The sequence below is a fragment of the Stenella coeruleoalba genome (genome assembly GCF_951394435.1).
Source record: "Stenella coeruleoalba genome assembly, chromosome: 18".
Classification (NCBI taxonomy): domain Eukaryota; kingdom Metazoa; phylum Chordata; class Mammalia; order Artiodactyla; family Delphinidae; genus Stenella; species Stenella coeruleoalba.
This window is the reverse complement of record NC_137164.1, coordinates 15,455,904-15,568,044: the sequence shown is the minus strand read 5'-3', so window position 1 is coordinate 15,568,044 and position 112,141 is coordinate 15,455,904. Positions and strand designations below refer to the sequence as shown.

The 112,141-nt window shown below is 40.2% G+C and overlaps 3 protein-coding genes across 12 annotated transcripts; 1 reads left to right on the top strand and 2 right to left on the bottom strand.

Annotated features, from left to right (window-relative positions):
• Positions 1–400: 400 nt before the first annotated feature.
• Positions 401–17,216, top strand: ALG11 (ALG11 alpha-1,2-mannosyltransferase; the record flags this gene model as incomplete). The annotated part of the gene is given in 5 exon segments (XM_079903331.1): positions 401–604; positions 606–814; positions 5,856–6,086; positions 9,392–10,323; positions 13,523–17,216. Coding segments are annotated over 5 exon segments (1,848 nt in total). The 3' UTR covers positions 13,795–17,216.
• NEK5 (NIMA related kinase 5) lies at positions 10,338–79,139 on the bottom strand. 8 transcript variants are annotated; one of them, XR_013824760.1, is made up of 25 exons: positions 78,414–79,139; positions 76,321–76,459; positions 70,711–70,807; positions 61,043–61,140; positions 58,933–59,016; positions 58,779–58,849; positions 57,630–57,716; positions 55,702–55,756; positions 54,220–54,420; positions 54,061–54,142; positions 52,217–52,329; positions 50,037–50,221; positions 47,336–47,402; positions 46,378–46,494; positions 45,198–45,284; positions 43,582–43,674; positions 41,235–41,315; positions 40,941–41,009; positions 39,020–39,146; positions 35,775–35,885; positions 34,559–34,696; positions 29,167–29,265; positions 26,164–26,272; positions 17,660–17,801; positions 10,338–10,469 (listed from the first exon to the last, which is right to left on the bottom strand). XR_013824760.1 is itself a non-coding variant. In XM_079902528.1 (24 exons), the coding sequence occupies exons 2-24, from the start codon at positions 76,435–76,437 to the stop codon at positions 17,741–17,743; spliced, it is 2,349 nt and encodes a 782-aa protein (XP_079758654.1). In that variant the 5' UTR covers positions 76,438–76,459; positions 78,414–79,139; the 3' UTR covers positions 17,221–17,740. The 8 variants fall into 8 exon arrangements, 7 of the variants coding, with proteins under 7 accessions (XP_079758654.1, XP_079758650.1, XP_079758651.1 ...); XM_079902528.1 differs by lacking the exon at positions 10,338–10,469 and having other exon boundaries at positions 17,221–17,801; XM_079902524.1 differs by lacking the exons at positions 10,338–10,469; positions 17,660–17,801 and adding an exon at positions 18,368–19,797.
• Positions 79,140–81,417: 2,278 nt separating this feature from the next.
• On the bottom strand, positions 81,418–106,165 carry NEK3 (NIMA related kinase 3). 3 transcript variants are annotated; one of them, XM_079902532.1, is made up of 16 exons: positions 106,085–106,165; positions 103,541–103,710; positions 101,966–102,059; positions 101,516–101,613; positions 100,229–100,312; positions 99,348–99,415; positions 99,169–99,255; positions 97,084–97,138; positions 91,006–91,206; positions 90,386–90,458; positions 88,364–88,410; positions 85,745–85,847; positions 84,762–84,878; positions 84,366–84,500; positions 82,568–82,694; positions 81,418–81,916 (listed from the first exon to the last, which is right to left on the bottom strand). In XM_079902532.1, exons 2-16 carry the CDS (start codon positions 103,655–103,657, stop codon positions 81,835–81,837), a joined length of 1,488 nt encoding a protein of 495 aa, XP_079758658.1. In that variant the 5' UTR covers positions 103,658–103,710; positions 106,085–106,165; the 3' UTR covers positions 81,418–81,834. The 3 variants fall into 3 exon arrangements, with proteins under 3 accessions (XP_079758658.1, XP_079758659.1, XP_079758657.1); XM_079902533.1 differs by lacking the exon at positions 106,085–106,165 and adding an exon at positions 105,413–105,654; XM_079902531.1 differs by lacking the exon at positions 106,085–106,165 and adding an exon at positions 104,130–104,331.
• Between the last annotated feature and the right edge of the window lie 5,976 nt (positions 106,166–112,141).

Sequence of the window (112,141 nt, the reverse complement as noted above, 5' to 3'; positions counted from 1 at the left end):
CCAGAGGGGAGGGTGGGCCGGGAACCCTCACCCACACCCGGAGACGGGCCTGCCGGTGCCCGAGAGTCCTCGGCCGAGCTGAAACCCAGGCGAGGCGGACCCGTCCCCCCTGCCGGGTCTCCGCTACCTCACAGGCCGGTGCGCAGAGGTCTTCAGCCTCGGGCGTGCGCCGGAGAGAAAAGGAGGGAGGGCGAGCCGCGTAGACCAGGGCGGGGGATGCAGATCCCAAGGCTCGACCACCGCCGGCTGGGAAGGTGCGGCGTGGCGAGGGCCGGCTTCGGGTCCGCTCTGCGCAGCTCCCTCTGGAGCGCCGCGCCGGGCTCCAGGGCGCCGCGGGTCCGAAATGCCACAGCAGCTGCGGGAGTGAACTCCGCACCTGGAAAATCGATCTGAGACGCGCATGAGCCTCCCATTGGTCTCCAACGGGCAGCAGGCGCTAAGACTGGGGGCGGGGGCGCCAGAGCGGGGTCTTCAGTGGGGGAGGGGGCCGAGGGCGGGAGCGCCGGCTGTCCATCACAGGCCACGCCCTCCCCATGCCCAACCCCCTTGTGGCTCCGCCCACGGGGGGCCGGGCCAGAGTACGCCACGCCGAAAACTTCTCCACCCCCGCGGGAGATTCGATTGGCTGGAAGGCCGTGGGAAGCTACTACCAGCAACCAATTGAAATGCACAATCGCCCCTGTGTGGGCGGGGGTGACCGAACGTTTCCTCAGGAGCCAATAGAGAAGAGGAACAACGAAGCGCTTCCCGAGATCGTGGGTCGGCGGAAGATGGCGGTCGCCGCAAGGGGTTGGTGCTTGGGCGAGTTATTGAGGTGAGGAGCGGGTGGTGTGGGCTCGCAGGCGTTTTCCGTGCCGCAGTTGTATTTGTCCTCCCAGTGCGACTAATGTTTGAGAGGAAGGGCTTTCCTTGTCATGAGTCTAAGCTATTTTCTCAAGGCCAGTGACCGTTTCCTCTCCCTTTGGGGTCTTCTAGATAGACAAAGAGGCTGCGTTAAAGACTCAGTTTACCGCGTTTTCTTTCCCTGCCCCACTGCTGGCTGAGGGCTCGAGTTTCCCTCCCGGCTTTAGCTTTTCTTTCTCTTATTCGCACTCCTATTCGTCTGTCATAAGTTATTCGCATTCATTCCTCATTTTCCTTTATGGTTGAGCCACGAATCATTTTCCAATCTATCATGTTCTTTTTGGTGAAGAAGAAACCGGGTCTTCCTTTTTCTTGTCTTAGTTTGTCTTCTTTCACTCACCAGAACTGTCATTGTTAGCATATGTCATTTAAATGTCAAGTTTATGTTGAATTCTCTTCTTGATTTTCCATTGATTTCTTTTCTGATTGATGTAAGAATAGTTATATAAAATATTTCTACCTTGTCGTCATTGCATAGGTAATACGTTGTTTCTTGTAAAAAAGTTAGGAAATAAATGAGCAAAACAGAAGTCTCCAGGAATGCTACCATCCAGAGATAACTATTGTTAACATTTTGGTGAAAAAACTCCCAGACCTTTTTTCCACATTTGTTGTTGTAATACTACTGTATTTTACATGTGTTGACTTACACTAGTAAAACAGAAGACCTAGTATATTCCACCTACACAGCTCTTTTAACACCTACATATTTTTGTTCAGGTTGAAATTTTATCATTAATACGATAGCATCCTGAATAGCAGTGTATATGTATTCTCTCCAAAATTCAGGTATTATTTCTTCATTATTGCCCCCTCTACTTCAAGTTCTGTAATGATTATTTAAATCATTGGAACAGGAAAGTATTTTCAGAGCGTTCATATTCTTCCCTGCCATTTGAAATATCCCAAACTCCCTGCTTTGCACATAATAATGACTAAATAAAAGTTTGCTGAATGGAATGATTCACTGTTGGTTACAGTTACCTTTTCAAAGTCTTGTGTTTAAATATGAGTAAATATTTAATGGCACACATTTTAGTTATATTTAAACAAATTCTAAAATGGTTGATTTTGATGTGCAAGTACTGTAGGATGTTTAATAAATTTCTTTATAGAACCTGTATGTGTATCTTTGAAACTAACAAACTCAAAACAAAGGACTGGCTCAATTTTAGTCATTAATATGATTTTTTTTTTCTGATTTTCAGTTGAATAGTTCAGTTTGAAAATCCTATCACATTTATTTTCCCACTTAAGTCATTTGAAGGAAATGTCATAAAAATCTTTGGATTCTGTGAGTCAGCTACATTTTAAATTAAACAGACTTTTTGTCTTGTCCTGAGAAAGCTAACTATTCAAGATAATATGGCTTTTATGAACTGATATATTCCAAACATTAAGTGGCCAATCTTACCACTTCTGTCAAGCTCTCTTCATCCTTTACAGCAGTGGTTCTTAAAGTGTGGTCCATAGACCCCTGCAAATCCCCAAGCCCCTTTCAGTGGGTCCTCAAGGTCAAAATTATTTTTATAATAATGTTGGGATAACGTTTGCCTCTTTCATTTTGTTGACATTTGCACTGATAGTGCAAAAGTAATGGTGGATAAAACTGTTACTTAGCACAAATCAAGGCAGTGACATCAAACTGTACTAGCAGTCATTGTGTTTCACCTCCATGCACTTGCTAAGAATGTCCTTGATGAAGCAGTAAAAATTATTAATTTTCTTAAATCTCAACCCTTGAGTACATATCTTTTTCTGTTTGTTTGTTTTTGTTTTTGTTTTTTTTTTGCGGTACGCGGGCCTCTCACTGTTGTGGCCTCTCCCTTTGCGGAGCACAGGCTCCGGACGCACAGGCTCAGCGGCCATGGCTCACGGGCCCAGCCGCTCCACGGCATGTGGGATCCTCCCGGACTGGAGCACGAACCCGTGTCTCCTGCATCGGCAGGCGGGCTCTCAACCACTGCGCCACCAGGGAAGCCCGAGTACATATCTTTTTAATATTCTGTATGACAAAATGGGGGGAACACATAAAGCACTTCGACATACCAAAGTAAAATGGTTATCTCAAGGAAAACCTCTAGTATGATTGTCTACATTGCAAGTTGAATTAGACACCTACTTTTTACAGGACACAGTTTTTATTTGAAAGACCGACTGACAGACAAACTGACTTGGGTATTTAGTAGATATTTTCTTGAAAATGAATGATTGACCCTGTTACTTCAAAGAAAACAAGTGACTGGGAATTCCCTGGCAGTCCAGTGGTTAGAACTCTGTGCATCCACTGCAGGGGCCACAGGTTCAATCCCTGGTCGGGGATCCTGGAAGCTGTGTGTGCGGCCAAAAAAAAAAACAAAACAGAAACAAAGAAAACAAGTGACAGAATTTGTTGCTAATGATAAAAGTTTGAGTTTTCAAGTGAAAGTTAGAATTTTGGGAAACTTGTATCTGCCATTCTGACCTTGACCATTTTCCAATGCTTAAAAGATTTTTTCTGATGAGATGGGTAGTAATCTTAACAAGTGTGATTTTGGGGTATTGTATAAAGAAATGTGTCAACATTTGGAAACTCTCCATTACTCGTGAACCAATATTGCCCAAATAAGTCACAGTGTTACAAAATCACACATGCAGAAAAGTTCCATTCAAAGGGCAAGATAAACCAATAGATTTCAGTGTAACAGAGCATGGAAAGGGCATTGATAGGGTTTCAGATTCCATGTTGCAATTGACTATTAAGAAATTGCCACTTGTCTGATTCGGTATAGTATTACAGAAGAATATTAGTAGCCAGAATAGGCCATTTAAAAATACTCCTCTCTTTTCCTGCTACATATGTGAGTGAGCCTGGGTTTTCTTCGTATACTTGAACCAGAACAACATATCGTTACAGATTGAATGCAGAAGCACATATGAGAAGCCACTGTCTTCTGTTAAGCCAGACATTAAAAACAGTGACACCCTCCTTACTACTTATTTTGGTTTAGAAAACATAAGTTTTTTAAAATAAAAATATGTTTATGTTATATAATGGATTTATTTCTTTAATGGATTCATAATTTTTAAAAAGTTTCTCAGTTTTAATGTCTAATATGTTAAATATTGGTAGATATAATCAGTGTAACAGTGGTTCTCAGTCAGAGGTGATTTTGCCCCTGCAGGACATTTGGCAGTGTCTCAAGATATTTTTGATTGTCCTGTTTGGGAGGATGCTCCTGGCATCCAGTGTGTCAAGACCAGGGATGCAGTTAAACATTCTATAATGCACACAACAAAGAATTATTTGGTCCAAAATGTCAGTAGTGCTGTGGTTGAGAAACCTGATGTAGACAAAAACTGGATGGAGTCCTCAGCAGTTTATAAGATTTATAAAGGTGTCCTGAGACCAAATCATCAAGTAATGGACTTGTTCACAATAAGAAATCCCGCATGAGAAATTTATTTCAAAACTAAATATCAATAAAATATTTATTCCTCTAAAGAATTTGTATGTTTTCTACTTAGGGACAATGAAAACCATGTAACTACACAGAATATCCCCCTATTTGGTTTGGTCACTAAGCAGCCCAGAACCCAATCTGCTGTTCACTACTGTGTACAAATTTAGAGCTTGCATCTCTGTGCCCTCCACCCCCGTCTCCACTCCCCTCCCCACGCCCCAACATACTTTAACCATATACGTTCCCTGGTCTTGACTTTTCATTATTTAAGTTTTAGTATTGTTTTTATGTCTTATAGGCCCCTCAAATCCTTTATAAAGGGTAGGCAGCGTATTAAAAAAAATTGTTAGGTACCAGCTATATTAGCCAACCCTATGAGAAAACCATACCTTGAAAAAACGATTTAACATAATTTAAGAGACATCTGAGGAGAAACTAACACACCATTGTAAAGCAATTATACTCCAGTAAAGATGTTAAAAAAAAATTCTTACACACATGAAGTACTGTTTCATAAGGTTGTGAGAAAGCCAAGATAATGGTTTCTATTATTAAAAGTCTTGCATTTCGGTATGACACATTTGTCGTATGGAAACACCGCCCCCCCCCAAAAAATAAAGACATCTGAGGATGTAATAAAATTTTGTATTCATTCAACAAATGTTTTTTGACTGCCTTCTCAGCCAGTTACGATGCTAGGCATTGGGATATGGTGGTGAACAGGCCTGGGTCCTTTGCAGAGCCTCAGTCGACCTGGCAGTAATAGAGAACCTTGCAGCAGTGACTGTGGGAGTGAGGCACATGGGAAGACAGTGGTTTCAGGGTCATGTAAAGAGATCAGATGCAAAACTCAGAATTGAACTGGAAAAATCTAAGCTCCATTCCCCTTCCCTCAAAAATTGTTCTACTTGGGAGTTCCCTGGCCATCCAGCGATTAAGACGCTGAGCTTCCACTGCAGGGTAAGGGTCCGATCCCTGGTTGGGGAACTAAGATCCCACACGCCGCATGGCAAGGCCAAAAAAGAAAAAGGAAAAAAATTCTGCTTGAGGCAAAGTGAGATAATAAAGATGATTTAGTGTCTCACCAAACTTAGCTGTGGAATATTGACTATGGAATATTTCTTTGGATTACATATTGTCATTTTGAGGGTCAGATGCCTTTCCCAGTCATATCTTGTTTAGGTTAATAATTAAATTTATTTTAATCCCTTAACACATATACTGAGTTAGGAGAAAGGTGGCTCAACATTGATTTTTACTGCTGATTAAAAAGAAAAAGTACGTTGAATTGCCAACATGCTGTGGAATTAAAGGGGACCTGCACTTTTGACATTAGATATTTTGTAGCATTAGAATTTTAATAACTGAGTATTTTGTTAGATTCACAAGCTATAAAAATTTTCTTTGCTGCTAATATATAAAGCAGTTATGTGAAAGTAGACTTTAATTTGTAGCCTTTTTTTAATGGGCATTATATCCATTTTCACCCCGCTTTCCCTCTCATTTCAGGTTTTTTTATTCATTATTCTTCCCTGGGCTAGTTGTATGTGGAGTTTTATGTGTGTGTCTACTCAGTGTCCTTTGGGGAATCAGACTGCTGCTACAGAGAAAGAAAAAGTCGGGCTCAGCTAGCAAAACTGGGAAAAATCAAACGGTGATTGCATTTTTCCATCCCTACTGCAACGCTGGCGGAGGAGGAGAAAGAGTGTTGTGGTGTGCCTTAAGGGCTCTTCAGAAAAAGTAGGTATGCATCTTTCTTAACAATTTGGTATATTGTTACTATTTTTGTAAAAAATCATCACCCAGAATGTATCTTTCTCTAGTCATAGCCAGGGATTCCTTTTTTAAACTATTCTTCAGTAAGGAAACACTGCTCATATGCCAACCTGTCTTACAATATGCTACTGCATTTTACTTGATATGATAAAGAAACAGAAAGGGGAAGTATCTGCCCTTTTATGGCATAATTTAGTGGGGATAACTTGAGAGAGTATGTGGAGAAGAGATTGAATAATAAACAGAAATATACCAAGTACTGTGAAGCACTTTAAACCTGAATACTTTCGGTCAATGGTGGCACACAGGAAATAATCTCTCTGAAAGCATCTGTTTGATTCTGATTTTGATATCATTATCAGTTGGATAGTCTTAAGTAAGTTACCATGTTAGAAAGAATTTGGTGTTACACATCTTTTAATGTTCTAGGCTTCCTTCTCCCCACCCCTATCCCACAAGAAAAGAAAAGGCACAGCAAAATACAGGTTTCATTATTGTTTCATTATATGAGGAAAACTATTATCCTTCCATGGCGACCCTACTTCCTGGCACACGCCCTTCATTCAGTTTCAGAGTCTTCCCATGTAATGCCCTTAGCTCTACATGTCTACATTCTTGGCCCTTCTTGGCTTCTAACCACCGTCCCTGTGTATCCTCTGCCATCTCCCATAACTGCCTAAATCCAGAGAATTTTCTTAAATCCCAGCTTAATTCCCACCTCCTTGAAGCCTTCCTACTGTAGTCCATACTGTTCTTTCCTTCTCGTAACACTGTGCATGAGCCTTGTCTCTAGATTACCCTTGAGGGCAGTGGTCAAGTTTTGTGATACCTGTACTCATACTCCCCAGCAACCCCTATTACTCCTCTACCTGACTGATGAGAAAAAAAATCCAAATAATTAGTATGACGTAGAAGATACTTTTTCATCTTGCTCCTGCCACATTTTGTTTCTCATCCCTCCCGTCCCCTCACACATACTTTGCTCCAGCATACTGACCTAGGAGCATCACGCCCTCTCAAGATTCCTTGCCTTTCCATCTAGTGTTCCTTTTTTTCTGAAATAACCTTTTTCTCCTTAGGTAAGTCCTGCAAGTCTTTCCTGACTCAGCATAAGCTACAGTACACTTTTCATTCAGTCTCCCTATATTTGGGGAGTGGGGGAAGCGGGGAGGACCTACTATGTATTGGGTTGGCCAAAAAGTTCGTTCAGGTTTCGCTGTAACATCTTGCGAAAACCCCGAACCAACTTTTTGGCCAACCAATGTCAAGCAGTGTTCTAAGGGGTTGAATTTAAATGGTGAACAAGATAGATCAAGTCCCTCTTATGGACCTTAGATTTCAGTTGAGAGAGAGACAAGATAATAAACGGAAAATATCAAATGGTGAGAAGTGTTAATATAAGAAATTCAAATAGGGTAATATGAGAGTGACTCCACCATTTAGACTGAGTAAATTAGGTACAGTCTCTGAGGAAATAGCACAGCTAAATTCTGACCGACAAAAATAGCTGACGTTTACTGAGCTTTTACTGTCTGCCGGGTGTGGTTTGAAGTGTTTCACACGTGTTAGGTGACTCAGTCCTCATTACAACCTAGCGAGGTGGTTACTGTTATCCTCATTTGACAGACAGGGGAACTGAGTTCCTAGAGCCCATGTTCTAAACATACGCTGTCCTGCTCACTTTATGAAAAGACAGTGAGGGTGAGAAAAGAATTCAAAGCAGAGGGAGCAACTGCTGCACGTCCCCTAAGACTGGAAGGAGGCTGGCTTGTTCAGAGAAGGGAATCCAGTTTGGCTGAACCCTGCTGAGCAAGTGAGAGAGTTGGGGGGCAGGGGGTTCCAGAGGGAGGCGGCGCCCAGTGCACAGGGCTTGAGCGAGCAGGGTGAGGAGTTTAGACTTTATTCCAAGTGCTGTGGAAAACCATATGAGGGTTTTTAAACAGAGATATTCTGCTTATCTACTGCTGCTTCATAAACCACCCCAAATTGAATGGCTTAAAACAAAAATATATTATTATTTCTCAGAGTTTCGAAGTTGACAGGCCCTGTTTGGTATCCTTCACGCTCAAACTGTTGCAGTTAGATGGCAGCTGGGGCTGGAGTTGTCGGAAGGCTTCTTCCCTCACAGATCTGGTTCCTGGCCTGGAATGACTGGGTCAGGCATCTCTGTCACCAAGCAGCTTCTCCGTGTACTAGCTTGGGCTTGCACGCAACGTGGCGGTCTCAGGATAGCAGGACTTCTTACATGACAGCTGTCTCCCCTTAGAGTGAAGTAGAAAGGTGCCAGTCTCTTAGAGCCTGGGTCCAGAAACTGGCACAATGTCACTTTTGCCATATTCTATTGGTAAAAGCAGTCAAGAGCCCACTGTTACTCCAGGGGAGGGGACATAGATCCACCTCTCAACGGGAAAAGTGTCAAAGATTTTGTGGCCATCTTTAAGCTGCCATAGATGACCATCCTTTTTGCATTTAAAAGGCTCAATCTAGTTGCTGGGAGGGGGGCTAGGGAGGAGTGATTAGATGCTCATCCTTTAGACATCACAGCATCCTGGGGTCTTCATCAGTACACAGCACATTATTTGTTTATATATCTGTTCTCTCCACTGGACTGAGCTCCTTGAGGATAAAGACTCTCCATCATCCCTTATTCTGTAGAACCTAGTAGCCCACACTAGGTAAGTTAATAAATGTTCTGTATGACTCAGAATAATTATAAACACAGCCAGAGTGAGGCCAAAGTGTTAAAATCATAAGAATGTACTTTTCCATATTTCCATTATAATTATATCTAACTGTGATGCAGGCACAAGGTCTAGCTTAAAACCTTTGTGCATTTCTCAGACTAAAAACACTAATGCTTTAGCATTTATGATCCTATCTAAAGATACCTTTAGTGAATTTTAACTTTTGTTTATGAATATTTTATTAATATTTCATTACCATTATAATGCTGAGAAAGTTGTCAAAATTTTTGAATACTTCTTAAAAATGAAAATGTCTCATTTATAAATCAGTAATTTTGTTGATGTCTGCTGGAGGGAAACTCTTAGTGGAGGGAAAAGCAAAGAACTAGAAGTCTCCTTTGGAGGACTGACATTTTAGTTGTAGGGCAGTGGAAGACCCAGGAGAGAGTTGAGTCAGTAAAAAACAGTGGAAAACATTTTTTTAGTCTAAAAATAAGCTGCTTTATGATTGTGAGAAAATATCTACAACCTAAACTGATTTTAACCTAAACTAATGAAATTCTTAACTGTTACTTTCTGTTTTAGGTATCCTGAAGCAGTTTATGTTGTTTATACTGGTGATGCTGATGTCAGTGGTCAACAGATACTGGAAGGTGCTTTCAGAAGATTTAACATCAGATTAACGTGCCCAGTGAAGTTTGTTTTATTAAGGAAGCGCTACCTTGTGGAAGATTCACTCTATCCTCATTTCACACTGCTGGGCCAAAGTCTGGGATCCATTTTTCTTGGCTGGGAAGCCCTGATGCAGTGTGTTCCCGATGTTTACATCGATTCTATGGGCTATGCTTTCACGCTTCCTCTGTTTAGGTATTTAGGCCGTTGCCGAGTTGGAAGCTATGTTCATTATCCCACCATCAGCACGGACATGCTCTCTGTAGTGAAGAATCAAAATGTCAGATTTAACAATGCAGCCTTCATCACCAGGAATCCTTTTCTCAGCAAAGTAAAGCTTATCTACTACTATCTATTTGCTTTTCTATATGGGCTTGCTGGTTCTTGCAGTGATGTCGTCATGGTCAATTCTTCTTGGACGCTAAACCATATTCTCTCACTGTGGAAGGTTGGGAATTGCACTAATATTGTTTATCCACCTTGTGATGTGCAGACATTTCTGGACATTCCCTTACACAAGGAGAAGACAACCTCAGGACATTTACTGGTTTCGATCGGCCAGTTCAGGCCTGAAAAGAATCATCCTTTGCAGATCAGAGCCTTTGCTAAATTGCTGAATAAAAAGGAGGCTGAGTCACTTCCTCCACTTAAACTTGTCCTCATTGGAGGCTGTCGTAACCAAGACGATGAACTTAGGGTAAACCAACTGAGAAGGCTTTCTGAGGACCTAGGAGTTCAAGAAGACGTGGAATTTAAAATAAACATTCCATTTGATGAATTAAAGAATTACTTGTCTGAAGCAACAGTTGGTCTGCATACCATGTGGAACGAGCATTTTGGGATTGGTGAGTTTGTCCTGTAAACAACTTGTTTGGTGCCATGAGATATACATTTTAGGTGATTTTGATAAAATGATAATATTCCGGAAGTTTTCAGCAAGTCCTCAGTCTCTTCCCCGAGTCCACCAAGTGTGCTTTCCTCATTTGAGACCCTGTAAAACATATAATCAATAATAATAGCTAATGTTTATTGACCACTCACTGTGTGGCGGTCACTCTCAAGGTCTTTACAAGTATTATCTGATTTAACTCTCTCTGGAACGTCACTTAATGGGTATTATGATTATTTCCATTTTGTAAACTCAGACACAGAGAGGGTTTAGACCTTGCCTAAGTTCAGTCACACAGTAAGAGATAGAGCCCAGATTCGAATTCAGACAGCCTCTGCTCTTCACTGCTGTATTTTCTCTCCCCACCTAACCCCATCAATGTGCTGGTTCAGATTCCTGGGCCTCATGCTAATCCCACTGAGGAGCCACCTCAGAATCTCTGGGTGGGCCCAGGTGGAGGTGTTTCGGGAAAGCCCCTCAGGTGATTCTGTTGTGCCTCTAAGGCCAAGAACCCCTGTCTCCAGGTAGGCTCCTCAGAAGAACCTTTTGGTTCTTTTATTTATTGTGTGCTCATTACTGGAACGGCCTCAGGTGTTCAGTTTGGACAGCCGTGTGAATGGTAGTGGCTTTCGCCCACAGAGGCCTCCAAGAGCAGAGGCAGTGAGGGGCTGAGTTTCGAGCACATGGAGTGGAATTGGCTGAGGGACGTGTGTGTGTCCAGTGGGCCTCGTACGTGTGAGTCTGAAGTAAGGAGAGGGAGCTGGCCCAGGAAGACAGGCTGCAGAGTTGTCCGGGTGGGTACCGCAGCCCAGTGGGCGTGGATGTGCATGTGGACGGGGTGGCCTAAGGGGAGTCTGTAGAGCAACAGGAGGCCCGCAGTGCAAAAGGCTGAGAACAGTGAGAGGCCACAAGTTGGCAGAAGGGTAGCCAGTGAAGGAGAAGGAAGGAAACCAGGCAGTCATGGAAACCAAGGGAAGTGAGAGTTTAGGGAAGAAGGGAAAGGGCGACAGGTTCCAGTGCTGCCCAGATACTGGGCAAGATGAGGGCATGGGGGACGACCTGGGCGAGAGCAGTGTTGACGGAGGAGTGGGCGTGAGGGTCACTGGTGGGGGGCGAGTGGAGCGCTGAGCGCAGCCCATGCGGGCCCTGAGTTATCTGTGAGAGGGAGATGGAAGGAGAGACACGGGCCAGGGGCGGACTTGTGACCTGGAGAGCGGGGGTGTGTGTGTGTGTGTACACCCTCACAGAGACTTTGTTCTTACGAGTTTGAGCTAGCTTAAGGGCTGATAGGAAGGGGCCAGTAGAGAGGGAGAAGTAAGTGGAAGATTCTAGAGGGAGAGGGTAAAATTGATTAGGTCAAAGCCTCCAAGAAAGTCCAGAGGAACGGTATCCAGCCCGGAACGGAATATTATGGTGTGGTCCATATTTTTCAAATAAGAGTTCAAATTAAAGCATTAGCAGAAAATTCTGTAGAGATTTCACCCGTGTTGCAGAAACAGTTGTTAATGATTTAACTTCTCTCCTGTGCATCTAGGATGATATCAGCCTGTACCATCCTTTGGAGAAGTAAGAAAACAGTAAATCAAATCATTTTCTGAAGGGCTTAGTTCTCTCTTGAAACATGGGTAAGAAAGGCTGGCTAGAATAATTTATATCCTCACCTACATCATTTGGCAGAAACTAATCAAAACTTTCATTTAGTTCAGCATTGCTATTGGGCGGCACACAGTTGTCTCAGATTTGCCAGAAATCCAGGCAGTAACAGAAGCACCAGCCTTACTTAGTGTGCCTCACGAAGATGGCTTACTTTTTTCCTGTTTTCTCCTAATGCTGTAATTTGAACATTCTGTTTTTGATACCTTTTTTTCTAATTCAGGAATATTTTATATTTTCAAATTATTTAGGAATTCTTTAATTAGAAAAATAAAGGCAATGGGATTATCTTTCAGGTTCTAAAAGTACCCATGAATTAAATCACTCACATCCCCCTCTTAAAAAACACAACAAAACCTTAAATCTGTGACATTGCTGTTAAGTTTTCTTACAGTAAGAAATAAGACCAACCTGTGCTAGAGTACAAAAACCTGAAATTCTAAAAAAATAATAAAAAACCCGGAAATTCCGAGCATGAAAATAATTAATTGATTAGACATCTGGTTTATTCAAGTATAAGGCCTACCAAAGATAGAATTAACACAGCTCATGGAATAGGAAAAAAACCCCATCCAGCACCTGTTTTGTCTCAGATTTCCTGGGGACAAAATTTATGCATCCTGTACTACAGCCTCACCCTAAAGCATTCACATGTGCTTGATATTAACTTGAATAGGATGTGAGAAACTTTCTGTACACTGAACTTGGCAAGTGTCATTAGTGATGCAACTTTCAGAAACATTCTTTTTTTTTTTTTTGCTGTACGTGGGCCTCTCACTGTTGTGGCCTCTCCCGTTACGGAGCACAGGCTCCGGACGCGCAGGCTCAGCGGCCATGGCTCACGGGCCCAGCCGCTTCGCGGCATGTGGGATCTTCCTGGACCGGGGCACGAACCCGTGTCCCCTGCATCAGCAGGCGGACTCTCAACCACTGCGCCACCAGGGAAGCCCCAGAAACATTCTTAGGCACAAGAAATAGCACTGCCTGCAGTGAGAGTCTTTGACAAGAAAAGAATATCATTAAATATAATCTTACAAATAGGAAGAAAAATATACACACTTTTGCCAATGGATTGCTTCACATATCAGGAAGAACGTCACAAGCAGAGATTTTCTTTCGATGGGATTAAAACACCGATACTCAACTTTTAATGTTTGTGATATCTTTTTTACACCTTTTTATCTTTTAATATCCACTAGCTATCTACCATCTTGCTAATAACATTCTCTAGTCTTCTTTGCTTTATTATCTGCAGTATATTTACTTTTTATAGACTATTCTTCTACTTGTTGGTTTTAGTAAAGACAAGTAGCATTATTATGAAGCTTTGATAACTAAAAAACTTAAAATTATTTTCACCAGGGAAGTTAAACGAGTGCATCTGTAGACATACATTTACTTAAATCGCCCGTGAATCTTAAAATTTGTAAAGGGTTCTGCTCATCCTTGTTCTTATGAACACATTCAGAAACTTAAAAGACGACATGATTTCTGTTTCTCAGGAATTGTTGAGTGTATGGCAGCCGGCACGATTGTCCTTGCACACAATTCAGGGGGCCCGAAGCTCGACATTGTCGTCCCTCACCAAGGCGAGAGAACTGGGTTTCTGGCTGAAAGTGAAGAAGACTATGCTGAGACTATGGCCCATATTCTTTCCATGTCTGCGGAAAAGAGACTCCAAATCAGGAACAATGCTCGTGCATCTGTAAGCAGATTCTCCGATCAGGAGTTTGAAGTGACATTCCTAACGTCTGTGGAAAAGTTATTTCAGTAATTGCGTATCTGTACAAACTAGAGATATTTTATATAAGATGGTTAGATACCTTCATATGTTAATATTTTTCTAAACTCATTCCCTATTGTAATAAAGTTAGTCTAAGCAAGGCCCTCAGCAGTATGTATATAACCAAGGTATTTATTTCAGTGGAAACAGGCAAAATTACCTAAGTGGAAAAGGTAACCTTATATAGTTTAAATATAAAAATCTTAGACTAGTGTTTGGTCTCAAATTCTGAAAAATATGGGTCTGAAAGAAAAAAATGAACAATCTTAATTTTGGTATAATCCATATTTTTAAAATACTATTTATCAAATCACTTTACTTTAGAAACCAGGAAAGAGAATTTCCTTTTAGAAAAAAGGAAATATTGGGGAAAAAATGGGTGATTGATAATTGATTAGTACTTTAGAATTATTTTGACATTTTTGGAACACAGAAAAATTCTGGTACGTTTAAATTCAAGCAATATTGTGGATAAAATTTTTGAATCTATCTAATGATCCTCTTAAAAGAACAAAAACTTTAAGCAGACTTAATCATGTTCTAGAAGCATGTAGTCAAAAGACAGGCTCACTGTGATTGCTCTGTGTGTGTGCGTGGGCATGTAGAGACCAGGGTGCTGCCAGTAGTCCTTTCCATTAACTAGGTATTTGTGAAAATAGTTTTATGTTTAGTGCTATCAGTACATTTTTTGGACCTCTCATTATCCCTTAACATTTTCATGTCCCAGAGGCTATAAGTCAGCTTTTTGAAGTCATTCAAGAGGTCTGAGTCAGAACATCGCGGTAAGTTGTTTTTCTGATATTGAAGATATAATATTTGGATCCATCCACATGGTCTCTGTAATCAGCATCATGCACTGTAAGATAGTGAGGTGGCATTTTGAAAAGAGCACTGGACTAGCAGAATAGCTGGACCTGACCTCAGCTTCATCATTTACAAACATCTGACCTTTTGACACTAAAGCTGCTTCCTAATCTTCTGAGTGTCAGCTTCTTTCTCTGTAACCTGGAGATGGTAATGGCTGTCCTCACTGCCTTTCATAGTTGTAAAGAAAACAGGGAACACAGAAAGTATGTGAAAGTACTTTGAAAATTATAAAAGTTACTTTAAAGGTAACAATATATAGTAAATGTCTTCTAGAATCCTATCTTTATCAATGCATTACGATCCTTTGTAGATTCTTGTTACTAAGCCAGTAACTAGGAATCAGTATAATTTAACAGGACTCCTATCCTGAATAACTAGCATGGAAAAGTGAATATATACATGTGCAAATATGGCTGTTGAGCCTATAACTTTTGACATTTTCTGTGTACGTAATCAGTTCCTTCTAGTTCAGTAAATTGACCTCCTTCACAGTCTGATACACCTTTGTGTTACGGGCATGTGAAAGAGGTACATTTTTCCTTTCCAGTCTCCTCTTGTCCATTCATCAACCCACCCAGCTTTGTTATCTGCTTCCAATTACATTATTGATTCGTCTGCAGGCCATCTTCTGTCATCAGATCAAAAAGCACCAAAACAGAGTCCCAGGATGTTCTGACACACCAGAGTAGCTTTGTGTTGGAGAGTATTCAATTTAGAAAAGAAAAACTGGTGGAAATTGGAGCTGGAAGGAGCCCTACAAATTCTCTAGTCCAATTTTCTCTTATTTTCAACTTTACAGACAGGAACAATTTAAAGAACTTTGATTCTGTCAGTATCACAAAGTTGTTTAATGACAAAATCAGGATTACCACCCGGGGGTTCTGACCCCCCAGCCCGGTGCTTTTTCTTACAGCTAGTCTTTGAAGTAAGATTCATTACCATTGTCCACTCACCCTACCCATCTACCCAAAGAAAATCATGGGACTGAAGATAAAGAAATTGAAATGGACAGAGCAAAAGTAGAGGATATAGGAAAGGAAGAAAGGATTCTGAAATTCCACAAAACATTTTTTAAGCTCATTTCTTCAAAATGATTTTCATTTATCACAAACCTATCATTAGAAAATTTGCATATATGTTTCCTTTCAGTGTTCCTAATGTGGTGTTAAATGTTTGTTTCTGAATACTTGATACCATGAAGAATGTCAAAGCAATATGTCAGCTACTGTCTGCCTGGAGAAATTGAGTGACTATTAATTCCTGTAAGACACTGCTTTTGAGTGGTCCAAACATGCTGTTTTGAACCTACAGCAGTGGTGATTCACATTCTTATTTCCAGTTGTGCATAACAAACTACATGTTACATGTTCTTTGTATAGTAATTATTCGTATCTAAATATGATTTAGATTTAATAGGTACAAAGTCTATATCTAAATAAGATTTAAAGAAGTGGTTTTATTATCTTAGATACTTTTCCCAGTACAGTGCCTTTACACCCCCCTCATGTAGTCTCCCAATTCTGAATTATTTATTATCTACGGCTAATATTCCCAAGCTCCACATGCCAAGAATTTTTTTTAAAGAAAGAAAAAAAGTTTTTAAAGGCAAAACAAAACTGTTTTGCCTCTTGTACTCAAGAATAGGTTGTCACGTTTAATAGATTTTTTTTTTTTTTTTTTTTTTTGCGGTACGCGGGCCTCTCACTGTTGTGGCCTTTCCCGTTGCGGAGCACAGGCTCCGGACGCGCAGGCCCAGCGGCCATGGCTCACGGGCCCAGCCGCTCCGCGGCATGTAGGATCCTCCCGGACTAGGGCACGAACCTGCGTCCCCTGCATCGGCAGGCGGACCCCCAACCACCGCGCCACCAGGGAAGCCCTAATAGATTTTTTTAAATGAATATTATTTCAGACATATAAAATACTACAGAGCTTCATACACTTTAATAATTTTCAGGGTATTTTACAAAGTCATATTACAGACAAAAATGTGAGATAGGTGCCAGTGTGATTATCAGTGCTTTCAGAATATTTGTGTATTTAATTATGTAAATGTACCCTAGACTCCAGAACTATGATATGAATAAATAAATACGTGAAGGTGTGTCTGCTAAATGTGTCAATGGGTACAATGAAAAAGTTACTTCCCACACTACTATATATATAAAATAGATAACTAATAAGAACCTACTGTATAGCACAAGGAACTCAAGTATACTCAATACTCTGTAGTGACCTGTATGGGAAAAGAATCTAAAAAAGAGTGGATATATGTATATGAATAACTGATTCACTTTGCTGTACAGCAGAAACTAACAACATTGTAAATCAGCTATACTCCAATAAAATTTTTTTTAAAAAGTTACTTCCATTAAACCACAACAAGAAGCTATGCAAATTACTAGAATCAAATTATGCCCATGTGATTTGCCCTACCTCACCCACTATTCCTCTTTCCCCACCCTAATTAAGGCCACCCTTGGCTTTGGAGAAGCATCAGTTCCAATACTCTAGTGCTATGTGCTCACTCGGATCATGCATAACTGTTACAAGACACTTAGAAGGGAGGTTAAGGGTTGATAACACTTCTTGGTACTATTTAAAGAATGATCAAGTTGACATATCATACATAGTTACGAAAACGCATGATTTTTCTAACAAAATTTATTCTAAAGACATACGCAGGTCTGATCAATAGTTTCAATTTAACAGATGTAGCCAAGCCTAAAACCAGAGTAAAGCAATCAGAACTGGGCCTCAAGAACATGATTAAGGTGACGGTGTGTGTAAGATAGGTAAGGTGAATTGGGCTGGAGCAGGTTGAAAAACCTTGCAGATACGCATACTTATCACATTGAATACTTCCTAATTTACAGCAAAGAACTCAAAATCTTAGAATGAATGGTAAGGGTGGGTGGCTGTTACCTAAAGGAGATTTTAGCCAAGCATCTTGTTATTGGAGCAAACCTGATATGTTACCTTAAACACTGACCTTAAACATTCCTTTTTTTTTTCCCCTGTATATAATTGATCTTCGGGATTTTTCAGGAACCACGTTTCATTCTCCATGCTTTCAGGTACTGTTTAGAATGAGGATGATACCAGCAGATTCAGTGTCTGAACCAGATAATGTCCTGAAAGTAAATTAAACATGTATATACTGACCACTAAAAGAGCTATAGAATTAAAGATGCTTCAGTCCCTCAGGGTCATGTGTTACCTAGTTTGAAACTAACATAATGGTGAGAAATTGTTAAATATTCTTAGCATCATGATGTGACCATACTGAGCCCTAAAAGAGTAGAATGTACTCTATACACCAAGTTGGAAGAACGGCCCCTCAGACATCACCAGGAAAATAAAGATAGAAAAGACTGGACACATCCCAGTTAGGGAAATCTTGACACTTACATGCCCCACATTTAATATTATACCAAATGTAAATGCTAAGCAGACCTTAGGAATAATCTGACCAACCACTCAGACCTTAGGAATAATCTGACCAACCACTCAGACCTTAGGAATAATCTGACCAACCACTCCTCATCTTTGTTTACTTGGTTCAGCAACGCATCAATGTGCCAACTTAGTTTTATTTTCATTATAGACCAGCTGTTTCAGGCCGAATTCTACCACTTAGATATAACCACTCTTGTCCTTCATAACAGCAGGTACAACAAATATCTGCTAAGCTCCAGGCACATGTTCAACACTGGGATTGTTATAATTAATACAAAAAGTTTAAGTCTAGTTTCCTGCCTCAAAGGGCTTCCAGTCTTAATGAGGAAATTGTATTAGTATTTACTTACTCAGTTAAGAAACATTTCTAGCATGGTGCTAAGTGCTATATATAAAAAGATCATCATAAGAAACAAAGACCAGATATAGTCCCTGCCTTCCAGAAGTTTATAATCTATACATTTGAAACTATTAGAAAATAATTCAATGAAACAATAGAATTATTATTTGGTACATAATTGACATGCCTTGTTCCTCTCCTTACTCCTGTAAGTGTCAACATCAGCTTCAGAAAAGCATGTTCAATATACCTTAAGAAATTTCAAAGTCATGGTTTTATAAAACGACAGATTCATTATTTTAAATGAATGAGTTTGTATATTAGTTTTCTATCACTAGTTACAAATGACCACAAACTTAGTTAAAACAACAAAAATTTATTATCTTACACTTCCATAGGTCAGAAATCTAAAGTGGATTTCACTAGGCTAAAACTAAGGGGTTGGCAGAGCTGCATTTCTTCATCAGGCCTTAGGGGTGAATCCGTTGCCCTGCCTTTCCCAGCTTCTAGAGGCTGCCTGCATTCCTTGGCTTGTGGCTCCTTCCTCCATCTTCAAAGGCAGCAGCATCAAGTTGAATCCCTCTCAGCTGCCACCTCTCTGGTTCTCTCCTTTCCCTCCCTCCTCCACTTTCAAAGACTCTTGTGCTTACATTGAGCCCACCTGAATAATCCAAGATAACCTCCCTATTTTAAGGTCAGCTGATGAGCAACCTTAATTCCATCTGCAACCTTAATTCCCCCCTGCCAGGTAAAAATATATTCACATTTTTGGGTGCATGTGGGGTGAGGGGAGCCACATTACTCTGCCAACCACACATATTATCTGAAAGATTTCTCAGCGTAAAAATATTAATTTTAAATAATTTTTAAAATTTTAATAATTTTAATTATTTAATTAAATTTTATTAATTTTAATTAATTCAGAAGTTAGTCCTATTGTCTAAATTGAGAAGAAAACTAATAAAGCCTTGGGATTACTGGAAAACCCTTACAATAAATGTATATTTATGACTGCTCCCAAAGAGACACTGTAATAGATACTAACTTGTTATTTAAGAAAAAGTTCAATAATCACACTTGTATATTTTGACTGGTGGGTGATGTTCCTGGGTCTTCATCAACAATACAAATTTTGTCATCAGATGGAGTAAAAATACTCTACAAACTTTCATTTAATTCTGCGTATTTCTGTATGCCTATCCCCTCTCTTTTCAGCATCCTTAGAGGAACTGGAAACCTCTTCCCTTTTTTCTGCCTCTTTGGAAGTAGAGAGTTTTTCCAGGGATTCTACTACTTCATTTCTCAACTCATCTTCAGATTCTTCAAAATTTCTGAAATCATAAGCAGTAAAAAATCAACTTTGGGATATCAAAACACGAATGAATACATGTGAAAATCAGTGTCCCTTCTCATGCCCCACCCCCACATGACCAATCTGAAAGTTGCTTTTTCACCCAGGTAATAAATTATTATATCAGTCTGGTTTCTCTAAGGATGATAAACAACCAACGTTGGGAGAATCAGTATTCTGTTTAGCTGGATTTGTGTTCAGTAACTTTTATTATATTTATTAATATCCATCTACTCTTAGTTTAAAAGAAGAGGAGGGAAGAGAAAAAAATAATAATAATACAATGGCTGCCATATATTGAGCCCTTCCTATGTGCCAGTCACTTCCCTGGAGCACTTTACACATACTATATTTCTTCTACTAATAACAACACTTGAGGTGGACATTATCATCATCCATTTATAAAGAAGCTGGGCTCAGAGAGGTTCAAAAACAGTGCCCAAGGTCTCAGAGCTCTTAACTATTAGGACCACGAATTGAAATTGTGTCTAAGGCTGCAACACTGATGCTTTTAGAAAAGAAGAAGGGAAGAGACCAAGAAAACTATCTCAAAGATCACAGATATTTAAGGGGCAAAGGAAAGAAACCTAGGAGGAGCTGGTAGGAACCAAGAGTGTTCGTCATGGAAGCCAAGGGAGCAGAGAATTTCCAGAGAGAGGGAGCAGTCACATAAGATGAGGACTGAGAAACAATCATCGGACTCGGCAATTTCAAGGTAATAGATGACCTTTGCAGGAATATTTCAGAGTTCTCTGCAGCCGGAGCCATCATATAGTGGATCAAGAAAGCAACGGGAGGTTTAAAAAGGTGATGACAATGAGCTAAAACTCCTCTGAGGGGAGCCCTGCTCTGAAAGGACAGTATTATCTCAAGAACATAAGGGGAATGGGTTTTTTTGGTGTTTTTCAAGATGGGAGAGATTTGGGCATGTTTATAAGCTGAGAGGAAGGAAGTAAGAGATGTTGAAAATACAGGAGAAAGGTAGATTAATTGATAGCAACATGGTCACTGAGGAAAGGCTGGGACTTAGAGCACCTGTGTAAGGAGGAGCTTTCAACAGGAAGGGAGACTGCTTTCCTCTGAGAAGGAAGATAGGGAGGGAGAAGGAGTCAAGGACGCATGTGTAAAAAATTCATGGATCTACACAACAGAGGTAATTCCACCTACAAAACACCCCCTCTGTGAAGTAGAAGGCAGGGCACGGTGATGAGAGCAAGGTGGATGGGGGTGAGTGTGCACGACTGAGGGTTTGGAGGGAAGCTGACCAGGCATAGGATTGCTAGGTATCACAGAGGACTCCCCTGGAATTGGAGATCATCAATTCGGGGTGGACCAGTAATTATAGCTCCCATGTGTTAAGCTGCCATTACTCAGGTATGTGCTTACACAAAATCTTGCCTTTGTCTCCATTCCTCTACAATGTAATAATATGTCTGTGTGAATTTCTTTTCATTGATCCTGCTTGATTATTCTTTTATTTCCCAGATATCATGATTCGTGGCTTTTAATCATTACAAAAAGTTCACAGCTATAATTGCTTTGAATATTGCTTTTCATTTATTCTCTTCTTCTGGAATTCCTTTTAGATATACATTGAGCCTTCATGCCTCTTAACACTTCTTTCACATTTTCGATCATTTTTTCCCCCTCAGATCTATCTTCTAGTTACTAATTCCTTCATTAACTCTATCCTGTTTTTAAACTGCTGAATTTTAATTTCTATTGGAAGACTTTTTTCACGTTCAGAAGTTCTATTGGTTGATTATCAAATCTTCCTGTTCTTTTTTGATAGACCTGCTTTTTTCTCATGTTTTCTTATTTTAATTAAATAATTTTAAATACACAATAGTAATTATTATGCAAATATTAAATACTCATCATATTATCTGAAGTTGTTTATGACCTAATTTAACTATTTGTTGTGTTTGCTGTCTCTCATAGTGGATTTAATCTTTAATTGTGAGCTCATCTTCAGCAGTGCTTTAGTGAGAAATTCACTGTAACCTGGATTGAGGCTATATCCCTCCAGAATGTTTTATATGTATTTCTTCTAGAGATCCCAGAGTATTACAATCTCTTACTGCGAATTTTAATGTTAATTGTTCAATGTACATGTTTCTAGACCATCCAAGTATTGTAAATTCAAACTCCAAATCTGAGTGAAGTGAAGTGAAGGCAAATCCATGGTTATAAATTTCTCAGGAAGTATTTTTCTCCCAGAGACTAAGCCAAGACAGACAAGCCACATTCCTGAGCTTTTTTCCTAGACCACCCTTGCACTGAAGAGCAGCTCTTCAAGGGTTCCATTTAGGAAGAATGGAGGGGAACCCAATGAAGAAACCCAAAACCTGTCAGATATGTAGGAGATAGGAAAGAAAGGAGGGAAGAAAATTTTAAAAACAAAACCAAAAAAACCCCACAAAATACAAAAGAACTTCCAAAACAAAATGAGCCTGCAAACTAAAATTCCAAAACACAAGAATAAATCTAATGGTAAGAAAGGTAAGGTGGGCAACAAATTTTTTTTTTAAGTTGGACCATTGAACTAACTCGAGATGAAATTATTATTATTTTATTTATTTATTTTTTTTTGGCACATGGGCCTCTCACTGTTGTGGCCTCTCCCGTTGCGGAACACAGGCTCCGGACGCGCAGGCTCAGCGGCCATGGCTCACGAGCCCAGCTGTTCCACAGCATGTGGGATCTTCCCGGACCGGGGCACAAACCCGTGTCCCCTGCATCGGCAGGCGGGCTCTCAACCACTGCACCACCAGGGAAGCCCAAGAGATGAAATTATTTTTATGGAGGCACTGGAAGAAATTTTCACATATTGGGGTATGGGGAAGTCATTCTGGCTTATACATGATTTGGCCTATACTTTATGTGACCTGGAACAGCCTGTCTTATGGCCAAACACACTTGTACATCTGCTTTAACCATTAAAGAGTGTCAACTCTGGGAGCTTCCCTGGTGGCACAGAGGTTAAGAATCCGCCTGCCAGTGCAGGGGACACAGGTTCAAGCCCTGGTCCGGGAAGATCCCAAGTGCCGCAAAGCAACTAAGTCCATGCGCCACAACTACTGAACCTGTGCTCTAGAACCCAGGAGCCACAACTACTGAAGCCCACGCGCCTAGAGCCCATGCTCCACAACAAAAGAAGCCACTGCAGTGAGAAGCCCGCACACCACAATGAAGAGTAGCCCCCCTCGCTGCAACTAGAGAAAACCCGTGTGCAGCAACAAAGACCCAACGCAGCCAAAAATAAATTAAAAAAAAAATGTCCACTCTGAAGATAGGGATAAATGATCCCTGTTCCTATGACACCAATGCTAAAATACTCCTTCAAAGATGAGGGTCCCTTCCCAGACACCAAGGTCATGTTGACTCGCTGTGTATGTGCTAATGGCTCTTTTGAAACCTTGAAGGAAGGTACCCCTGTAATGTTTGATGTTTGTTCTTTGTTCTGATAAGATTTAAAACTGTACTGAAAACCATGCTTCTCCAGAGGGCTTTCTTCTTCCTTGGTGGAGTCTACGCTCCTGGTCTATAGTTCGCAGTTTTGCTTGAATAAAACTCTCTTCTGTTCTTTATTATAGATTGTTTATAATTGGCATCGACAGAAGATTTTGATAAAGCCCTTAAAGTAAGTATGCTCAACAAGAGAAATTAAAGCACAACATCCATTTTAAAATGTTTTTAAATTATGGGAAACAATTATGCAAGAATGAAGCAAGAACATATAAATATAAGAAAAATAATTATAAATATTAGGAAATATGTAATCATTTAAGTTAAAAACCTAATAGATGATACCCAGAGAGAATTGGAAAACAGTATTCAAGAATTCACCTAGATTGAAACAAAGAATAAAAAATATGAAAGGGGACTTCCCTGGTGGTTCAGTGGGCAAGACTCCATGCTCCCAAGGCAGGGGGGCCAGGGATCGGGGAACTAGATCCTGCATGCATGCCGCAACTAAGAGTCTGCATGCCACAATTAAGAACCAGTGCAGCCTAAATAAATAAATACTTTTTTAAAAAATATGAACGTACAACTAGGTGTTATTGGGGACAGATTGGGAAGCTCTAGAATCTATCTAATGGCAGAGCCAAAATGGAGGGAGTAAGAAAAGCGATATTTGGAGAAATAATAGGTAAAAAATTTCCAGAACTAAAGAAAGTCATGAGTTCTCAGAAGAAAGTGAGCCAAGGAGGATAAAAGATAAATCCAGACTTAGAGATATCATAGCAAAACATAAGAATGAAAGAAGAAAAAGTACGTTATGAAAGTACTAGGGAGAGAGCACATCTATAAAGGAAAAACAATTAGATGATAGCAGATTTCGCATCAGCAATAATAGAGACCAGGAGAAAAAGGAAGAGGCTGAGAAAATTCTCCCCTCCCTCCCTCCCTCCTTCCTCCCTCCCTCCCTCCTTTATTTGCTAGACAGGTTGATTCCAATGTTCCCATGGAAAAACAAGTAAGACTAGACAGGAAAATTATGAAAAATGAAAGCCCCCCCAAACAATAAAACATATTATAAACATGTTTATAATAATTAGACTAGAAAGAATAGGAATTGGATACAAATACACATAAAAATGTTGTATATCATAAAAGTGGCACTTCAAATTGGTATCAAAAATAAAGATTTTTAATAAGTGGTGTTGGAATAAGTAAGGAGTTATTTGGGGAAAAAATTAAGTTGGAGCCACACTTTACAGTACAAGTAAAATTCAAGATGAAAATATTTAACTAAATAGAAAACTAAATCATAAAAGTACTAAAAAAAATTCTGGTATCATTTTTTATTAAATGATAAATCTAAGTAAACAAAAGTAAGAAATTTCCTCATGGCACAAGTCACTATAAATACATCAAAAAGCAAACAAAAAATGGGAAAATATTCTTGAAACATATCACAGCTAAAAGACTAATTTCCCTAAAATACAAAAAGTTCCCCAAATCAACACAATGTTAATAGCCTAAATTTTTTAAATGACTAAGGCTATAAATAAAACTGATTCCCAAAGGAGGAAATAAAGATGGATCTTAAGCATAAGGAAAGGCAACCTTACTCATAAAAGAAATGCTAATTAAAACAAACCTGAAATGGCATTTTAAAATCTATCAACTGTGCAATGATCCGTAAGTTTGAAAACACACTGAGCAAGGAAATGTACAAGGAAACAGGCACTTCCATACCCTGTCAGTGGAAATGTTCATAGGTGTAACCTCTGTGAAGGGCAATTTGACACTATCCAATTACAAACGTACATACTCTTTGACACAACACTTTGCTGTTCTGGGAATTTAAACTCTCTATATACTACTGTTTGTATATTATGATAGGTACTCAAGATACACTGTTAAGTGATAAAAGGAAGTTGCGAGATAGTATCTACATTATGAAACTGTTTCTATAAAAAAGAAAAGGAATATACACATACCAAGATATACAGATTTGCTTACATTTTAATGGAATTTCTCAGAAGAAGTATGCACAAGAAGCAGGTTGGATTGGTTGACTCTGGGGAGGGGAATTGTGTGGCAGAGGTAATGAGATAGCAGAAAGACTATGAAAAGAATATACCTTTTGAATTTTGAAACATGTAAATATATTACCTATTTTAAAAATAAATTATAATAATTTTAAACTTCAAAGGACTCCAAATTTTAGAACTAATTAGAGAGTTCAGTGAGGTTACAGGATACAACATCAATAGTGTTCCATACACTAGCAGTAGCCAAAATGTAGTAGGAGAAGAATGACCCCATTAATAATGGCAACAACAACAAAAAAGTTAAGTGGTATCTATATCATGAAGAAAACTACAAAAATACTGAAGAATATTTTAAAAGGCATAAATAGATGGAGAGCTATACTATATTCATGGATGTTAAGACTTACAATCACAAAGATGTGAATTCCCATAAATTAATCAACAAATGTAATCTCATTCTCATCAAAATCCCAACAAGCTTTTTCATGACACTTTACAAGAGAACGACAGGATGTATACGTTGAGTAAAAAGCAACAGCAAAGATAATTTTGAAGAAAATGATATGGAGACCAGAGGAAACTGTGAGGACTAGCCATACCAGATATCAAAAGGTACAATAAAACCATAGTAACTGACAGAATATCGCTGATGCAGAAAGGGAACACAAAGCCATTGGAAAAGAATGGAGAACCCAGAGACAAACCCATGTATATAAGAAAACTTGGTCTCCTTAGCTGGGTCTTTGAGGCTATAGTCTATGCCTCAACAACAGCATTTTAACTTTTTACCATTTTTACTATTTCCCGTGCTTCATTTAGGCATCTAGGTATGACCTACTTACGTATCATCATCATCAGATCTTGGTCCTGGTTGTTCTTCATCTACTTCAATGTCAGAGGCCACTTCTACCTTCCCCTCTTCTTTAGGAAGCCATTGTTTTAATGGTCCCACTGTTAAATGACAGAAAGAGAGATTAAAGCATCCCAGCCTATACATCTCGAGAGGGACATATACTAAAAATCCTATATTGAACATCAACCACAATGGTAAGACCTTTGAATAATTTCCATTAAAACAGAGAATAGACAGGTGACAACTGACACCAACTATTCTGCATTGTACTGAAGGTAGTAGGCAACACAAGAGAAAGAAGTAAGAAGAATAAGGATCAGAGATGAAGAGACAAAATAATCCCACTTTGGGAGTAGATGCTTTGATTGTATAGAAAATTTAAGAAAATCTTGTAAAAACTTAAGACTTTCCAACATTATTGCACTACCCTTATTCTTCGTTGTTTTTATACCCAGTATTCAGTTTATGGTTACGGTTAATCACTGATGTCTGCAAAGAAAACCCAAAGCACACACCCACAATTCTATCTTTTTTGGTGAGGGGAGGAAGGAGGTGAGGGGGTGAATTAATTGTTGTTATTCAAAATGTACTTTTTGGGAATTCCCTGGCGGTCCAGCGGTTAGGACTCCGTGCCTTCACTGCCAAGGGTGTGGGTTCAATCTCTGGTTGGGGAACTAAGACCCTGCAAGCCCCACGGCTCAGCCAAAAAAAAAAAAATCTTGACTCTTGTGACTTCAAATAATGCCCACATACTATTAAATACTTTGCAAACATTAAAAAAAGAATGAGGTAAGGCAGACTCTTAAAAATTAAAATTAAAAAAAAATGTACTTTTTTTCTCTTGGGAAAAAAATCAGAGTGAAGGTAGTACAATATTTAATTTCTTTATAGAAAGCAGCATCCCCTCAACAACTCTAAGATTCCAATGATTATGAGATGCACATATTTTGTACACCAATAGCAAAGAAAATGTTCCCAATAAAATGGGACAATGTTTTCTTAGCTCTTTTATATATATATATATATATATATATATATATTTTTTTTTTTTTTTTTTTTTTTTTTTCGGAACGCGGGCCTCTCACTGTTGCAGAGCACAGGCTCCGGATGCGCAGGCTCAGCGGCCATGGCTCACAGGCCCAGCCGCTCTGCGGCATGTGGGATCTTCCCGGACCGGGGCACGAACCCGTGTCCCCTGCATCGGCAGGCGGACTCTCAACCACTGCGCCACCAGGGAAGCCCAGAATTTATATTTTATATAAATTACTATAAGAACTCTTTTAGTCCTCCCTAAGCATACATTTTTAATCTTATATCACTCTTGTATATTCATAAAAATGAAAATATAGGTGAAAAAAATTGGATAAGGTATAACTAAAATTCCTCACATTCACAGTATTACTCCTCTGAATTGTTACTTTTTTAACATATCAATCAAATTATTTTGGATCCCAATTCAAAGAGACCATAATAAAACAATTCATGAGACAATCAAGGAATTCTGAATTACTTTTTGAGTCGATGTCTGAGATTTTTTTGTTTGTGGTAAAAGAAAAAATAACATAAATTTACCCTCAACTACTTCCAAGTGTACGGTACAGTATTGTTAACTATATGCACATGGTTGTACAGCAGCTCTCTAGAACTTTTTCATCTTGCATGACTGAAACTCTACTCCCACTGAAAAACAACTCCCTATATCCCCCTCCCCCCAGCCTCTGGAAATCACCATTATACTTTTTAAGAATTTGACTCCTGTAAATACCTCACCTAAGGGGAATCTTGCAGTATTTATCTTTCAAGACTGGCTTACTTCACTTAGCATAATGTCCTCAAGGTTCATCTATGTGGTAGCTTGTGACAGGATTTCTTTCTTTTTTTAACACTGAATAATCATCTATTGTATGTATATACCACATTTTCTTTATCCGTTCATCCACTGATGAACATTTAGGTTGCTTCCACATCTTAGCTATTGTGAATAATGGTACATTGAACATGGGTGTGCAAAAGCATCTCTTCGAGATCTTGTTTTCAATTTTTTTGTATATATACCCAGACGAGGGATTGCTGGATCAGGCAGTTCTATTTTAAATTTTTTAAGGAACTGCCATACCATTTTCCATAATGGCTGCACTATTTTACAATTCTACCAATGGTGCATAAGGGTTCCAATTATTCCACATACTTGTTATTTTCTGGTGTTTTTTTTTTTTTATATGGTGGCCATCGAATGAGTGTGAGATGATAGATCTTTGTGGGTTTTGTTTTGTTTTTTAAAATTTTTATTTATTATTTTTGGCTGTGTCGGGTCTTCATTGCTGCACGCGGGCTTTCTTTAGTTGTGGCAGTGGGGGCTACTCTCCGTTGTAGTGCTCGGACTTCTCATTGCGGTGGCTTCTCTTGTGGAGCATGGGCTCCAGGCACGTGGGCTTCATTAGTTGCGGCACGCGGGCTCAAGCTGCTCCGTGGCATGTGGGATCTTCCAGGTGCAGGGCTCGAACCCGTGTCCCCTGCATTGGCAGGCGGATTCTTAACCACTGTGCCACCAGGGAAGCCCCTCTTTGTGGTTTTGATTTAAAGTTACGGATGATTAATGATGTTGAGCATCTCTTCATATGCCTGTCAATGATGTCTGTTTTTTTCCCTCAAAAACCTTGGTGCAATCAAGAACATTGTTGAGACAGATTTTCTTAAAAGAATCGACAAAAGAACTAAAAGAATTCACAGAGAATTTAAAATGCTGGTTTCTTAAGTTGGCTTTAAAATTATGTAGAGCTAGCCTACTTTCAACTACCACTTTAGGAATTTTGCTAAGTATGTCTACAATAGTTAGCTTTTCCAGAATAATAAACTACCATATAACTTAGTGGCTTAAAACAGTAACCATTTATATAGGTCATAATTCTGCAGTTGGGCGATTTGGGCTGGGCTCAGCTGGTCGGCTCTTCCAGTCTCAGCTGGGCCCCTCATGGCATCTGCAGTCACTTGCCTGGCCACCTGGAGGTTGGCTGGTCTAGCATGGCTTCACTTGCGATGGCTTGTCTCTCTGTTCCACACGGTCCCTCATTTTCCAGCAGGGCAACTGGAGCTAGTTGAGAGATGGACAGGATTCCAAAAGAAAGAGCAGAAGCTCCTTAAATACTCAGATTTGCCACACCATCACTTCCGGTGCATTCTACTGACCTAAGCAAATCACAAGGCCAGTCAAGACTCAAGGGAAGAGGGGAAGAAAAACATTTAATGACAGAGGAGCTGCAAAGTCATACTGCAAAGGGCATGGATACAGGGAAGAGTGAAGGACTGTGCTCATGTTTGTAATTTATCATAACATACCTTTCCCACCCAAACTGTACAACCATCTGGTTCCTAGGTGTCTAAAGAGTATTTCACTTTAGTCTCCAGGAAAAAAAAAAATCCCTACCCTCTGTTAGCAAGTGGGATTAAAAATAGGAACTTTCCTCCAAAGGTGGAATTAAGAGCAAAGTGTGGCTTTTTTATTTTTTTGGTAAACTGTTACATGACTGCTCATGTACACACAAGTAGAAATCTCACCACACTTACATTTACCTATTTAAATCAACATATTTCATCCCAAATCATAGCCCATGTTACTTCCTAAAGCGCATTAAACAAATGAAATAGATTGATATATCTCATCTATGAGGTAGTCTGGCTAATTAAAAGCAAGCCAGAGTATTCCTCCTGGTGTGGGAATTTGACAGTTTTTGTTTTCCTGTCTAAGGAAGACAATTTTAGGAGACTCTTATTTTTGTTTAACAGAAGAAAGAATGAAAGGCTAACTACAGAAATGTAAATCAGCTGTTATCAGGATGTGCAACTATGATGTTACCAAGGCAACTGTGTGGCCCGAAAACTTACACTAGAAAAATAGAGGTTACCTTCCTACCAAGGATTCCCTTGGAGTGGTTAAACTATAAACAAAATTACTGACCTGAATTAATTACGCACATGTAAAAAAATACTTCTCTTTGAAAGAGTGTCACTCTTACTAGTTAGATTCATTTAAAAGGATTTTGTGAAGTCTTGCTATTTCAAACTTTTTAAAATTAGCACAAATTAAACATGTACTTGATAAACCCTCATTTTTATTTATTTATTTTTAATTAATTAATTATATTTATTTATTTTTGCATTGGGTCTTCGTTGCTGTGCGCGGGCTTTCTCTAGTGGCGGAGAGCTGGGGCTACTCTTCGTTGCGGTGTACAGTGGCTTCTCTTGTTGCGGAGCATGGGCTCTAGGTGGGCAGGCTTCAGTAGCTGTGGCATGCGGGCTCAGTAGTTGTGGTGCACAGGCTCACTAGTTGTGGCTCGCGAGTTCTAGAGCGCAGGCTCAGTAGTTGTGGCACACGGGCTTAGTTGCTCCACGGCATGTGGGATCTTCCCGGACCAGGGCTCAAACCCGTGTCCCCTGCATTGGCAGGCAGATTCTTAACCACTGCGCCAGATTCTTAACACAATTCTTAACCATTCTTAACCACTGAGGAAAAGTCCAAACCCTCATTTTCAAATGGAATTTAGAGCTAGAAACATCAAAGGAATTTATCTTCAAGGAGTTGGATATTTAAGCTGAAGACTGACAAACGATATACGAATCATGCTTAAATGTACGACAACGAATCCTTAAATGCCTTTATAAATTGTGTCTATTACACCTGTAATCAAAGTTATTAAAATCTACACATGCAGAAAGTCTTTACAAAGACTCCATAGAGCTGTAAGAATAATTAGCCTTGCAATTTCCTTATCCAACTTGATAGCAATACAAATATTGGCAATCCCATGCCTTTACATAAAGTGATAGTAAAAACGTGCTATGGCTGTATTTTCATTCACAGAGACATGGTGGGGCTTCCCTGGTGGCGCAGTGGTTGAGAGTCCGCCTGCCGATGCAGGGTACACGGGTTCGTGCCCCGGTCCGGGAGGATCCCACATGTCGCAGAGCGGCTGGGCCCGTGAGCCATGGCCGCTGGGCCTGCGCATCCAGAGCCTGTGCTCCGCAACGGGAGAGGCCACAGCAGTGAGAGTCCCGCGTACCGCAAAACAAAAAACAAAAACAAAAACAAAGGCATGGTGACTTACTAAGTTCTGGGCATTATACCAGGTGCTAGGGATGGAGAGGCGGAGTGGGGTGGTGATCAAGACAAAGCTCTCAGAAGCTTATAGTCTAGTGAGGAAGAAAGATATTAAACAGGAAACTAAAGTGAACTTTACTTTTATGATCAGAGAATTACAGTGTCTTGTGGGATATTAAGCAGGGAAACCAAACTTAGAGGAATGCAAAGGAGACGTGCCCTGATGTTTTCTCAGGCATTTAAAACAGTGGCTCCTGGGGGACTTCCTGATGGTCTAGTGTTAAGACTCGGGCTTCCACGGCAGGGAGGTGTTTCAATCCCAAAAAAAACAAAAACAAAAATAAAAAACAGTGGTTCCAGGCTTCTCTGGTGTTGCAGTGGTTAAGAATCTGCCTGCCAATGCAGGGGACATGGGTTCGAGCCCTGGTCCTGGAGGGTCCCACATACCACGGAGCAGCTGGGCCCGTGCACCCCAACTACTGAGCTTGAGCTCTAGAGCCCATGAGCCACAACTACTGAGCCCGCGAGGCACAACTACTGATGAAGCCTGCCCACCTACAGCCCATACTCCACAACAAGAGAAGCCACCGCAAAAAGAAGCCACCGCAATGAGAAGCCCGCGCACCTCAACAAAGAGTAGCCCCCACTCGCCGCCAACTAGAGAAAGCCCGCGTGCAGCAACGAACACCCAATGCAGCCAAAAATAAATAAATAAATTTATAAAAACGAACAAAAAACCAGTGGTTCCTTGTCAGTGGTACACAGGCAGTAGTTTAATTGAGATCCAGGTTTTTAATAGCAATCTCTAAAATTTCAAATAAAATTGCTACTGCATCTTTTTATGGCCTGAATTTAAATGATAACCATAATAAGGAAATGTCTTTCATGCCTTTAACCAATATTTGAGTGTGAATGAATTTGAGTATGAGACTGAATTCATGTGAAATTGTCAGAGGCAACTAACAGAGAAAAGACAGAGAGACCTTAGACAAACTTGAGGATTTACAGAAAGCTTATTAGAATTTTTTGGATTAAAGGGAAGCATGTCAATCAAGTTACAGGCTCTTCCACTCATTCATTCCAATTATTAACTGATTAAGAATCTCCTATATTCCAGACACCTTTGTAAAGCCCTGTTCGGCAATATAGCGAAAAGCAGGGAGGGAAGGGTATCTGCTGATAAAACATCAGAAATGGCCGGGAGGTTGCATCAGAGTGAAATCTTACAGGAGGAATTACTTTGGCAAAGGGAGGAGTCTTTAGAAAGACTCACCTTTCTAAACTGAGGGAGAAATATTTGCTGATGGAGAAGTGCTAGCAGCCCTGGTGCCGGGAGAGGCCATCCGATCTGGAAGGCACTTAGAGTCTGCAGAGTCTGGATTTTATCCTGAGGGTATAGGAGAATCTTTTGCAGGATTTAAAAGGATTTTTAGGATTATCTGGCAGGGGTGCAGAGGGAGAGGTAAAGAAAGAAGAGATGACCAGAGACAGGAAGTCAAGCTTGCTACAGAGATAGGAAAGATGGGGTGAGGCCAACAACACAGTGAGAGGCTGAAAGAGCAGAGAAAGCACAGCTGGGGTGGGAGGGGATGCCTGCACCTTTAGCAGGTTACAAAAGAAAATACCTACATTTTGCTTTGAATGCTACCCTTAGAGGCAAGTTCCTATGTTTAATCCCACTTGTTAGATTAAATTACTCATATATGCCTAATGTAAAGCCATCAATTTGAAAATGCAGTAAGTTCATGAATTAATTAATTTGGTATGCAAGATCAAATGACGTTTTCTATGACTCTCTCCAAGAAGCACAGGAACAAACCCAAGAAGACACATCATAGTCACCAGTATGTCACCATCGCAGTGTCCTGAAAGATGGGCGCCCCCCTCCTACCTGGTCTGTGGCCCCAGCCCTTGGCCTCCAGGCCAAGCCAGGCCAGCCCAAAATTTCTTCCCCACCGGCCCCCAGCCCCATCCTTACAGATGATGTTTCTATCCCAGGATAGAAGGGGAGGGAGCAGACATGCAATCACACTGCCGTCTGTGGTTTGAAGGTACTTGAAAGAGAGCCTTGAAGGCAGGGAGGCATTTCCTCTCTCTCTCCCCACTGCACTGCCACCCCCGCCTTGAGTTTTAAGTGTTGCAGCTGAGATAAGTAATAACACCGAAGGACTTCATCTACTCAGGGACTCTGGTCCCTTCTCCGGCGCCTAGATTTTAGTCATACCGTCTTTCTTTTTCTTTCTTTTTTTTTTTTTTGGGTACGCGGGCCTTCCAGACGCGCAGGCTCAGCGGCCATGGCTCACTGACCCAGCCGCTCCGCGGCATGTGGGATCTTCCCAGACCGGGGCACGAACCTGTGTCCCCTGCATTGGCAGGCGGACTCTCAACCACTGCACCACCAGGGAAGCCCATACCGTCTTTCTCAGTCTCTCAGGCCTGTGGATCTGCAAGTTCTCCCCACCTGAAATATTCGTTCCTCAATAAAATGCTGTCCATTCTTTCAGACTCACCTTTCACAAATATTCCCCTTCTCTTGAGCTTCACAAACGGGCAGACCCACTCTTCAGAAACAGTCGGGTACGACTCTTGCATTATTCTCAGTGTTGTCCTTCAACTTTGCAAGCACGCATCCGCCTCCATCACTGTCAGGTTTCTAACCAGTCCTCCGCTCCGCCTCAGCCTCGCATCTCAGCAAGCCCAGCCCTGAAACCTCGCCCCTGCGCAGGTGTTCTTTGTTTGATACCTGCCTGCCCCAATGGCTTTGCTCGTAGCAGTTTACACCTGCACACTCAGTGGAGGACCAAATCCCCACTGTGATAGGAATTCCCTCGAACTTTAGAAAGTAACGGTTGGTTTCCCTTAAAGTCAACAGCAGCATAATCTTGCTAAACATTGGAGGCAAAAACCCAAAGCCAAAAAAAACTATATTAAGATGTATTTTACGGCCCCCAGGATGGTAATTTGAGTCTGCTGAAGAGCTGTCAGAATAAACGGACTCTGTGAGGTAGCGCTAAGCACTAGCTCATCACCTACAAAGCCACTGGTCCTTCCTACGTAACTTTTCATCACTTGTCAACCCATCACATTACAGAAAATGATCCTACTCTTCTCAGAAGTTCAAGTCTTTTGTTAATGGCATTTGGAACAGGCTTGGACAAAGCAAATCAGCTTCTGAAAAGGCTTAGACACCCTCCCAATTCTCTCTCCAGGCTATTTTTATCCCCATTCTGCATTTACACCTCTGACAAAATTCCACAGGGGACTATGTTCTTAAAAGTAAACTACATACCAAATTCTCCATCGTTGGCAGAAAATGAGCTACTTGTTAGATGTGCTGCTGTCAAAACACTCATTAAAGTTCCCGGCGTTCCAAGCCGCCACTGTTTCCTGTTTTCTGGAATGCCTTCAATCACGATCACTCGGCCGTCTGAAAAGGAGCCTGGATTATTGAAACTAAAAATGCTTCTTCATTTGAGTTTTTATAAAATCACAGAATGTGAGATCCTTGGAGGTCACCTAATCCCACCCCTCATTTTACTAGCAAGGAAGCTGAGATACAGAAAAGTTTAGTGACAATATTATCATGTACTGTTGGGCAGGAGAGTCATTTTTTGCCCTGTAAACTGGCTGTTTTGGTGTGTTGACATTTCTATTCTATTTATTTTAAATTAGGTTTCCCCTCTTACTGTCTCATTGGCTTAGGATGGATTAAATTGTATTATGTTTGCAAGCCCTTTCTTGTAAATTTGATGATATGCAATATATTTTGTAATAGTATAAATATGGGTCAATTCACACACTTTTAATTACTAATCTCAGTGATATACTTACAGACTTCAACTTATAAGATGGGTATAAATTTTAGCTCTCCCCCAGCCCCATGTTGTCAAGAAGAACATAGGAAATAAGCAATAAAAATCTCCACCACCTGTAAGATCACACCCAGATATTGCTGGGACTCTCTGCTAAGGAAAGACTGTGCCAGAAGCCCAAATGAAAATGGAAGAATTTAGGTTGAAAATACCATCATATCCTAAACACTGCTAACATGGAAATAGCACTTTGGTTTGCAAAGCAAGTTAATATGTATCTTTGCACTGACTCTCTAAATCTTGTGGGACAGCTAATATTTCAGTTCTGATGTTACTGAGGAAAAAACGACCCTCTAAGAAACTGCAAGGGAGTTATTAGGCTAGCACGGGAAGGCAAATGAAGCCACCTGTCCCTCCTTGGGAGGAAGGTGGGAACCTGGATCTTTCTTCCTTTACATTCTCATAGCTACAGTGGCCAATTGTCTAGGATAATTAGTAGGCAAGTCTCTGCAGAGGTAGGGGAGAAACCAAAACAAAATCTTTGAAAGGCATTTAATACAAATCTATCGGGATTGTACTGAAAACTGAGAACTGTCAAGTCAGGGTGAGCACAAGCATTTGGGGTGAACACAGCTGCCTTTGGGGCCTCGCTCTCCTCTTGCTGACAATTCGTGCCACTGATATCAGCTTCACCCTCAGGCACAGTGGAGCAGGTGGAGGTGATGTCGGCTGTGGCCATCATTTGCAGCAGAGTCTGAGGAGACCCAGCATCCCACTGTCTCCTGTCCTCTGCAGCGGCAGCATCTGGAATGAACAACCCTGAGTATAAGGAAATAACTCGTTGATCTCAAAGCAAAGTGTGACTAACTGCAAGAAATAGTTCTTAGGAAACCTGGAGTCCATCAGCTGGTAACTTCAAAAGCAGAGAAATCAAGACCCTCAATCTAATACAGATTGCTATGGACCGAATGTTTGTGTGCCCCCTCGAATTCATATGCTGAAACTTAATGCCCAGTGTGATGGTATTAGGAGGAGGCGCTGTGGAGAGGTGATTAGGTCATGAGGGTGGAGCCTCATGAATAGGATTAATGCTCCTATGAAACAGACCTCTGAGAGCTCCCTCATCTTTTCCGCTAAGTGAGGACACAGCAAAACGATGGAATCGGGCCCTCACCAGACCCTGAATCTGCCAGCATCATGGTCTTGGACTTTCCAGCCTCCATAACTGTGCAAAATAAATGTTGTTTATAAGTCTCCCGGTTTATGGTATTTTGTTACAGTGGCCTGAATGGACTAAGACATAGATAGATCATAACTTACAAGACTGAAGTGATAAACAGGTTTAAAATTATTTCACTTTTATTAACATTTGACTGACTAGCCAATGTATTTAACACTAAAGAAATATTAACGGCGTGAATGGACAAATTCTTGAGGCATTTATGTGAACTTTAGTCAGGTTCCATAGAAACTGTTCCATTACCTTAATTTAAAAAATAACTTGTGTTATCATTTTCTTTATTTATTAGTATGTTTCATTATAAGAACTCTGGAGATCAGGTAAGTAGAAGAAGGAAACAAAAATTACCACAACCCCACTCTCCAGAGACCTAAAATTTCAAAATTTCCTTTTCGCATATAGTTTCTGCTTCGTTTTGAAACAAAAAAGGGGCCAAATGTTACACACCCTTTTATAACTTGTTCTTTTCAATTAGCAACATACCATACCTGTATTATTGAATATTGTTCTACACCACCATTTTAAAGAAAACATGGTATTCTGTTTCATGGATATATTATAACTTAACTAATTCTTTTTTGCTGGATTTTTAGATTGCTAGAATTTTTTACTATTATAGACAACACTTTAATGAACTCATTTGTAGTTAATTTTTTTGACATTTATGATTATTTTCCCTAGGTAAACTACTGAAAATGACAATGCTAGGGGCTAGTATTATAATATTTTCTTTACCAAAGGCTTTCACTGTTAAAGCTGAATCTATTACTAATTTATTCTGTGATTTTTTCCTATGTATTTTGAATAGCTAATTCTTCCCTAGCCAAAAAAAGAAATACTCACCTATATTTTCTTTCACTTTATTTCCTGACATATAACTTCATTTTTTTACATATAAACTTTGATTTTATTTTGGAATTTATTTTGTTGTATCATCATATAGGGTCTGATTTCACAATTTCCCCCAAATTGTTAACCATTTGGTCCTAGAGCATTTATCTGAGTAATTCTTTCTTTTCCCATTGACTTATGATGTGACTTTTAGCATATGCTAAATTATGATACATACTAGAGTTTGTCTAAACTTTCTCTTTTTTCATTACTTTTTTTATTCTGGTGCTAGTATCACATTGTTTTAACGACTATAATTTATATAATCCAGTTTGATATTTGGAAGGGCAAGTGCCCCTCAATGCTCTTCTTTTGTAAATTTTTTGGCTAGTTAAGAATCTCCAAGATCCCCTCACACCAGAAAAAAATCCTATTGTGCTTTTGATTGAAATTGCCAAAAATCCATATATTTATTTGGAATGAATATTTCCAATATAGAACAGTGTTATTTCTCTACATTTATTCAAATAATCTTTAAATACCTCAGTAAGGTTTTATAGTTTCCTTCATATGCTCTGCACGATTCTTGTAAAGTTAATTCCCAAGTTATATGTACACACACACACACACACACACACACACACACACACACTCTCACACATATCTGCTGTTGTTACTATAAATGAGATCTAAAGACCAACTGGGGAAACTATTTGCAATACGTATTTCAGGCAAAGGTTCAATTTAAATGAGTCTCATAAAGAAAAAAACAAACATGCCATTTTCAGTAGAAAAATGGATAAAGGATGTGAGCACATAATTCACAAGAGAAATACAGATGTCAATAAACACATGGGAAATTGTTCAGCCTGAATAGTAATTACGGGAGCCCAGTTTAAATTAAGAGACCGTTTTCAGCATCAAACTAATGAAGTGATTTTTAAAAAAAATCTAAAAATAAGCATACATGTCTTTTGAGACTTATAATTCACTCTCCTCTTCCCAGAGGAACTCACGCAAAGAATAACCTTTGATTTGATTCTTTTCACTGGAATTGCTTACACTGAGGCCACTCAGGGCCCTTGATAACCAAACCCTGTGGGCTGTTACTCAACCTGCCTCATTTGGTCTTTCTCTTCCAGTTGATACTGCCAAGCCCTGAGGCTCCTTCCAGAACGTTCTCTCCTTCTTTGGCTTCACTCTCTTCTGATTCTCCCAAAACTTGTTTAAACAATACAAGCGCCTGTCCTAAGCCCCATTTCCTTCTCACTCCAGTCCCAGTGCCTAGGTGTTTTCCACCACCATCAAGGTTGAAATACTGTGCATATGCTAAGGAAGCCCTGATTTGCCCCAGAGCTTTGGTCTTACTCAGCTATCACCTTCTAAACACCTCCAGCTGATGCTCAGAAAGACCTAAACTCAACATGTTACAAAGTTAAACCATTACATTATCTCTACTGACCTCCCTCTGCGTGACGTATGCACCTGTTTGGCTGGTGATAGCCTTGTCCATCTGAATTAGATGACCTGGGACACACAGGGGGTGTGTCCCAGGTCACACCCCCTGAGACCCAGAGGGTCTCTTCTCTGAGACCCTCTGGGTCTCAGGGGGTGTGACCTGGGACCCTCTCAGGTCACACCCCCTGAGACCCACCCTCCTCTCTGTGGGGCAGAGAGGAGGGTGGGTCTCAGGGGGTGTGACCCCTGTGGTGGGCAGAGTCAGAGGGGCCAGGTCTCCGTCCAGTTCAGGGTGAGGTGGGGGACAGGGGACAGTCAAATCACGGGAGGCAAGCTGAGGAGGAGAGAATTCGAGATGACTGCCAATAAAATGGTTCCTTCTCATCTGCAGCTTTGAAGGGACACATACCTGCTTCCCGGCAACAGAGTTTTTCAAATGCTTTGTCTGTATAATCTTCATGCTCCTTTATACATTTATACCCTTTAAACTTAACGTCGTCCTCAGAGGTCAAAGTTTCATTCAGTATATCCATTGCCTAAAGCAATTTCATGGTGTTTCATGAGAAATAAGCCATATTTGGGGGGGAAAAAGTTTGAATATTATTTCATGTTCCCAGTAACAACATTTACCAAGGTATGCAGTAAGTATTCAATGTATGTTTATTACATGAATCGGTAGGGTTTTAAAACTAGAACTGTGTTGGAACACGACAGAAGCAGAAATGTGTTCGTTTCTTCTCCCTGTCAACAGTGATAAGCACTGATCAAGTGGCAGCTAATCTGATGCAGATTTCCTGCCTTCAATCTTATTCTCCTGCAGTTCCATTCTAAGGAACTTTCAAGGTTAGCTCATCTACGCCCTGCTTTAAGCTTTAACATTCCCAGTCAGGTCCCTGAAACTGCTTCTAATATTCCATAATGAAAATGAAAATGATCGCTCTATTTCAAGTATTATCAAAGCAGAGAATAACAAAGGATGAACAAACTGGTAGATAAAACTGTGTGGAGTCCATTCGTTTTTCTAGCAGGCCAACTTCGGTGCCTCACTTCACAGAAGCACCGCGGATGGACCAGCCCTCAGGCTCCAACCCAGACTCAGGTCCCCAGAGCTGCTTCCTCGGGTACTCACAGCTCTGGGACACTTAGAGGGCCTAGTGGTTACAAGTGAGCGCTAACTACCACCACTCTACTGAAGTCTTTGTAGCAAAAGGCTAATAAAAATCTCAAAGATAGGTGGAGCACAGAGGATTTTTAGGGCCATGAAAATACTCTGTATGATTCTATAATGATGGATACATGTCGTTACACATTTGTCAAAACCCAGAGAATGAGTGAACCCTAAGGTAACCTAAGTACTTTGGGTGATTATGATGTGTCAGTGTAGGTTTATCAATTGTAACGAATGTTCCACTCTGGTGAGGGATTCTGATGGTAGGGAAGGCTACATGCCCCGGGGGATGGGAGCAGGAGCTCCATGGGGAATCTCTGTACCTTCTGCTAAATTTTGCCTTGAACCTAAAACTACCCTACAACATGAAGTCTATTTAAAAAAAAAAAAAGAATCCTTCACCACATGCACATACATAAATCTGAAAGAAATAACATTAAAAAAAGTTTTAAGCCAATAAAAAAACATGAAAGGAAGAAATTGAGTATATAATTTATATATATATATATATATATATATATATATAGGTATACACACATTCATACTTAACTTTTGGTAATTTAAAAGGCAAACTTGGAGAAGGTGAAACAGAAACACAAATCAGTTAATTCTGATATTTGTTAGCAGCTCTGGTAAAAAATGGGATTTAAAAAGATGTTGAAATCAAGTAATAAAATGAGGTTTGAGTTTACTGTATTCATGCATTTATTGCTGTTTCAATTCAAGCCCGAGTGCATAATTGAGATTCACCCAAAGATCAGTACAAAGTTATCAATCCCAATCAAGATCTAAAATAAATGTGCATGGTTTCAGGATGACTGCTCATTTACATATTTTTTAGGTGACTGTATTAGTTGTTGACTATATATTATGTCTTCTATTTTAATCTGGCTATAATTTAAAAGTTACTATTATGAGGAAAATAGCTCCTTTATAATAGAACAATAAATTAAAATGGAATAATCCATCTATAGGAATAATCTCAAGTTTAAAAAGAATGGAAGGATAAAAAATATTTTGGAAGACTTGTCTGAACACCAGACATCCTTCTAGGAAGATTTTAGAAAATGCTCCCTACCCTCTATGGGAAAAGTTCATGAAACATGCTATTAAGACACTCATTTTCTCATCCCTGCTAATAGAATTTTACTTAATGGCATACCTCTTCCTCTTGGAGGGTGTCTCCATCAGAAATACATTTGTCTAAATTAATTTCAAACTTTATCCCTCTCTAGAAGAAAGCAAGAAAAAAAATCTGTTTCGCATTCCAATAAAAACCTTAAAATTACAACTCCCAACTTGACATTACAGATACTTAAAACCATTAGTCTAACATCACAAAATAAGGCAACTCCATAAAATAGTAGGGGTGAAATCCTAGAGGCAACCCAGATTGCAAGGTGCTGATCCCCAGCCAGATTTTTAAAATGAAACTTTAAGACAAAATGTTTATTACCTTAGCTTTATGTTTTTGTTCCGGAATTTTACTTTCCTTTGTGTTCTGAAGTCCAATTTGTTTCAAGTCTCTTTCAATATCCTGAACATTTAGAGAAAAATTAAAATCTAGCATTATAATATTGATCAATTACATCTTCACAACACCCCTGAGTTCACAGCAGGGTCTGTTTACGTTATTTGATTTCTTGAATGAATCTGATGATTGATTTGAGAATGAAAACATACCTTTTGCAAAGGAAAGTTAACAACAGTCCACTAACAACTTGGGCACAGTGTCCATTAACGTGAAATAATAATACGTTTAACACTGGCATTGCAGTGGGTAGGTAAAACGCTATAATGTGACAATGTTTATCACAGTCCAATACAACCTAATCTAACTCAAGAACGTAATTTTGACTATAAGATCCTTCCGTTAACAGACTTATGATCTTAATCAGGAAAACAAAAAAGTGCACAGCTCATGACAGTATAAAGGGAGGACGGGGCTCTAAAAATTGATGGGCAATTTGAAGGAGGAGGAGAAGACTGTAGAAGTACTGACAAGCATTTCAAAGGAATGGTCAAGGGGTGAACTTTAGATCCTGAGCTTTCTCGGGGTTCAGTCCTGGGCCCTCTGCCCCTCTCTTCCTTAATACACAGGGGTCTCAGTAACTCCCATGAATTTAAATGCCATCTTTATGCAATGACTCTTAAACGTGTCTCTTCAGGTTTGATCTCTCCTCCCTCTGAGCTTCAGACTCACGTATTCGGCTGCCTGTTTGGTACCATCTTCACTTTAATATTCATTCCACAGTTTCATACTGAGCACCCACTACGGGCCAGATACTGTCCTACACAATGGGTTGGTGCAGAACGTGACCAGAAGGTCCCTGCTGACACGGAACTCACGTTTTACTGGCGTAAGATAGGTAATAAATGAGTTAAAGTAATGACATAATTTCAGAAGGTGTTAAATGTTATCAAGAAAATAAAATAGGGCAGTAGCATAGGAAACGAAGAGCAGACGAGAGTGATACAGGAGAAGCCTACGTGGCATTTGATTTAAGCCCTGGAACGGTGCTGGACCTTGGCTTGTGAAGGTCTGGGGAAAGCGTGTTCCACGTGGAGGGAAAAGCAGGGCAAAGGCTCCGAAGCGAAGCAGGGATGTGATCTCTCAGATCTTCCTGACTCAGCACATCCAAAGTGGTTCTCTCGAGTGCCCTTCCCCCAGAAGCTTGCTCCCCACTCTTCCCCATCTTGGTAAAATGTACTATTCCTTCCGAACCAGAAACTTATGAGTCTCCGTGTGTGTGTGTGTGTGTGTGTGTGTATAAATGCTCTTTTCTCTCCACCATTTCACATTAGGTCCCTATCACCTCCCCCTTAGAATTAATTACTGCCTCGTCTAAGTACTTCACACACCGCATCTGTCAGTTTGAATTTTTATCAGTCGTTTGCCCTGCAACCCTGGGAAGCGTGTTTTCCTGCCTCGCAGTATTACACGCTCTGAAACAGGACGTGACTTGGTGTCTTACTTATATCTGTGAGGTTGGCTGTCTGATTTGATTGTGTAGTCTGGTTGTCTCAATTGCATGAGAAGTGTCATACTGCTTTCTTTCCCTTAAAATACAGCTACATTAGACCCCTAAGCCCCATCCACCCCACTGGGTGGAAAATTCAACCTCAGTCCACTTTAGAGCTCTCGGCACCGCCTCCTGTGAAGGTCTCCAGGTTTTCACAAAGCAAAACACTCAGGGAGGCTGTTCAGCCTTCACTCAGCATGGGTTCCTCTGACCTACCCTCAGTCGAGCCCTCGGGGCATCTTGAGGATGAAGGGGAAAGACCTCCCAGAAGGAAAAGAAGAGTCTTTTGAGAACCATTTGATAATTCAGCTCTGCCCGGTTCCCTATTCATGCCAAAAAGATAACTTTGAAACAGAAATTAACCGTCAGATTCACAGACCGATGCTCTGAGGCTCGGACTCAAACGCCACCAGAGGACGTTCCTGCAGGCAGTTCTCAAACTTGGCCGCACCAGCTCACCAGTTAGCTCTTGAAAACGGGACACCTGGCCCCACCCCAGGCCATTCGGAGCCCAGGTGTTTGACTTTGGTTATTCCTTGTTGTTTTGTTTTGTTTTGGGCCGCGGTGCGCAGCACGCGGGATCTTAGTTCCCCCATCAGGGATCAGACCCGTGCCCCCTGCAGTGGAAACACGGAGTCTTAACCACTGGACTGCCAGGGAAGTCCCTGTTTCCGTTTTTTAAAACTTTCCCACATGATTCTACTGCACAGGGAGGGGCAGGAACAGCGGGCTGGAGCGAACTCCCTGGGAAACACAGCATCGTCTAACAACAACCATCACCTGCACAGGTGCTTCTTCCTCAAGTGCCTCTTGGTGGATGAGCAGGTCACTCTTCTTCACCAAATATGTTTTATGACTTATTTTTGAGTCTTCCTTCAACATAAATTATACACAGTCAACAAGATTGGCTCTGCATCAGTTCTGAAGGCCACTTTCTGAATGTCCCCCGCTAGACCTGAATGGGATCTAATGAGGACATGACTGGAGAGAGCTCTCTTATGGCTTCTTTTCTCTATGGCTCCCTTTGGTATCCCCCAAGTGCTTCTCTCCTGGGCTCTCTAGAAAAGTCTGCTGTCCATCTTCCCTGGACGCAGGCTTCCCATCGCAGACCTGTCTTAAAAACGGGGCTGATGATGGCACGAGGCCCCCCACCATTAACCAGACCTCTGCTCTGGGGAGAAGCACAGCCAGCCTGCCCCCGCCCACGGCATTTGCCATGAAGCTTTGCGTGGCTCCTTCAGATGCCCTCTTCCTTAGCTCTGCCTCTCCAAATTCTACTCTTCTTCTCAGACCCAGTTTTGGCCCCATCTCTCTTCTTCCAGAAAAATCCTCCACCTGCTTGTACCACTCATCTTCACTCCCCTGCACTCACGAGGCTTAACCAGATTCAGCCGTATTGGATCATTGCTTCATATCTTTCCAACTATTTATTTAACTATTTAGAAAGAGTAGAGGTTTTAGAATCAGATATTTATTTAGTCTGCCTTGTAATATCTAAGTGACTTTGGGTGAGTTATTTAACTTCTGCTATAAGTAAAGGAGATATGTATGTGAAAGCTCTAGTTCAGAGCTCAGTGCATACAATTGAATGGTACCATAATGCACCTATATTAGTTCGTCTGTATGCCCTCAGGGGTGGGGCAGGGTGAGAGGGAAAGATCAATTTCAGTAGTGTGGGCAGGTTCTGCACAATGAGTGCGTAGTTCGAGTGCGTGTGAGACGAGAGGCCGGCTGTGTCCCCGGCTGCTCTTGGTGCCCACCAGCCCGTCATAGGAGGAACATTCCCGGGCGCTGAGGGTGTTTCTAATTAAACACGGGGGTGTTTTTCATGCATTGTGGTCTCCAGACACAGGCCAGCTATCTCATCTGGAGCTCTACTGAAAAAGCAATGATCTGAGAATTGGAAGAACGAGTTTCCAGGGTGGCACCTTCAAGGGATTTTTCAAAAATCATCTCCACTGCACTCACATGTTGCCTTATATGGCCTTTCAAATCTTACCCCTGCATGTGAGACTATTCCAGTATAGCTGAATTCAGTAAATGCTCGTCTCTTTTCCTACCCAACGGGCATGAACTTTACCTCCTGCATCTAATCCAGTTCCCGAGTAAAGTACTGCTCAGTCAATACTTATTGACTGATTCATGGGGAAGATGATCAACCATACTTTGAATAACAGCCGCTCTTAACTGAGACTGGCAGCCCCATCACTTTCTGCAGCCTCAAGTAAACCATAATAGAGTGAGGCTTCCATTAAATCTGACAGCTTTCCTACTTAAAGTTTGCATGATAAAGTTTATCTTTTCGATGAGAAGAGCATTACTTTTAATACCTGCTCAGTTGAGCTAGCTCTGAATCAATAGAGCAACGCTTCCTTTAGAAGAATGAAGTTATTTACCTCCAGTTCACACTCCATCTTCTTTCTAATTTCTTTCATGTCGTTGTGGTACTGTTGGCGTATTTCTTCTAGCTGCTTCCAGTATTCCTGGAAAGCAATCCCAATCCCGAAATGTTAAATGTTTGTGAACAACCTGACAGAATAATCTCTAGACAGCCTATGATTTTATTTTTATTTTATTTTTTGTTTTTGGCCGCACCTCGCAGCATGCGGGATCGTAGTTCCCATGCAGTGGAAGCGCACAGTCTTAACCACTGGACCGCCAGGGAAGTCCCCAGGACAGCCTATGAATTTAGAAATGTGTGATATATAGTAAGGGAAGAGCCATTGCTCCCGAAAATGATAATCTGCCTTACACTTTGGCTGTGGTATTTCTCCCCAGTGAGGATACGGCCTCTTGGGATAATCTCATTTTTATATATAACCCCAAATGCATTACTGACATACAATTACTTTATATATAATCCTGTTATAGGTTGAATTTTGTCCCCCCACTCAAAAGATACGTTGGAGTCTTAAGCCCCAGGACCTCAGAATGTGATCTTATTTGGAGACTGTGTCATTGCAGATGTGAGTAGTTAAGCTAAGATGTGGTCACACTGGGGCAGAGTGGGTCCCTAATGCATATGGCAGGTGTCCTGTTAAGAAGACGGCCACACCAGGAGGATGCCATGTCCGGTGGCAGAGACTGGAGTTGTGGCTCTGCAAACCAGGGCATCTGAACATCATGGACCAACCACTGGAAGCTAACAAAAGGCAAAGAAGGATTCCGCTCCAGGTTTCAGAGGGCGTGTGGCCCTGCTGACACCTTCCCTTTGGACTTCAAGCCTCCAGAACTGTGCAACAATAAATTTCTGTTATTTTAAACTGCCCGGTTTGTTGTAAGGCAGCCCTAGGGAACTAATACAAATTTCAAAAATGTTCAGGATGGACAGTTACTTTATCAATCTGAGGTAAAAAGCCTTATGAACTCATCGACACTGCATTCTCTGAGAAGGTGAAATACATATCTCTCTCTCCCCTGAACCCCAGCATGGCGCGTCACACCACTGTGTCCAACAAGTGTTTGTGTAACGGGCTCTCTCAGGTGCACCGTAGATGCTAAAAGCAACATCCCATTACAGCACAAAAGACAATGAGAGAAGTACAACGGTAGCCCTGGAAGCAGACAGTTTTAAACCTGCTCCTTCCTTTCATTTCTCCTGAACTGCAGCTCCTGGAATCCAGGCTCTTCCCCATTACTTCTTAGCTTTTGTCTCTGGTTGTGATTTGGCTCAGCAGAAGATGGACGAATACCCTATTATTAGAATGAAATAATTTAGAAAGCGTACTTGCATTTTGGAAACATCTTATGATTTGACCTTGACCCCCATCCTTTAAACAATAATTATATCATCAATCTCAGTATTTGGGAGTTTTGTTTTGTTTTTATACTGAGCAGTAGAATTTTCTTAGTTTAAGTGTGAAACATTTAAAAAGTAAAGAAAATAAAACAATTTCTGTTGTTTAGTCTAAGCAAATCAATATTTTACGCTACCATGTGAGACACCAAGATTCATTTTCTGAACTGCTAAATTATAATTGGGAAATCCAAGTCCTGTAAAAGTTTAGCAACCCCTGGGGCATGAGATTAGGTAGGGGAAGAGAATTAGAACTTTTGAGCTGTTCAAAATAAGAGCAATACAAATAGGAGGTGTATCCAAGCTCGCTCAGCCCCAGAATTCTGACACTATACTTAAGAGTAAAGGTTAACTTTCATTTCAAATAAAGTACAGTAATCCCTCTTTGAAAATGTGTAGAATTCTAATAAAATAGAATCGAAGAATTGCAGCACTGAAAGGGCCCTTGAAGCCCATCTACAGCTTTTATAGAAAAGGAAATTGAGGTTCAGAGAGGTGGCATGTCCTGCCTAAGGTCACATAGCAAGTGATGGAGCCAGGGAAGGGACTAGGCTTCCCAGACCCTAACTGAAGCCTATTCCCATTAATCTTCTTTAGCTATTAAAAACCGGGGAAAGTGGAGAATAGTCTTAATCATCTATGTGGAATGAACTTTGACTTCAGGATCCATGAATATTTGTGAACAGAGAAAGCATTAGAAAATTCCTGATGGCCTCTTATATTTGGCATTTTACTTACCAATTGCTTTTCCACTTTCAGCTTATGTCGTTGAGCTTCACATCTCCTCTGAAGGTACTCAGCAAGCCTTAGGAAATACAAACGTTCAGCCTGAGTAGAAATTTTAATTCATCACAGGCACCAATTCGACAAGCGAATTTTCAGCTTTGTAATGAGATCACAATTCACCTGTGATGTTCCGAGTACGAGACGTAATTCGAAGTTACAGAATGTGTACATTGGAAAAGAAGACAGCTTTGAAATCAAGAAGAAAGGGAGGTAAAGAGAACAGTAAAACTGGGGATACAGGACAGGATAGAACCGAAAAATATTCTGTTACAATGATTTTTCTTCAGGGCAGGAATCAGTCCACCCATAGTCTATGATATGTCGGAGGGAAAGAGAAAAAACCCGTAGCAGGGTCTTCTCATGCTGTGTGCAGGTGTCTAATCTATAGCCTTGTCACCCTGACTGCACTCATAGCTGCTCGTCTGTTGCCTGCACGATACTCTGAGCTCCTTAGAGCAGGTCGGGGGCCCCTCCCTTCACCTCTGCTCCTCACGCTGGCTCACAAATGCTTAATGAATAAAGAAATGAGGCTTTCTCCATCTCTCAAAATGTTTAAGTGTTTTTCCAGCACAATCCTGGTCAATTCTAGTCAAACCATTTTCAGGTTTGTACCTATGTTCTAGATATTTACCTTTTTTTCAGAATTTCCTACAAGAATTTCTATAATTACAGATTGCTAAACAAAAACTACCACATTTCAGATCATAGTATGAGTTAGTGATAAAGTTCGTTGGAATTCTAGCAACTTCCTGGGCTCCAAAGACAGAACTGCCATTTCAGAAACTCCTTTAGGCACATCAGGATGAGTGGTCCCCAGTTTCTGAAGAGTCAAGTTAATAAATCAGTTGTTCAGAAATATGATGAAATCATAAGCTAGTTACAGTCTTTGGGCCTTAGTTCCCCATCTGTAAAATGGGCACAATACCAATCTCACAGGGGGTGATGTGAGGATTAGAAGAGACAAGTTCTGTGAAGGTTCCTGACCAGCGTCTGACACATTGATTGTGCTTGACTCAGGTGAGGGCTAACATGTAGCATTCCTCTCAGAAACTTATCTCCATGAGAAAAACTATTCAGTCATCCAGGGGCTGTTCAAGAGACATTATTTCTCTCTCTCTCTTCTCTTTCTCTCTCTCTCTCCTCTCTCTCTCTCTCTCTCTCCTCTCTCTCTCTTTCTCTCCTCTCTCTCTCTCTTCTCTCTCTCTCTTCTCTCTCTCTCTCCCTTCTCTCTCTCTCCTCTCTCTCTCTCTTCTCTCTTCTCTCTCTCTCTCTCTCCTCTCTCTCTCTCCTCTCTTCTCTCTTCTCTCTCTCTCTCTCTGTCTTTCTTTCTCTCCCCAACCCTCTATAGGTTCTTCTTCCTCCAGACGAGTACATCAAGACTTGATTCCCATGGAATTGAAGCTCTGATAGAGAGAAAGCTGGGCGGAGGCTTGGAATAACAGCGAGGAGGGGTTACCAGTCATCAGAGGGGCATCCTGGAACACCGTAAGATGATGGGCAGCAGCATACAGGGAAGAGAAGGACATTTCTACCATTTTATGTGAGAGTTTGGGGGATACAATCACACATAATCAAAATAATTTGATAGTTTGACAGCTCTCATATCTAGACAAAGGGTGGAAGCCACAGTTTCCCAGTGGCTGAGAAAAGGGAAAGGGAGCTTTGTGCCTGTACCTAGTTCTTATGTAAAATATGTCACTCATTAGTTGAGTCCTATATGAATATTATAATTTGAACGAATGGAACACATAACTTTTGATGATCATGGAGGTCATTAAAAATATGTTATGAAGATGGAAAAAAACCATAACCGCACCCAATATCTTTAAAAATAAAATGTCTACTTTTCCCACCACGCATTTCTGGAGAAATCATTCTTTTATTATTCTTGTTTATCTAATGTTCATTAGCTATCTGATGAGATCACCATCATATAGACTCATATGTTTCATTGTTTGTCCAAACTTTCAACAATAAATAACCACAGACACCAAAAGTTAGCAAATTCCCAACACTGAAAGAAAAAGTGTGATGGCAGCATTTTTGAAACATGCCCCTCAGACTTAGGTCTTCAGGGCTGTGGATGGGTGTCAATCATTCTGATCACAGAACACTGACATCAGTGTGAAAGAAACCATAACAAGTATTGTAGATCTGTAGAAATTTGTTATGGAGTAAACTTTTTGAAAGTACACCATAATTATATTATTTTCTTTCTAATACATCCATATTCTGAAAAATCCCAAGAATATAAATGCTAAATGAAATATATTTCACTTTTCAGTAGGTGTCAAATTATAATTTGATTACAATTCAATTATTATTAATATTAATAATATTAATATTTGGAAAATGATACATATACAACTATTTTCATCACTCCCGGATAGTGGAATTTACTAGGAAAAAGAAAAGACATTAAAAATTCAAGAGCATTAATCTGTTCCCACAGTCAAATGGCTACATGAATAAGATTAGCTACATCAAAGTTAAGATGAAAAAGGGTCAAGGGAACTGTGAATTAAGTATTTTAAATGAAGCGTCTGGAAGTTCTTTCCAGATGTTTTAGGAGAATCTGGAAGGACTTCAGAATAAATGTTGATATAGCAAACTATTTTCAGAGGACCCAAGTTTAAGTAGACTATGACATTACCATTGACCTGAAGATGGACTGTGGCTTTCTTCCTGATTATAATTCTCCTCAACTCTGGTATCTTTTTGAGGAACATAGTGGTAATTTTGTCCATTGGCTCTCTTCCTCAACAAGTCAAGTTGATCATAATAATGATCATAATGTCCACACACTGCAGCAAGTTTGGGCCTTTCTACCATTTTTATCTGAGGGATTAAAAAGAAGAGAGATACTTTTTAAATACATGATTAAAGTCTATAACAACTGACAGTTTGATAGTGACCATAGCTATGACAAGGCATTGGAGCTATCTTGTTTTTGCTTTAGACTTGTTTTTGAGTGATCTTAGAATCCCCAAATCCTAGAACTGAAAAATGTTTTAGAAGTCTAAGTACTGTAGTGCAGTTTATAATTTTGCTAAGGTGTGAATATGAATCATGTATACTTCATGGCTAGTGTATCAGAAATACCTAGCGAGTGAGTATCTATCCAACCCAAGATCTGAACTAAACTCAGCATTATTATTTCTTATTTTTCATAAATTTATTTACACCTTACTAGACTTTATGGGAGAATACTGTATTGTGCAACTCACCGATTTGGGGATTTGCAAAACGTTTAGGTTCTGATAAATTTACTAAATACAAAATGGCAACATGACTGGAAGGAAAGAAGATGCTGAATCACTCAGAGTCAATTCTTCCCATGTAAACACAAGGAAAGTCATGTAACAGCTGTGACCAGCTTATGACCATCTCAAGCTATGCCTCACCACCCTTCCCAACCAGAACAGAATGAGAGGAGAACCAGAAACAAACGTTTATCTTAGCATTCCTTAGTAGGGGCCACTGAGCTGGAAGACAAGAATCAGACCAGATTAACATATGAAAACCAGTCAAGACCCTGTTGCTAAATAGCAAAATAGGGTCAATTTATGGTGACCATGCTGTCCACTTAACAGTTGCTAACAAAAGAAAAAACGAAGATCAAACCTTTGCAAAGGTCTGGAACTTATAACTGGAAATACGAATAACCAAACAAGTGGTTAAAACTGAACTTTACTCACTGTAAAGAAGTAACACATTACATTCTTTGTTCTTCTTCATGCTGTATGGCTCATATATATATATACATATGAACCATATGGAATTGTAGATATTTAACCATCTTTAACTTACAAAAATGGCACATTTATATATTCTATTCAAATATTAAAGTAAATGTATATAATTTTCCTTATCAGTCTAAACATAGATTGTATATTTATTTTAAAAATCTTTTAAAGTGTGAAGTCGTTTTCTTAGTTTTACAATGTTTGCCTAGGTACAACACAAAGAAGTTACTACTAATTACTTGAAAAATGGCTAGAAATAGAGAAAAGTATTAGAAGGAAAAAACAGCTTCTTTAGGATTTTCTCTAAAGTCCCAAATGGTAATGAGAACATCAGAGGTGGCTCCTGTGCAGGCCCGTTCATTTCACTGCATTAGGAGAAACTTTCAAAGGATTAAGAAAATGTCAATGGGTTCGCCTAACCCCATCCATCCATGAGTCTTTTAGATGTTTGTTTTTGGGTTTTTTTTTGTCTCCTACAGGGTTTGCTACAGAGTATTCTAAATCACAACATACTTTATACCATGAGCCGCCTTCTTTTTTTTTTTTTTTTACCATAAGCCTTCTTTTAAAATACAATTTTTCAATTAAAATACAATAGCCATTTTTATGTACCAGAAGCATTTCACTAGCATAAACTAAAAGATTCAACATTCTGCTGAAGTGGATTCAAATAACTGGCATGAAGAAACTCTGGGGGAAAAAAATCAATGATTATATAATAAAAATTTCTCAATTATATGTAACATCAGAATTAAGGGTATGAAATGCATGTTTTCTGCCACTATGCTACTCACTTGTCCTATATAGAAAAACCTTATTTACTTAAAGAAATTAAAAGAATTTGAATTATAAAAAGAAAACCAAAACTAATGTATAGAATACTTATAAGGAATACAGCATTGTTAAAAATAACAACTTGAAGTTGTCCCATGAAGTACCACCTTAATGTTCATTACAGAATTTTATTACAAGCACAAAACTAGTGAACCCCAAAGTAATGACCTTGTACCTCATGAACATGTGCAAGTAGTTCTGTAGAATATGCCATCCACTAAAAAAAACAGAGGAAGGGTTTAGCATGACTTACAGATACGGGCTTCTGGGCCCCAGCTGGCGGTCTCCATTCATTTCTATATATGTCCTTCCTCCTTGATCTTGGCAGGCACTTTCCCTGGAATCTCACTTTCTGCATTTTAAAATCTTATTTAACCAAAATAAAACAACTTAATTTTTTAAAAATTTCCACATCATTAATATTATGCTTGTGAGAGTATAAGGGGCATTTCATAACACAGTAAGCTCTCTTTAACCAGAGACATTTATACCCATGGAGAGAAGTGCTGATGGAAAATTACTACACATGTTCTTTGAATGGAGGAAACCATTTTTTCCAGTGTTCCTTTACATATTTCCAGTAATATATAACACTACTTTTTAAAAATTGGGGAATTAACATTTATGGAAACAATATGCATAACATAATGGCATATTTAGTAATTAAGTTATTAACTAAATTAATTTAATTACAAGTAATTAAATGTAGTCATCAGAGCTTGGGTTATCAGGCCACAGCATTCATGTTGCATTGTTGTTTGAAATGGATGAGTAGGTCTTTGAATATGTTTGTGTTTGTCACCTTCAAAATGTGTTCTTGGGACTTCCCTGGTGGCGAAGTGGTTAAGAATCCGCCTGCCAGTGCAGGGGAAGCAGGTTTGATCCCTGGTCCGGGAAGATCCCACATTCCACAGAGCAACTAAGCCCGTGCACCACAACTACTGAGCCTCTGCTCTAGAGCCCGCGAGCCACAACTACTGAAGCCCACGCGCCTAGAGCCCGTGCTCCGCCAACAAGAGAAGCCACTACAGTTAGAAGCCTGTGCACCACAAGGCGGAGTAGTCCCAGCTCGCCGCAACTAGAGAAAGCCTGCGCACAGCAACGAAGATCCAACGCAGCCAAGAATAAATAGAAAAAAAAAATGTGTTCTTGTTTTCCTATCTGTCCTATATTAGAAATGTAGACAATACACTTTCTCTTGTCCTCTACTTATCTACTTTCTAAATATGCTCAATCTAGACTAATATATAATGATGGCAAATGAAATTAAACATGGCAGAATCATTAATTCACTTTCCCTTTATAACTTTTCTCACTTTTAGTTTCTCCATCACAGTGGATAATATTCCCCCATTATCCATTCCTTGGAGAGATTTTCTACTTCTCATCCTTAAAGTTGAGACATTTGGTCATGGCCAAAAATCCTGATGCTCTTACTTCACAATTATCAATTGAATTAGTAATTTTTCTCTTTAATGTTTGTCTGTCTGTCTCTCTTTCACACACACACACACAGTACTTCATCAGCTGATTCCTAACTCCACCACTACAACTGCTGCTCCATTTATCATTACCATAAAGTATCAGCTGCTTTCTTTGGGGATCACATAATAACATTCTCCCACTGTTACCAGTTAGGTCCGAGATCCTAACTTCAGCTCCAACAGGCCTCTGCAGGAGAACTCTTAATCGCCAGTCCATTCTATTTCAGAAAAATAAGCTTCATTTCATGATTCCATGTCTGTCTGTGAACCTTCTTTGACTCTCTATCCCTTCCCTACACAAAAGTTAAGTTTAGATTCTACCTCTTTGAGCATCTCTTTATCAGCAAATCCACTGCTTCATCAAGTTTTCCGGACTGATGAGAAGAGAGGAGATGAATCCTCCAGGTCATGCATAAACTAGATACACAGGCACACCCCCAGGTCACCACTTGACAAGATAATTTTTCTTCTGCTTATACTGCCCATATTTTTAAAATGTCCATGTTCAACATGTTTGGAGGAATTTCTCTGCTAAAGTTATCAGCCATATATTATAAATCATTGCGTGAGACACAATAAATGTTTTTTGATTGCATGGTTAAATCATTCTTACCTGGGACCACCTTCTCAGCAGGTCGAGAAGCAGACGATCTTGCTTTATGTCTGAGGGTGTGATTGAATTCTTCCTGAATGACCTAAAATCAAACAGTGTGTCAGGACCTGCTAGTAAAAATCTCTGTCAAAATCCAAACAGAATCGTCTCAAAACTCACCTCGGGAGTCAAGTATTTGGCCATAAGGTTCTCTAAAAAGGGCCTTTTCAAAATGGAACTAATGGATGGTCGAGCTCGGGGAGATACTTCAAAGAGCTGGGATATTAAGGACTGTAGGTCATGGGAAAACCTTGGAGATATTGGGGGAACACGAGCTTGACAAATCTTCAGAACCAGCTGGTGTAAGTTGTTACCCTCAAACTGAAAAGACAAGGAATGGTGATACTAAATCAGAGAAAAATTCAATGCTAGTATTTAAAGTAATATCAAGAAACAAAACAATGTTATATAGCTTTAATTAGAAGCACTATGGTCTACCCTGAACTGTTTCCATCAACTAATCTTTCATGAGTAGATACTGTAGGCGGTTATTCAATGAAATGTCGTCCTACTTAAAAAAGGGTTTTTTTAGTTTTTTTCTTAGTATCAAAATATTTACTCATTCTAAAAAACTGGAAAGTATAGGAAATTATAAACAGGCAAAATACATACAATTTCACCACCCAGAGGTATATTTCCTTCTAGTCTTTTTAAAAATAATGTTTATTTTACAAAGTTGAGATCATAACAATATGAAATTTTATATCTTGCTTTTTAAATTAATATAACATAAACCATTTCCTCAAAAATTCTTCATAAACCAGAAAACATTCCATTGTATGAGATCATCATTATTTACACATAATGATAATGTTGGGCAGAATGGCGTGGCAGAAAAGATCAGGTTTGGCTTAGACACTTACTATCTGACACTTACTATTTGAAAATAATGACAATAACAACAAAACGACAGCTGTGTACAAAAGAGGTAACATAGATGGTCTAAGACTGCTATCCTTAGAAAGGCCTGCTTACATTGGCCCTTGGCTGGCATCTGGGAACTTGGATTTCAGGAGAGTTCTCACCATTCCCAAAATGTTCCGAGTGGCTCTCTTTTTCCCCACATTGTGCAAACAACATGGTTTATGCTGAATACCTGCTTTCTTCCTGGGAATCTAGAAGCTTGGCACTTGCTAGGCAGAGGTGCCTACATGACCAGTCCCAACAAAAACCCTGGACACTGGGTCTCGAATGAGCTTCCCTGGTAGATTACATTTCACATGTACTGTCACAACTTGTTGCTGGAGAAATCAGTGCCTCCTGTGTGACTCTACTGGGAAAGGCTCTTGGAAGCTTGTGCCTGGTTTCCGACAATCTTCGCCCCACGCACCTTTTCCCTTTGCTGATTATGTATTGATATGTTCACACATAATTTATTTTTATGGAAATATGCCACAGGTACTATTCTCCAACTTGGATTGTGTACTTTATAATATAGCTTGGATATCTTTCCATGTCAGTATATATGGAGCTGTCATTCTTGTTAATAGCTTGTTCATATAATTTTTAACAATCTAATAAAACCAAACATTAACCTTTTCCTCTCAAGAGGTTAATTTCATTTATGTAGTTCAAGATTAATCTGACGATTAATATACTTACAGGATGTCTGAGTGTGCAGAGCTCATATAAGACGCAGCCAAGAGACCAAATATCCCTGGGTAAGATAAGAGTTGACAGGCTAAGAAATATCAGTAGTTCTCAATGAAAACCTCTATCCTTACAGTACATTATATTGGTGCATCTTTACAGTTTTACATAGGTTGACAAGTTTTCACAAATGCTTTCAGTACATTATCAATTCTTAATGAGACTAGAGGGAAAATTTGTAGTTTGTCAGAATCCTAGCAAAGAAAAGGTATACAGGCTTTGCTAGAATCTGATGGCTCAATATTTACTTCATGTGATGAGCTCGAAGAAAATGTGTCCATGTGTGGAATCTTGAGCAATTTGGAGGAGGAAGGCAGAACTCAAACATGGATTTGTTTGATTCAAAGGGTGACATCTGGTTGATTTAGAAAGGAATATTCTATTCAAGGCTATTGACAAAACCAAAGTTAGACTAAGTGATGACCAGGGTATCTGGTACTCAATGAACTTGAAAAAAATGTGCTAAAACTAGGCCTGTGCAGGTGTCCAATGAATGACCTTTTGACCTCAGAGGGCCCAAAACACCACCCTCTGATCATGCTAAACACCTCCATTTTTGAACATGCATCCTATGAAGGAGGTAACTCAGATATGTGTATCCAGAACACCAGTTACCTCACCTCTTCCCTACCTCCAATCCTCCTTCCCCAGGCCTAAGACCACGCCAAAGACCACACGTAAATATCTCAAGCCCCTCACCTTCAGGGAGGCAGATCTAAGACTTGTACTCCAGTCTCCTCATTTGGCTGCCTTGTGAATAAACCCTTTCTCTGCTGCAAACCTCGGTGCCTCAGCATTTGGCCTGTCTGTTCATCAGGCAAATGAATCTGGTTTCATAACAATTACTGCTAGGATCTCCCAATTATTGAAAGCATCAGGCCAGCATATTTAAATGTTGACTCAAATCCTTAAAAATGCAGTGCAAGGAAGCAAAGCAATGCTGCGGAGCTAGGGGTCTCTCTATGCAGCACTGTGCTCTGCTCTGGACAGCCTGCCCTTCTACCCCCGCTACACAAGCTGCATTCCTGCTCAGCTTGAGGCCAAACCCCTTCTCTAAGTCAGAGGCTGTCTCCAAGAAATGCCTGCTCTTTCACTATGTGGAGAAATGTTTACCACTCTTTTTTAGGGCTTTGCCCTCTCTTTCAAAGTAAAACAGCCAAATATCCCTTGGGTATTTTCCTAAACAAACAGACATTAACTCCACAAAGAAACTCAGTCTTCCTGCAAGGCCAACTGGTTCAGCTGGCAGACAGCTTTGAAAAGTGAAAATTTTTCCTTCTCCTTCCATGGAAGTAAAAACTACCTCATCTTCATCTTTTATCACTGTGTCTATTAATATTATTATTCCTGACAGTACGCTCTGGTACCACATACATAAAAGCCAGCTGAATTTTAAAGCTGGAAGATGCCTTAACAATTACCTGTCTACCTGTGCCTTAACTATTACCAGCTCTCTTTGTTGCAGGTAGGGGAACTGAGGCCCACAGAGATGGACTGACTTGGTGCAATTGCCGACTGAGTCAATATTAGGATTCCTGGCTGCTAAACCAGTACTCAGTCATCAGCCTCACCGTCTTCTGACCCATTTACAGCACTTTCCTGCAACAGGCTAAACAGGGCTTAGAAAGCATGAGAATCAAATACACAGATGGACATCACAGTGACTGCGATTTTCAATGTTATTCTTTCTATCACTGGCATCTTCAAAAGAAATGTGTCTTTTCTAAATAAGTTCAAAACCTTCAGAGAACACTGAAGTGGTCAGAGACAGTCATTGGGAGCCTCACTTCACAGGTGGAGAAAATGAAATTACAAAAGCACCATAAGAAAGAATGCACCAGATTTTACTGCGACTTTCGAACCAAACGTCAGCAACTCACGTTTTATTGTTGTAGGGTTTATTCTGACAGATCTCTGGGGACAAGTAGTAAGGCGTTCCAACACAAGTTCTAGCAAGTTCCATGGTACTAGCAAAATTATATTAAATAATAAAATAACACAGTGTATTACTGAAGAAAGGGCTTAAGACATACACATACATGCAAGAAAAAAGTATAAAAGTGGACACAAAATTTGATGTATCACATACTAAAATAAAGCAAAACACCGTATATTAATAATATAGTAATAAAATTCATTGATTTTTAAGCTTATAATTCACCTCCCCAAAATCTACACATTAGAAAAAATTTTATGGCTTAAAGATTGCACGAAGAGGTACCATTGTTACATTGTGAAACCCTCGCATGTAAAACTTCCCTCTTTCCAGTGACTAAAGTAATGCAATCTCATGATTTAAAATTTGGAAAACATAAAAGTAAATAAAGAAGAAAAAATTTACCCAGACTCTTAAAACCCCCAAACAACTAGGTTAAAATCCTGACATATTTCCTTCTTGTCTTTTTTCCATGCATATTTTCCACATAGCTGTGATCACAGCATATTTAAAATTCAGAATTCCCTTTTTTCTTTTTTATTACTTAATATAACAAAGTTTGTCCTCACGTTATCAAGAAGTCTTCCAAATCATAAATGTTAGTGGCTTTATAATATTCAGGTACATGCTGTGCTAAGTTTTATGAAATGTGACCATTTCCCAATTATTAGGCATCTAAGTTATTCCAGATTTCAAATTATCCCCTTCGAATAAATTCTCAGAAATGGAACATTTAAAAATCTCTTGATATTTATGACCACCAAGCTGTCTTCCAAAACAGCTGCATCAATACATTCCCCCCAGCACGTGTGAATTTGCCTGTTTCACGAAACGCTCACTAGCTTTATACGCATTTCAGTCACATCTCATTTGATCAGCTTGTATCACACTATACATCGCCACCATCCTTCTCCTATCTACCTGCAAATTTTAATCTCAGACAAAGTAGCATCTGAATGATTTAATACACTTATATAAACAGTTATCAAAAATTATTGGGAAACCAAGCTCTTAATATCTTAATTCATGATAACTAAAAATACATATTTTGGCTGTTACGATCAGAAAGAAAGTGTTTTTAAAAAGTACTTACTTGTTCAGGACTCTTGCAATACCAAAGTCCCCAAGCTTTGCAACCATTCCATTCTTGCTAAGGAAAATGTTCTGTAAGTGGAGAAAATGCTATGTTGCTGGAGATGTTTCAAGAAAACAAAAGATCTGTCTTGATTTTGTCTCTGAGCTGTTACCTGTGTTTTTATGTCCCTGTGTAAGATCTTCCTGTCATGAATATGTTTCAGTCCTAGAGAAATCTGTACAAACCAACTCAGAATCTGTAGAGGGAACATGAAACAAAACTGGTGAGAGTCTGGTGATCACTGAAATGTCTTCATGGTAACATACAAGAAGAGAGGAATAATATACTTGTGTGTGCGGTTATATGAATGAAGCTAATAGGTATACCATCTTATCGTACTATTTTCTTTTTACAGTTAGAAACATGGAGGTGTGAAAAGGCAATCCAAATGAGTTGGTATGAAAAGGAACACCGCACTCAGAGAAAGATAAACAGAACCAAGAAAGAGAGGGAGGCAAGTCATGATCTTCTTTTTTCTTAACATTGGGTTGCTAACTGCATCAGGAGAGTAGACAAGCAGCTCTGTTTCCTGATAACCCTAGTGCCACTGCTTTTTCCTTTTCAGTGGAAGGAAGGTGTCAAGGGCAAAGAGAGAAAGAGGAAGAAGTGGAGAATCTGTGAGGTTACTAAAATTTTTAATGAAATATCAACATACAAGTATATAATATAAAACTAAGAAATATTTTACTTTTAAACTTTTTAAAGTTTAATTTTATTTCTTAGATATGATTTTCTTAGCTGGCCATGAGCCTCTTTATTAAACTATGTCTATACCTATAGAGATTTATTTAAATGACTCTATAATTTCAATGATTCTTTGTCCACCAAATTATACACAGAGAGGAAAACAACAGAAAAAAAAGCTACATTCCAGATACTAAGATTCAGTTGTAATTTTAGTTCTTTCCCCCAAACGGGAAATGTAGTTTGAAATTGTGTAGAGAAAAGTATTTTTATTAAATGCGGCAAAAAAATACCTAGATAGGAAGAAAGGAGGGTTTCTACAAATACAGAATTTAATATATAATGTAAATGAGCATAGGGAGAATGCTTGATTAAATTTACAGAGGTTAGAGATACTGATTCTTTAATCATTCATACATTCACAACATTCAATTTTTTTTTTTTTTTTTTTTTGACTGCGTTGGGTCTTTGTTGCTGCATACGGGCTTTTTCTAGTTTCGGTGAGCGGGGGCTACTCTTCGTTGTGATGCGTGGGCTTCTCTTTCATTGGCTTCTCTTGTTGTGGAGCATGGGCTCTAGGTGCACAGGCTTCAGTAGTTGTGGCACGCGGGCTCAGTAGTCGGGGCTCGCGAGCTCTAGAGCGCAGGCTCAGTAGTTGTGGCGCACGGGCTTAGTTGTTCCGCGGCATGTGGGGTCTTCCCGGACCAGGGCTCGAACCCGTGTCCCCTGCACTGGCAGGTGGATTCTTAAGCACTGCGCCACTGGGGAAACCCACCACATTCAATTTAACTCTAGGAGGAAATTATTTGGGCCTGATGCTCTTAAATGCTAAAAGAGAACGAAGAAACAAATGCCCTAAATAAAGATGGCAGGCCATTCCTGTGCCCTGCCTGAGGCCGTGGCCTTTCCCATCAATCACACAGGCCCTGAGTCCAATTCTTCAGTCCCCACCCCACACACCTGTCTCCTTCACGAGTACAACTCCCAAGAGGGTATCAAAGGGAGGTCAGAGAATAGAAGAAAAATGTGTTTGTGCAAAGAGAGAATGAGACCTGAGGCCATTATTCTTCACCTTTTCTCTCCTCTCTCTTAATAGCGAATGAAGCTACATAGCCATTGCTAAGAAGAGCGTCTATCCTCCCTAGCAAAGTGGGATAGCTATTTTAAAACAGAGTACCCAACGATAAAAGGAAGAAAAGTGAAGCTATAAATACATCACATTTTAAATGGCTGAGGAACATCCACATTCACTTTTTTTTTTCCGCCATGAAGGTTCATCTCAGAGGCATCCTATGTGAGATTGTCCAAAAATCAGACACGGTTCTTTCTGAAGCAAAGTTCACTCTCAAAAAGAGATTCAATTTAAGTTCAATTGCAAACATGTCCTAGGCTAGACCTATCAAGAATACTGATCCATTATTTTATAGTTTGTATTTCTCTTCCACAAAGCATGCTTCATATAAACAGTCTATTACTTATGACATTATCAATTTAATCCCCCAATATAAATTAAAAGGCAAATTAGAAGAGTTTTTTACCTGATCTTCACTAAGTAACACTCCCCGTTGTTTTTTGATCCTTTTCATGAGATCCCCTCCATCACAGTACTCCATCACAATAAACAGCCTGTTGTTCTCTATAAGAAAAGGCATCACTCAGTGCTGGATGGGTTTCAAATATTTACTAATTATTTGCCTTTAAGTTCTACAAGGTGGAGAATATAGCAGAAAAATGCAGTGCATAATAGTTTAAAACTCTGGCTGTAGAATCGAGATGGACTGGGCTCTAATCCCACTTCACCACTTAAATTTCTCAGCTCTGTGACTCTGGGCAAGTTATTTTAATTTCTCTGTGCCTCGTTATTTCATCTGTAAGATGGAGATAATAATATAGAAACTCCTCTTGGGATTGTTTTATCTTTCCTCATTTAATCTTTTCAATGGTTTTTAATCCATGTCACATACTTAGAACAATGCCTGCACATAATGAGAGTTCAATAAATGAGAGCAATTATTTTTAATACATTCCTGCAGGAGATTGGAAATCTGCTATTAAAAAGCAGCTGTGAATCTTTTTCAGCACCTCAGGAAGAATTAATACACCCTTGAATTTGGGCATAAACTTTTATTTATATGGGGCTTATTCAACCATGTTGTTGAGTACAGTAGACACGCTTCTAACTGACCTCTGCCTGACCTACTCACTAGATTGAAGGGCACTCTTCATGACCACTGTCCGCTCAAGGTTACCCTGGTGGCTTCTGGACTCATCTATGCCCAGGTACCTCTGCTCCCACTGATTCTTACCAAGATCATTGTGTTCATTCCCTAATTTGTTTATGCCAATTATACTTGCTATTGTAATTATTACATCAACTGATGAAAGATGAATGGGAAAAGGAAGATGTGATTATTTCTACAAAAACTACATTGAATCCTGTGGATGACTCAGTAAAAGTGAGTAGCTAAAAAAAAAAAAAAAAGTCACTGACCTAAATGTTGGGTGGAAGCAGTGGAAAATAACGGGGAAGCTTTCATAAGACTGGGCACAGAGAGTACCTGTAAATTCTTACTCCAGTCTAAAGAAAAGAAATTGGAAATTATAAATTGGGGGTGGGGGGAGCCCTATGTACGAAAGAAGATTCCGAACTCCAATTGGTGGACTCACAATCAAAGACAAGGCCTTGGTCTTACGTCAGAAGTTTGGCAAATGATTTTGTATTTATAGATTAAAATAAGTTTGTATGACTTCCTGCTTAATCAGCTTTTTTCTTTAACCAAACAACTACCAGATGGGTTCTTGTTAGAATAAGGGCTTCTACTAACTTGTTTGTCTCTCCCACTAGTTTGCGGGTTCCCTGAAGACAGACTCCATACTTAGTACTTTTGTATTCCCTGTACCTGGCACATGGAAGGGGCTTAATAAAGGTTTGTAGAGTGGTTTCATAAAAACATCTAAGGAACACAAAATGATCGCACAAAAGCAGGCTTATCAGCAAGTGTTAATCTTTCTAGTATTTTGCCCTGTAATTATTAAGTATTCATTCAACGTCAGAATCTCTTGCCAAATATCTATCATTTGCTACCTCTTTCTTCCAAGTAGCTTAAGCCAACTTTATTATTTTTTTTAACATCTTTATTGGAGTATAATTGCTTTACAATGGTGTGTTAGTTTCTGCTGTATAACAAAGTGAATCAGCTATACGTATACATATATCCCCATATCCCCTCCCTCTTGCATCTCCCTCCCACCCTCCCTATCCCACCCCTCTAGGTGGTCACAAAGCACGGAGCTCATCTCCCTGTGCTATGCGGCTGCTTCCCACTAGCTATCTATTTTACGTTTGGTAGTGTATATATGTCCATGCCACTCTCTCACTTCATCCCAGCTTACCCTTCCCCCTCCCCGTGTCCTCAAGTCCATTCTCTCTGTCTGCATCTTTATTCCTATCCTGCCCCTAGGTTCATCAGACCCATTTTTTTTTTTTAGATTCCATATATATGTGTTAGCATACGGTATTTGTTTTTCTCTTTCTGACATCACTCTGTATGACAGACTCTAGGTCCATCCACCTCACTACAAATAACTCAATTTCGTTTCTTTTTATGGCTGAGTAATATTCCATTGTATATATATGCTGCATCTTCTTTATCCATTCATCTGCTGATGGACACTTAGGTTGGCTTAAGCCAACTTTAAAGGCGCTATGGGTAACCTGACAGCACCTGCCCTTGGTTGCTTCTCATTCACAAACTGAGTGCTTCTTTCACAGAACACTTCCATTGGTCCACCTCCCCTCTTAAAGGGACAGATCCGTTCACTCATCAACAAACTTTTATGGAAGACATGCTAAGGAACGCTGTGCTAGGAATAAAAAGCAAATAAGCTATCCTTCCTGAATAAGGAGGTGACAGTCTAGACGGGGCATCAGTCAATATACGTGAGAAGAGTTACAACAGAAGTCTGCACACACACAGGCAGAGAGAACAAGAGGCCATGAAGGAAAGACCGGAGAGTCCAAGAAGGGTTTTGTTTTTTGTTTGTTTGTTTTGTTGGGTTTTTAAAATTTTTTACTGGAGTATAGTTCATTTACAATGTTGTGTTAGTTTCAGGTGTACAGCAAGGTGAATCAGTTATACATATACATATATCCACTCTTTTTTAGATTCTTTTCCCATATAGGCCATTACAGAGTACTGAGTACAGTTCCCTGTGCTATATAGTAGGTCCTTATTGGTTATCTATTTTATATATAGTAGTGTGTATATGTCAATCCCAATCTCCCAGTTTGTCTCTCCCCTCTCTTTCCCTCTCGGTAACCATAAGTTTGTTTTCTACATCTGTGACTCTATTTCTGTTTTGTAAATAAGTTAATTTATACCATTATTTTAGATTCCACATATGAGAGATATCATATGATATTTGTCTTTCTCTGTCTGACTTACTTCACTTAGTATGATAATCTCTAGGTCCATCCATGTTGCTGCAAATGGCATTATTTCATTCTTTTTTATGGCTGAGTAATATTCCATTGTATATATGTACCATATCTTCTTTAACCACTCCTTTGTCAATGGATATTTAGGTTGCTTCCATGTCCTGGCTATTGTAAACAGTGCTGCAATGAACATTGGGGTGCATGTATCTTTTCAAATTATGGTTTTCTCTGGATATATGCCCAGGAGTGGGATTGCTAGATCATATGGTAGCTGTACCAGTAAGGAACTTCCATACTGTTCTCCACAGTGGCTGCACTGATTTACACATTCCCATCAACAGTGTAGGAGGGTTCCCTTTTCTCCACACCCTCTCCAGCATTTAGCTTGTAAATTTTTTATGATGGCCATTCTGACTGGTGTGAGGTGATACCTCATTGTAGTTTTGATTTGCATTTCTCTAATAATTAGTGATGTTGAGCATATTTTCATGTGCCTTTTGGCCATTTGTATGTCTTCTCTGGAGGAATGTCTATTTAGATCTTCTGCCCATTTTTTGATTGGGTTGTTTTTTTGATATTGAGCTACATGAGCTGTTTGTATATTTTGGAGATTAATCCCTTGTCAGTCGCTTCATTTGCAAATACTATCTCCCATTCTGAGGACTGTCTTTTCATTTTGTTTAGGGTTTCCTTTGCTGTGCAAAAGCTTTTACGTTTAATTAGGTCCCATTTGTTTATTTTTGTTTTTATTTTCATTACTCTAGGAAGTGGATCAAAAAAGATCTTGCTGTGATTTATGTCATAGACTGTTCTGCCTATGTTTTCCTCTACGAGTTTTATAGTGTCTGGCCTTACATTAGGTCTTTAATCCATTTTGAGTTTATTTTTATGTATGGTGTTAGGGAGTGTTCTAATTTCATTCTTTTACACGTAGCTGTCCAGTTTTCCCAAGTACCACTTATTGAAGAGAGTGTCTTTTCTCCATTGTATATTATTGCAGGAAGGGTTACCCTGATTACCTAGAGATCAGTTGCTTTCAGGAATGTATTACTTTTGGGAGAATTAATACTTGTCTTAGCTCAGTCATTGAAAGGGCTGCCACAGCAATGAAGGGATGGCAATTTCAAAACCATGGGGAAATCAAAGGAAGGAAACTAAGCGAAAAGGGTTCCATTTTCCTTCCCTTCCACCAGCATCTAACTCACTCAGCCTCACACGGGCTTTCAGTGGAAGAAATTCACTGACTGATGCAGGATTAATCATGGCCGAACCATCTTGAAGGAACTATTCAGGTCGATGAGCATCATTTGGCTCTAAATCTGCTTTTTTTCCCACTAGCCATTGTTAATTTCATATTTAATGGGGTTAGAACTGCTGGGAAAGGTCATTTGTGCTCTCAAATTTTCCACCTGTTTAAAAAAATTAAGCACTTTAGGAAGGGGAAAAGGCATAAGAAACAATCCTTGTTCTCACAGAACTTCCAATCTCACCGAGGGAAATAAAGAATATACACTAACGTTATAACACAGCTTATTACAAATGCCACACAAGTGAAACGGTCAGTAAGAGTTCAGAAGTGCTCAGAGCAGAGGCGAGAGAGATCACTTTATTTTTTTTATATTTAGTTTTAATTACATTTTTCAGGTTGGGGTAGCCACGCCACGCGGCTTGCAGGATCTTAGCTCCCCGACCAGGGATCCAACCCGCGCCCCCCGCAATGTAGTGGAAGCACAGAGCCTTAACCACTGGACCCCCCGGGAAGTCCCAGAGAGAGATCACTTTAGGTTTGGGGGTGGGATTTGTGTTTAGTCTTCAGCATGTATAATATTTTAAAATGCAGAAAGGAGAAAAAAAGAATACTCCAAAAAGGAAGTGCACGGCACCCTCTAGGGCAGGAGTTTCTGGAGCTATAAAGCTCATGGGTCACTGACCTTTCAAAACTATTAGAGGGCACTAACTTCAGGGTTGCAACCTTTGTCTTGCCAAATTCCAACACTTAAAGAACAATTATTATAATAAATTTATTCTAAAATGCCCTTTTAAAAAATCAGGATTATGTCTTACAGACATTGGCATCTTCCAATTGGTGACTGTGGGCCCAGCAGTCTTGATGTCGTCACGGCCTCATTAATTTTTGTTTTGTTTTGTTTTTCGGCGGGGGGGGGGGGGTGAAGTAGAAAAGAATAGCTTTATTGCTTTGCCAGGCAAAGGGAGACACACCAGGCTTCTGCCTCAAGCAACCACGTGTCCCCAGCCTCATTCATTTTTAGACTATCTTAACCAATTTAATCTGCTCATATTTCCCTTTTAATGAACATACAAGAGTAATAGAAAGCAAAACTCTGTTTAAGCAAATCTAAAAGAGCTCTTTTAATACATATAAAATAAAAAGTGTGATATGAAAGTATAGTGTCATAGTCTCATGGGCAGTATCTTTCCTTTTCATCAGCACATAATAATGTATCTTACAACCAATGGCCTCTAGATTTGATGGAACGAGGTATCATCCAGTATCACCATCATTCCACAAAAATAAAAGCCTTTTAGTGCTGAACCCAGGAGGAACACGGGCTCAGCACAAAGAATAAAAATATCTTCTGCTATGCCCCCTTGCTCACTGCACTGCACCCACAGTGGCTTCTGCCACAGGTGTGAGATTCTGCCCTGCTTACCAGTGACTATTGTCGTGGATGCTGGCAGAAGACACGAGATTCCTGGGCCAGAGACAAAGGACTTTATTACTCTTGGCAAAAGCAGCTGTCAGAGCTTCATGTTAGCACTCGTTCTATGTCTCCCAAATCCACAGAGCCTAGATGGACAACTGCGCACGCAGTGGCTACATTACAGGAGAGGAACACTGCACTTGAGGAATCGACTGCTTTTACAGTGAGCAGTAAACAAGCCAGCTTTCGGTCAGGGCTTGGCATTCTTGGCATATCCAGCAAAAACATGCAGAGGTGCTCAGGGCCAATAGCAGATGGCCTTTCCCCAAAGCCTCCTGGCTAGTCCTTTAACACGTCAGCCCTTTGCAGTGGCTCTTCTCCTTGCCTGGAAAGCTCTTCTCCAGATGTTAGCAGGACTCCTCAGTCTGTGCTCAAATGTCACCTTCACAGCAAGGCCTGTCCTGACCGCCCTATTTACAATGCTTCCCTCCACTCCTGCCTCCCCCTATTTTATTATCCCACAGCACTTATCAACTTCTAACCTGCATATACTGTACTTATTAATTATGTTTACATTTATTGTCTGTCTCTCCCCACATTCTACCCCTGGAATGTAAACTCCACAGTTGTAGAGCAGGCAGAATTCTCAGATGGCACGAACGCGCACACACTGTGAACTCTCTCCCCTTGAGCGAGAGTGTAACCTGTAAATATGGGATATCACTCCCATGATTATGTTACATAGCAAAGGGGATGTGCTGATACAATTAAAGTTACTAAACAGCTGACTCTGAGTTAATAGAAAGAGATTATACACCTAATCACAAGAGCCACTTAAATCTGGGTCTGGAAATCGGAAACAGAAGTGAGAGGTTCCAGCTGGAGAGGGCCTATTGAAGGGGCCACATGCCAGCGAAGGGCGGTTGGTCTCTAGAAACAGAGAATCACCCCCAGTTAACAGCCAGCAAGAAAGCAGACACCTCAGTCCTACAGTTGCAGTAAAGGAAACCTGCCAACAACCGGAATAAGCCTGGAAGAGAACCCGGCCTCAGATGAGGTTGCAGACACAGCTGACATCTTGATTTCAACTATGTGAAACCTGTGCAGAGAATCCACCTAAGCCCAGCCCGGGCTTCCAATCTAGAGGAATTGGGAGAGGATAAGTGGGTGCCTGTTTAAGCCATTAAATTCGTGTTCACTGGTTATCCAGCAACAGAAAACAGCAGTGCAGGGATTTGGGCCTATTTTACCTAGACCATGCCTAGCAAATTATAGGTACTTGATAAAAATTTACTGAAGGAATTTAAGTGGAATTAATTTAGCCTTAGGAAAATCTTACTACATTCTCTTATTTTTCTCATGTTGCTTCAAACTTATGAAAACTTCTACTTTCTATAGACAAACAACTAATGAACGAGAGCCAGGGTTCTTCTGTTCCGAGGTGAGCTGTTTGAGGGTAAACGAAGGCTTTCCCCCAACTCTCTAGAGTCAGGTGTTGCAAGGACCTCTGAGGCTTTCAGATAAGCTCAGTGTTTCAAGTCCCAACAAACTGCCAGGCAAACTCAAAGCCGTCACAACAGCTCCAGTTTTCCCAAACACAGACGTGCTCTAGTTAAGCAAAGGAAAAGGCTGTCGTAAGAAAGTTTAAGCTTACAACATAAACGAAGTCAGTGAAGGTTATTTCTGCTGTAAAAAATGACCTCTAATTTGATAATGGTATCCAGCGTAAACCATCCTCAAATATCCATTTTGCACGGTGTAAAGACATACTCCAGGGACTTCCCTGTCGGTCCGGTGGTTAAGACTCTGTGCTTCCACTGCAGGGGGCACGGGTTCGACCCCTGGTTGGGGAACTAAGATTCTGCATGCCAGGGGTCCCCAACCCCGGGGCCATGGACCACTAGCAGTCCGTGGCCTGTTAGGAACCGGGTCACGTGGCAGAAGGTGAGTGGAGGAAGAGTGAGCGAAGCTTCATCCGTATTTACAGCCACTCCCCATCGCTTGCAGTACTGCCTGAGCTCCGCCTCCTGTCAGCATTATGGTGAGTTGTTTAACTATTTCATTACATATTACAATGCAATAATAATAGAGATAAAGTGCACAATAAATGGAATGCACTTGAATCATCCCAAAACCATCCACCCACCCCACCCCCGGTCCGTGGAAAAATTGTCTTCCACGAAACTGGTCCCTGGTGCCAAAAAGGTTGGGGACCGCTGCTGCATGCAGTGGGGTGTGGCCCAAAAAATTAATTAATCAATTAAAAAAAAAAGACATACTCTACTCTCCTAAATGACCCAGTCTAGGCACTCATTCAGCAAACGTGTATGAGCACCTACTGTGTGCTACATGCTGAGGAGCAAGTGGTAAGCAAAAGAATTTGTTATGTTTACTGTCTTAAAGGGAGACAAATATTAGACAGTTCCTAATGGCGTATATGAACATACACACACAGTACAAAAGTGCTGGCGAGATCGGTACAGGGGGCTGTAACTTGAATTGGGATCTCAGAGAAGGCCTGACGATGAGCAGGACTTACGAGTCACAGGGAGTCACAATCATAACCCACAGAATGAGGAAAAGGAAGACTGTCTAATGGCGTCGCTGTTAGGAATCAATGAACAGGAATGCAAGGCACCTTATTCAGCGGCTGCCCCTTAGAAGTTGCTCGGTACAACTAAATTCCCGGCTCACATGTACTCTCAGCTCCCAGAAAGACCTTGGAGGTGTCCCGAGAGCTCTTTTAAGGAATGTACCCAGTTTTAATTTGCAAGAAACATAGAGAGCTATTTTGAATGCAGTGGTTTTAATTTGCAAGAAACACAGTGCCCTGCACAGTGTAAAAGCTCAAAAGATAGCTTTTAAAATTTATTTACTGATTTTTACACCCCTGGTGGTGCTTGAAGATATCTAGGCAACATTCCTGCTCCATGAACTAATTCTGACCTGTGAATTCAAGCACCCCCAGTGCTGGGTGCTGGGATGGGGATGCCCCATGGTGAACTGGGGACACAGACAGCCCTGTCACAGCCTTTTAAACACCTGACGTGCTGTATATGTGTTTATTGTCTGTCTCTTCCCACTACAATGTAAGAGCCACGAGGACAGGAATTTGTGCCTGTTGTGTTTGTTCACTGCTGTATTCCTGGCGCCTAGAAAAATGCATCAGCGTAAGCACTCGATCAATACTTAACTGAATGAATGACCAACGCTCCTTTTATGGTGTTGTTAGTGGGCTTTTTGTTTTTTAACCTTTGGAGTCAAGTGATAGAGGCAGCAGAAATGTTGTATTCAGGCACACAGAGAAGGGAATTGAGGCCTTAAAGTTTTTCCCCTCTATTCTGGCCATTTGCTTGGCTGCCTCTCTGTAGGAGAATTGTACAGCCCTCCCCGTTGCCCCGGGACATGCAAGGACTCACAGAGGCAGAGTGCACCCTCCCCCACCATCACCCCGTTCCCGGAGCTGGTTGCGGCTGCTTTGCACCCCGAACGTGAGCACATAAGGAAAGTAAGAAACATGCCACATCCTAGCAGGGATCTGAGAGTGAGGGTGTGGTGGGCTCTGTGTCCTGCTCTTTCCTCTGGCTCAGGAAAACAGCTCCATATGTGCTCTGCTCCTTCAGGCTGGACCCCAGACTTAAAGACTCCTCCTGGGTGTTCCCTGGCAGTGCAGTGGTTAGGACCCGGCGCTTTCACTGCCGGGATCCCACAAGCCATGAGGCACGGCCAAAAATAATAATAATAATAAATTAAAAAAGTAAAGACCCCACGCAACCGTAGCCAACATGTAATGTGAGTGAGACACAGATGGTATTCTTGTAGGTCACTGAAATTTCTTACTGCAGCAAAGCTAATACACCCATCGTTAACTATCTGAGGGAGTGAGAATTAAAGGCAGGTGGGCAAACTTGAGAAAATTTAGGAAAGCTGCCTACAAAAACTCACCAGAGAACAAAGATGATGTCTCAAATTACAACTTAAGTAAATGGGAAAATGAGTCCAGTTACAAAAATTAATTTATACACACTTCTCAGGAACTATGTTATACAGAAGTCTACATGCCCACACTTTATTAAAATACTTTAAGAAAATGAGAAAGTCAAACCTTGAAATGAACTGAAGAAGGTTACAATGTTGGGATGTTTCATCTTCGCCAGAAGAATGACTTCTTTCTCTGAAGCTTCTTTTTCTTGGATGGGCATCTAAATTATATTAAGAGACAGAGTTGTCTGTAAAGATAATTCGCTTTCAAGGAATGCTTTTTACTCACTGTCATCGAAAATTCTCCAGGATTTCACTGGCTTTTAATAGCACTTCTGCAACAGATCTCTCAACGGCAGGAAATGACATTTCTAGAATTAGAGTGTCCTATGTCTAGTCAATGGTTTGTCAGTGACCATCAGAAACAAGAAAATAAGTATTTCTGGTGAAGTTCTGCTGTATTAAAATCTCTGCTGGATTGGTGTACTGTGTCAACTATTTAGTCATCTGGAGGAAAGTTATTTAAATATTTATCTTTCAGCAACAAAGGAATTTGTAAAAAAAAAAAAAAAATGCAACGTTCCAGCAGCAATCACTGCTGAGAAGAAACAAATGAAATCTAAAAAAAGTAAAATGTCATATATCACATAAATCAGACCAGTAAAGTTCTATGTTAAGATTACTACGTTTTTCGTTTTCAAATAAAATGTCTCTCGTGACTTCATTTTAGATTTGATGTATTTTCTTTTCTTTTTAAAAAACTAATTTGCTTTTATTATTGCTTTTCCTTCCAGTTTTATTGAGATATAATTGACATACAGCAGTGTATACGTTTAACATGTACAGCATATAATTTGACTCACCATGAAATGATCATCACAATAAGTTTAGTGAACATCCGTCATCTCATATAGATACAAAATTAAAGAAATAGAAAAAACATTTTTTCCTTGTGATGAGAACTCTTAGGATTTACTCAACAACCTTCATGTATAACATCAGCAGTGTTAATTCTATTTATCATGTTGTATGTTACATCCCTAGTATTTATTTATCTTGTAACGGGAAGTCTGTACTTTTTGACCACCTTCAACCAGTTCTCCCTTCCCATACTACCCGCCCATGGTAACCACAATTCTGATCTTTTTTTCTGAGTTTGTTTTTGAAGTAAAATTCAAAAACTACAACACTATGTCATTTTCCATCACACAACACAGTGATTTAAAATTTATGTGCATTTTAAAGTGATCACCAAGATAAGTCTAGTTACCATCTGTCACCATACAAAGATATTAAGTATTGACTATATTCCCCACACTGTGCATTTCCTACCCATAACTCATTTATTTTGCAACTGGAGGCTTGTACCCCTTAATCTGCCTTACCTATTTCTCTCCTCCCCTCACTCCCTGATGTATTTCCTTATTATTCTATTTATCATCTATGGACAATATTGTTCAAATGTTTTGGAGCCATTGGCAATGGCCACACCTCATTTCTACCTTTTCTTCCTCATTCTTGACGCTTTGTCATTTCTACACTGACTTCTGGCCCGGCTGCCCCACCCTTCTGGCCTCCATGGGTCACTGGTCCTCTCCACAGTTCCCTCTGTAATGATCTTCAACATTTGGCCCACAGGTAATGTGTGAGTTCCCAAATTTTTCATCCTCATTTAAATTTGAAAATTTTTTTAAAAATTACTATTCTCCATCCCAGCTTTACTGCCTCCTAGCTATGTATCTTTCAGTAAATTATTTAAATCTTCTAAGCTTCAGTATCTTTCCCCCCACTTTAAATTGCATAATTGGTACATATGAGTTTCAAAATAAAAATAACTGAAATACGCTACCAGGATAGACTTAGCTACTTAACTACTTTAATTTATAACTACTGTTTTTTTCAAAAGACTATGATAAACGAAATTGAAAGGCAAATGCAGGGGACACGGGTTCGTGTCCCGGTCTGGGAAGATCCCGCGTGCCGCGGAGCGGCTGGGCCCGTGAGCCATGGCGGCTGAGCCTGTGCGTCCGGAGCCTGTGCTCCGCAACGGGATAGGCCACAACAGTGAGAGGTCCGCGTACCAAAAAAAAAAAAAAAAAAAAAACCTATGGAGTTTACAGAGAAAGAGAGGTTACTTAGATCTGGAAGTTTCTACAAGGTGTACTGAGTCTCAGCCCTGAACAAGTGGGATCTTGATGCTTGGATGGGCAGGCAAAGACCTTTTGGGAAGAAAGAGCCCCTCGGGTGAGCACAGAGGCTGCGGTGCAAAGGATTTGCATGTGGCAAAAAGGAAGAGTATGTGAGGGGAGGTTGAAAATGGAACTTGGGAACAAATCAGAGAGGGGTGTCAAAACTAATCTGAAGAGTGAAATGATATAAAAGTACAAGGCAAAAATTACTCATAATCCCACATTCCACCTCGATAATGATGTAGTAAGTAGGTCTTTCCTATATGTATGGGCAGATATGTGTGGGAATATACATACTTATATAGAGAGATAATGCATATATTTTTACAAAGATTGCATCATTCTACACGTACTATTTTCTTAATTAGCAAAAGTTATGATACTTCTCATGTCAATACTTTGACTACAACATGATTTTGATGAACAGCTTAGTCTTTCACAAATTACTTAACCAATCCCCAACTGTTGGACATTTAGGTTGTTTGCTGACTGTCTGCACATTTCTGGGTATTTCCTTGGAATACAATCCCAGAAGGAGAACTACCAGATCCTAGGATGCATACATTTTTTTTTCTTTTCTTTTCCAAGATGAAGATAGCTTTTTCTGCTTATACAAATAATACAATTCTTAATTTTAAAAACATAATATATGCTTCATATTAAAAATTCTGACCACGCAGAAAGAAATGATAGAGGTGAAATCCCACCAATCAGCAATAACCACTGTTAATGTTGTGTGTGCATGTGTGTGTGTGTGTGTGTGTGACATTAACAGTACATACATATATATACATAACTTTTTGTGGCCTGATTTTTTTTCATCTTTACAACGTATTTCGGACCTTACTCCTCGTCAATGATACAAACAGGGCATGGATCCTTCTAAGGCTTTGATACGTATTGATAAATTTCCCTCAGGGTAATTTACCTTCCTATCAGCAGAGCAAGAGAGTGCCCGCTTCCTCCACTTTTATATTCTTTTCAATCCTTTCCAATTGTATCAGCAAAAAGTGATATAAAATCAATAGATTTATTTTACTTTCCTTAGTTTTCTAACGAGTTTGAAATTTGTATATGATGACTTCTTCAGTTATAATTGTTTTTCTTTTTAAGATTTATAAAAGGCTAGCACAGGGATTCCCTGGCAGTCCAGTGGTTAGGACTCCGTGCTCTCACTACCAAGGGCCTGGGTTTGATCCCTGCTGGAGGAACTGAGGTCCCACATGCTGCACCGCGTGGCCAAAAAAAAGCTAGCACACTTTAGTCAACACTTGCAAGTATTTGGGGCATTCTGTCAGTTTTCTTTCCATTTATTCATGATGGTTTTCCGTCACTCAGAAGTTTTATATTTTAGTGTAGTCAAAGATGACGACGCATCTAGCCATCTTTTCCTCTATGACTTCTGTCCCAGTGAAGGTTTGGGAGCCTGGGGGGAGAATTCCCAAGATTTTGTTACATGAGAGCTGGAGCCATGAGAAAGGTACTAAAGTGATCCAAGTAACCCAGGCCACTGACAAAAGGAATGAAACAAATTCAAGGGAGAGAAAGAGTCAACCGCATTTAGCAAGTAATTGGATGGGGAGAGAGAAAAAATTCACCGATGACCCCAAGGTTTTGAGCCTGGATATCATAAAAATACTGGTGTCATTAACACAGAGCAGCACAGAGTGGGTGACCCGGATCTGCTTAGAAAAGTGAGAAATTTCTACTTTGGGGTACAATTGTGTAAGCTAGCTTCCAAGATGGTCTTCAACACCCCTCACTCTGAATTCTTAATGCCCAGAAACTGTGAGATAATAAGTGTCTATTATTTAAGCCACGAAGTTTGGGGTAATACGTTACACAGCAGATTACTCACACAGATACTACTTGAAGATATCTAGCTGGCTAATGAAATGCACAACTAGGGCTCTGGAAGATACCAAGGCTGGACAGAGTTTTAAGAGTGATCTGTTTAGTGGTAAAGATTGAGGGGAGGTGACTGTCAGGTAACAGTACACAGAAAGAGAGTTGGCAAAGGATAGGTGGTCGGGGACATACGTAGGGTGAGGAGACAGACAGGCCGGAGAAAGAGCAGTCAGATAAACAAAAGAGAGTAAGGAGAATAAGGTCGTGGAAGGAAGCCCTCACAGGCCACTAGACTAAGAGGACATTAGCAGACATAGGTGGTGGATCCATGAAAAGGGACCTGTATTGGTAAATAAAGCATTCGCCCTGAAGCTAATCATCTACACCTGAGTTTTAATGTAAGTTTGGGAAGTCCTTTTATTTTTCCCCAATTTTTTTTTTCTTTTTTTTTTTTTTTTGGCTATGTTGCATGGCTTGTGGGATCTTAGTTCCCCCACTAGGGATTGAACCCAGGCTCCTTCAGTGAAAGCACCCATTCCTAACCACTGAACTGCCAGGGAAGTCCCTATTTTTCCCCAATTTTTAAAAATTATGGTAAAATATATACAACATAAAATTGATACCATTTTAACCATTTTTAAGTGTACAGTTCAGTGGCACTAAGTACATTCGCATAAGTGCAACTTGATTCATCCATTTTGTACCCATTTTGTATGGAAGTTTTTCTGCTCCTCTCACTTATAAATCCTCCAGAAGGTAACCAACGAGACTTGCCTTAACATGTATTCTAGCCCATAACGGACACTGTTATCCCCGTATATCTGAAGCCAACACAGCCACTAGAGAGGGTAACATAAACACAAACCAAGGGAAATTTAGCAAAAATGATTCCTCTTAAATCAAATATATTTAATTATTCTCCAAAACCATTAGACTAACAATAACATAGGGTTTTCCTCCATTCCTTCAATGCATTCAATACATATTTTCGAGCGCCTATTATGTGCCAGGCACTGTTCTGCATGGGGAAGGAGATAGACAAGAAATAAGTGAGCAGAGTAATTCCAGATCATTATAAATGCTACTAAGAAAATAAACCAGGGTGGTGTGATAAGGAGTGACTGAAGTCAGGGAGCTACCTTGGCTAGGATGCTTGGGGAAGGTCTCCTTGTGGAGGGGACCTGAATTTGGAGAGGCAGTCAGAGGAAGCACACGGCAAAACAGAGGAACTAGAGCAACGGAGGAGAGGGCATCTCACAGACATGCCATAGAATAAAAAAAAAAAAAAAAAAAGATGTTATCACTGTAAGGAGTACCATAGGAGCCAGGACGATAACAGCTTTTTCTCTTTTCCTTTTTTTCTTTCTTTCCTTCTTTAAAAATAAGATCACTGGGGACTACCCTGGCAGTCCAGTGGTTGAGACTCTCTGCTTCCCCAGCAGGGGGCATGGGTTCCATTCCTGGTCGGGGAACTAAGATCCCGTATGCCGCATGGCTCAGCCAAAAATAAAAATAAAATTTAAAAATAAAAATGAAAGTAAGATCCTTGGTTGCTGTTTGGACAATGGACTTGAGCAAACAAAAGTCAACTCACTCATACTTGTAAAAAAAAAGATGTGTTTCCTTGACAAACTGGATTAAAAGCCAGATGAATATACCACTGAAAATGAACAGGAATTTTAACTTTTTAACTTTACCTTTTCAAAATTGATCTCTTTTATAACACAGTGCTTGCTATCTGATTTCCCTTTGGCCAGGTATGCTTTCCCAAAGGCACCTTCCCCAATGGCCTTAATCACATCATATTTATCCATGGTCTCCAATGCATGGAGTTACCTGAAATGAGAGCAATGAAATTTTATTGCACACTTTTCATAAATATGAACAAGTCAGAAAACAGACTACAATGTAAGAACTCATTTTGCTAAAACTTTCATTCTAATTTCGCCAAGACTGAATCAAATAACTTTCCTTGCGGCCACAGGTAACAACCAAAGTGAGACAGAGCTTGGTCAGCTCCATGGTCAGACTGGGGCTGCAGTTCAACTTTGATACACCCTAGTGTTGTCATCTCGGGCAAATAACTTAATTCGTAAAACCTCTCTTTTCTAATTTCTGAAATGGAAATAACAATGTTTTTGAAGATTGTTCTGAGAAAGAAAAATATAATATCCCCGCCTGGGCACCTCTAGACAGCAGGAATTGTCCTGCTGGTGTGGTTTTACAGTCCAGCCTTTCTCAGTGGGGCGTTACTGCCCCCTAGGGGAAATTTTTGAAACTTACGGAGTTTTTTTCTGTTCGCTGAGACGGAGAGGCAGGCACGAAGGCTTTCAGAAGCCATTGGGGTCTGAGATCCTAAGATTCTGCGATGCTAGAGACGGTCCCGCACAGTATTTTCCAGCGCCCCTACGACCTTAAAAAGTCTCCGTACACATTCATGTGCTTGGAAAAATCCGTTTATAATTATCTGCGGCTAAAACCAAACTATTTTACATCTAAATACAAAGTATATTTTGCACAGTTTTATTTAACACTGAATTTTCGAGGAATGCAACTACATGTAAATCAAGGCTTGCCTGCACCTTGTTCGGAACTTTACCAGGAACTGTTCACCGTTTTGGAAAATCACTCCCCCACTGGCCACGCTGCTCCTGGCAGCTGAGACCTAAAAGTTTGCAGCTGTCCTTATCAGGTGACTCCCTGCTACTTCACTACTTCTTCCAGTGTAGCAGTACCAAGAATTTACAGATTGAAATATAGACTTTATAATAAAGAGAGTCACTGTGGCACTTAGATTCGTCTGTTCAGATTCGGTATGGCAGGAGGGTGTGTAAGGCCAGAGTATACAAGGGCCCCATCCAAGACCTACCCAGTCAGAATCCCCAGTTAAAAGGTCTAACATTCCCTTTGGTGCCCAGGCTCCTTTGATTTGGGTTCGTCACTCTCAGCCCAGGGTCCTGGCTTCTCGAGAGGGGAAGGTGAATTCTCCGGGGGTAGTAAGCGGTGTGGTCCCTTCCTCTCTACCATTTCTTTGGAAACACGGTGCTTGTAACACAACTACACCCTCAATAGCCCGTGGGCAAAAAACGGGCCAGTAATTCCCAGTGGGGTTGTTTCTGAACTGTCTTGGGCAGGTTCTGGCGGCCCAGCACTTGCCTCCGACCACTTGCCACCTCTCTGGAAGCTACGCGGCCGGGCGGCCCTCGGCCAGCCGCCAGCCTCTGGGTCTTTGGGTAAACTGCTCCACTGCATTTCCCCGTTATATTCAATAGTACAGTTAGGGAATCTTGCTGCTTTTTAAAACCTGAGTGAGCAGGCAGGTTACGTTTTTGAGTAACTTGTGTCAGTGCAGGAAGGGGGGACGATTAGGTGGGATAGGGCTGGAAGCCAGCTCCGCAGCCAGGGAAGGCTTGGGGACACTGGAGGGCCGGGTTTTGAGGGAGGCGCTGGCGGAATCGGAACTCGAGGGCACTTGCGCAGGAACTGAGGGACCGCGACGCTCCCGCCCAAGAGGCACCGGTGGGTGGAAGCCCCTAAGTTCCGGAGAAAAAATCCTTCTCCCTTAGAAACACTCTCCGGGAGGCGGCCGGCGGGAAGGTGGCAGGACTCCCGCGGGGGCCAGGAGCTGCGTGCGCCGCGCGTTGCCATGGAGACCGACGCGGCCCGGGACCGGAGACCGCAATTCTGCGGCTCGCGTCTTCCCGGGCGGGGGCTCCACCCTTTCCCCGGGGCTCCCGGAGGCCCTGGGGGCAGCTCCGGGTTCGGACTGAGGGGACCACCCATAGCATACCTGCTCCGCCTGCTCCGCGGGGCCAGAGTAGTATCCCGGGTGGGTCCAGGTTCCAGACGCTTCTGCGCCCGCTGGCGGCCGGGGCGGAGCCGCGCTAGCGAAGGCGGGCGGGGCGCGGGGCCAGAGTGGCGAGAGGACGGGTCCACACAGTCCACCCGGAAGAGGGGTAGGGGCCGGCCGCGGCGTTTGGAGACCTGGCCGCGTCACCTTCGTCACCTTAGGTCGGGACTCCTCTGTTTACACTCGACAAGCATTCCGCTCCCGCTCCCCGTTCTTGCTTACGGTGTACCAGAGGCTTTGCATATATTCTCTTTATGCCTTGCGACAACCGAGTCAGGTAGTAGTGGCCCAGTTTTACAGTTGAGCTGGACTGAGAGTTTCTCGTGCAAGGTCTCAAATACTGTCAAGAGATGGAGACTGGAACGGAGCCCTGCTCTTTTGACCACAGCTGGCGGCCTCCCATGGGGTCCTCTTATAAAACGAGCTACTGCCCAGTGGTCTGCAAACATGCTCTCTCACCATCTCCCCATCGCCCCCTACGCATTCCTCATTCCCACTGCACATCAAGGTGCCGTCAGAAACGTTTCATTACATGTTTAAGCAGTTGAAAGGATGTAATTTCCAGCAATTATAAATATTGACACAAGTAAAACATAACTAATGGAATCTAAATACCACGGCAATTTGAAACCCACCATATCTAGTTTTTTAAAAAGAAAGCTCTCCTTTAAGAATTAGAAAGTTTACATCATTCCTTTCTCTCCTTGAACTCATATCTCCATACGTACTGTTTTTCATGATTCAAAATCTTACCCATCACCCTATCATATCAATGGAAATTAATTTCTATTTTCTAATAGGCTTTTAAAAATTCATTAAAATTACTAGTAGTACACAACTGATCCAAATCACGAACTAATATTTATTAAATATAAAAAGTAACATAGTATTGGAAATTTCTCTCTTAAAGACGTGAATGGGCTTTCCTCTTCTTCTCCCCAATTAGCTCAATTAGTATCCACAGATAACGCTTTTTGCTGGAATAGACAAAGTTCAACATTGAGTCTGTCCATGAAAAATTAATCAATAGTCAATCTAAGACAGAAATGGAGAATTTTATTTGAGCCAACCTGAGGATTATAACCCAGGGGACAGTCTTTCAGAAAGCTCTGAGGATTGTTCCTCCCAAAGCACAATTACATACGTTTTCAAGACAAAAGGTTATATTGTACGTCAAAGTAACATACTGACAGTTTACACAGTCCAGCTAGGTGAGTAGTGGGTCATCGTGACCCCTTACAGGATTAAGAAAGAAACGTTATCCCCTGAGGAGTTACCTTGCTGACGCTGTTTGGGGGGGGGGGATTGTTGTTTTGTGTTTTTTGGTGAGCAGGCATTTCTGTGTCTTCTAAGGGGATCTAGCTAATGTATAATGCACATGCACAATGCACACTAAAAAGGGGTAGTAGTGGTAGAAACCGACAGAGAGAAAATTTTGTTTAAAAAAGATTCTTGTCCTGTCTTAAAAATAATTTTATTTCATCAAACCTCTTTTTTTAAATCTTTTTCTTTAAAGCTGTAAGTGCTGAAAAACCTTATTTGTGTAAGTAAGAAAATGGAATTGGAAGTCTTTTTAAAGGGGCCCTCAATTCTTGCCTAGTTGTATGTCAAGAATTATATAGTAATCTATCACTAAAATTGGTTTCTAATCATCCGTTAGAATCTCTTGAAATTGTTATAAGCAAAACCCTGCAAACCATCTGACTTTCAAAAAAGGATTTGTCATCCCATCAAGATTCATTCAATCTCTCAGTAACTATACATAGTTTCAAGTTCCCTGTGTTGGTTGGTTTGGAAATGTTTCCACCCTGGGGCAGTGCTAAGATTTGAGATGTCTAAGAGGCATCAAATACAGTATTTATGGAAGCCGAGTACCTGGCAATATCCTCTCCACTTGAGAATAGGCTGGATTTAGTGTCTCAGAGTGACTAGAACATGGAAACGTAAAATTAGGAACTTACAGCAGAGACCCCGGCAGACACTGCCTTAGCCAAGAGATCACGGTTAACAACAGCAGTAATGTCGTGAGGAGATGGCACACCCCTGACAGGATGTACTGGGAAGAGCACTTCACGTCTGTGGTGTTCAAACACTCACGCTCAGTCCCATCATGAGAAAAACATCAGACAATCCCCAACTGAGGGACATCTTACCAAACATCTAACCAGTACGCCTCAAAAATGTCAGGGTTCTGAAAAATAAGGGAAGATGGAGAGACTCAGAGACCAGAGGAGACTAAGGATGACCAAATGTTTTGAGTATAAATAATGGGGGATGGGAGCGGGGGTAGTGAAAGCTATGACAGTTTTTGTATGTTAAGATTTTTTAAAAATGTTTAACTCTTTAAAAGACATACATAGTCCACATTTCAGCAGAACTTTATTAATGATCCTACTGTAGTCTCAACTATTTCCCCCTTTTGTTTATTTGAGCATCGTTCCCTATCCCAGGACAGGCTTATGCTGTTCCCACACTTGCCCCTGTGGGATGCCCTGCGAAGAGCCAGTTGCTTTAGTAAAATAGTCTCCCTTCACTAAAGTATCACAGCATGAAATGACAGGCCTCGGCACATGTGTGTCATGGTAACCCAGACGTGTTGGGGTCCTGCCCGCCATTAGTTCCACAACACTGGTTTCTGCTACTTGCTGTATGGACTTCTCACCTTTGGCCCCATTCCTTTCTCATATACAGGACCACCAACTTCTGACCAGTTCTGTAGCCCACCCCACTCCTCCCATGGCTGATCCTCCGACCTGAGCTCTTTTGTGCATCCTGTGAGGGGCTGTATTTAAGGACAGCTGGTAGTTGGTGATCACTGAAGATGATTGATCACTACCCAGAAATAGGCCTTACTGAAAAATCACACACATTATTATGTTATAATTAAATATATTTAGGTCCTCAAACCTTTAGGAGATATAAAAAGAGCTACATAGAAATAAGCATAAATCATAACAATGGAAATAATAACATTAAGGGCTGCTGTGATGGTCTAAGGTCAGCATCCCTGTGAGGTAAGCATTGTTTTCCTCATTTTGTAGTTGAGGAAATTCGGGCTCAAAGGGGTTAATTTCTCACAGTCACACAAGCAATAGGTGGTAGCATTCAATTTCCGTTCTGACCGCAAAGCCCAAACCTCATACCCATTCTGCTGTGCCTTCTCCTCTGAATTCAAAAACTCATAAGAGTTCTAGATTTTTTATACCTTATACTAACCAGGAATAATTTTAAATATTCAGTTTCCCTCTCTTTACTCTGTTTCTAAAGGAAAACACACATCCTGTGAGTTAAGTATTATCCAAATATCAATTCCTCATGTTAAACGTCTCCTCAGTGTGACTAAGGAACATTTCCTTGGGTGTTATCCATCAGACACTCCTTGCCAGCCAGCTCGCTGTCTCAGTTCTGATACCCAGTCAGAGTTGTCATCTTCCTCAAAGTCCCTGTGAAAAAACAATCTGGATATTAAGCCTCCATTTAAGGAGTACAGTTAATATTTGTCGATGGGTTCAAATCAGTACACCACCGTAACAATACCGACATTTTTGAAAACTAAGCTCCATAAGGCAACTGAACAGAGGAAAAAAAATCGTTAGCCTTCCAAAGGATCACTCCTTTCAATGTTTCTACAACTTTTTCAATATAAAAATCTGGTATATTAAAAAATAAGTCCAAGCTAAATGATTATAAACACATGGCTCAGTCAGGAATTCTGTGATAATACCATAACACCTTACCAATGCTAGACAAAAGATCAAGATATAAGTATTCATTAATGATGTAAAGTAACATAACCAGCTCCTGCTAAACCAGAAATGATTGAAGTACAATTTTTTTTTTTTTTTTTTGCGGTACGCAGGCCTCTCACTGTTGTGGCCTCTCCCGTTGCGGGGCACAGGCTCCGGACACGCAGGTTCAGTGGCCATGGCTCACGGACCCAGCCGCTCCGCGGCACATGGGATCTTCCCAGATCGGGGCACGAACCTGTGTCCCCTGCATCAGCAGGCAGACTCTCAACCACTGCGCCACCAGGGAAGCCCTAAAGTACAATTTAAATGACATGCACGCACACGCTATCCGGGTATATCACTTACGTATCCTCCTCATCCAGTCCAGGTTCAAGTCTCTCTGGATCCAAAATGACAGAATCATGACTTCCATCAACATCATCGGATGCTTCTGTTTCCTCATACAGGGGGCCTTTCAAGAACCCTTCTGCACCTTCAGAGGAATATTAACAGAAATTATGCCAAGTTAAGCAGTTTTTACTTATTTCGTTCATGTTGCATTAAATTCCTCCAAAGGCTTGTGGGCTAATTGAGGGCAATGCCATGCTCTGTGTTTTTCTGTAGAGTCTCCCTGCATTACTCAGCATGATTCTGGCATAAAACAGGCCCAGTAAGCACCAGTATGGGTATTAAATTTTTAAACAGCACTTTCTTCAAAACTCAGAAAATTATAATTAAAACCCTCAAATATATGAACCCATATTTAAAGCATTAAAAGTTGTCTTTGGACAGCTAGGTAACAGTTCATTTTTTCTCCTTTGAGCTCTCCCCTGCCCCTAAGTTTTCCCAATGGAGGGGAATAAAATTAGGGAATTAAGACCAAATGCATGCTTTTAAATTTTTTTCCAGATAGTAACTACTTTCAGATTTTTGCTTACAAAACGATAACCTAACATGAAAATGTGGGTTCAATCTTTATAAAAATCCTTTCACAATAGAGCTATGATATATATATATTTTTTTATGATATATTTTTAAAATAGTGACTTTCCTGAAATGACAACATCTTCATCAATGGACCAGAAACAAAATCCAGGATCTATAATTGCTAAAACAAAAGTCATAATCATTAACCTTCCTTAACACCTGCCTCCCAATGCACCCACCTCTCCTAAGGACACATAACTGCACACAGCTCTATCAGACACGTGGTACATAGCTCTACTATGCTCTGCTTGTGTGTTGGTTTCCCAAATAACCAACTCTTTCAAGGAAGGAATTATGTTTTATTCTTTTTTTTAAATCTTAATCTAGTACATGTTAGGCACTCAATAAATACCGATCAAATCAACAAATACACTAAATCTGCTACAATACATACAGTCAAGGCTTGCCACACCATGGCATAATTTATCTCTCCTTGGCATAATTTATCTTAGATCTTAAACCAAGCAAGACGGCTTTAGTAATTGAATTATCAAAATTAAACACACGTGCACTCACACATACACACCCTTATTTCAGTCCTTTGGCCCAGATTCCTAAGGATAGTATCTTAAAAATTTATGTTGTATAATTTTAGTGAAAATGTCTGTAGAAACGATAAAAAAAGTCAAATCCTAATTGTTCTTTTTTGTGTGTGTGTTCTACTCAATATAACAGAATCCAAGTACAGAGCCAAAGAAACCTTGAAGTTCCTCAGCGTTTACTAGGATGAAGTCTGAGCTACAGAGTCCCTAAAGCAGGGGTGTATTTGCACGGTAAAAATGGGCCACACTTCAAAGTGATCACATGATTATTAAAAAATAAGCAAACAAATGGGCAAACAGAAGGAATGAAGCTCTATGGGAAATTTTAATTATGGCTTCAGACTGGCTAGAAAAGATTCAAGAAAACCTAAAACTACAATGCTATTAAATATTTCATAACTTTAAGATCAAAGGGTTTCTGGGAGGAGGGAACAGGGAGTTATTATCTAATGGATAGAGTTTCCATTTTGGAAGATGGAATGTGGTGATGACTGCACAATGTGAATGTGCTTAATGCTCCTGAACTGTACACTTAAAAATGGTTAAAATGATAAGTTTTATGTTATGTATATTTTACCACAATTTTTTCAAAACAATCAAAGGGTTTCCACAGTTATGTAACAGACATGAATCACCTGGTCTATATATTGTGTATGTTTGAAATGCCAAGCTGAGGTCAGCATGCTGAAGAATGTTCAACAAGGTCTCAGGAGTCTCTTTGAGCCACTGCTTACGGGTATTATTTTCACTGTACTTTATTACAGAACCACCTAGTTGGGAAAAGATAAAAAATTAGTCCCAAATAAAAAAGATTTTCAGCATATATCTTCAGATCATATTTCAAGCAAAGCTAATTATATTTAACTCTCTACCCAGATCTATTTCACTTGCCTGTATGAGCAGCGCTCTGATGTGTGATAACCAAATATCCTTCACAGAGTGACATTAAAAAAGAAAAGAAAAAACTCTGGCTCATTAAACACCTATTAGACAACGTTCCATAATAAAGTAATAGAATTCAATCTACTAACCTCTATCGTCCTCTGCCGTTAAACTGGAGGTGAGTAAGGATGCATTTTCCAAAGCTGTAAGAGCTGTACTGGATACATTTTTCTCCCACTGTCGCCTGAGAGGACCTGGTGAACTGGCTTTTAAAGTGTAAAGAAGAACTGCTGAGCTTATTCTTTTATTTATTCATCTATATGCACACAAATATCTCTCTAAAAGAAAAGTATTTCCTTTCTCTTTCAAACTCAGATCTAACAACACTCTTTCAAGTCTAAATAGTAAAGGGAATGAAAAAGAAATCCAGATGAAAAGGTAAAGCTAATCATTAAAGTGAATTTTAAAAAATGCTATGTATAGGGGCTTCCCTGGTGGCTCCATGGTTAGGAATCCGCCTGCCAGTGCAGGGGACACGGGTTCGAGCCCTGGTCCAGGAAGATCCAACATGCCACAGAGCGGCTAGGCCCGTGAGCCACAGCTACTGAGCTTGCGCTCTAGGGCACACGAGCCACAACTACTGAGCCCGCGTGCCTAGAGCCCGTGCTCTGCAACAGGAGAGGCCACAACAATGAGAAGCCCGCGCACCACAATGAAGAGTGGCCCCCGCTTGCCATAACTAGAGAAAGCCCGCGTGCAGCAACCAAGACCCAACGTAGCCAAAAATAAATAAATAAATTTATTTTTTTTAAAATGCTATGTATATACTCACACATTACACAATGTACAAGAATTAAAGGCCCAAGAGGACTTAGGTAGACACTGTGTGCCAGGATTTTTATGGTGGAGAGCACAACAAATACTATTTTTTCTGAAGCCTCTTATTAATAAACATGATTTTCTCTTTTTTTATAGGTAAATAAATTATTCCTATAACACTACTGGATAAGCAAACAGAAATCTGCCTATCTACTTGCTTATGAAGCCTACGACCTAGTAAGGTGGAAACTGGTATTCCTTGTATATTCCCCAGTTCTCCACTTATACAATGATTAGAATTTGAATAACTTACCTATCTCTTCTCTGTTTACTCTCCTCAGTGCACTTTCAACCGAATTTTTATTAATGCTTTCTGAGTCAGTGTGGCTACACTTTCCACCTGGTTCTTCCCTTTGCTTTAAAAGAAATTAAAAATAAAGATTAAGTAATGCTTGAATTGCTGCAAAAAAAGGTAAACAAGTAGGCAAAGACAGCTATTTTAACTTTAAATATAGATGGATTAAACATCAATAACCACAGAACCCCATCCATGTAAATTAAGTCATATAATCATATATATGTGTATATTAAAAACCATATATATGAACAGACATATGTATAAATATATGTATATTAATAGTCATATACCTTAATAGCCATTAATATCAGTCACTGCAAATGTGAAAAGGATATATAAAAATGACAGAGATATTTGAGAGGTCTTTATAGAGGAAATGAGCAATGAAAAATTTCTGGGCTTTTCATGCTGGAAATATCAAAATGAAATATTTTATAAAGTTACCATACAGACGGTCCTTGAATTACGATGGTTCGACTTATGATTTTTCGACTTAATGATGGTGTGAAAGTGATACACATTCAGCAGAAACTGTATTTCAAATTTTGAATGTTGCTCTTTTTCCCAGGCTAGTGATATGCTGTATGATACCCTCTGGTGATGCTATGCAGTGGCAGAGAGCCAAAGCTCCCACTTAGCCACGTGATCACAAGAGTAAACAGCCAATACACTTACAACTATTCTGTACGCAGGCAACCACTGATTTTCACTTTGAATTCAGTATTGAATACACTATATGAGATATTCAACACTTTATTATAAAATAAGCTCTGTGTTAGATGATTTTGCCCAACTGGAGGCTAATGGAAATGTTCTGAGCACATGTAAGGTGGTCTGGGCTAAGCTAGGATGTTTGGTAGGTTAGGCGCATTAAATGCATTTTCAACTGGGGGGATGGGATTTCTATGTCTTGACTGTGGTGCTGGATATATGACTGTATAAAATTACCAAAATTCATCAAACTGCATGCTAAAAATGAGTAAATCTTACTACATATAAATTAGGCCTCAATAAAGCTGGAAATAAACAGATATTACTATGCAAAGAAAAAAGTACAGGGGCAGAATATATTCCATTTGTAGTAACATAATGGGGAATGGTGTTATTTATTTACAACCTAAGGTTCATTCAAAAAATTTACAAGTTTAATTACTAGTACATTCCATAAACAGAATCATTTGTTGTTACTACATCTTTTCCTTTGGGAGTTAAAAGGTTGATTAAAATGATGAAGAAAGAAAAAAATTATCAATAGGACACCAGTTACTGGGTTGGGCGTGGCAAAACTGGGAAGTGGATTTGCTGTTACTATTTATGACTTAACTGTCGCTATCATGTGAAAGGGCACAGCTGCCTGGAGCCAAATGAGACAAACAGGACCTTGAATTCCAGGCTGAAAAATGTCCACTCAATTCGTGGGCTTAATGGGGAGGCACTAAAAGTTTTTGAACAGAAAAATGTCAAGATCAAAATAGTGATCTACATATTATTTAGCCATAAAAAGGAAGGAAATTCTGATACAGGCTATACCATGGATGAACCTTGAAAATATTAAGCTAAGCAGAAGAAGCCAGACACAAAGGGACAAATATTGTGTGATTCCACTTACTTGAAATATCTAGAATAGGCAAATTCATAGAGACAGAAAGCAGAATAGAGGTTACCAGGGGCTGAGGTGGAAGGGAGGGTGGGGAGGAATGGGTAGTTATTGTTTAAGGGTTTCTGTTTGGGGTGATGAAAAATTACATTGTGAACGTAATTAATGCCATTAAATTCTTACAATTCAGCTTAAAAATTGCTGAAGTGATAAATTGTATGTTTTATATATATATATATATATATATATAGTACCACACACACAAATCCAACCAAGAGCCAGGCTAAAACAAGACTTTCATGCCTATAAGCAGGGCTAAGTTCGCTCACATCTTGTCATCCATAATTAGAAATGAAAAAACAAATAAATGTGTAAGGCCAACTGGCCCGAGGCAGGGGAACACAATCAGATTCACAGGTTGCATCAGACCGAAATTCTCCCGACCACCCAGTTCCAGAACCTGCCCTGGAGACATTCAGGACCACCCAGTTCCAGGAACTGACCTGGGGACTTTGAACCCAGCCCAGCCTTCCCGCCTTTCGAGGGGCGGGACTAAGGGTCCCCCAGGATACCCGAAAAGACCACCAAATAAGGAATACCCTGCGCCCTCCCAGATTCACCACACCCCTTTCCCTTCTTCCCCTATAAAATCTTGCCCAACCCTCGCCCAGGTGCGACTTCTCTGGCCCCCTTTCTCTCGGACCAGTGAACCTCGCCCGGGAGCGCTCCCTAATAAAGCTCACTTGAAGCTTTCCTCTATTTCGCGGTGCCGTTTGTTAAGATCCGACCTTACAAAATGCTGATCTAAAGTGGCTCGGCTGGCAGTACAAAGAACAGCCGCCAGTTACTTCACAGGCCCAAAGATGAAAAACTCCTGAACCCAGGGACCAGACAACAGTCTTCCAAATATCTCCCAGCACCTAAAGATGCCAGGTACCCGGTAGACAATTTTAGACATTTAACTTGAAAGCACTTACCACTGTGCTTGCTTCATTTTCCAAAGCTATCCTGATTCTGCTGGGGTCTGCTCAAAGAGAAAAGAGAAGGTAGAGAGAAAACACATAAAGGCTTCTAATATGATTTGCACAAAGCTTGAGTGACAAAGACAAATGAAGTTTTTAAAGTCAAAGAACCAAAGCACTAGCTCATACAGTGATATCAAGCTTTAATTGCCTAATAATACACCTCAGCTGTTAAAGAGATTATTTCTGCTGTTTTATTCTAATGTTAACATCTGCAAGTTAAGACATCTCTATTCACTTATGCCAACCCATTTAGGCACCAGGAGGTAAGACGCTCTGTATACTCGGAAGGTCATTATCACCTTTAACATAAGCTTGCTACCCAGTCTGCTTTTCCTGACAGCTATTACAGTAGGTGGAATAGGTATCCCTCTCAAGAAATCAGCTACTTATTCCCTGATGAGGGCCCAGCAGCAGTCACGGAGGCAGGATGGCTCCTGCCTCATTTTCTGCTGCCAGAGCCTGGGGTCCGTGTTCCTCATTCATTCAGCATTTTAAACAATTGCTACTGAGCATCTATGATGACGGCACTGAGGATACAACAGTGAGCAAATGAGACACGGTCCCTGCCCTCACACAGCTTTCATTGTTCTGGTCTCACTGGCTACAGACTACATGGAGATACCACCAGACACGTGCTCCCCATCTGGTGGCTCCTCCGCACTGGCTTACTCCTCTTTTTTTTAGAAATTGTAAAACTACACTTTCCTATCTTGAAACTACACTGTCTTGAAACTGTTCTTAGACTGCTTTTGTTGTTGCTGCTCAGCATTTTAAAACGAATTTCCCACTACCCTGGGATGTGAACAGAAGCTACGAAACAGTACATAAAATAAAATCAACACTAAAACTGCTGAAGCAAAGGTAACTCACTACCTCTTAAGTAACGGAAAAAAATGCTGAATTGTAAGACTGAAGGGTTTATACCACTAAAAGGGTTTACATTCTTACAAAAGTAACATTTAAAATTTAACTTCAAGAAAACAGTATAGTTTAGAAATGTTTCTTTTGAAACTAACATGACATTGTAAATCAACTATACTTCAATAAAAAAGAAATTTAAAAAAATAGAAATGTTTCTTTTGTAGTATATAACACTAAGAGAACAGGCACTAAATAACGGAGGTTTTACAACATCTCCCTACAGTGGAGGACCTACACGTCTTAATTCTCTCTTATCCTGGTCATTGTTGGATTTCTTCAGATGAAAGATGTGTCATTGATGACAAATGAAAAGCAACAAAAAGAGCTTTGAAAAAATTGAGATGACAACTTCCAAAGAGACAATAAATTCCATTTGAAATTTGCTCAGGGTTGACTACAGATGTTTGGAAATTATGTGCACCTATTATGTGGACAGTTCCAACTTTTAAAAAGACTCCATTTAAAAAATTTTGTTTATAAGATGGTCCTTAGGGATACAACTTCCTATATTATATTTTCATGGTTAGATTCCTAGGTAAGACCACAGAATCCTTCTACCTGATCCATAACAAACTAGAGTAAATATGGTTCTAAAAATGAAACAGAGAACAATCTTTACATCTCTAAAATCTCCAAACTATGTTCTTTTTGATCCCTGGAAAACTAAATGTATAAGATTCAGTATAGGGCTTCCCTGGTGGTGCAGTTGTTGAGAGCCCGCCTGCCGATGCAGGGGACGCGGGTTCGTGCCCCGGTCCGGGAGGATCCCACATGCTGTGGAGCGGCTGGGCCCGTGGGCCATGGCTGCTGGGCCTGCACGTCCGGAGCCTGTGCTCTGCAACGGGAGGGGCCACAACAGTGAGAGGCCCGTGTACCACCAAAAAAAAAAAAAAAAAAAGATTCAGTATAGAATTATGCCTGAAGGAATAAGAAGCAAATTTTGATTTGAGGAGTATCTGGAAATCATCTCTAATAACTTGAAAATTGTATTTTTCCTTTTTGTTATACTGTATTTTAAAAGAACACAAAAAATAAGCTTTTCAAAATTCTTACCCTTTTTTCTTGGTGTACTAGGCATAGATTTTTTGGTTTCTTCTAATACCTGTTCACCATATTCTGTGATGATCTGAAAGTTTAAAGCAGAGAATTTAAAGATGTGAAAGATGCTTTTCTTTAGATACTGCCATAACATCATTTAATTATCAAGGTTCTTCCCCACAGCAATAAAGTTGAAAAGTAGAAATGCCATTTAAAAGATCCATGTAGGGATTTCCCTGGTGGTCCAGTGGTTAAGACTCCGTGCTTCCACTGCAGGGGGCAAGGGTTCGATCCCTGGTCAGGGAACTAAGATCCCACATGCCGCAAGGCACAGCCAGAAAAATAAATAAATAATAAACAATAAATAAATAAATAAAAGATCCACGTAATTTAAACAAACAGACATTTATATACGTCCAAAAAGATCTGGAAGGATAATGCAAACAATATCCATGATTATATTTGGGGAATAGCATCGTCGAAAGAAGAGGAGGGAAAGGACGTTTCAACTTTTTACTTTTTTTATATACGTCTGCATTATTTGAATTTTTACAGGCATGTATAACATGTAATTGTGTTTAGAAGATAACAAACACTGGGAAAACTGTTCACAGTCAATCTCACATGTACCATACCTCTGGGGGTAAGCACTTCTGGATAAGCCGAGCTAAAGGGCCTCTGGAGAGAAGAGTTGTAGCTGAAGGGCGATATGAGGGATTCTTTTTAAACATCTGCTTGATCAGATGCTGAAGCTCATAGGAATAATGGGATGGCAGTGGGCTCATGGACCCCTGACAAATTTTGAGGATAAGACTTTTCCAACTATTTGCCTGAAACTGAAAAGCAAAACTGAACTGTAAAAGCAGATATAAGGAAAGAGAACAGAAATAAGTAAATACCAGCTGAACTGAATTTATATGAATTATTTTAATTTTAGAAATTCTTCTCCCTAGAGGTGTTTTTAAGGCGCTGTTCTCTAATCTTTATTTTTACTAATCACACTTTTTTTCTTTGTATTTCAAAAAAATTATTTTATTGAAGTACAGTTGATTTACACTGTGTTAATTTCTGCTGTATAGCAAAATGATTCAGTTATACATCTATATACATTCTTTTTCATATTCTTTTCCATTATGGTTTAATCACAGGATATTGAATATAGTTCCCTGTGCTATACAGTAGGACCTTGTTGTTTATCCAAACAGTTTGCATCTGCTAGTCCCAAACTCCCACCCCACCTCCCAACCGGTACTATTCTAAAAATCTTATGGTTGTTCAGGAGAAAGGTAAATATAAATAGTAAAAGATGTTCCCATCTGGAGGAAGTCTTACCATCAGTGCCTGTTTTGGGTACTTTATTACTCAAATCAACGTTTTCACAGATACACATTTTTAATATATTTTAAAAATCAAAGTAATACATACATATGGCTTTTTAAAAAGTCAGATGATATTAAGGCTTATAATAAATGTAATGTTTCTTTGCTTCTCTCCTCCTCAAAAATCCCCAGGCCTGGGCTTCCCTGGTGGCGCAGTGGTTGAGAGTCTGCCTGCCAATGCAGGGGACACGGGTTCGAGCCCTGGTCTGGGAAGATCCCACATGCCGCGGAGCGGCGGGGCCCGTGAGCCACAACTACTGAGCCTGCGCGTCTGGAGCTTGTGCTCCACAACAAGAGAGGCCGCGACAGTGAGAGGCCCGTGCACCGCGATGAAGAGTGGCCCCCGCTCATCGCAACGAGAGAAAGCCCACGCACAGAAACGAAGACCCAACACAGCCAAAAATAAATAAAATTTAAAAAATAAAAAAAAATTTAAAAATCCCCAGGCCTGCTCCCTGACAAAATGCACTTTAGACTTTTCCTATTTTAAACTCCTGCTGCAAAATCCTTTCTACCTTCCATGTCATCAAAGTAGTTATCACCGTTTGACAAGTAACAGAGTGGGATATAAAATGTCATACCAGAATAACATTTAAAGTTTTCATTGTATAATAAACATACTGCGGGGGCTTCCCTGGTGGCGCAGTGGTTAAGAATCCACCTGCCAATGCAGGGGACACGGGTTCGAGCCCTGGTCCTGGAAGATCCCGGACATGCCGCGGAGCAACTAGGCCGGTGCGCCACAACTACTGAGCCTGTGCTCTAGAGCCCACAAGCCACAACTACAGAAGCCTGCGTGCCTACAGCCCGTGTTCTGCAACGGGAGAAGCCACGGCAATGAGAAGCCCACGCACCGCAATCAAGAGTAGCCCCTGCTCGCCGCAACTAGAGAAAGCCCGCGCGCAGCAACGAGGACCCAATGCAGCCAAAAATAAATAAATTTATAAAAAATAAAAAAATAAACACACTGCAGTTAACATTAGGTGCCAGCCTCAGTAATACTTAATATAAGAACATGATGGCATTCTGCCTTGGAGGTACATTGCCCTATTAATACATACAAGTGAAGATATGAAAAAGGAAAAGTCAACATGTAATAAAGGAAAAAAACATATAACAAAGGAAAATTTCAGGTAATGAAAAATAAGACTGAATCTGCTTTGCCTCAGGCTTTTTTTTTTTACTTATACCAGATGTAGTTTATTGATATAATCAATAGGATTATGAAACTTCCCCTATAACAACCAGAATTTAAATTTACATTAAGAGGTTTGATAATCAAACAACAGTGAAGCTATGTTAATATATTGTCACGGAAAAATTATCCATGACATTTGTTAAAAATGATAAGGCAGATTTTATTCAGGACCATTGTAACAGATATAGGCTCCACTGCGATAGAATTTTGCAGAGGGTTAGAGAGATTGGGCTTAAAGGCAAACACAGCATGGGCAAGTGGGAATTTATATCTAATGAACAGGGTAGATATCACCGGATGGAAAATTACTAACAGGAAACATCCAGGCAAAAGGGGGACTCTGGCAGAAACTAACACACCATTGCAAAGCAACTACACTCCAACAAAGACGTAAAAAAAAAAAAAAAAAAGAATAGCACTCCACACACACACACACACAAAAAGGGCGGGACTCTGGCTAAACCAATCTAACAGGATTCTTGCTGAAGGCAGACCAGAGGGGTCAGAGGTCAGCTGGGGAATTGTGGAGGATGAGGAACCTGATCAGATATCAAGGGCAATCGGACATTGAGGGTGGAGGGTTCTTGATAAAACTGGACTTTGCAAGGGAATGCACACATGGGTCTAGGAGAAGATTCAGAAGCCAGATGAAAATCTGGCTAAGCAAAGAATTCTTTTCAACTTGAGCCATTTTTAAAACAATTACTCATTTACTATTAATTACCGTTTGCTAAAAACAACACAAACCGAAGATCATGTATGTACACTTGAAAATATGAAGCTAAAGGGGTGATGCAAGCTAATGTGGTGGACAACAGACCTAAATTTTTATCTATATGTCTGAACTGAAAATGTTGTTTATTTGATACTCCCTTAAAACAACTTGCAATATTATTTTTTTGAAAAAGTTAAAAGGTTGCTTTGATTATAAACACACAAATATACACAGTTCTAGAGAAGCAGACTATAGTTAAAATTTACACGAAGTGAGACATGTTTGCCATATATCCACCAGATGTCTGAATTGGGGCACACTTCTTGACTTCTCAAAGTGTCTCCATCTGCAATTAGGGGTAATAATCTTATTCCCAAATGCCTCAGGCTTTCTAACCATTATATTGAATTTCAGCGTTTCCTAAAGGTTTGAGAACTACTTTTGCCTTTTTATTATTATTATTTTTTGCAGTACGCGGGCCTCTCACTGCTGTGGCCTCTCCCGTTGCGGAGCACAGGCTCCGGACGCGCAGGCTCAGCGGCCATGGCTCACGGGCCCAGCCACTCTGCGGCATGTGGGATCTTCCCAGACCGGGGAACGAACCCGCGTCCCCTGTGTCGGCAGGTGGACTCTCAACCACTGCGCCACCAGGGAAGCCCTACTTTTCCCTTTTTAGAGCAGACAGTGCCAAATATAAATATTCAGGGCACTGTACTCCTTACTACTTATTCTTGCTAGAAAAAATAAGAACATGTATATGAATGTTTATGAAAAGGACAAAATTAGGGAAAAAAAGAATATAATCCTAATTAAGATACTGAAATTTAAAAAATAATTTTATTTGTACACAACAGTGGTTCTCCACTTGGGCTACACATTACAATCACCTATTTTAAAACCACTAACGTCCCAGGAACTAACACAGTGTTGTAGTCAATTATACTTCAAAAACAAACAAACTCATAGAAAAAGAGATCAGATTTGTAGTTACCAGAGGTGGGGGGTGGGGGAAAGAGGAATTGGATGAAGGTGGGTCAAAAGGTACAAACTTCCAGTTGTAAGATAAATAAATGCTAGGGATGTAACGTACAACACAGTGAACATGATGAACACTGCTGTAGGTTCCATGTGAAAGCTGTTAGGAGAGTACACCCTAAGAGTTCTCATCTCAAAGAAGAAGTAGTTTTTCTTTTTCTTTTGTTTTGTATCCATATGAGATGATGGCTGCTCACTAAACTTATTATGATAATCATTTCATGGCGCACCTAAGTCAAATCACCACACTGTACACCTTCAATGCATACACTGCTATATGCCAATTATATCTCCGTAAAACTGGAAAGAAAAAAAAATTTTTTAATGCCCCCAAATGAATACAAATTCAATGTAAAAGCAAAAACAAAATACACTAATGTCTAGGATACCCGAGATTTTAATTCAATTAGTCTGGCCTGGGCCTAGGCATCAGCATTTTTTTCAAGTTTCTCACATTGTTCTAATTATGCAGCTGGTATTATAAGCCACTTATATACAAGGAAGCTGACCTCTCAGTAACAGTGCACACCTTGTGGAGAAAAGGGAACCCTCTTGCACTGTTGGTGGGAATGTAAATTGATACAGCCACTATGGAGAACAGTATGGAGGTTCCTTAAAAAACTACAAATAGAACTACCATACGACCCAGCAATCCCGCTACTGGGCATATACCCTGAGAAAACCATAATTCAAAAAGAGTCATGTACCACAATGTTCACTGCAGCTCTATTTACAATAGCCAGGACACCTAAGTGTCCATCGATAGATGAATGGATAAAGAAGATGTGGCACATATATACAATGGAATATTACTCAGCCATAAAAAGAAACGAAATTGAGTTATTTGTAGTGAGGTGGATGGACTTAGAGTCTGTCATACAGAGTGAAGTAAGTCAGAAAGAGAAAAACAAATACCATATGCTAACACATATATATGGAATCTTAAAAAAAAAAAATGGTCATGAAGAACCTAGGGGCAAGACAGGAATAAAGACAGACCTACTAGAGAAGGGACTTGAGGATATGGGGAGGGGGAAGGGTGAGCTGTGACAAAGTGAGAGAGTAGCATTGACATATATACACTACCAAACGTAAAATAGGTAGCTAGTGGGAAGCAGCTGCATAGCACAGGGAGATCAGCTCGGTGCTTCGTGACCACCCAGAGGGGTGGGATAGGGAGGGTGGGAGGGAGGGAGACACAAGAGGGAAGAGATATGGGGACATAGGTATATGTATAACTGACTTACTTTGTTATAAAGCAGAAACTAACACACCATTGTAAAGCAATTATACTCCAATAAAGATGTTTAAAAAAAAAAAGTGCAAACCTTCCATTTGAGTTACTTTCATCTAGTGGTGAAGAAGGAAATAAGGATGTTCTTAATTACTCACTCTCATGAGCTCTACATGTTCTCAAGCACCTCTGTGAAAATGCTTGCTAGAGCCAAGTTCAAATCTGTGCCCAAAGAACAGAATTTATTTCTATGCAAAGCTAACACTTAATAGGGATCAGCACTAATTATTAATTCTGTGCAATAAAAAACTGCAAACAAGCAGGGCAAGTGAGTTAACTTCTTTTTATGTTAAATTATTTTTAAAATATCTTTAAAAAATATATAATATAGAGCAAAGTCTATTTTCTCATGATATTTCAGTTAGAGAAGAAACTGGAAGAAGTGAAATCTAACTGATAACAAGGAAAGTACAAACATGGTGCAGCCACTCTGGAAAACAGTTGGGCAGTTCTGCAAAAAGCCAAACATGCAGTTACCATGTGACCCAGCGATTCCATTCCTCTGTGTATACCCCAAAAATTGAAAACAGGGATTCTAATAGATACTTGTACACCCATGTTCACAGCAGCATTATTCACAATAACCAGAAGGTGGAAACAACCCAAATGTCCAGCAACAGATGAATGGATAAACAAAATGTGGTATAAACATAGAATGGAATATTATTAAGTCATAAAAAAGGAATGAAATTCAGACATATGCTACAACATGGATGAACGTTGAAAACATTATGCTATGTGAAATAAGCCAGACACAAAAGGAAAAATATGGTATAATTTTACTTATACCAAATAACTAGAATATGCAAATTCACAAAGATAGAAAGGGAGGGAGGGAGGGAAGCAGGGAGGGAGGGAAGGAAGGAGGGAGGCAAGCTAAATATAGTACTATAAATACTAAATCATGGAAATTTCCTATTAGTATATACTACAAAAGTAGCTCAAAGCAAAGATGACAGCAACTGGAAACATGAAAATCTTATAATGAACTCATCCTAAGGAAGCAAACCACCAACTGAAATCTGGCAGTTACTTAGGACTTAGCCCGATACAACCAGAGGCTGCCTTTCCCATTTTGCACGCCATACTTACTGGATGCTTAAGGGTACAGAGTTCATAGAGAATGCATCCCAAGGACCAGATGTCACTGGAAGCATAAAGAAGCAATGTAACAATGAGTGGGTTATGAGTTATCATATGAAAATATGTATATGTTGTAATACAAAAAATAAAAAATTACTCTACCTTTAATAAGAACAGACATTGCAGGTACTTCTTAGCTACTGAAATAAAATATACAGCAATTTTGGTCTAACACTTAGATACTTACTAACAGTAATGTTCACAATAAAACTGACTGCTCTCCAGCCCCTGCGCCTCCAAACCTGGGTTGTTCGGGTATCAGTTCAGTAGTACCAATACTTGGTGCAAGAGGAATATCCATGGACTCAGATTATCATAGTCGGCAGAAGGGCTTTAGAAGTCATCCAGTGCAGCTTCCACCCAGACTGCCTGTACCACACGTGGCCGTTGGTCACACATCCTGATGGACAGCTCTCTGTGCCCCCAGTGGCTGGCTCTAAGGGGCAGCCTTCTTATTCTTCCACAAAAGAGCTCTTCAAAGTTCAGCAAAGGGTTCTATAGTTTGCCCTATACGCCCACCCTTCTTCAAACTAAGCACCTCCACTTTCCTCCAGAGTTCTCACCACCTAGTTGTCATCCCCCAGACTTTTTCTAGATGATATTCTTTTCATTTTAACTAAGGTTTTTTTTTAATCAACTATTTCCCCCAACTTTTAATTTTCTAAAGTTTGAAACCTACAGGAAAGTTGTAAATGCCCACATGCTCCTTCCTAGGTTTCTCAGCCATTAGCATTTGCCACGTTTGCCTGCTTTTCCTCTCTTGCTTCTAGATCTGAACCTCTTGAAAGAAAGGCTGCAGACATCAAACACTTCACCCCTAAACACATCAACATGTATCTCCTATGAGCAAGGACACTCTCCCTCATGAACACAACACCATTATCACATCCAGGAAATTTAACCTTAATTCAATACTATTATCTAATATTTTGTCCAAACTCAGATTTCCCCAGTTGTCCCAGGAAGTCCCTTCATAGCTGTTTTGTCTCCAATTCAGTCAGTTTTACTCTTAAAGGAGTCGATTTATTATGGATTATCATATCCTTTTCAGAAAACAACTTGGCAGATGGTAACAAGAACCTGTGGGTGTTTCTCTTTCTAGGAATTCATGCCAAGAATGTGATAGACAGCAACGACATATTTATGCACAAAAGGCATATTAATCACAGCACTGTTTAGGATACTGCAAATGGGAAATATATCATAAGGCCAATGACAGAGGAATGTGCAATAAATTCTGGAAGACCCATGTATTAAAATATTATGCAACCATTAACAATAATTATGCAGAGTTTTAATATGGGATAAAGTGAATATGATATAAAGTGAAGAAAGCAGGATACTAAAGTGTATATAGAGTATATAAACAAAGTTTAGGGGAAAAAGAGAATGGATGGGGGAAAAAACCCAAAATGTTATCAGTAGTTGTGTAAAAGTGAGTGATCACCATTTCCTTTCTTGTATATCTCTACATTTCCAATCCTTCCCCTGCCCACCCACTCCATCAATGGGCACATATTACTTATATTCAGAAAAAAATTATGCTTTAAATCATAAGGACTTCATACTATCTTCTGATAATCAACCTATCAGTCAAGTTCTTATTATCTAGTCCTGTAAATGTCAACTCAATGACAGAATCCAGTGGTTCCCAAATTTTGCCACACATGGGACTCACTTAGTGATCCTGGAAAATTTACTGATGCCTGCTGCCCACCCCCAGACATTTGGATTTAACCGATATGGCTACAACCTGCGCTTTGGGATTTTTAAAGTCGGGAGCAGCAAAGTTTGAGAAGCAGTAATATAATGCATACTGTTCCCAGAAATGACTAACCTTTCTTTCAGCATTTACATGTAGCTCCTCTCAGCTCTGATTAAAACTGTGGGAAAATTATGACTTTCATCTAGAGGCCTAGGAATTTAAATTCTACACTGCTTTCACATATACATTTTTAAAAACCAAACTTCACCTGTAGGCTACAATGCCTGTACCAAACTGTCAGCCCTGCACCAACTACATACATCACTTACCTTTTATTGTTATAAGGCATGTTTTCCCAAATTTCTGGGGGCACATAATAAGGTGTTCCCACATACGTACAAGCAAATGCCATGGGACTAAAACCAGAAAGAGGCACAGAACGATTACAGAGCGTTTCTCAATGATGATGCTTCAACTACTGTCACTACTACAGAAGAGACATACATACCTGGAGAGAAGACGGGCGGATCCAAAATCACCCAATTTTACTTTTCCCTTTTGGGTGAGGAAGATATTCTGCATTGAAAAAGAAGAGCTCAGATTACATCTACCCTCATTCAAATATAAGGCAGAGATATATGTGGAACCTAGAAAAATGGTACAGATGAACCGGTTTGCAGGGCAGAAATAGAGACACAGATGTAGAGAACAAACGTATGGACACCAAGAGGGGAAAGTGGCGGGGTGGGAGTGGGGGTGGGATGAATTGGGAGATTGGGATTGACATGTATACACTGATATGTATAAAACAGATAATGAATAAGAACCTGCTGTATAAAAAATAAATAAATAAACAAACAAACAAATATAAGGCAGAGAGCGCCGGCAGAAGCTGTCTTTCAAAGGCTGCTGCTGATGGAGATCAAGGGTAGAAATGCTGACAGCCGAGTCCTCGAATGGAACATAAAAAGACAAGATACCCTCTGGACAGCTGCACTTCCCTGCTTGGGAATTCAGGATGACTGACTAGAAATCTAACAGGCAAGCTTCAGATTGTATCGGCAGACCCTGCTCAACTGACCGGAGAACCTGTGTCCCGGTAACTCCAGGTGGCAGGCCCTGGTCTCAACCGTTTTCCATCTGAGAACATGTGGTCTTAGGAAACAGTCACTAAGAGAGCTGGAACATATTACCATACACTACTAAAGAGATTTACTGACCTGTTCTCAAGTAGTACCTTATTTGGCTAGCATAAATATCAATATTACATTGAGAAATATTTCTAAACTAGATAAAAATGCCCCAGAAGGAAAGAGAATAACACAGAAAAAACATGGAATGAAATAGTTTTCGATTTTTTTTTTTTAGGACCAAAATGTTTCCACTTACCTTGGACTTGATATCTCTGTGTAACACACGTTTCTTGTGAATGTGATTTACTCCAAGGCACATTTGTGTAAACCAATTAAGTATCTGTAAGGAAAAAAGCATGCAAATCTGCAAGAATGCAATAACGGGTTCATGGCAACCCCAAATCCCAAAGACTCATCTTCAGGCCCTGGCAGACCTGAGTTTTATTTAAGTACAGAACTCCTGAAAATTACATAGTTCAACTAAGATTCAGTGTTGCCTGGAGAAATTCAGAAAAGCTGTGAATCAATCCCATATGTGTCATCGTCTTATGTATGATCTAAATAGCAATTTATTTATGTACTTTTTTGGCCATGCCACGCGGCTTGTGGGATCTTAGTTCCCCCAGGGATTGAATCCGGGCCCTTGGCAGTGAAAGCGCGGAGTCCGAACCACTAGACTGCCAGGGAATTCCCAACAATTTATTTTAATAAAAATCCCACTATGGTTTTCTTGTATTTAACCAAATAAAAATATTTTTTAAATATACAATAAAAGTAGTTTGCCATTTAGAAATGAATATGCTATAACTTTTTATAGTGTAATCATTACATCAGATTTTCATTCACTTTTTCAGAACATTCATATGTTAACATTAAAAGATTTCATTATATTACCAACAATCCTTTGAAGCCAGGCTGACATGCTACAATGGAACCCATATTCTTAACAATACAACTTCTAGATGAAAAATATTTATACTAATATACTCTCAAAACATGTTATACCATGTATCAAACTAAGCCCCAGTAAAGCTGTTTATTGAAGTATTTTCCTTAGTCAACTCATTCCAATAATATTTAATACACAACTTTCCATTAAAAAGGCAGTAAGTATTTTAAGAGACTATGCTAAACTGTGGAAGGAAAGGCTAAGAATAGGTGCTCGTGAAAACCAGAAGTGCAGGCTTCATTCTTCAGATCTAGAAATACAAAAGAAATCCATCTGCCTTCTAAAATTTCAATACAAAAAATAAAAATTTTAAATGTCTAGTAGAAAGTATGATAAATAATACAATTTTGAAATTCTTCTAAACATGGAAGTGTTATTCCTTGATATTTTATAAACTTATATCTATTTTACTCCCCAAAAACATCTCAGGCAGCCACATCTCACTAAGCAACATCATGGATACAGAAATGAGTCATTTCTAACTAGTGTGTCAGGTAATCACAGACAGCAATGCTTTTATTTTAACACATACAAATTTTATGAGAAAAGTTGCTTCCAAACCTTGAGGGAAACTTATGTAAGTTGGTCTCTTACCATATCTTCAGGAAACAACTTCCCTTTCTGATGTTTAATCTTCTGCATCAGGTCCCCTCCATCACAATACTCCATCACAATATACAGATGTCCTTCAGCTGAAACAAATGTAAGACGCTTTAAGAAAGCCCCAGGGACTTCCCTGGTGGTCCAGTGGTTAAGAATCCTCCTTCCAATGCAGGGGACGGGGGTTTGATCCCTGGTCGGGGAACTAAGATCCCACATGCCGCAGGGCAACTAAGCCTGCGTGCCACAACTAGAGAGAAGCCCACACACCGCGAGGAAGAGCCCACGTGCCGTAATGAAAGATCCTGCATGGCTTAACAAAGATCCCGACAGCCACAACTAAGACCCGACACAGCCAAATAAATTTAAAAAACCAAAAAACAAAGCCTCAGTGGCCATGAATCAAATTCAGAAATGCATGTATTGGGGGAAATTCATATTTACCTTCAAATGATTCCTTAAAGGCAACAATATTGGGGTGTTTCATTTTGGCTAACAGAACAGCCTCCTTCCTAGAATTCTGTGTGTCAGAGAAAAACTAGAAGGAAGTTTAAATAAGCGTAAATGTAATACTTCATAATAAAACTGATAGTAAAATGATATTATAGTAGTTTGTAAGGTACTTCAATGCTAGACACAATTTCATAGCACTGTACTCTGACCAACTGAGTTTATCAAACTCCACGAGAAAACATGTGCAGATTTCTCAACTATGGCTATATGCATGCTTAAGCTGACCTCTTATATCTTTACAAGTATAGAATGTAAACTACTCTTATCATCAGCCTAAGTATAACCTGACTTGGAGAGCCAGTATGCCATCAACAATAGTAGCTCCTTAAAGAAAAACTAGGGCTTTCATGTTTTTACTGTCTGCATCACTTTATCAGCCCACTGGTTCAGATGAAAAATATATATACTCGTGTATTACAGCAGCATGGATGGGCAAAGACCATATGCAAAATAAGTTTCCAAAACTGTTTGTCCCCTAACTTACTCTATGAGGATAAAATCCTGAATGACTTATAATTAAGAAACTGCAACTGATTATGTACTAGCCCAAGGGGGCTCAGACCAGCAGCATCACCACCGGCTGGGAACTTGTTAAAAATGCAAATTCACAGGCTCACCAGGAACTACACAACCAGAAACTCAGGGGTTAAGGCTCAGCAATCTGGTTTAACAAGCTCTCCAGGTGATTCTGATGCCCACTAAACGAGGTCAAGATTGCAGTGGGAAAAAAAATACTCTGAGAATTTTATTAAAATGTATTTTTTTTTTAGTTGATCAAAACATTATTAGGCAGCCTCCATGGTATGGCTTCTTTCACCTGACAACTATGTTACATCGTGACAAATACAGTTTGACCTTGAACAAGGTTAGAGGCATTGACTGCAGGGGGTTGAAATTCCAAGTACAACTCATAGCTGGCCCTCCATGTATGGAGGAAGCCCTCCATTTCCTCGGTTCTGCACCCACAGATTCAACCAACTTCAGATCGCACGGCACTGTAGTATTTACTATTGAAAAAATCTACGTGGACCCACAGCAGTCAAACCTGTGTTGTTCAAGGGTCAACTGTACAGATAAATCAGCACTTTCCTCACCTTACAGGGAAATAAAACCTATATGCTAATCCACAGAATAGGTTCCCTGATACCAAAGGTCAGCATTTTAGGTCTCAGCTCTTCACTGTATGTTGATGTTCCTTTTTTCATTAATATGGCACCCGAGTTGCATTTGGGCAGCTTCCCTACACCCTTAAGTATGCAAAATTGGAAATTATTACAAATTATTCACATGGAGATAAACAGCAATCACCACCCAAACCTTGATTATTTTTGATAATTACAATATCCTAAGAACCACCTAAGATATATCAAGACCTTGTAAAGCTAATGAATAAACCCATTAAATCTTTTGCACAAAGGAGCAATTCCATGTTAAATTTCAAGAACTTGTTTTCCTATACAAATTACATGTACACTTTCAACATGAGCTAATTGCTTTAGCAGTGACCTTGGGAAGCCTTATTTCTTTCATGGCAAACATCTGATTACTGCTCTCCTGCTGAACCAAAAGGGCTCTGCCAAACGAGCCCTCCCCAATCACTCTCAGGACTGTGTAACTGTCCATGCTGGGCACCGCACAGGGGCTCCACTCCCGCAGTCACCACCGGCTCTCCCAACCTAGATTCAAAAACAGAAACAACGGAGAATTACTGCAACGCAGAAACAGAGACACAGACGTAGAGAACAAACATATGGACACCAAGGGGGGAAGGGGGAGGTGGGATGAATTGGGAGATTGGGATTGACATATACTACACTACTATGTATAAAATAAATAACTAATGAGAACATGCTGTATAGCACAGGGAACTCTACTTAGTGCTCTGTGTGACTTAAATGGGAAGAAAATCCAAAAAAAGAGGGGATATATGTATACATATAGTTGATTCACTTTGCTGTACAGCAGAAACTAACACAACACTGCAAAGCAACTATACCCCAATTAAAAAAAAAAAAAAGATTCGCCCACAAAAAAAAAACCTGAGAATTAAATTTACTTTCAAAAGGCAGAATTAATTCAAAGTAGCTCTAATCACCATGATAGGATGACTTATTCCTTTATTCATTCAACAGGTGGACACAGAGCATGCGTGCCAGGTTTTATAATCCTGAACAAATCTCTCAACATTCAGCCCCAGTCATCATGCACACTCCAAAGCAGATGGGACCGCAGGCCTCAACAAATGCAGGGTGGCGAGTCTTACAGGGAGGGTCATGCTGGTCCTCGGCAGAGGTATCCTGGGGAGTTAGGAAGATGATATTTAGGCTGAAGCCTGAAGGATAAATGGAAGATATCTAGGCAAAGAGGAGGGACATGATGGAGGCAGAGGGAATCGCATAGTTAAGAGCAAAAGAGATTGTTTCAGGTCAAGGACTTGAAAGAGGACTGTAAGGCTAGTAAGGCAGACTGGGCCTTGTCTCAAGGTCACTGTAAGCAAAGTTCAGGTTGCTGGATTTTATCCTGGGGTAATTCACAGGCTGTCTCTGAAGGGTTTTAACCAAGAGAGCAAATTTACAGCTTAGAAAAATTGCTCATGCTGGCTGCAGAGCAATGGACCAGACAGGGGAAAGGGGAGAAGGGCCGGAGCAGGACTCCTACCACAGAAAAGGCAGGAAAATGATGACACAATGGAATAGGGGGGTGGCAAGGGGGATGAAGACAACGGGAAGGAACATGTAGAAAGAACAGGCAAGATTTTTGGTTACAGATTTATGGGGGACAAGTAGGGAGAAGGGAACAAGGTAGACTCAGGTTTCTGGTGTATATTGGGCAAATACTGATACCTTTCCCTGAGAAAAAGGAAAGGCATGGTGGTTGTGTGCCTGGTGTTTTTGGTTTGATTTTTCTGGCGGTGACAGTGGGGTGGGTGGGGAAAGGCGTGGGGAAGGGAGACGTGCTCCTTTGGGGACATGCTGAGTTGGAGGTGCCTGGGAGGAAGAAGACATGTTAAGCAGAGTCCTTGAACTTCAGTCTCCCTTTTATATTTCCTGGATGAAGCAGCTCGCTGGATCTCTTAATACATCAGAAAGAATGAATATAAAGTTCCTAACACTTTACCTCGTACATAGGGGGCCCTGAATAAACGACAGCTATTATTATTATTAAACCTTAGAAAGGTGATGCTTTTTTTTCATTACAGAAAAAACACTGGAATGAGTTTATTTGATTTTCACAAAACTTACTTGTACTGTTTTATTTTCATAAAAATCACACCACAAAGATTTATGAGGTCCAGAGAGCATGGCGGGTAAAGCAAAAATTACAAACCAAAACCTACAGTTCTAGCGACCATTTGTACTCCTGTTTACCTAGACTCACCAGGAAACTCTAGAATTTCTCCATGTAACCAAATCAGATGCATGGTCTTCAGAAACAATTCTTTTCAAGGACAGTAAGGTCTTCCTGGATATGACGTGAAAGAATAAAGTTCTTTGACGCTATTCTAACTGACCCCTGGCATTACACGATTTGACAAGAAGACCTAGTTTTCCCATATTTTTATTCTTTTTTACTTTGGGTATTTATTCTGTGAGCGGACAGTAACTGATAAGCAAGAACCACCACTGACTTTTCTTAGCTGAAAAATCACATTTGGTCCTTTCCGTCCACGTTTTCCCCTGTTACTCATTACACACCTAAGCTCATTAAAGACCTGTATATGCTCTGAATATGACAAAAGCGTCGCTTCGCAGGCCTATACCGATCAAAGGCTAATAAAGTGATGTGCAAATGTAAATGTAGTATGCAGCTTAGAAGGTGAGCGCGGTGACCGCACCTCGGGCGAGACCAGATCCTCACTCCCAGAAAAGCCGCTCCGCCTCGCATCCCTGCCCGCGTTACCCCCGCGACCCCCAGGCCCGGGTCCGCGAGCGCCGGAGCGCTGGTCCCGCTCGCCCCCACCCCGCGTGGGCGCCGCCGGCCCAGTGCCCAGCGCCTACCCGTCCCCGCCCTCGTTCCCGCGGAGGGTGCCTGCCCGGCCGGCCGCCTCACCTGCTTCCCAGAGATCCTGAGCCGGGCGCGTTTCCGGGGGGCGGGTCGGCGGGTCGTCTCTCGGATTGCCGGCGAAGGCAGCTTCCGGGTCGAGCGGGAGGCGCTAGGGGTAGCCGGGCCTACGAAGTGCGCGTTTTCAAAGTGGTGTTCCACGTCGCTCCAGAACAATGCCAATAATATTGAGGGAAAGTATCCTTCGCGGAACGTAAGTTCTGTCACCAGTTTAAGCTAACAGCCCATGTAGATAAGTTTCATGGGCACAGCACTCAGCTTACCAATTGTGTGAACTTTGACAAGCGTGGAGGGCAGATTAATGGTCCCCCAAAGATGGCCACACCTATCCATTATTATAGATAACATATACAAGTTACGAGGGGCTAAGCACTCTTTTAAGTGAGCTTAGCATGTAAAGTGCATAGAATAGGACTAAAGTGTTAGCTATTAACTCATTTAATCTTCAAAACAACCCTAAAGGTAGGTACAATTATTATCCCTGAGGCACAGAGAGGTTAAGTTCTTTGCCTTAGGTCCCACAGCTAATAAGTGGTAGAAGTAGAATTAGAACCCAGGCAGTTTGGCTCCAGAGTCTGACCCTTAACCACTACGCTGCAATAATGTCAGAGACACTGCAGTGGTAAACAGTCTGAAAAGCTGACCCAATTACAAGGTCTGAAGAGAGCCTATCGGATTTAGCAACAGAAGGTCATGGGTAACCTTGAAGAAAGTATATCAGTGATGTGATGTGGGAGAATCCAGATTGCAGTAGCTGAGGGGAGATGGTCAGAAGAATCAAGGAGTTCAGGATATTTTCAAGACACTTAGCCTTGAAGAGAAGGAGAAAGGGTGATAACCATGGGTAGAGGGAAGCACAAGATTATTTATGAGAGTATTTTATTAATGGGGAAATTGTAGCTATATGTTGAGGGATAATAAACCAGTGGAAGGAAAGAGAGGCTGAAAGTGCTAGCGGGAGGGGGGCCAGGAAGGTCTAGTTGATCCAAGTAATGTGTTTTTATTTTTTATTTTATTTTATTTTTTGGCTGTAGCTTGCAGGATCTTAGTTTCCCGGACCAGGATTTGAACCTGGGCCCTCTGCAGTGAAAGCGCAGAGTCCTAACCACTGGACCGCCAGGGAATTCTCCAGGAAGGTCTAGCTGAGATGAAAGGATGGTGGCTTTTAGAGCCCAGGAAGAGAATTAGCCTTAGACTAGATGAGGAACAGACAGATTTGCTTCTGAGACCAGAAGAGGAAATACAGATGTGGATGGATGTAGATAATATTAAAGAAGGAGAAGGAATCTTGAAAGCCTCAATTTTCTCTGTGAAATAGAAAATTAAGTCATGTATAGCATATGGAAATCTTGAAGAGAAAGTTTTTTTTTAAATCGAGATTTTTATATTATTTATTAGTTCTATACAGTAAAATTCTGAGTAGTGAAGTTTTGATTGTTGTTTTCAGAATACCAGAAGAAGCTTATGTGGGCAAAGGTGATCAAGCAGCTCAGAGGTGATTCTAATGCATAATTGTGTAGTCATCTCTAGGAGTAAGAAATTTGGATTAATCCAAAATTGGGATTATGTAGATAACAGAAGTACACTAGGACAAGGGAGTTAAGGGTGCTGATATAAGGATGATTGACGTGACACACCTCGGTGTCTAGACCGAATATCCCTGTGAAGGAAGTGAAGTCTAGAAGGGCACCATCCATTATGTAGGTACTAGACACGTGTGGCTACTGAGCACATGAAAACTGGCTGCTGGTGCAAACAGAAATGTGCTGTAAATGTAAAATACACGCAGAATTTCAAATAAAATCAGGGGGTGATGGCTGGCCGAAGAGCCCTCCCCACTTGCTGGGAACAGGGCAAGGATCCTTGCCAGCCCATTTTACTCAGCATTCTACTGGAGATTTCAACAGCTCAATAAGACAATAGAAAGAAAGAAAAGGCATAAATATTAGAATGAAAGAAATAATATTGTCATTGTTCACAAATAAGATGATATCTGTGAAAAATCTACAAACCTTAGAGTTAATGAATTTGGCAAGATTACTAGATGAAAGATTAAAACTGCTCAAAATTTAATTGCATTCATTTATCTATTTGAAAAAAGTAAAATACCAAAAACAAGAGTAAAATATCCCATTAATCATTTTGTATATTGATTACCGCTGACTTGATTTTTTATTTTTTTGGCCACGCTGCTCAGCTTGCAGGGTCTTAGTTCCCCAACCAAGGATCAAACCCGCACCCTTGGCAGTGAAAGTGCGGAGTCCTAACCACTGGATCGCCAGGGAATTCTGAACTCATGTTTTTGAATAAAACATTGTGAACTTGAATCGTACCACTTTCTTTTAACTTTTTAAAAATACTAGAATATTTTAAGTTACGTATGTAACTTGCAATATATTTCTATTTCTAGTGCTGGCCTAGAGGGTCTCGATGATGAGCTAGAGGTCTGAATGAAGTCAAAGAACCACCATGGAGGGAGCAAGGGAGACAGCTGGTGGGAGAGGAGTTGTGAAGAAAACAGGACCGTAGTCTCAAGATTTCAGAGGTGGCCGCAGTTCTTTGCAAGCCAAAGTCCGTGTTGCCGCCTAGGAATCAGTTGCTGAAGTGCGGGGCACAGTTCATTGGAATGAGAGGTGAGGTCATCAGATGGCATTAACAGGGAGACAGGAGCGGGTAATCTAGTTCAGGGTTTCTCCCCTCAGCCCTGTTGACAGTTTGGGCTGGATAATTCTTTGTTATGGGGGTGAGGGTGTGGCTGCTTGCCTTGTGCTTTGTAGGTTGTTTAGCGGTTATCTCTGGCCTCTGCCCACCAGATGCCAGCAGTACCCCCTGACCTTGGTTGTAACAAACTGTCTCCAGATATTGAAAATGTCCCAGGATGGGAGGTGGGAGTGGAGTGGCGAGAAATGGCACAGAATAGCCCCTGATTGAGAAACACCAATCTAGTTGGATGCTCTGAACCTCAAAAGAAGGTGGAAAAGTAATGGTCTTTTTTTTTTTCTTCCAGTTTTATTGAGATATAATTGACATACAGCACAGTTTAAGGTGTACAGCATCATGATTTGACTTACATACCTTATGAAGTAATGACCACAATAAGTTTAGTGATTGTCCATCATCTCATACAGATGCAAAATAAAAGAAAAAATGTTTTTTCCTCGTGATGAGCTTTCATATAAACATACAGCACTGTTTATACATTCTATTTATCATGTTGTATGTTACATCCCTAGTACTTATTTATCTTATAACTGGAAGTTTGTACTTTTTGACCACCTCCATCCAATTCCCCCTCCCGCCCCGCCCCTCTGGTAACCGCAAATCTGATCTTTTTCTATAGGTTGGTTGGTTTGTTCGTTGAAGTACAATTGACCTACAACACTATGTTAATTCCTGGTGCACAACATACTAATTTGATACTTCTATACATTTCAAAATGATCACCACCGTAAGTCTAGGAAAAGTAATGGGCTTTAGTAATAACATAGTAGGCATTTGCAGACAGCACCTCTAGCTTTGCAGAGTATGGTGTACAATGAACAAGTAAGAGCTGATTAGAGTCTAGTTTCCATCCTGATAAGCCATGTAGATACAACAGATATTTTCAAAATATGAAACAGATATGATGCCCAATGACCTTTGAATCTCAAAGTTAATTTTCCTGAGTTCCTAATGAGATAATAGCTTCAAACTCCAGGCCCTATTGATACAGAAAAAAAGATTGTCTTAATTTTATAAATAAGAGACAGAGTCTCTTCATCCTTTTTTTTTAAAAATATATTTATTTATTTTATTTTTGGCTGCGTTGGGTCTTCATTGCTGCACACGGGCTTTCTCTAGTTGCAGCGAGCGGGGGCTACTCTGCTGCAGTGCGTGGGCTTCTCATTGCGGTGGCTTCTCTTGTTGTGGAGCACAGGATCTAGGCGCGTGGGCTTTAGTAGTTGTGGCATGCAGGCTCAGTAGTTGTGGCGCACGGGCTTAGTTGCTCCGCAGCATGTGGGATTTTCCCGGGCCAGGGCTTGAACCCTTGTCCCCTGCTTTAGCAAGTGGATTCTTAACCACTGCACCACCAGGGAAGCCCTACTCAGTGTTTTTGAGGTTCATCTATGTTGCTATGTTTATCAGTAGTTTGTTCCATTTTCTTAACGTCTGTTTTCTTTTGCTTAATTTCCATTGAGTGGATATAGCATACGATGTTTTCTCATTCACCAGTTGATGGGCTTTTGTGTTGTTTCCAGTTTTGGGCTCTTATAAGACTATTACGAACATCTTTGTGTACAATCTTTGCCTGGGCATGTTTTCATTTCTCCTTGATACTTAGGGATGGAATTGCTGGGTCTCACCCTTACATTTTATATTTTTAACAATTAAATGCCTACTAGATGGTGAGAGTAAGCATGAATTTCTGTATCCTGCACCCAAACATGACGAATTTGTTAGCAAGGTAATTAGCTTCAGTTCTATTTTTTTTTTCTCCTTGACACCTCTCCTGTTGATTGGAGTATTTTCATTTTATATGATGTTTTGTAATCTACAATTATGTGTATTTCACTGTTTTTATTGACTTGGTGTGCTTAATGATTCTTTAAATCTTAGATTTACTTTTTATTTCACTGGAATAAAACCCCTAGGGATACTTTCAGACAAGATCATGAGCGGTAAACTGAATCTTTGCATGTTTGAAAATGCCCTCAAACTTGAATTATAGCTTGGGCATAGAATTCTAGCTTCAGAGTACATTTTCTCAGAATTTTGAAGATCTCAGGTGTGGTAACGGGTCTGGCTTCTGAACGTCTCACACTTATTCCCACGGAGGTGGGACTCGTCCTGCTGCTAAATTCTATGAGCTCTGCCAACCCTTCGGTGTTAAAAGATCTCTTTATAAAAGAAGCCCTCCCTGTCCTAAGGAGAAAATGTATTTCACATTTCCTTCTAATATACTTACTTAAATTTAACCATTTATTCTACCGGAATTAATTTTTGCAAGTGGTATAGAGATTGAAATTTCTTGCTCTCAAAATGGATAGGTAACTGACTCACAGCTTCTTTTCTCTATTTTGAAATGTAAATTTTACTATTTACTAACCTCCCATGTAGTCTTAATTAATGTATTGATCCATGTCAATGAAGAGTTCCTATGACTTAAAAATGACTTGCAGAACCATACATAAAGTATGGTATTTATATCCAACAAAGCAAAAACAAAATCCACACATACACGTGTTTATATGTATTTATATCTGTGTATAAGATATCTGCAAGAAAATGGAAAGGAGCACGGAGAAGAAGGGGCAGAAGCATCTCCAAGTCACTTCTGTTTTCTTTGGGGCCCAACAGTCAGTTTTCTCATTTGTGTTATCAAGGGTGGTTGTATTCAAAAACAATTTTATCCCGAAACCACCTTTTTTGTTATTGTTTATCTTAATCTGTGTTGCAAAAGTACATGGGGTGATGAAAATACTCTAAAGTTAGACTGTGGTGATGGTTAAACAACTCTGAATATACTAAAACCCACTGAATTGTACACTATAAAAGGGTGAATTTTACGGTATGTGAATTAGCTCAGTAACACTTTTTTAAAAAAGGAGAAAACATATATTTAAACAATCTTTAAAATTCAAGTCCTGGGTGGAGTCAGAACCTGGAAGAGCCTGGCCTAGAGTGCCTTGCGCTGCTCTGGAGACTCTCCCTGCCCGGCCGCTCCGAACGCCTCTCCCGCCTTGGCTGCCCCACCTTGTCTGGGGGCCAAAAGCTCCAGCTTGACCTGTTTCACTGCTTGTCTAAAATGCACATACTGGTGGGGACCGGAAAACCACATTCTGGTGAAGATGCTGCCTGCCTGTGGGACGCTAAATAATTTCAGTTCCTGCCGAATTCAAAACTCACTGAGGCCACAACTTCGGATAGTTTGGTGGGGGGCGGCTGGGACGAGTCCTGTGTGAGGGATGTAGAGGCTGCCTGGGGTTGCTGGAGCAGTTAAGAGAGTCTTAAAATAAAACCAACATTTTAAAATTTAAAAAAAAGAAAAGAAAAGAAAAGAGAAAA

Coding starts and splice junctions, on each gene's coding strand:
- NEK3 (XM_079902532.1), bottom strand. CDS start 103,657: ATGGACAGTTACACAGTCCTGAGAGTGATTGGGGAGGGCTCGTTTGGC. Junction 84,501..84,761: donor AACGGCAGAGGACGATAGAG/GTTAGTAGATTG, acceptor TTTCCCAACTAG/GTGGTTCTGTAATAAAGTAC. Junction 82,695..84,365: donor ATACACAATATATAGACCAG/GTGATTCATGTC, acceptor ATTCCTCTGAAG/GTGCAGAAGGGTTCTTGAAA.
- NEK5 (XM_079902524.1), bottom strand. CDS start 76,437: ATGGATAAATATGATGTGATTAAGGCCATTGGGGAAGGTGCCTTTGGG. Junction 57,717..58,778: donor ATTGCAAGAGTCCTGAACAA/GTAAGTACTTTT, acceptor TAATTTTGCTAG/TACCATGGAACTTGCTAGAA. Junction 35,886..39,019: donor ACTCTGTTGCCGGGAAGCAG/GTATGTGTCCCT, acceptor TGTTCATTCCAG/ATGCTGCCGCTGCAGAGGAC.